The sequence below is a fragment of the Vicia villosa genome, linkage group LG3 (assembly GCF_029867415.1).
Source record: "Vicia villosa cultivar HV-30 ecotype Madison, WI linkage group LG3, Vvil1.0, whole genome shotgun sequence".
NCBI classification, from domain to species: Eukaryota; Viridiplantae; Streptophyta; class Magnoliopsida; order Fabales; family Fabaceae; genus Vicia; species Vicia villosa.
The window spans coordinates 6,304,301-6,448,479 of NC_081182.1; the positions used below are offsets into that span (position 1 = coordinate 6,304,301).

At 33.0% G+C, this 144,179-nt stretch overlaps 9 protein-coding genes and 1 long non-coding RNA gene across 12 annotated transcripts; 4 read left to right on the forward strand and 6 right to left on the reverse strand.

Moving 5' to 3' along the window:
* Nucleotides 1-11,887: 11,887 nt before the first annotated feature.
* LOC131660159 (pentatricopeptide repeat-containing protein ELI1, chloroplastic-like) lies at nt 11,888-13,810 on the reverse strand. Its single transcript, XM_058929320.1, has one exon. It carries the CDS (start codon nt 13,643-13,645, stop codon nt 12,047-12,049), a length of 1,599 nt encoding a protein of 532 aa, XP_058785303.1. The 5' UTR covers nt 13,646-13,810; the 3' UTR covers nt 11,888-12,046.
* A 5,109-nt stretch (nt 13,811-18,919) lies between these two features.
* On the forward strand, nt 18,920-24,142 carry LOC131660160 (wall-associated receptor kinase-like 14). Its single transcript, XM_058929322.1, has 3 exons — nt 18,920-19,982; nt 22,494-22,574; nt 22,694-24,142. The coding sequence occupies exons 1-3, from the start codon at nt 19,232-19,234 to the stop codon at nt 24,043-24,045; spliced, it is 2,184 nt and encodes a 727-aa protein (XP_058785305.1). The 5' UTR covers nt 18,920-19,231; the 3' UTR covers nt 24,046-24,142.
* Nucleotides 24,143-29,310: 5,168 nt separating this feature from the next.
* LOC131654810 (uncharacterized) lies at nt 29,311-32,816 on the reverse strand. Its single transcript, XR_009299576.1, has 5 exons — nt 32,099-32,816; nt 31,584-31,888; nt 30,875-31,466; nt 30,251-30,776; nt 29,311-29,583 (listed from the first exon to the last, which is right to left on the reverse strand). It is a non-coding gene; the product is annotated as an uncharacterized LOC131654810 (long non-coding RNA).
* Nucleotides 32,817-34,175: 1,359 nt separating this feature from the next.
* Nucleotides 34,176-36,084, reverse strand: LOC131660161 (allene oxide synthase 1, chloroplastic-like). Its single transcript, XM_058929323.1, has one exon. It carries the CDS (start codon nt 35,833-35,835, stop codon nt 34,267-34,269), a length of 1,569 nt encoding a protein of 522 aa, XP_058785306.1. The 5' UTR covers nt 35,836-36,084; the 3' UTR covers nt 34,176-34,266.
* Nucleotides 36,085-44,609: 8,525 nt separating this feature from the next.
* LOC131660162 (uncharacterized) lies at nt 44,610-46,925 on the forward strand. Its single transcript, XM_058929324.1, has 4 exons — nt 44,610-44,805; nt 44,902-45,243; nt 46,117-46,457; nt 46,604-46,925. The coding sequence occupies exons 1-4, from the start codon at nt 44,661-44,663 to the stop codon at nt 46,820-46,822; spliced, it is 1,047 nt and encodes a 348-aa protein (XP_058785307.1). The 5' UTR covers nt 44,610-44,660; the 3' UTR covers nt 46,823-46,925.
* A 364-nt stretch (nt 46,926-47,289) lies between these two features.
* On the reverse strand, nt 47,290-49,023 carry LOC131660163 (octanoyltransferase LIP2p, chloroplastic-like). Its single transcript, XM_058929325.1, has 3 exons — nt 48,448-49,023; nt 48,191-48,341; nt 47,290-47,884 (listed from the first exon to the last, which is right to left on the reverse strand). The coding sequence occupies exons 1-3, from the start codon at nt 48,829-48,831 to the stop codon at nt 47,511-47,513; spliced, it is 909 nt and encodes a 302-aa protein (XP_058785308.1). The 5' UTR covers nt 48,832-49,023; the 3' UTR covers nt 47,290-47,510.
* Nucleotides 49,024-53,611: 4,588 nt separating this feature from the next.
* Nucleotides 53,612-83,305, reverse strand: LOC131660164 (exocyst complex component SEC3A-like). 3 transcript variants are annotated; one of them, XM_058929326.1, is made up of 25 exons: nt 82,801-83,305; nt 82,015-82,085; nt 81,458-81,538; nt 80,744-80,811; nt 80,534-80,636; nt 80,126-80,274; nt 79,191-79,308; nt 77,236-77,340; nt 74,661-74,762; nt 74,435-74,572; nt 73,595-73,723; nt 73,419-73,499; nt 73,252-73,326; nt 71,548-71,712; nt 71,341-71,464; nt 71,153-71,217; nt 59,723-59,893; nt 59,560-59,636; nt 57,629-57,710; nt 56,262-56,359; nt 56,031-56,139; nt 55,864-55,935; nt 54,616-54,681; nt 54,454-54,543; nt 53,612-53,859 (listed from the first exon to the last, which is right to left on the reverse strand). In XM_058929326.1, the coding sequence occupies exons 1-25, from the start codon at nt 82,973-82,975 to the stop codon at nt 53,749-53,751; spliced, it is 2,625 nt and encodes an 874-aa protein (XP_058785309.1). In that variant the 5' UTR covers nt 82,976-83,305; the 3' UTR covers nt 53,612-53,748. The 3 variants fall into 3 exon arrangements, with proteins under 3 accessions (XP_058785309.1, XP_058785311.1, XP_058785310.1); XM_058929328.1 differs by lacking the exon at nt 82,801-83,305 and adding an exon at nt 82,184-82,241; XM_058929327.1 differs by lacking the exon at nt 82,015-82,085 and having other exon boundaries at nt 82,801-82,926.
* A 4,508-nt stretch (nt 83,306-87,813) lies between these two features.
* Nucleotides 87,814-89,507, reverse strand: LOC131660165 (probable galacturonosyltransferase-like 1). The gene has a single exon (XM_058929329.1). The coding sequence runs from the start codon at nt 89,234-89,236 to the stop codon at nt 88,214-88,216; it is 1,023 nt and encodes a 340-aa protein (XP_058785312.1). The 5' UTR covers nt 89,237-89,507; the 3' UTR covers nt 87,814-88,213.
* Nucleotides 89,508-134,310: 44,803 nt separating this feature from the next.
* Nucleotides 134,311-135,489, forward strand: LOC131654811 (elongation of fatty acids protein 3-like). Its single transcript, XM_058924741.1, has one exon. The coding sequence runs from the start codon at nt 134,316-134,318 to the stop codon at nt 135,219-135,221; it is 906 nt and encodes a 301-aa protein (XP_058780724.1). The 5' UTR covers nt 134,311-134,315; the 3' UTR covers nt 135,222-135,489.
* A 7,196-nt stretch (nt 135,490-142,685) lies between these two features.
* LOC131660167 (pathogenesis-related thaumatin-like protein 3.5) lies at nt 142,686-143,629 on the forward strand. The gene is made up of 2 exons (XM_058929331.1): nt 142,686-142,746; nt 142,848-143,629. The coding sequence occupies exons 1-2, from the start codon at nt 142,686-142,688 to the stop codon at nt 143,540-143,542; spliced, it is 756 nt and encodes a 251-aa protein (XP_058785314.1). The 3' UTR covers nt 143,543-143,629.
* Nucleotides 143,630-144,179: the final 550 nt, after the last annotated feature.

Below are 144,179 nucleotides of genomic sequence, written 5' to 3' on the forward strand. Positions count from 1 at the left end.
ATCTTTGATAACTCCCCCTTGATCAAAACTCTCCCTTGATTCATATAGATTTTGCATCTTTCTTTTGAGCTGCAATAGTTAGAGACAGGTATAAACATACATATATATCTTCTCCCCCTTTGTCATTAGCAAAAAAGATGGGAAAAGACTTTTAAAAATGTAGAGAGATTTATGAAAATAAAAACAATTCATATTTATGAGTTTTACCTCATGAGTGACTTCATCAAAACATTCATCTTTGGTGAATATGATTTTGAAGTCATTGTCACAAAGTTGGCTTTTGCTTAGAAGATTTTTCTTTAGACTTTCAACATCAAGTACGTCTTCAAATGAATGTGAAAGTTAGTACTCCAACTTTGCAAATGCCAAAAATTCTTCCTTTAAGGTATTTCCCATATGAAACAACCCTTGGACTTTTAAAACTAGATTTGAAAGTTAGTTTATGTCTCCCATCAAATACTTAGAACCACCACTTATCAAAACATCATAGATTTAAAGTGGTCCTTAAGTAAACCTACAAAATAAATTAAGTTTGATTTGGTACCCAATATGCTTTTGGTCCATCATAGTTAGTTCTCTTCTTAACTCACACATAATGTCCACTTACTACACTAAAGTTTCTAACATAGCAAGCATTAGGTGTATGGCCAACAATACCACAATAAAAGCAAGTAGATACAAAATTACTTCTATTTCTAGGAGTATAAGATTTCTTCTTAACAAAAAAAATTCTTTTATGATAATAATAAACTTTTTGTACTTCATCCATTTTTTCTTTGTTGGATTGTTCACTTTCCTTCACAAAGATAGTTTTACTATTACTTGGTTTGTTAGACTTTGAATAACCAATACCACTTTTATCAGTAGGGAATCTTTGTTGTCTAAGGACACCTTCCAACCCAATTTGTCCCTTTTCATACATTTCTAGAACTCTCTTTAATTGAACAATTTGAAAAGAAAGTGATTCACAATTTTTGCATACAACATTATGTTTTTGATCACTAATCATCTTTTGTTTTTCATCCTCAAAATATTTTTCCATTGTCTTAACTTTTTCTTCTAGAGATGAAATTTGTTTATTTTGAGATGATATTATTTTGTACAAAATTTTGCATTCATTTAAAAGTTCATTTATGGCACCTTGCACATCATTATTATAAAGAGAAGATTCATTACTAACCTCATCGTCTTCATCATCTGAATGGTGTGAAGCCATCAATACTATATTTGCACATTCTTTACTTTTGCAATCGGAAGATGAACTTATTTCATTGTCATCCCATGCTACATAAGTTTTATTTAGCCTTTTATATTTCTTTCTCTTGAAATATTTATTCTTCTTTTCAAGTGTAAGACATTCACTTTTGACATGTTCTTTTTCTCCACATTCAAAGCATTTAACCTTCCTTGTTGGTGCTTCCCCTTTAATGGTATCATTTTTCCTTTCTTTTCTTAGAAACTTTTCAATTTCTTGATAAAATCATCATCTTCTTCACTAGTTGATTCTCATTGATTGCTATCATGATGTTTGACTCTCGTCTGTAAGGCAATGTCTTTTGAATCTTTTACTTTAATTTCATATGTTTCAAGTCTCTCGAGTTCCGTTTCATATTCTTGAAGTTTTCCGAACAATATTGTGGAAGCCATTCTAGATAGATTCTTCTTCTCGGATATCGCCGTTACTTCTGGTTGCCATTCTCTAGTTAAGGATCTAAGCACTTTTAGATTTTGTTCCTCGGTAGTGAGTTTCTTTCCAAGTGCACTTAAATGATTTACTAAGTGAACAAATCTTTTTTGTAAGTCGAGAATGGATTCTCTGGGTTGCATTCGAAATAACTCATATTCTTGACTCAATGTATTTAATCGAGATCTCTTAACTTCAATGGTTCTTTCATGAGTTTCTACTAATGTATCCCATATTTCTTTTATCGTTGTGCATGCCGAAACACGAAAAAGTTTATCCATGCTAAGTGCATCTTGAAGAAGATTGATTGCTTCTTTTTTTTCATAGATGACCTTTTTCTTATCATCGCCATTCCATGAACCTTTAGGCTTTGTCGATCCAACACCATCGAAAATAGTTGTAAGAATAAAGGGACTATTTTGGACTGCTACCCGTACATCTTCTCCTTGTGCTTCTAATTGAGCCTTCATCCAAATTTTCCTAAAATTAAAGTATTCTCCAAAAAATAATGAAGGCTTGTTGTTGCTACCACCGTCTCTAATAACTGAATTTTAATTTGCGGAAGCCATCTAGATCTTTTAGGAACATGTTACCTATAACCTGCTCTGATGCCAATTGTTAGTTTAAGAGTGCGCTTAAGAGACGGTGAATTAGGACTTTGAAAATTTATCTGGTTTTAGTGATGAAGGATATTATTTTTCTGGTTTATGGTGAGATTATGAAAACAATAAAGTGTAGAAAAATAAAAGACACAAGGATGTATACTGGTTTCCCTCACAGTCCGAGAGTACTTCAGTCCCCTTTCAACTTGAAAGAGATTTTACTATTGTTTGTGACTTGTACAAGACTCACACAAACACCAAGAACAATCCTCTTGGATTTTCACTAAGTACATTAAGAGAACAATCATCCCTTAATAACTCACTTGTTTCCAACAATCCTGGACAAAAATATTTCAACTACCAAGAACAATCCTCTTGGATTTACTAACTTGATTATGAGAACAATCCCCTCACTAATAAAAAACCCTTGCTTCCAACAATCTTGGATAGCAAGTCAATAGTAAGCAAAATCTGGAAATTTATTTGGATAAGATAAAGTTGATGAACATGTATTAATGAATAAGATTGATCTTCTCTTTCAAGCAAAAATAATTTACAAAGACATAAGTGCTCAAGTGTTTATGAATGAATGAGAAACTATTCTGAATTGTTATGTAACAATGTGCAGAAAATTCTCAATGAAAGTTCAAGCGTGCAAAACACTTGTATGAAAATTTGTAAGAAAGTGATGGTAAATTGTTATGAAAGAGGAGATTTGTAATTTGAAATTTAATGTATTTATAAGAGCATAACACCTTTATGAATCATGGTGAATTCAAGAAAAAATATCATGAACAAATGTCATGTTAAAATAAAAATAATTCATGAAAAAGTGCAAGAAAAGGTTTTAAAAAGTTGCTTTTTTTTTAAATCCATACAGGACTTTTTAATTCGGTTCAAACGGATACCTGACTTAAAATGTTCGCAATAAATTTGAATTTCAAATAATTATTTAAATTTTAAATAAATAAGATTTTGTTAAGTCAAGTAACCCGACCTGACTTAAAATGTGCTGACAGATTTTTTTTTTAAAAAATATTTTATTTTATTATGCTTTTGAATCAAGGATTTTTATGCATTGTAATTTGTCTAATTATTTGAACCAACGTAATAAAATATCTATTGATTTATCCTAGATAATAGATTTTATTTGAAAGTGATTAACATGGTTCAAACATGAAAAATAAAATATTTAAAAGTGATTTAAAATGGTTCAAACATGAAAAATAAATTTTACAACACATGATAAAAAATAAGCATTTTATGCCTTTGACTCAAATATTTTTATGCATGATAATTTGAGAACTTTAAAATAAACTAGAATGTTGACCCGCGCGTTGCGCGGTTGAACTATAATATATTATTGTCATTGTATATAATTTTTTAAACTTCAAAATATTGTTATTATATTTATTATTATGATTATAAAATTCAGAAAAAAAATATATTCAATGATGTTAATTCAATATTACATATTTATATACACACGATTATGAATATAATAATAAAAATAAATAATTACTTGATTTAACTGTTAATTAAAATTTATATCAAGACAGTAAATGACTGAATAAATATAAGTAAATGATAGGAGTTCCATAATAAAAAAACAGTTGAAAACTTATTATTTATATTTATATATTTATTCAATCAATGAATTTTTTAAATTATTAACTTTTGATATAATATTTACTAATTTTATAATCTTTCACTATCATCCTAACTATTAATATTTTTTTTTAATTTTCGTAGATTTTAAATTATTCATAAACTTCATTCATTGATATTCATTCCCTTATTATTATTATAAAAATATTAAAAATATGACTTATAAATGAGTGTATTATCATAATAATTAAATAATAGGAGTTAAAAAACATAAAAATTACCATAATTAAATAATAGGAGTTACAGAACATAAAAAGATGTAACTGCAATATTTATTTGATATATTAATACATTTATTTTATTAATTACATTTATATTTTTAAAATTATTTTTGTCATAATTAAATAATAAGAGTTACATAATAGCAAAACAAAATATAATTTAAATATTTATAAGTCATATTTATATTGAGACACTATATTTTTATTAGTTATAACTTTTAATTTTATTGAGACACTATATTTTTATAATATTAAAGTAAGAGCTATTAAGGTGGGATTTAAAGATTTCATACAAAAAAAAAAAGTGAGTTAAAAGTTATAAAGATTAATGAAAAGAAATATTTTCAAAAGTAGACTACTTTTTTTAGTGACACTCTTTTTAGATGAGATTTTATATCGTCATTTATTTATTTTTATTTTAAAGAATAAATTTATTATATGAGAAAATTTTTAAGTATTAAATTAAATAAAATAATTAAATATTATTATTCTACTAATAAAAAATACATAAAAGTCAAAATTCATAATATAAAACATTTATTTTAGATGTGTATAAAAATAACATTAATATGTACGTGAAATCTTTTTTGTTTAATAGTTTAGTTTAAAAAAATTAGTGTAAGAGGTTATAATTTTTTTTTGAAATGCCAATGTAATAATATTACATAAAAATAAATTCTTTATTGAATATCATATTTGTAGTGAAACTATTCTTCTCTAAATCACTTTAATACAAATGAATGTAATAATAACAATAATAATATAGTAGAAATTAGAATATATTAGGATTAAAAATATATGTATTTATGTCAAGAACAATCTCATACACCTCTAGAACCACCATGATGCAAGAATTGAAAAAAATGGACGTCTCATATATATCTTGTACTCCTGAATTAGGAGAAAAAATAGTTATATTTATGTTATTCAATACAAAAATAAGAAAGAAAGGTAGAATGGCGAACTAACAAAAAATATATCAATAAAAAGATGAGTTTTCAATTATACAAATATATGGCTATACACATGTGCTTACTTGAATAAATATTAGACTTCCCAGATAACAATAATGAAATACAATTTTATCATCATCTTCTGATTCACATGGAAAAAAGTCATATTCACATCAACCAATAAAAAACTATAAAAATAATTAGAATAAGAGACTAACAAAAGTTATATCAATATAAACGAATGTTTAAATATTTGAAATAAAATAACTTGAGTTTCTATTATGTCACAAAACAAATGGCAAGATACATATGTATAGTGAGGCAAAAATAATTCTACAAAATAGGAAGATCACGATCAAGCACCACTAATGATTTGTCTGAAAAAAAACAATGATAACTCAATAATAACTCACTACCACATATATACACACACATGAATATGAATAGAATGATAATAAATAACAAAAATAATAATCAATTAAATTGGTAATTATAATTTATATCATTATAAATGAGTGTATTATCATAATAATTAAATAATAGGAGTTACAAAACATAAAAATTACCATAATTAAATAATAGGAGTTACAGAACATAAAAAAATATAACTGCAATATTTATTTGGTATATTAATACATTAACTTTATTAATTACATTTATATTTTTAAAATTATTTCTGTCATAATTAAATAATAAGAGTTACATAATACAATAATAGCAAAACAAAATATAATTTAAATATTTATAAGTAATATTTATATATTATTTCATCAATGAATTTTTTTAATTATTATTATTAGAATATTATATTAACTTTAATTCTTTAACCTTTGTCTGTTTTTGTCATTAATTTTTTTCTTCATATTTTTCAAGGGATTCGAGTAATTTTATATTTATTCCAACAATGACATTTTTAGATTATTATTATCATTATTATTTTTATTATTATATTATTTTATTTTTTTAATAGCAAAGTAGGTTATTATAATAATAATAATAATGTATTTCCTCTAATTATTTAACCATTCACTATCTTTATTATTTATTTTTTATATTTCCTAAATTTTTTAATTTACTCATTAATTTTAGTTAATAGTTATTGTATTCATTATTACTATTATAAATTTTTTTAAAAAAAAATTTTTTATTTAGTTTCATCAAATTCATATTAAAAAATATTTATGTAATTTAGAGGTTTTTTTACCGGGAAATTCCTTTTAGCTAAAATTTTATTATTATTATTATTATTATTATTATTATTATTATTGTTATTATTATTATTATTACTATTATATCCTAAATTCCTTTTAGCAAAAAAGATTATTATAATATCATAATATTTATATTTAAATAAGTAATATATGTTTTAAACATAGATATATTTGTAAAATAGATGGACAAAGGAGAGACAAATAAAAAAAAAAATTAGGAGAGATACATTTGTAAAATAGATGGACAAAGGAAAGAGAAATAAAAAAATGAAATTAGGGTTGACACATAATTTTAATTGGTAGAATTTTATAGATTTTTGTGAGGATGACACATAAGCATGAGGTTATATAAGGATGACACATAAGCAAATGCTAGAGTTTTTAGTCTAGGGTTGTCATCATGACAACCTTAGATTTATATTAAGTAGATGACTTATGCATGCAAGTGAATTATGGAAAATATTGAGCACTAATTTATCAATATGAATTGCATGCTTGTACCTCAATAAATCAAGATCAATGCTAGTCGTCAAAATATAATTATTGCATTATGTGATGCTAGCTTTTTCACATGATGAATCTCGAGTACTTGATTTGATTAAATGCACTTGAGACTTTTTCCATACTTTTGCAATGATAATTTGATTATTACTTTGTCTTCATCAAAACAAATTATATGGAGAGTCTTGACTTCACAAGAATTAGACAATACCCAAAAAAAATTAGCAGAGTTTGACATATTGCAAGATACTGTGATAGATTATGAATGAGAAGTCATTCAGTGTGCCATGTTAGTAGACTTTGAACCAGTTAATACTGAAGAAGCTCTCAAGAAGAAAGTGTGGCTGAAGGCCATGAAAAAAGAGCTTGAGACTATTGAAATAAACAAGACTTAGGAGTTGACTAAGCTTCCAAATAACAAGTAAATCATTAGTGTCAAATGGGTTTTCAAAATAAAGCTAAGTCCAAATGGATCAATTGGCAAACACAAAGCAAGTTTAGTAGCTAGAGGATTTCTACAAAAATTTGGTTTAGACTACTTTGAATTGTTTTCTCTTGTAGCTAGACATGAAACAATCATATTGGTGATTGTTATAGCTGCAAGTAGCAATTGGCCTCTGATGCATTTAGATGTGAAATTTGCTTTTCTGAATGGTCCTTTACAAGAGGAAGTTTATGTGTTACAACCTCCAAGATTTATGAAAAATAATTAGGAAGTGATGATGCATAAGTTACATAAAGCCTTGTATGGGCTGAAACAAGTTCCTAGAGCTTGGAATATGGAAAGTTGATTCGTTTTTCAAACTTCAAGGATTTAGAAAATGTGAGATAGAGTATGGGGTTTATGTTCAATATACCTCTAAAAGCAATATGATTATGGTATGCCTCTATGTTTATGATATCTTACTAATAGGGAGTTGTTTAGAATGAGATAGTCAAGTTCAAGAAGGTGCTGGTAAATGAGTTTGAGATGAATGATCAAGAACATGGTATATTTTCTAGAGATGGAGATTTTGTACTCTGAGAAGGGTATAATTTTGCATCAGCTGGAGTATGAACTTGAACTTCTAAAGAGATTTGAGTAAATAAATTGCAAGTTTGCAATCACACCCGCTGAAACAAATCATAAGTTGGGTTATGATGTCAAGGGTGATGATGTAGATGCTATAACTTTTAAAAAATTGGTTGGCTTATTGAGATATATATGTAACACTATACCTGGCATATGTTATGCAGTTGGGATGGTGAGTAGTTTATGAACAAACCAAAGTGGTCAAATTACCAAACTATTGTCAGGATACTAAGATATACTAAGGGGACTCTGAGGTATGGAGTTTTATTCTCTTCTGGTGCTAAATTTGATTCATAGATGATATACTATTCATACTCTTATTGGTGTGGCGACAGAGTTGACAAAATAAGTACTTTTGGATATTTTTTCAAGTATCTAGGAATTCCCATTTCTTGGTGCTCCAAGAGGCAACCTATGGTTGCTTTGTCAACCTGTGAAACTGAGTACATAATTGGTGCTTTGTCAGTTTGTCAAGTTGTTTGGCTGATTAATTTATTGCAGGAACTGAAGATCAAGGTGAACAAGCCTGTGAAGTTGATGATAGACAACAAAATCTGCCATAAGTCTTGCAATGAACCCAGTGCTCGTGGGAGAAGCAAGCATAAAGAAACGAAGTTTCATGTTTGTGTAATCATGTTCAAAATGGAATGATTGAAGTTGTTTACTGTAGCACTCGGAAGCAACTTATAGATGTTTTGACTAAAGCTATCAAGACTGGACATTTTATCCACTTGAGGGATGAAATTGATGTTGTTGATTTTAATTAGCTGAATATGAATTAATGGATGGTGTTATAATTAATTTAGATTGAGTTTCATTTAATTTCAACATTTGCATTTCAATTTAATTTGAGTTGCATTTAAGTCTGGTTGTATAAATACTGAGCTCAAGATTCAACCTTGTGCATCAACAATAGCTAATGACTAGCACCTAATAAGTTAATTTGAGTATTTGGTAAATTAGCGATTTATTAGTTGATAAATAAAAATGACATAAAATAACATTCTTAATCAAGAAATTGTTAGTCTTATTATCTTACTATATTATATTATATTATTAATTTTTATTTGATAAAATTAAATGTATGAATAAACATATGCAAAATATTTTTAAGCGGTTCGAAAATGAAAGACACTTGGAAACACATCAAAGCAAAAGCCCGTGTAGAAGATACGTGCTGAATTCTCATATATAACCGTTGTTGACAGTTACTTATGTATATAGTATATAGTATATTTCGTTTTTGTAATGGGGGTTCACATTTTCATTTTATTCTCTTTAGAACTCTCATATTTGATTTACTGAGATCTTGAGTTCGTGAGAAACGTAAGAACTTGTGTCCCATATGTAATTTAAACACTTTTTTTTTTGTAATTAGCTTTTATGAACATTTGCTCAAGTTTTTTAGTTATTTGTATTAAGAAAACTTAATCACTATCACATTTTCTCAAAACATTTATCATAAAGTGTCCTCTAAAATATTCGAATTTGATCCTACAAGATAATTAAATTCATGATTGTTTATCAAAAATACTATTAGATACCGTCATTCTAAATAAATTATGTAATTTAAATTAAGAGAATTTAAATTAAGGGTGTATTCAAATAACACCATCTTTATAAATGATGTGTTTGGAAAATACTATCCACACACATTCATTTATATATTGAAGGTGTGTGTGAATTATATTCTCCCTAAAAAAAATTATAAAAGTTATTTTGAGAAAAAAAATTGTACAACAATATATGTGTTTTAGAATACCAATAAATCATTAATGCTATTTTTTAATTTTACACTTAAATATTTATTATTCTCTTTTCTTTCAAATATATAATTTTTGTTTTTGAGAGAGGGAAGACGGAGCGCTCGAATTATATAAATTTATCTTCTTAACATGTTCTTGCAGAAAACATTAACTGAATAGTTCTCCTGATGCTAGCCAGGAAGAACTGCAAATGTTGAGGAAATCTATGTTTTTGAGACGGATGATTGATCACCATTGTTGATGGCTCAATGCTTTTTACGTGTTCGTCTCCTCTTTATGTTATTTCCCCTTTTTGGAGTTTTAGTCTCTCCTTTTATACTGCATGCCTCCCTCTTTCTTGAATTCCAAGAAATTATTCCTATTCCATTAACCTCCTAATGTTCTAAGTCATAAATCAACAATTGATGACGAACGTTATTCACGCACCACAATTACTATTTGTATCTTCTGCCACCTTTTTCATTACCATGGGCTATAATCATTTCAGCGGAAGTCGTAACAGTTGAACGGTTTTTGGATAAACATAACAGACGTCTATTCCGTGGATTTGCCAAAGATCGACCAACCTGAATGAAATACAATAGTTAGAATATATCTCGAATAATGAGGTATACCGATCGTAGATTCAATAAATCATTCATTACAAAACCTCGACCCGATCACTCATCTATATCGGAAACTGTCTCAGTCACAAGGATAAAAATACGAGATATACAATAATATTAATGAAGAACAATTTTGTAAAAAATTTTACATTTTTTTTCATATAATAAGTATTATTTTTTTAATACATATAAAAAATAAAAAACGATTCATTGTTTAAAAAAACGGATGGAGTAATATTATAGTGGACAAAATAATGGACTAAATAGACAATTTCAAATATTTATAGATTAATAAAAAAAATATAGGGTAAAATAATTTCCAAAATTATTTATATATATATTTCTATAAATGGACATGAGATGACATTCATTCAAATTTCCCTACAAAAAATAAAAACAATTATTTACTACTGTCGGTGTTTAAGACACATCGTATATTGCGCCTCACCGACCTTTTTCAAACTGCAAATAAAAATTCGCAACTGTAGTTACACTATATAAAAAAATTAGATAGTTCAGAACTGTAGTTACTCTATATTAAAAAAATGGATAGTTCAGAATCGAAATATTCTTTCACCACTTATAAAAGTAAGTACCTTCTTTTCAACTTATGCAGATGCTCTTGCTCAGTCTTTTAACTCTGAAATCCAAAACAGTTTTCGTTTTCACATACAAACAAAGTAACAAACATTCAAGAAAACATGTCTTCTTCCAACAACAACAACAACAACAAGGCAACGAAACGACGAAACCTTGTTTCAAATGAAAACCAACCCGAGGTTGACGCAGAGGAAGAAGAAGACTCAGCAATAAGTGTGACGAGTCAGTTGTCGATGAAACCGATTGAGAACTGTAAGAGTCTTAACAAAGAAGTGATTCTTCGCCGAATTCGTCACCGGAAAAGGATGAACAAGGTAAGAGCTGCTGTTGGAGGCATATTTAGAGGAGCTTCAAAGGATACTGGCGATGGCGGCGAGGGAACTGTTCAGCATAAGAGATGGGTGGATGATGCATTTGCTGCCTTGTAAATTAGTAGTACTAATCTTAGTTATTTTTTTTTGTTTATTTTTATCTAAGTGCTTAGCTTTTTTGTGATCCTATCCCTCTTTGATCTAGGTGTAATTTATGTGTATTGTATTTTACTGGGAAATTTGAATACTCGTGTTACTCTTGTTTGCTTGGATAGTTTCTACCCTGAATAGAACTTAGGCTCGTATTTCACAGCTGCATTTTTTTTACAACCAGTTTATTCAAAATAATAATTAAAAATATGTTGATATTTAAAATAGTAAACAATTTATTTCATCTTTTGCTCAAAAATTACTTCGGCACGAAGGCGAAAGTGTTAGCTTGACTTGAGTAAGCTTTTGCCTGCCCATTTGTTCGAGTGTATATAACTCGTCTGCATGCTTCACACATGGCTTTTGCTTAATCCAAAACTAGCTTATGTTTTCTTCAAAATATTTTCACATCTTATTCAAAAAAAGACTTTCAAATCTTTAAATTTCGAATATAACTCTCTTCTTATACTCATGAGTCATGCGTGGAAAAATGACACAACTATTCCTGTAAACAAACATGAAGAGGACTATAATTCATTATCATTTATCCAATTTCTTTCTTTCTCTTCCATAATTTAATTTAGTCACTGTCATGAAACTATTACATTAGGAGTATAGTATGGAGTCTTGATGAGAGTTCTCTCATGCTAAAATGCTTATATTTACCTTGAAAATGTCTTAATTTGCATATATGATATTGTTTCAAATTTCAAGCAAAAACAGGGCATCCTTGTCTCCTGAAAATTCCTCAACTATCCTTCCCAAGTGACTCAAGACTTCATAAATTTCTCCTGAATTCAAACAACACTTATCATCAGCAACAAACTTGTGAATGGTTTGATCAATTTCAATGAAACTCCAAGCAGAAACAATCACCACTCCCCTATCTTTCATCATTTTTCTTACCTCAGAAACACCTTCCCATTTACCCATATTGGCATACATGTTTGCCAGAAGGACGTACCTACCACTTTGTTGAGGCTCAAACTCTATCAAATACTTCCCAACTTTCTGTCCCAATTCAAAATCACCATGCATCAAACATCCATTGAGCAAAGATCCCCATATAGCTCCATCAGGTTCAATATGCATACTTTTAATAAAAGTTAAGGCCTTTTTTACTTGTCCACTTCGAGCCAAAATATCAACCACACATCCATAGTGTTCAATAGATGGTGTAATGCCATATTTTTCACTCATGATTCCGAATAACCGCAACACTTCACAGAACAGATCTTTGTGATTGCAAGCAGTGAGAACACCAATGAAAGTAATCTCATTAGGTTTTGGTCCTATCCTCTCCATCTCTTCAAACAGTTTCAGCGCCATCAGATTACTCCCATTAATAGCCAAACCCAAAATCATAGCACTCCAAGTAGCAACATCTTTAACAAGCATTTTATCAAACACTTGCTCTGCACTCTTTACCCATCCACATTTCGTGTAAAAATCAATCAACGCAGTTCCAAGCTCAAGTTCATATTCCAAATCATTTTCCTCAACATAAGAATGAATCCATTTCCCTTCTTCAAAAGCACCCACCATTGTACAGGCATTAAGAACACTAACCAAAAGAGACCCATTGGGCTTCACACGTGCACAACCCTTGTTCTTCTTCAATTCACGAAAAAGTTCAATCCCCTCACTGAAAAAACCGTTCTTGACATACCCAGAAACCATAGCACTATACGACGCGCCATTTCTCTCTGGCATTTCGTCAAACAATTCCCTCGCTTCATTAACCAATCCGCAACTGCAATAGCCACTCACAAGACTCGTCCAACAAACCACATTTCTGTTAGAACTTTCATCGAACACGTTACGAGCAAGGTGTATAGCTCCGTGTTTAGAAAACGCATTGATAACAGAGCTCACAAAATACACGTCAGATGAATTACCCAACTTCATGGATAGATTGAAGACTTGCTTTAGAGAGGAAAGTGTATCACATGCTTTTACAAGCGCCGTGAAAGTGTTGGAATTGGGGCGAACGTTGGTGCTGAGCATTTTGGTGAAGGTGGAGAGTGATTTGTGGAATTGTGAGTTTGTTGTGTAAGAGGTGATGATGGAGTTGTAATCGAAGAGATTGGGATTGGGTATGTGGGTGAAAAGGGTCTCTGCATAGCGAAAATTGCCGCACGGTGAGGAAGAGTATAAGGCTAAGATTCTGCTGGAGATGTAGGAGAAACGAGTGAGGTTGTTGGTGATGGTGTGTGCATGGATTTGTTTTATCTGTTTCATGGTTAGGTTTTGCCATTGTTGTAGGAGATGAAGACATGGACTGTGTCTGGTTGAGCTCATTAGCTCACAGCACCTACCATATGATGTTGGGAAGGTTTTATAGAAAGGGGAAAACTCTTACGGCGTGTTTGGTTTGGTGGAAGTAAGGACGACAGAGGTTTGGATGAGAAAGCTTGAAGAGAAATTATTAAGTTCTCCCTATAATGTTCCACCATTTTTTTTTCAAAATCTTGGCAACTTAAAAAAAATACAATGAGAGAACTTAAATAAGAGATAAGTGAAATAGGATACATGTCAATAGCCATGTTCACACCCAAACTAATTTAATAAAAAATCGCAAATCAAACTAAAACCGTAAAAAATTGCATTTGGTTTGGATTTGTTTAAGTCATCTTTTAACAAAATCGCATGGTTTGGTTCGATTTGCAGTTTATATTTTACAAACCGAATCAAACCGCATTATGTTACCGCTTAAATTTTACTTGACTCACATTCAAACCAAACCTAAACCTATTATATATTACCCTTATGATTACAAATAACTTTCTCATTCTTACGTTCATGGTTTCAATTTCAGTCTTCTCAAATCACTCCTAAAATTATCGCGTCATTTTTCCCACATACATCTTACCTCTTCTTCGCTAATATTTACTATCTTATATTCTTTCTTTTCCACCTTCTCATTTTTATGCCATGTTTCTTCTTTCAATTTCGTTTTTATCGCACATCTTCTTCTATAATCTTTCCTCTCTTATGTTATTTCTTTTTCATCTTCACTAATCTCTCATCTCTTCTGTTTTTTTTTTTCATTATAGTATTTTTGATACTGGTTTATGCTATTATTTTATGTTTATTATTTCATTTTTGCCTAATCTAATTTATACATATTAAATGCGAAGTTGTTGTCCAAATATGATAAGTTTTGTTGTTATTTAGTAGTATATGAATGACTAAATATAAAGTTATGTTATCACCTATATGTGTATGTATGACTCAATAAAATATTTATAAAAAACCGAACCGTACCAAACCGCATTGGTTTAGTTTGGTTCGGTTTTATTCCAGAAGCCAACCAAACCAAACCAAACAACACGTCTTTTTCTCTTGCGGTTTGGATTACTTTTAGCGTCAAAACCACCCAAATCGCACCGCGAACTCCCCTACATGTCAAATCATAAGGTGATCTCGCCGCGTCATTCTACATTTTCGATAACGAGTCATCCAAAATTTTGTCGAGTGGAACGGGGTGATGAGATCATAATCGAGATGTTAGTCACTAGGAAGGATGTGTTTCCTTGGCCATATTATTATATGTTTTTGGCGATGATTCATCTGCCACTTTGTCTAATAAAACGTTATCTACAAATCACATCCAGAACTATAGCCTTGATAGCCTGCTTGTTTAGTTAAGTCATGCGAGACTATATATAGAGGCTCAAAGGCTAGGTCATATATCACTTCACTCACTTAAAGACCTCTGTTTAGCTTATCGCAAATATGATCACTATTATTATACTCATCACAGAGTTTTATATTAATAACTTAACAAAAATAAATGAAAAATCATTCAATCTTATGCTCCTACGGGGATAGAGTTACAAAAAGACAGTGCATAGAATACAAAAACAACAGGAACAAAATAAACTTCTAATTTTCCTGAATGGACATGGCTTCCTCATTAGAATTATGAAGAAGTGTGATCTCTCCCTCTATAAGGGGCATGCCCTTTTCCTTTTCAACCAGTTCCTTCTCTTCCACCACGCTTGGTTAGGAACTAGAAATATAAAACAAAATTTTAAAGTTGTGTCTTGTTACAGTAGATAAGTACTTCTGATGCGATAGAGTGGGGCGGATATGAAAGGTTAACACTCTAATACCCACGTGTTTACTAGTATATTTAGTAAACAATCACGAGTTTGATTCACTTAAGAGATTAAACTCAAAAAATATCAAGGACAATTTGTGTAGAAAAATACCACGAAAAGTGTTTGTGACTGTAACTTAAATGTTTGAATGTTGATAAATTAAACATAAACTGAAATAAGCTTTGGATGAAAATAATAGACAAAAAGTGTGATAAATACCTTTAAAGTAAAATGCTTCGATTACAAAAGACTTAAAGAAATAAAAGAAAGGACGCAGACTCATACATTTTCTCACAAACTGTTTCTCTATGTAATTTGGATAGTTTAGTTCTATAGAGAATACTTGATGATATTTGCGACCCTGTTTACATGAATGAGCCTACACTATATACTATTACAATGATAACCATCGACAACAGTTACTTCTAGAAAACTTGTTACATATCCCCTTACGCGTGCTACAAACTTCCATTTTGTTACCAGACGTCTTCAATGTATAAATCGCTACAAGCCCACTATCACTCTGATAACTGCCTTTAAAATTCCTAATTGCTTTTGTTGAAAGTTTCGGATTGACTTCTACAGTGTTGTCGAGACATTCTTAGTTTGACCGACTCTTAGGCTAAAATTGCACTGAGTCTTCAACGTTAGATGAACGTGTCGAACTCGACACTTTATCGAAGGAATGGTTTATGCTTACCTTTTCGAGGTTTTGGACATATTTTGAAGAGAGAATGATCTTAATCTTGTGGATATGTTCCTGAGACTCTTCCAAACCAAACCTAGCAAGTTATTTGAACCATCTTGGTCGATGTAACTATTGTATTGAAGACTAGATATCTTCATACTTAGTCATTTCCAAATGTGGTTATCATCATTCTCTGTCGAACCATTTAATTAGTTAGAATTTTCAGGCTAATAGATGCCCCTCAAAAGGCCACTTTCGATTATATGTATGAGATGGAAGAAAGGTGGTGTTTTTAGTAACTGTTTGACACTATTCAAGATAGTTTGCACACATCATAGTTATCATGACCACTTTTCACCAAACAGTCACGTCAAGGATACGTGTCCAAATTTTCATCATCACTTTGATTTCCTCGGACACTTGTGGGCCACCAAATTAAATTATATTAAAAGAAATCATTCAATTTATTTTTTCCCAAAAACTTAAATGATATATGTTGATTTCAAGATGCCACCAATCCAAATTGAATTTTTTTCCTTGTGGCTTTATGTACTCCCTTTCTTGCTCTTTTCCGCTATCTTATTCTTGTTCAAAGTCCTAGAAAAGCTTTTTGAACCTCTCTGCAACTTTTGTTCTCCATTTCTTCAACAATTTTTTTCCTTACTTAGAATCTCTAACGAACAACAATGGCTTCTGGTTCACTTGCAAAATGCCAACCACAAGTTTCATCCGCTGCCACACTCAATGGTCCCATCCTCAGAGATTGTTGTACTTATATTCTTGAACCTCCAATGCAAGAGGAAAAAGCTTCCATCTGGTTTTCTCATGTACTAATCCTTTACTCCCTTGCAAGTACTGTTCGTGCATTTATAGGTCCTTTACCTAGACCAACTAAGAAACCATCAAAATTTGAGAATTTTTTCCCTAGTTTCTCATTGGACAAACCCCTGGTATTTGAAGATGAGGCTTTTGACTTGAACTTCATGAGAAATCGGGTGTTCCACTCATCTCCTTCAACCAACAATCCTTCTTAAATCAAGTGGTTGGATTGGGTTTAATAAAAGATGGAAAAAGTATGGAAAGATCTGGGTATCTTTAATTTGATACAACTCTCTAGGACTGGTCTCAAGTATAACCCCCACATGTGGTTGCTGCTATTTGATATAGAAAAAATTATTGGCCTTCGACTAATTGGGGAAATCTTCGACCCCTCTCTAGTAACCAAAACCAAACCTATATTAACATTCTCTCATCCTAGTTATAGTACTTTTATTAAAGACCATTATGTTTTCACTATTGTTTGGTACATTAATCTGTTGGAAAATGACACTTCAGAAGGTTGTAGCCTTATCAACCGTTGAAGCTAAATATATTGCCTTCACTGAAACTGTAAAAGAAGCATTGTAGCTTGAAGGGTTTGCTAAGAAACTGAAACTTTAAGGTCAAGCAATCATAGTTAAATGTGATACTCAAAGTGCCATACATCTTTCTAAAAATTCAGCCTATAATGAGAGAACTAAACACATTGATGTTAGGCTGCATTTTGTCAGGGAGAAAATTGAAAGAGAAGACATAGTGATGAAGGTGTTAACTGATCACAATGTTGATGATATAATAACCAAGTCATTGTCAAGCTGCAAGTTCTTCCATTGTATGCAGTTGATAAAACTGCATGATGATAGTTAGTTTGTATCCATTGGGGGGGGGGGGGAGTTGTTCCAAGGTGGAGATTTGTAGCTTTGATATCATAAGTTAGAATTAGATCGAACTCAAAACTCGAGGGGAGTAGTTTCAGGATTCGGCAGAGTCGAATCACGCATGTTGTCGTCGAAGTTTGTTCATGTTTGATGATGTAATATATATGCATGTCATGTAGTTATCATCATACATTAGATACATATGTTAGTAGTCTACAAATAGACGGTTGTTATACTTCGTTAAACGAGAGATTAGTTGTTATTTTTCACTTGTAATCATTTAACGCTCTTTGAATAAATGAATTGAATAACTGTTATAACCAATTGTGTTTCTCTCTCTTTTTTCTTGAATTGAACGAATTCTTGTTTGATCAAATAACTCTCTTTTTCACATATTTACTTTCTTTTTGGCACGAATTTCTCAATAATAGCAATTAGTCTCGCCTGCATGACAGACATATGACTGTCTAAAAATTTCTTCAACAAATATGTAGAATGGATATTGTTACTCTTTAATTGTGTCGTGCTCTTCAGGATTTTCAAATCTTCAAATTTTGAGTATAACTCTTTTCTTATACTAATAAACATGTCAGATGTGATTAAAAAATACGAGACTATAGGGGAGCGGCCAAGGACATGAACATGAAGAGAACTACAATTGATTAACCAAAATGACATGGAGATAGGATGGGTGATTGAGAAAGATGTACAACAATTTATTTTCATCATGTTAGAAGAATACACAGAATTCAAATGCAATGCTAGAAACAATTTACTGTTGGCCTAATACATGCTTCTCAGTTAGGTAACTACTAGTTCTCAAGAATTACCAAAGCAGTTAGAATTGAACTATCATTACTTGAATCCCATCCCCCTCACAAGACTATTCAGTTGTTGCTTCTTCTCTAAACACAGTGTAACTCTATTAACTAATGGTCAATAGAAAACATTTTAAAATAACAATATTTTAATGTCATTATTATCTATCCACTTTTTTCTTCCACACTCCAATTATTTAATCAATCTCGTCAATGTCACGAAACTATTCTCTTTAGGAGTAAAGTATGGAGTGTGAAAACAAGACAATGACAGAGGTAGGCGTGGAAACAAAACAAAACATACTGTATATTTCCCAATTCCAACAGCAATCCATTCAATAACAAACATTTCTTAACGGATTTCTTTTCTTTCATCCACACGTATCCTCCAATCTAAACCCATTCCTCTCTCATCATCACATGCATTTTTCTGTTTCTTTCCTAATCTTCCAAAATAACAATACTCTCTTCTTTTGTCTCTTTTCTCTCTTTGCAGAGACTAAACTCTCGGTGTTCTCATTTCACTTTAATTCTCTTTTAAAATAATGTAAAACTCACTTCCTTAGATAATCTCCACCATGATCATAAAACACACACTCCTAATCCTTTCATTATCCCTAATCTTTCTCCCAATAATTAATTCTCAAGTTAATTACCATTACTGCAACCGAACATGTGGTTCATCAAAACCCTCCCCTTACCCGTTCGGATTCTCTTCTGGTTGCGAAATTCGCCTCAACTGCACCGTCGACGGTGAAATCTTCATCGGTGAATTCCCAATCCAATCGTTAACCTCGAATAGCATAATAGTAAACATCAAAGCACAATGTAATCGTCCGTTTGAGAGGCTCCACCAGCTCTTCAGCCACAAATACGCACCTACTTCCGGAAACGTGATTCTGTTACAGAACTGTACGGAGAATCTCCTGCCTTGTTCTATACCGGAGACTCTGCTTCCGAATCGATTCGAATCGGAATCTAACGGTTGTGGTAACATCTCCGGTAGCGGAGGCGGAAAATTGAGTTGTTATTTTGAGAATAATACGAGGCGTTTTGTGGATGAGAAGAGGTTGGAGCGAATCGGATGTGAGTTCTTTATGTCTTCTATATCGACGGAGAATTTGAGGAAGAATTTGGATTCGGCGGTTTCTTTGGAAGTGGCTACGATTGAACTTGGATGGTGGCTTCACGGAGATCGGTGTCTTTGTTCTGATCATGCGAACTGTACTAAAATTGAGTCGCCGATTGATGGAAAGCTAGGGTTTCGGTGTGGTTGTAAGGAAGGGTTTGTCGGCGATGGGTTTTTGGCCGGAAATGGCTGCCGGAAAGGTTTGTTCTTTTTCCTTCTTCCTTTATTAATTTTCTTAAAATATCAGCATAGTATTTATTAACATTTAATTAAATCTAAGGGTATGTTTGGATTGATGGAATGTGATGGAATGGAATGGAGTGGAGTGGTATTTAATAAGATTCTATTGTTTGGATTTATAAATAATGAATGGAGTGGAATGGAATATGATGGAATCCATTCCATCCTATTCCATCATATCCTTCAATTTTCATTCCACCCAATTTGGGGTGTATGCAATGGAATGAACTAAAATATTCTATTCCGCTCCGCCAAATTATAAAATATACCCAAACAATGGAATGGAATCTCAATACCATTCCGCTCCACTCCATTCCATCATGTTCCACTCCGCTCCGCTCCGTTCTAGTCCATCAATCCAAACATAGCCTAAAGTATAACAATGATTTTTTAAATGAATACATGTAATTTAGAAATTCAGGAGGAATATTTAAAATAAAACATAAAATTTTATTTGATCATACTTTTTTTTACATTTTTAAATATTTTTCACACCATTTTGATACTATAGTTATGTAAAACATTACATTTTAATTTATAATTGTGTCTTAAACCATTTTTTTAATAAGGGTCATACTAACGAGTGCCCTGGGGGCACTGATTAAGCATTTCTAATAAAGAAAAAATTATATATTCAATGCATTGAATACTCTGGAAAAGTTAATTATTTATGATTTCAATGCAAAGAATACATATATTTTGGTTAAAAAACTTATCTTTTTTACTTTATTAAATGATGCTGTACTTATCTTTTAAATATCTTAACGAGTGCCTCTGGGACACTCGTTACCATTACACTTTTAATAATTGTGTCGCCTATGAGAAATTGAAATTTTCAAGTTCCATAAAATTAAAAAGTTTTATTTCTTAAAATAATTAACTTATATATAGTAATAAATATTTTAAAGAAAAAAGAATAGTATATATTAACCATATAATTTTTTTTTTTACATTAATCAATCATTAGTTATATAACAAATTATAGAGTTGAAGAAAGAGAATGTTGCTAAATATGTGACCGTATATTAGTTTTTCATAGGGAATATCCATCAGATATACGGTCCCTTTAATAAATAATTAATTTATTATTTATTAAATAAATGTCACACTAATATTGATGTTATATTTATTTAACTCATAGAAAATTAAAGAGAATGTTGCTATTGATTAGTAGAAATTGATACCAAATTTCTTTTAAAAAATGTCGCTAAAACTCGATAAGACAATAGAAGTTAATCGGTTGTTTAATATCAATATCACTTCTTTAGGACTATGCTTCAAATTTTAAATTATAAATTAATTTTACTCTACAACAATAAAATATATTAAAATAAAAATAAATTCTAAAAAACAAAATCAATTTTACTATGTTAAAATTAGTTTTACACATCTAGAACAAATTTTGGTATCTAGAACTAGAACTAGACGTAGAAGATATTTTGTGTTTTTGACTAAACATATGCTTAGAAAATGTTTTATGTTGTTTTCTTAATTATCTTAAAGTGACATGAGAAAGATATAGAGACCTTAAACATGCGTGCTAGACTTAGCAAGATCAATCATCCATGATTACCGGGAATTTAAGTCAACAAAAATAATCAATTAGCCAAGTTGGTCAAATCTTTTTTTCATAATTGGGTGCACTTTTCTTTTTATTCATCTTTTTCATTTTGTCTCAACATTTGGAATAGTTCATTATTACCCGCAAAACGGGGAAGTTTCACCTAAAAGTCTATGGTCGTTGCTCAATATGGCAACTAGTATATTCTTTTGCACTCCCATTTCTAATCCTTTTATCACGGGACAATAGTATACTATTATTTATAAAATGTTTAATCAATACTCTCTTCAATCTTACGTATGAATAAAAATTCCAAGAAAATTTTCTTCTAGTAGCTTATTGGCCAAAATTTCAAGCAACAACGCATGATTTTTCTAGCTCTGGACCTGATTTCATTTTTAATGTTTTTCAATTAAAAATTATTAGAAAATAAAAGAACTTATTGACGTTTATCTGAAACTTTGTTAAGTGCATCCTTAGTAGTTAAGTCTTGTGTTGTATATGATAAGAGACATGATCATATACCTAATGTTTTATGATTTTCGCTGAATATGTGACCGTATATCTGATGGATATTCCCTGTGAGTTGAAGAAAGAAATTTTTTATCAAAAACAAAATTGTAGCTACACTATTGATGCGACTCTAATGAAAAGGAAGTTGCTTGCTGAGTTATTAAATTTTTATCAAAAACATGTTTGTTTTTTTTTTTTTTTTAAGAATGAAAAATGAATTTTGGAAGAGAGAATTAAAGTTTCTTAAGGATCACTCAATTATCTTGCTAGTTTTGAAACACTATTCCCTGTATTAATAATCTTAACTGGATCCAACTTAATTCTAATTTTTTTTCAATATTTTTGAAATTATATATACTAACTGTCTCATTTGAATTTGGCTTGTGAACACATACAGCCTCCTCATCAACCTGCAATCCAACAAAGTACATGTCTGGAAGCTGTGGAGGAACAGCTAGGTTCATTGTCTTAATTGGAGGTATGTTCCTATTTCATGTTCCAATAACCATTTGAGATTGTTATAGGATTTAAACAAATCTCATATCAATTGAAATGTTGTCGACTGCAATGCCAACTATAGCTTATATTATTTTGCAGGGTTTGTTTTCGGTGTTTCAATGATGATTACTCTGGGTTCAGTATGTTGTTACTTTCGCCGACGCACCAAATTGAGAATCACAAAGAGCACAAAAAGACGCTTCACCGAAACTACTAACAATTACAGCATTCCTATCTATCCCTACAAAGACATTGAAAAAGCTACAAATAGTTTCTCAGAGAAACAAAGGTTGGGAACCGGTGCATATGGTACAGTTTATTCTGGAAAACTTTACAATGATGAATATGTTGCCATCAAAAGAATCAAACATAGAGATAATGAAAGCATTGAACAAGTCATGAATGAGATCAAGCTAATTTCCTCTGTTAGTCATCCCAATTTAGTGCACTTGTTGGGATGTTCCATTGAATATGGAGAACAAATCTTGGTGTATGAGTTCATGCCTAATGGAACACTGAGTCAACATTTACAAAGAGAGAGAGGGAATGGGCTTTCATGGCCTGTTAGACTCAAAATTGCAACAGAAACAGCACAAGCCATAGCACATCTTCATTCAGCAATTAGTCCACCTATTTACCACAGAGATATCAAGTCAAGTAACATTCTTTTGGACCGCAATTTCGGATCCAAAGTAGCAGATTTTGGGCTTTCTAGACTAGGAATAACAGAAATATCCCATGTTTCTCACGTTTCAACTGCACCACAAGGAACCCCTGGCTACGTCGATCCACAATATCATCAAGACTTTCACCTTTCCGATAAAAGCGATGTATATAGCTTTGGTGTTGTTCTTCTTGAGATCATAACAGGACTAAAAGCAGTTGACTTCTCTCGTCCTCATAATGAAGTTAACTTGGCTTGTCTTGCTGTTGACAGGATCAGAAAAGGGCTATTAGTTGATATTATTGACCCAGTAATATTTCTTGAGCCCCAAGCAAGCCATGATGGGTGGACACTTTCCTCCATACACAAGGTAGCTGAGGTGGCATTTAGATGTCTTGCATTTCACAGGGATATGAGACCTTGTATGACAGAAGTAGCAACTGAGTTAGAGCAACTAAGGTTGACTGACAGGACCTCTTTTGAAGAAAACAACTCTATTATAGGTTCAATAGATCACATATCATCATGCTCTTCTTCTAGCGAAAGTGAGAAACCTTTGAGTACCACTACATTGAAGAATGCCGGATCTAAAGATAAAGGCCATCTTAAGCTCGAGACTAAGCCCGTTTCTTTTAAGTCAGTTGATAGGCTCAATAGTAGCTCACCGGTTTCGGTTCAAGACCCAGACCCATGGTTTAGTGAGCAGAGTTCTCCTTCGTCAAGCAGTTTCCCCAGCAAGTCATTTGATCATGGATCAGACTCATATGGTCAACAAACTAGTTTGTAGTTTATTGTAGTTTATCTCCCTGTATGATAGTAGCTTTTATGATATGTAACATTAAACAATGTTTGAATGTTTAACTTAGAAATTTTAAAATATTTTATATCTAAAAAAGACATTAAGAAGGATTTTCACATGTCCAAAGGGCACACCATACCAAAAGTTACACTGGAGACCTCCATTGTTCAAATTTTGAGATGAGAAAGCACAAAGAATACGAAAAAGAATAAATGAAATCTTCACTGGCAACTCCCATGAAAAATATAGATAATTTCTTTATACACCCATACCCATACAGCTTCTTACAAACCCGCTGTGAAAAATTTAAAATACTCCTATATTTCGGATATGCATATCCGAAAATACCAAAAAGGGTGATTTCGGATATGCATATCCGAAATCAATTTAAAAAAAAAAGAAAAAAGAAGGCGTTTTCGGATATGCATATCCGAAATATGCTGCGTTTTTTCTGTTAACACAAACAACCACCCCTTCTTTTCATTCTCCTAAAAACATAAACTTTTCCACACAAACCCATTTGTGCCAACTTCTACACAAACTAAACTTGTTCTACAACTCCTTCCAAGCATTGATAAGCATTGAAAGTCTCATTCAACATCAACTCCAACCATCAACAAATTGTAAGTTTTCTTATTTTGAACTCTAGGTTGTAAATGTTATTAGGAAAATGGCCACTGAACTGTTTTCTTTAATTTTCAAAGTCTTACTGGTTGCATTTTTTCAGGAAAATGGCTGGCAATCAGACACAGGCCGCACGACTTAGATATAGTAGGGAGACACAGACAACATCAGCTCGACGCGAGAGGGCTGCACAGCAAGCAGTGACTCGGGGATAGGGTCGATCTGAGTACCAGTCCAAATGGATGAGGCGCCTGCAGGTTCCTCATCTGGATTGAGGAGTCGGCTGGCTCGGGCGTTTTCCTCCCGTGAGGTTGAGGTGGAGGTGGTGGAGGAACATCAGGAGGAGGTGGAGAAGCCTGAGGAGAAGGGGGTACCCAGGGTGGAGGCACCTGAGCACGACGTGGATGCTCGGGAAGATGAGGAGGAGGGCTAACCGGGAGGGCCTTCAGACACATCTCTGTTGATATACTACCATGACCACGTCGGTCGACGTGTTTGGGAGGGAGAAGTAGTTTTTTTACTACACTTTATAATTTAACCGTTTTAATTACAAATAGTTGAAAACATTAACTAACATTGTTGTTTTTTTTGTTGTGACAGGAAAGGCCGACCATAAAATCCGTGAACCATTCGCGGAAAATATTTGATCTCTTTATTCCGCAGGCTCAGTTGTTTAACAATGTTGTAGGTGCCTCTGGTCTTGGCGGGTTATACATGACCGAAAATAGTACCATAAGCCATAACATGCAGGGGAATTTTCCGAAAGGTGGTACAAGGAGACGTCGTCTTTCCACTTTCCTGTTGGGGAGTTTACGATCACCCTTTACGACGTTGCATGTCTGTTCCACCTGCCGATCAGAGGGAGGCTACTGAATCATTCTCGCATACAGAGGATTAAGGCCATCGAGTGGATGGTGGATTTTCTGGGCATGGACCCATTTATGACTAAGAGGGAGTGCATGGTAACAAATGGGGCACATATCCGGTTCTCCAACCTGAGAGAGCTTTACGAGAACCATTTGGTGGTGGCAGCTGAGACCAAGGAGGAGGTCGATGCTTTATTTGTTGAGTAACGCCGAGCATGTGCTTTACGGTGTTGGTTCATTTTCTTGGTTGGCACGACGCTTTTTGTGGACATGACAAATCTCCAATGCTTCATTGATTTGACTAGAGTGAACGAGTGGAACTGGGGGGCCGCTATTCTGGTATACCTATACCAGAAGCTGAATGAAGCAAACCTATGGAAGACTCGACAATTGACTGGCTCTTGCACACTCCTCACGGTACAATTATTTTTAATTATATCACATTTAATATGTTATTTCTTAATGTGTACTAACATATTATCATATTTGTGCTTCAGAGCGGGATCATCTCATACTTCCACCGCATCCACGACTACGACGTTGATCCTTTGTACGCTGATGCCATGCTCAGGACCGCATGATACGTCCTCCAAAGAGGAAATCATAAGGTGGGCCCATATCGTGTATACCTTGACCGAACTGTTCACGGTGACATCCAGTGGACGCCCTTCAGTGGTTACGGTGATGTTGTCCCATTCGACCGCATCGCATTATATTTTAGATGGTTGACATGTGGGTCCAACACCATGGTCAGATATCTGCCGAAGTGGTGCGTGCGACAATTTGGGCATGTGCAGATGATACCGAGATCTCCATTTCAGGTTGCTCCCAACAGCGTTACCCGCATAGAGCTTACTGCAATCTTTGAGGATTGGGCGCATCACTTTGTGCCTGATGAGTATCGGCGTATGGTGGCCACCCAGAGCTGGCATTGTATAGATGGTTATGTGACATGGTTTTATCAGGTGTCACATCCTTTGATGACACCCGATGCTCCTGGAGATCCACATAGGCTAGCACATGAGGAGATCTTGGAGAACCAGCAGGCCGAGGATGACCATGCAACTGATCTCCTGCCGGTATGCCAGCGGATACAGTTGATTAGGCAGGAGGTATTGGACAGAGGTATAATTGAGCGGGACGGTACGGAGGCGGTTGCCATATTGCAAAGGATGGTCAGTGACGCGGCCGGTGCGCTGGCGTATAGGAGGCAGAGGAGGTCGCAGGGTGTTTGCATTAGGCATACTCAATAGTAGTTGCCTATTTAAGTTTTATTCATGACTTTTTGTTGGGTTGTAATATTTTTACTTTATTGACTTATCTGAATAACTACTATTGTTTAATATAGCCGTATTTTATTCCAGTTTACATGTTATTTGATTCTGTTATATTTTGTCAAATAATATGAGATTTATCATTGTTTTGAAAAGAAAAAGAAACACTCAGAGCATATTTCGGATATGCATATCCGAAACTGGTCCATGGTGTTTTCGGATATGCATATTCGAACTATTAAAAAAAATTAAAATGGGGTGATTTTGGAGATGCATCTCCGAAATTTGAGAAAATATAAAATGGGTGCCTTCGGAGATGCATCTCCGAAGGATATTTTGGGGTTTTCAAGAGAGGTTTTCACCCCATATGGGTGTATAAAGAAATTATCAAAATATATGACTAAAAGGATCAGGCCCGCCCAAGGGGTAGGCCAACTAGGCTACTGCCTTGGGCCTCCAATTATTTTTTCTGGCAATTTCTTTTTACACTCATTTACCTTCTTACAAATCCGTTGTGAAAAACCTAAAATATCCCTATATTTCGGATATGCATATCCGAAGACACCTAAAAAGGTGATTCCGAATATGTATCTCCGAAGACATTTTAAAAGAAAATATTTTCGGAGATGCATATCTGAAATCACCTTTTTTAAAAGACAATTTCTTTTTACACCCATATACTTTCTTATAGACCCGCCGTAAAATCCCTAAAATACCCCTATATTTCGAATGTGCATCTCCGAAAACACTTTTTCTTAAAAAAGAGGGTTATTTCGGATGTGCATATCCGAGGACACATCTTTTTATAGAAAAAAATTGACTTCGGATATGCATATACGAAGTCAACCTTTTTTTTTGTGTTGAGATTTTTCGGATATACATATCCGAAATAACTCAATATTTATTAAAAATTAAACTTAAGGTGAATCAATACAACTAATAGTATAATTAATTGTATTAATTAAAATATATTATTAAATATATAACATTATAATCAAGATAATATTAATAAATATTTAAATCAACACACTATTTTTATATAAAATTATTTTAAAAAAATTATTACAAAATTAAAATTTATAATTAATTAATGAAAAAATAAATTATTTGGTTCTTCTAAATTTTAGATAAAAATATATACTATTTTTATAAAACTAATTATAAAATATTACATTTTTCAAAAAGAAAATTTTGCATCAAAAACAATAATTTTTAAACTCTTAAAAAGTTAAATAAATTATTTCTACATACAATTTTTCTATTTATTTTTTAATTAATATCCTAAAGTAAGTTATTATTTCCTCAACTTTTAAATAGAAACTATTTAATTAAAACGGACAAAGATAATATATATTATGACAACAATTTTTGATAATAACTCAAACGAATTTATAAAATTAATTGTGTTATAATAATAAGCAATTATTATTATTACTATTTTGAAATACTCATGAATAGAATATATCTACTATATACATAAAATTTCAAACTTTGTATAGTAGTATGTATCATTACATTCAACTAGTGGGATACCCGTGCATCCGCACGGGTACTGGTGTTGTGCGCGCATTTGTTTTTCACAACGAAATAAAAAATATATTTAACTGTAAAAAAATGCCGTGTTTAATTCCAATAAAAATTAGGTGGAAAAGCATTTTATATATATTAAATTACAATTACATAAAATAAAAAGCATTTGCCATAACATGATCACAACTTCTTTTGTTTACATGTTATAAAGGTTCAAAATAATCTTTCCTTAACAGATTAAAGGATAGTCTTTTACGGCATCTCTTTTTAAAATGTAATTTTTAAAAGAAAAATATAAATTTGAAAATGAAGACCTTAAAAAATTCTATAGTTAATAAAATAGTAATAACAATAAAACTCAGTTATAAAGACATAAGAAAGCGTCACATTAAAAGTACACACTTTTAAACTATAAAATATCTCTCAAACTATGACATTAAAATATCATTCATATATTGTGAGTTTAATTATTATAGTCAAACTCATTGTATGGGTCAAACATAAGATCATAATTTGTTTTGGTCAAGTACATAAGATCATAATTAACAATGTTTATTCTTGAATTGGTTAGGTTTGTCATTTTAGTTAGTTGTGAAGGTTAGAACAACTTAATTAATTTAGTTATAAGTACAAAGCGCAAGCATATTTTATTGAAGAACAGCACACCAAGAAAACCGTGCATTCAATGTCTTGGTGTGAAACATTTTTGTTGTTTTGGTCGTTGCTAAAAGGATGGTAGGAACCAACCATGATCTATCCCACCAGAGTGGATGATCATGCATGCATAGGGCTGGACAACGGGCCGGGTTGGGCGGGTTCGAACCCAAAACCTCCACCCAGCCCAAACCACGGGTAGTAATAACAGACCCATTTTCGCCCAATTCGAGAGTCGGTTTAGACAGGTTCGGTTTAGATGGGTTCGGGTTAATGCGGACAGGTATTTCGGGTTAACACCGAGAAATAAAAATATTTAAACTGATTAGATACATGCTAATTTAATACATACTGATTAATTTACATAAGCTGGTGTTTGATAAACTAATCACTACTTTGGCCATTAACTGATTCAATAGTTCTTAACTTGACCAAAGACTAAAAATTACTACAACGTTATTATTGAAGTTGTCCTGTATTAGCTTCTTCTGAATCTTCCTATCAGTTAACTTTATTATTGAAGTTGTCCTGCATTAGCATCTACAAGATATCTTGCCTTGTTGATCGTATCTATGTACCTAGAAAATACAGCACAAAAATGTTATAAAATAATATTAGCATTTTTCGTTATATATATATATATATATATATATATATATATATATATATATATATATATATATATATATATATATATATATATATATATATATATATATATATATATATATATATATATATATATATATATGATAGTAAATTAGCAAAACCAAAAAATTATGAATATAAGTATTACCAAATGGCATACCAATTTGAAACATTTTCCTAATACAACGTTTCGAAAATAGACAAAAAGTAGTGAAACAGAATATAATTTTAATATAGTATGCTATTTTCAAATGTCTTATTATATAAGCAAGCTCCTGTCACACTAGTGAGTAAATAAATTAGAATCATGAGTATCACCAAACTATTATCTTTCATGAGAATCAATGTCTAAATTAAATAAAACTACAAAATAATCTAATGGTTATCAACATGTGATTTCTAAAAACAGGCTTGTATCTAAATCCTACTAAATGTTGGAATGAGTTCCATTTCTTCAAACCAAGGCATTAGACAGTGCACTTGTTGTAGAATTTTAAAAATTTTACAGGTTAATATCCAAAATTGACAGTGCACTTGTTGTAGTGCTGAGTGCTGACAAAAGAAGAATTGACTTGTGATAGCAGAAAACAAACAAACCTGAGTTGCATAAATACAATTTAATCATATTCCGGATTTCTGAGTCAAGCCAGGCGAACCATCCCATTCAGGTGCTTTCACTTGTGTTGCATTGGCAACTTTAGAGAAATGAAGTCTTAAGAAGAGAACTTTTTTTAGACCAGCTTCTCCCACTTCAAAGTGAGCACAAGTCACAACAGAATTGTCATTGTAGGATTCTACAGGAGCCGTGCAAATATGAGAGAAACTCTTCCACTGAACCTTTTCGTAATACCTGCGTTCTGAAGAGGCATCAGATACATTTCCATTAGTCTCTCCCTCAAGTTGGAATGTTTTGGGGAGGGAGGAGAGGTGCTGTAAATGGATTGCCAAACAATTACTTTAAAGAAGTATGCGACTTCCTATCAGGACCAAGGACAAGCTCACCAAATACAGGGGCCCATCAGAAGGTTGTAGAGGAGACGAATACAGCTGCTTAGCATAAATTATATCGGTTCCCCCTATTTTCACCCCGACTACAACATGGGTTCCATATTTTTCAATGAACCTAAAAAGATACGATGAAAAGATTATCTACAAAATTCAACTTAAACATCGCAAGTGGATTCATTAATTCTAACATATCATATTGATTGCATAAAGTACCTTGCCAATGCAGCAGAATCCCACGACGAAGGAACATCTCGTTTGACATGATCACTTAGAACTACATGCGCTTTATCAAGTGCTATATTATAAAGTGTAACGGAGACACCATCAAATGCAAGACTCTTGGTATTGGCATCATCTCTTTGCCAAACTCCTGAAAACTGAAACGCAGAATTGAAATGGCCCGTCGGAATCTTCCCCGACAACGACACCTCCTGGTTGAACTTCTCCGACATCTAATTCATAAACAAAACAAAACAAAAAACATACCTAATGAGTCACACCAACAATCACTCACTACCCTTCAATACTTCAACAATAATATCAACAAACACATGCAAAAGAATTTCATTTCACCATAATAATAAACAAAATTCTAAAATAACCCTACAATTATATATAAATCTTCTATCATAGTACTACTATTAGAGCTTTTGGATTTATATCATAAATAAGTGCACTTTTAATTTCTAGAATCATTTATGAATTTCTTTGCTTGGATTCCACTTTGCTGGCACCAACCGTTTGAATCCATCTCCATTGTATGGTAAGTAGTCTGTGTTTGTCTTTGCCTTTCCAAACACATGAGCTGAAACCAAAATAACCAATCAAACAATGCATTTTCTCAACAATGAATGAGAAAATATATCACTTTAAACTAAAAATCCAAATAACCATTAAACTAAAAACAGTTTACACCCTTCACCTTCACAAGATTTCACCTTCACCTTCCATGAACCTTTAAGAATCCAGTAGAAAATTTCTTATCGTTCCTTGTCGCCGATGGTAGTGTGACTCATGTATTATTCTGGTTTGAATGATCCTTTTCGCACTGCAACAGGTTTTAATTCGAATATCAATATCATCCCGTGCTCTACTGCTCTCAAACCTGACCGGGTCTTTCAAACCTCAGACCATGAAACGCAGCAACGACAACCACTGTGTCATTCCTGCTTTTCATCAAACATATGGAGGGCAAGCTCAGACATGCCTTAAATCGGGAAACTGAAACTGAACAGGTTATCAATATTGCAAAAACAAACAAAATAGCAGCTCTCTTTCACCATCTCAACATGACCAAATCCAAAAACCATTCAGCACATATTGGAATATTGGTTAGGTTTGTCAATGATAACATAGAATCTGCAGATTTGAACATTTTCAATATCAAACAATATTCAAGGTAAACCACATTATAAAAGGTCTAATCTATGCACTAACCTTTGAGTTGTCCATACCTCAGAGACCACTGTTCACCCGAAATCAGCCACAGAGAAACAAACAATGAAACCCTAAGATTTTCATTCTTCATTTTCCAGAAACCCTTCTCAAATTGTTGCGAAAACAATAACTGTTCACACAAACACACAGCCATAGCCACAGAGATCATAATGAAACCCTAAATGTTACCGTCATTTTCCAAATACATAAAATCCTTTAGAAATTTTTGTAGAAGAAGAAAAAAAGACAATAGATCCGTAGATCCAAAAACACAAAGAACAAAAATCAGAAAAATCTCACCAAAGTTCTGGAACCATAACATCACCTTCATATCCTTCAACACATCAGTAAACCGAGAACATCAAAACCCTCTTCATCACCACTTAGTAACAACAAAAAACCCCAGATCTGAAGAAGAAGATGCTCACCTTATGTTCAGATAACCGCACCGTCGGCGAAACTTCCCTCTTCCGCGTGAGTCAACACCACCAAACCTGAAACAACAAACACCAAATCAAAATCAAAATCGAACATGTCTGAAACTCAATAATAACAATGAAGAAGGAGATGGAGAAGGAAGAAGAAGATGAAGGAGGAAGACGAATAGGGAGAAGACGAAGAGAGGGAAGAGAGAAGAAAGAAGAGAAAGAGAGGGAAGAGAGAGAAGGCGAATAGGGAGAAGAGGAAGAGAGGGAAGAGAAGGAACATTTCTTCTCTGCAAAATTTGTACTGATGAACACTTTATGGTTCAATTACATTACAATGCAAATTGGATATTGTACATATGTGGCCCAATGGTAACACAAACAGACCAAACCATTCGTTTCAATGTAGCCAAATTCTGAATTTAGTTACAAAAAGTAATTTTTAGACACATTTTGCCCCCAAAACAATTAGGTGTAATTTTTTAACCAAAGGGCATATTAGTATTAACCAGGTACTTGTATTTCTTATTTTATAGATAGTAGTGAAATTCTAACACTATAAATACCACTCCTTGGTATATGTAATGTCACACAAAAAAATCATCTTAAAAGATAAAACAAGATATTCTCAATCTCTACTATCTCTATGTATTCAGTTTTCTTAACACGTTATCAGCACGATTGTTCTATCAGAAGTTTTCAGTACACTAGGTATATATTCTATACTTACCTCTTTAGTCTTATTAATATTTTCATTTATCCTGGTTATAGAAAACTGGCAACCAGTCAAGTGATTTATAACTAGAGTGACTATTATCATTATCGTTATTACTTTACTCCTTGTTATAAAAAACTGACAACTTGTCAAGTGCACTATAATAAGTCTGACTATTTTTATTATAAATTTTGTGTGGAGGTATAAAACTCCATATGTAATTACTAACATTTATATTTATGCAATTACTAACTTTTATATTCAGTGGAGGTTTAAAAACCACCATATGTTGTTACTAACTTTTATATTTAGTGGAGGTTTAAAAACCACCATATGCCGTTAGTAACTTTTATATTTAGTGGAGATTTAAAACCACCATATACTGTTACTAACTTTTATATTTAGTGGAGGTTAAAAACCACCATATGCTGTTACTAACTTTTATATTCAGTGGAGGTTTAAAAACTACCGTATGTTGTTACTAACTTTTATATTCAGTGGAAGTTTAAAAACTACCGTATGCTGTTACTATCTTTTATATTTTAGTGGAGGTTTATAACTCCATTTGCAGTTACTAACTTTTATATTTAATGAAAGTCTGAGACTCCTAATACAAATATTCTTTTATATTTTAGTGGAGGTTTATAACTCTATTTGCAGTTACTAACTTTTATATTTAATGAAAGTCGGAGACTCCTGATACAAATATTTTTTTATATTCAGTTGAGATCTAAAAACCCCATACGCATAATCTAATTTTTTTATGTGTTCATTTACCTTAAATGTTATTTTATATTTGAGATGTCGTGGTTGAATTATTAATTTGTATAATTTTGAACAGTGTTGCGATTCGCGAAATGTCTTAAAACCTTTGTAACCATGGAAACCGGAAGTACAATTTAAAAAATAGGAAGATTAAAGCTAATTTAAATCAAAATTAAAGGCCAAAATATATTTTATATATGATTAATTAGTTAATCCAAACAATGTATTATAAAACTCTTATATATCAACATGAGTGACTAAAACTAAAAGGTTGCTTTCTTGAATGAGGTAAAGGTAACAGCCGATCCTGCTGCACTCTTTTCAACTTCAACTTCAAAAGTATCATATCTTAGAAACAACTCCACCACCAAAAGTCTAGAAAACAACACAACAAAATCCTTCCCAGCACACTGCTTATTACCAGCATTCGTTTGTTCCGTTTCAGGACCATTCGACCATAGAACATGTTTCAACAACTTCTCCCCTTCCCCCAAAAACCTATCCCCAACAAACTCCTCAGCCCTATCAAATATCTTAGGGTCCTTAGTCGCAAACGGTTGATAACCAAACAGCATTTCACCTTCCTTCACTTGAAACGCATTCTCGTGATTCTCAATCACTAAATCACGTTTCGCTTTCGCGTATTGAAACGGCACCGGTGGATCAATTCTAAGTGTTTCATAGACCACTGATTTCATCAACGGCATTTGCTCCAACCCAGCCATCGTCACTTTCCCGCCGTTGGATTTAACAACAGATCTAATCTCTTTCGCTAACTTAGCATGAAGATTAACCCCCGCTTCTCCAATATACCCTATCATACTTGGAAACAAAATCTTCATTCCACCAAATGAATTAAAACAAGTGGCGAATATAAGATTGTGAACCGCTTCTTCTTTAGAAACCCCGAGCCGAACCGCTTCATCGAGAATCGGTCCGGAAGATGACTCGTAGAAAAACTCATAAAGTCTCTGGTAATCTTTCTTCACCAAAGCTGGTGGAAGAAGAAAAGTGTGAAGAAGTGGCTCCTCGATTAACCTCGGGAGACCGATGGTAAGAATTGGACCGAGCTGAAGCGCGGTCCATTTCGTTATTATACTCGGAGCATCTGTTCCGAGTTTTGTTTCGGAAGGATTAACTCCGTAGAATGCTTTTGCAAGGTAGTTAAAAGCTGTTTGATCGCTGGACTCACCGAAAGGCGCTTTTCCGTTTTTCGCAAGGTCTTTCTCCAGTGTTTCGAAGAGGTTTGTGTAAGATGAATGAAACTCAGGAATGAAATGGCTGCTACGAGATTTGAGGAGGAAGAAGAGAAAGCGTTTGAGTTGATCGTGTTTTGGTTCGGAGGGGTCGAGGTAAGAGAGAATTCGGTAACCGCCGGTGAGTTCTGTGGAAGGCATGTAAGTTCCGGTGAAGAGGTCTCGTTTTTCTACTTTGGAAACGTCGAAGAGGATAGGGAAGGATTTGCCGTCGAGTAAAACGATGACGTTTGGGTTGGATGAAATGAAAGGGCCAGGTGGCATATTGGCGCGAAAAACGGTTGAGTTATATTTTTGGATTCGGTTTTTGAAGAAATTGTTTTGGCCTTCGTTGTAGAAATAATCTTGACGGTCTTTGATGGGTCCTATAAAAGGGAGGCCATAATCTCCTGGTATTTTTCTCAATGGTACTGATGATGTGGTTGCTTCAGTTTCGGACATCGACACTGACGCTTTTATAGAATTAAGAGGACATTTGGAGATGGGGGATTTTGTTGTTGTTCTCTTTAATAGAATGTCCTTTTGTAGGAAAGTAGAAGATAAAGAGATAAGGGAGGATGATGATGATGATGCCATTTTTGTGTTACTTTGAAATGGAAGAGAAGGGGAATGATTGTTATGAACACTTGGAGCTTCTATTTATGGAGACGAAAATTGAAGACCGTTCTGACAAGAAATCATAGAAAGAGCATCGTGTAAAATGTGCATTAGCTTGTTTTGTTTCTTTCCTTTCTGATGATATTCGTTTTAGATTTTGCTACTATGAGCTAAACCGGTGAACCAAAGGATACAGATATGTGGGGATAGTGCTGAGTCTTGGATAGATTTTGGGATATAACAGAAAAAAAATTACGACTAGTGCTTAGATCTAGAATTGTAATTTACCACTATCTTTCAAAATAGAAATCTTATCTAAAAGAAAGTTGTCACTGTGTTTTGTGTCCAGCTTATTGATTGCTATTTTTAGCACAAGTTATTTTTGGACGGTAGGAATGATTTATGCAGCTAGAATACAAGAAAAATTGGTCCCCAAAAAATATATAAACGCGTCGGTTACCATTGAAATATGATCTCCAAATTTTTGTGTGGACAGTGTTCTTATTCTTGAGAAGTAGGTTGGCACTAGCGTATTGGTTTTGAATGCAAACAAACGATGAATAAACACTAAAATAAAACGTGATTTTCTTTTCCTTTAAAGGCATCTTAAGGAAAAGATCGGATTATTTTTTCATTTTTAAAGAAAAAGTTGGATTCTATACACAGTATAAAGTTGAAAATATAAGTTTAATAAATTCCAATTTAGAGCCGTGGGCCTTGGGTTCTTAATTATATGAGATTCCAGTTGATTATTTTTTAAAAAATTGTATTCAAACAAATATCTTTACATTTGCAGATACACGTGTCGTTGATTGACATATTAAAAAATACATTATACTAAAATGAAATTCTCTAATCATAATTTTTAAATTTTTATTAGAGTACAACTATACATTTTCTAAGGGACGAACATTTTGTTCATTGAAAAAGATGAAGAATAACGGAGAGAGAATGAGCAAGATCTTGTTGTTTGTATTATGATTCAATGAATTTACATTGCATGAGTACTTGACTCTTATACACTTTATTCTACAAATTAGTTACAACTTATAATTAGAAGTTACTACCACTAAAAGAAAAAGACGTAAAAACAGTCGTAAAATTGAAATTTGTCTGGTAGTAGAGGAGACAGTATCCATGCTAAGCCGTCTGACTCTCAGCTTTGGAAGGAGATTGCCAAGACTTCTTCGCACTTATTTGACATGGAAATATGGAGATTATGTGATGGTGTTTCTATTAACCCGTGGCATCACTGTTGGATAGAACAAGGTTTGATTATTGCTGACAGAGTGGAAGCAATTCCTTGTGAGCTTGTTGATGTTAATGTTCAGGACTTAAGTGATGGATTAGGTGGGTGGAACTGGAGTTTGTTGAATTGGATTCCCTTTGAAGTTCTCAGGAAGATTGTTGTTGTTTTACCTCCTGTGGTGGAGAATGGTGGTGATAATTTCTTTGTTGCTACTGAGGATGACGACTCATTCTCTATTAGCAGTATATATAAGTATCTTAATAAAATAGAGATAGCCTCAGATTGTAAGATTTGGAAGAGAATCTGGAAGCTGGAGGTGCCTGAAAGAATAAGAATTTTTGTGTGAATTCTTCAGCATGACCGCTTGCTCACTAACCATCGTATTAGTGTCTCCGGTTTTAGGCCTGATGGTTGCCCCCTGTGTGGAGATGCTAGTGATACTTCCCTTCATGCCTTACGGGACTGTCGTATCGTGAAAGACTTTTGGGATAATATCATCCCTTTTTCTCTAACAAATGTTTTCTTTAATGCAGGTTGGCATGAATGGATTAAGAGCAATATCTTCTGTAATCCCGTTGAGTTTCCTAATTGGAGTAATGTTTGGGCTACTAGTTGCCACACATTATGGTCTTGGAGAAACAAAGAAGTGCACGATAGGAATTATGCTAGGCCTTTAATGGCTCGCGAGGTGATTGAAGACAAGGTTCAGAAGTATAATCAAGCTATGCTCATGAGATTCCAAGTCATGGAGAGAACTGTGGAGCATCATCTTGTTCGTTGGCTTGCTCCAATTACTCCCTTTATTAAGCTTAACGTGGATGGAGCTAGGGACAATGATGGCACTGCTGGTTGTGGAGGTTTGATTAGGAATCAGCAAGGTGATTGGCTTGGTGGTTTTGTCAAAAAAATCGGAACTTGTAGTGCTCTATTGGCAGAAATATGGGGAATATATATTGGCATTAACATGGCCATTGATATGAGCGTTAAACATATTATTGTTGAGTCGGATTCTCGTATTGCCGTTGAGTGTATTAATCAAGGTAGCAACAATATGAATGTGGGTAATTTGATCGATAGCATTAGAAATTTGATGCTTCGATTCGACAATATGGAGATCTCGCATATCTTTCGAGAGGCTAATGGTTGTGCTAATATTCTTGCGCTTGAAGGAAAGAAGGTGATTTCAGATCTTATTATTTTTAAGGAAGCACCGGATTGGATTCTGAATCTGTTGGATAGGGATCTTAATGGTGGGTCTGCAGTTAGGATTATTCCTCTTTAGTTTTTTCTTTTTCTGGGCTTAGGCCCTCCGTTGTACCAAAAAAAATTGAAATTTGTGATAATTTATCAACTGTCGTTAATTTTGATGTTGCGAGCCTTGGTTACGACGGTTTCAAAAACCATCGTTAGCTACTTTACAATAGTTGTAACTATCGTTAAATGTAATATACTTTTTTAAAAAATTATGTACTCTGCGACGCTTGTTAAATAAAATTGTGGAAGTTTGTAACTTTCCTTAAATATATTAATTATTTTTAAAATTAAATATATATATATATATTGTGGTATAGATATTCAGGAGGAGCAATAGTTGTTGTGAGTTGGAATAGGGCATTTAGGCCTTTCTTCATTTATTTATCATTTTTTATTATTTTAGTTTTCGGTTGCTCTGATCTTAACATTGAGGGGGCGGGGGGAGATTATGGTGTTACATATCCCACAAAGTATAAATTTTTTATTAGTTATATGTAAAAAATCGTTTTGCTCTATGTGTATTACCTTTAAATTTTTTATAAAATATGTTCGTTTAACATTTTTTAGTTAGGTTCTGTTTGGTAAGGCATAATTTTGAGCTTATGTCTTATAACTTATAGTTTATAAGCTCATATGACAATTTAGACGTGTTTTCATCACTAGCTTATAGCTTATTTTACTAGCTTATAACTTATTTTCCAGACGCTATTTCAAATAGCATTTTAGCTTATAACTTATCATTTTTTCTTCCTTTTTTATCCTTATTATTTAACATAAACTCATTTTTATCCTTTATAATTTATTTCAATTTCAAATTAAATAATTATGTATTAAATATTTTTTATGTCATTTTACATTTATAAGTTACTTGAACCGCTAATTTTACCAAACACTTCAATTAGCTTACCAGTTATCAGTCTCAACCATCAGCTATAAGCTATAAGCTATCAGTCATCAGTCATCAGTCATCAGCCATCCGTTATAAGCTATAAGCTATCAGCTAGCTTATCGGCCATCAGCTATTGTTGGAGTTGATTGTATGTCTAATGTTGCCTAAATTCTTAAATAAAGACGGAAGTTAAAAAGTAGCTATTTGAGAAGTCCCACATTGCTTAGTGTGGTGAAGCAAGGGGGAGACCAAAACTATATATTGGACCTAAGTTCTTTGTTTTTAGATACATTAGTCAAAAGCACTTTAAGCTTATATTTGATTTTCTTTGTTCTCTTATGCTCTTGTATTAGAGTGTTGTGAGATTTAGTTTAAATATTTGCTTTGTAAGAGTGTGGGTGTACTAGGGGATTGGGGTGTGAGTAGAGAAGTCTATGTGTTGTAAAATTTTCACATAGTAATAATTCTCTAGTTGTCTATTTAGACAACGGTCGTGGTTTTTCTCCAGTTTTGGATTTTTCACATTATATTCTTGTGTTATTGGTTGTGTTCTATTTATTTTTTTCTCCAGCTGTGTTATTTCCCAACAGTGGTATCAGAGCTTCGGCTCGATGAGATATCACAATTCTTAGTATTCTTTGTGCTTGCAGCATTGTCTGATCTTCTACATAAGAAAAGAATTGTGATATTATGAAGGTGTTAAAGAAGGGGTGGTACTGTGAAAGTGTTGTTTAGGGATGTTCTGGCTAAAGAAAGACTTGGTATTTAAGCGTGTCTATTGTGACCCACCTCTCTTTCCTGGGAACCTACCTGGTGCACGGTTTGCAGTCTGCGCGCAGCTACTATGTCTTATTCAAGTCCTATGAAGTTTGACATAGAGAAGTTTGATGGAAGAATCAACTTTGGCCTGTGGAAAGTACAAGTCAAGGATGTGATTATACAATCAGGATTACACAAGGCGCTAAAAGGAATCACTTCCAACATGGAGGCTGACAAGTGGGAGGAACTAGATTTGAGAAATGCAAGTGCAATTCGTTCGTGTTTGGCAAAAAATGTTCTCGCGAATGTGCAGAATCTGTCATCAGCCAAGGAACTATGGGAAAGTCTCGAAGTGTTATATCAGGCAAAGGACATCTCAAGTTGTTTGTTGTTAAAGGAGCAATTCCACACTTTGCGCATGGATGAGGGTACAAAAATCTCTAATCATCTCAGTACTTTGAATAATATTTTTTCTGAGCTTGAACATATTAAAGTTGAGATTGATGATGAAGATAAAGAGTTAAGGCTCATTTTGTCCCTTCCACCTTCTTATATTTATCTCAAACTTGTTTGATGTATGGGAAAGAAAAGTTGAGTTTTGAAGAAGTTGCAACTAAAATTATTTCTGAAGAAAGGAGGATGAAAAGTGATGAAAGTACTTCATCAAACTCGGCGTTGCTAACTAGAAGTTGGACTAACGGGAAGAAGATCCATGCAAATAATATGGTGTGATGGAAGTGTAGAAAGTCTGGGCATTTAAAGAGAAATTGTCCAAGTGGAGCAGTATCTGAAAAAGACTCTGAGGCAAATGCTAGCAACGTCTCCCTTATTTTGGGAGATGATGGGGATCTTTTTTAGAAGATAAGGTGTGTTCTTATGGTATTTCTGCTATACCATGCAAAAGGACAAATCATTGCTAGCGGATTCAGAACAACACACAGACATTGGTTGGCATTGATGCAAGGTGTGTGGTGAGATGTGTCGATGGCTGAAGAACTTTTTAAAAGCCATAATGGGAGCTGCACCATAATCTTTCAGGAAGGTTTCGATGTGAAGAAAAATTCTTGGGATGATTTAGTTTCAAGTGTAGTGTACTCTTTATGGTGGAGTATTATAATTTGATATGTCAGTATAGACAATGACAATTATGATTGTTGGTGTAGACAATGAAGATTGAAGACCATTACAATCAAGGTGGAGATTGTTGGGGTTATTGTATGTCTAATGTTGCCTAAATTCTTAAATAAAGAAGGAAGTTAAAAAGTAGCTATTTGAGAAGTCCCACATTGCTTAGTGTGGTGAAGCAAGGGGTATATCAAGGCTATATATTGGACCTAAGTTCTTTGTTTTTAGATATACTAGTCAAAAGCACTTTAAGCTTATATTTGATTTTCTTTGTTCTCTTATGCTCTTGTATTAGAGTGTTGTGAGATTTAGTTTAAATATTTGCTTTGTAAGAGTGTGAGTGTACTAGGAGATTGGGGTGAGAGTAGAGAAGTCTATGCGTTGTAAATTTTTCACATAGTAATAATTCCCTGGTTGTCTATTTAGACAACGATCGTGGTTTTTCTCCGGTTTTGTAGTTTCCACGTTATATTCTTGTGTTATTGGTTATGTTCTGTTTATTTTTTTCTTCAACTGTGTTATTTCCCAACAGCTATAAGCTATAAGCTAGCTTATCAATTAACCGCTATTTTTATCAAACAGACATAATAATTATTATTTTTTACATTGCCATATGGATACGGGGCACTAAAGTTTTTTAGCCCAATGTGCATGTGAAATAATAAGATATTATTTATTAATTTTATATTGATTTTAAAAAGTGAAAAAAAAATTGAAAATTTAAAAATTATTAATTGTGAAAGTGTGAGATAAAAATTACTTTTTGTTTTAAAATAAAATAACCAACTTTTACTTATCACTTTTAATTTTTTTAAAAATATTCACAATAAATAATTCAACTTGTAATTGCTAATTAGATTAAATGAGTGTAAATTGTTAAGTGTGTAAGCGGATAAAAAAAATCCAATTAAACCGACAATCCAAACCAAATCAAATCTAAACAAAACCGATTATTATTGGTTTGGTTTAAAAACCGAACCAAACCAATAAAAACTGATGTGGTTTGGTTTGGTTTGGTTCTCGGTTTTAGTTTTTAGGAACCGCCAAACCGATGAACCGAACCAATGTAAATAATGACGCTCTAAATATTTTATTCTACCCATCTTTAAGCTCAAATTTTTTATCAGTCCAACCATTATCCATCTTTGCTTACACTTATTTCCTTTAAGTAAAACACGCATCTAGAACCAAACTCTACAGCATAGAAAGTAGAAACCATAAGTCACAAAAAATGGTTTCATAGAACTGCTGCTCTTGCTTCCCACAACCATGGTTCCTTTCACTACCGTTATTCTAATATGTTATGGTTGTCTTCTTCGTGTTCAAATTCTCTTGTTAATTTTCATATATTTTTGTTCATTTTCTTTTTCTTCAACAAAATTCATTCAAGTCTTGTTACATAATAATTTTGATGCGTGTTTGAGGTTTGAAACATGTTAATGGATGTGTGATTTGTTATATTCTATATGTTAACCTTTGAAATCCCTTTCCAACATTCTGATGCTAAATGTTAACTTTTATATTTGATAGTGAACTTATTTCATGATGCAATGGAAATCATGTCACTATTTCGTATGGAATAAGAGCAACTTGTAATTTGTTTGAAAAAATATAGCATGAAATAAATAACATAAAATGTATTATTTTAAAAAATAATAGCATAAAATACAACAAAAAACACGATAATGGAGAATATACCGATGAATATAATGTTTTAAAAAATAAATATTGTAAATCGATCAACCAAACCAAACCAAACCGAACCAAACCGGTTAGTTTGGTTTGGTTCCATTTTTTAAAAATGTTGAAAACCGAACCAAACCAAACCGATAGAAATATCATTGGTTCGGACCTTTTTTTGACCAAAAACCAGTCCAAATCAATTCGATTACACACCTATAAATTGTTGGTTCAAAGTTCAACTTCTGACACCGACATTTATTTGTATTTAGTTTCAAATGCAAAAAAAACTTAATGCATCTTTTGATATTTTAACTTAATTTATTATTTCACTTTGGTTCATTTACTAATTTTTTTTTTATAAAGTAGTCCCTTAAAAACCATCATGTTACTACCTCTTTACTTAAAAAATAAAGTTTACAAGGTAAGTAATCCTTTAAAAACTACTCCTATGTTACCTAAAATGGTCCCTGGTGTTAGTTTTTATGAAAAAAATGTTAACTTTTGCCTTGATGTACATGTAAACTTTAATCTGACTTTTTTTTTGTTTTGTTTTTTAAATGTCTACCTAACACCTATCTGTTATGCCACGTAGTCAGATTTTATGTTTTTTTTAGAATTTTTAACAGTAAAGACTTTTTTGTGTAAGAGAACAATTCTTAAGAGACTAATATATAACATTTTTTACACTATCCTTGTTTGAGAGAAATTGTAAAGAGAGAATTAGCAAAAGAGAGAAGTTGAAGAGAAATGCTATATTTCTCTTGCTTGGTGAACAAAGAAATAGAAGAGAGAGATTTAAAATATATGGGGCCCACATCTTTTTGTAATCTCTTCTGTTTAGAGGAGAAATGGAACAGATGGATGCTATTTGTCAATCTTTCCGTTTATACCCTCGTTTTGCACTTGTACCACTGTTATGTATCCATCCTTGTTTTTCATTTATACGACTACTGTGTATTATATACAAATCATGTTAATTGTATAATAATAATAATAATATAATAAGATTATAACAATAAACTGTTAAATAAAATTTGGCAAAAATTCTTTTCACAGTAATGTTGCAAACCGATTATTAGATAATAAAAAAATAAATATTTTTTAAAAACCGGATAATAATAAAAATTAACTAAACTATCATTAAAATTTTGACAATTTTTTTATTAGTTTTTTTATAAAAAAAAAATATTAGGGGCTTTTATGTCAATTTATTAAATCATTTAACTTCTTTCTTTCCTATTTCTCTTCTATCTCTCTTATACCAATCAATATATTAAATCTATCTAATTTCTCTTCTACTTATCTCTTTCTCACCTCTTTCTTATCTCTTTCTCTCTTTTCAATCTCTTCTCACAACCAAACACACCATAATAGTTAAATTTTTTTTAGTTAAAAGATCAAAACAAAACATTAAATTAAATTAAGGCACTTTGAAACTAGTTATATTTAAAAAAGAAAAGAAAAAAGACTACACCAAAACTTAATTTTATTTTTTATTTATTATAAATATATAATTGAAAAAAATAGATAGGAAATGTATATAATACAAATTAATACTTATAACATAACCAATTATCAAAATAAAATTATTAAAAAATAGTACCTTTTTTTGGTACAAAAAAAAATACATTTTTATTAAAATAGAAAAATCTAAGACTAAGTAAAAAGTTAAATTCATATTAACCGTTAAATAACAGTAACATAAATAAATAAATAAAAATATGTATAGTATAACCGTAGATTCAAACTATATATCACTTAAATATTATTACAAAATATTAATAATCCCTTGCAAAGGGTTTTAGGAGCAAGAATTATATCCTCAAAACCCTAAAAATTCATGTGATGGAACTTCAAACTCTTTGTTGCGCTCTTCCCTCTCAACCACTTCAATTATCCAAACATCATCGTGTCAGTAATCAAGCAATTCAAACAAACGCTCTATTCAGACATCAGAGACAGAAATTTGGGTTTGAAAAAGCATCAAAATGTAAGATTTTTGTCTTCTTTTTTTTTTTTAGCATTTTGGTTTTTATTTATATCACAAACCATTCAAAATTTTATTTTTGTTTTGTTTTGATTTCAGACTTAAAAGGGGTGGGATTGAACAACTTTCAAAGGACTCTTGTACATGTTACTGATTCCTCTGTAAATGGTGCTTTGGAAGTTGAATCGTCACAAAGTTCTAGTGTTCCTGTTAATGCGGTGGAAGTGGAACCGTTTCATGGTAAATCAGGTTCTGTCTCTTTTTATGGGTTGACACACCAATCTGTTGAAGAAGGGAAATTGGAATTTGCTCCAATCACACAAGAGGATAGCTCTTACTTCTGGGTCTGGGGTCCTATTGCATTCATATCATCTTTGATTCTGCCACAGTTCTTCATTGGCACTGTTGTTGACGCTTATTTTAATGGTTTGATTTTAAAAGGTATTTATGATAGAACTCTATATGTTATTATCTTACTGTCGTGCTTGAAATTGGTTGATAATAGTTTGTCTTACAGGAAGTAAAACTGTGAAATGACTATCCGAATGTGTTTATATGCTATATGTAGCACCGACACCTCTGAAAAAAAGGTGCGGTGTGTTCATGTCAGTGTCGGTGTCCGAAATTAACACCGGCACTTGTCATTACGTTTCATTTATTTATTTTTTCAAATTATTATCGGCGTTGACGTGTCAATGTCGGTGCCATGTTTCCGATGTCCGTGCTTCATAGTGGCTGCTGCTGCTCTTTTTCGTCAATATTATGATAATACATTGTTAAGATTTTTTGCTGGTGTTAAATGCCAAATTAATGATTGCCTTGATAGTGTGGCTGAATGATATTGAAACTTCAAAGACTATTAATAATAGACCGTCTCATTAAGTTTTATCGAAGCCTTAGGTATACCAAATCATTTCTTTAGAGTGATAAAAATTATATGTTCCAATGTAACTCTCTGGTTCTGTAATGACCACTGACATTATTTGTTGTTATCTTTGTGCAATGATAGCTGTGTTTTGGAATTCTGAATGGCTTGTGCTATTGCACTCTGTTATGAACCTTTGTGTAGAATCTGCTTATCACAAATCTAGTCGCGTTAGAAATTTTCTTTAGACCTATGATGAAAGTAAGAAGCATACTTGTCCTAGAAGAATAACAAACTTTTCTAAATTGGTTTCTTGCTTGTTTGTTCTAATAGATAGTGGCCTTTTTAAAGAAGTCTAGACGCGGTTATGCAAATGTCATGGTAAGAACCTTGTAAATTGCGAGGGAGAAGTATCTCTTATACAAATTTCTGTCACCAATAAAATGCAGATATTGTAACTTCAATCTCTTCCGAGGCACTGTTCTATATTGGACTTGCAACCTTTTTGGGGGTGGCTGATCGTGTCCAGAGGCCATATTTGCAGTACAGCTCTAAAAGGTGGGGTCTCATCACTGGCCTCAAAGGACACATAACCTCTGTTTTCCTCACAACGGGTTTGAAGATTACTGTTCCTCTTCTTCTTTTGTACGTGACCTGGTCAGTGGTTCGCATGGCCGCGGTTGTTGCTATAGCTCCCTTTGTAGTTGGCTGTTTTGCTCAATTTGCATTTGAGAGATATTTGGAAAAGCGCGGGTCGTCGTGCTGGCCTCTAGTCCCTATTATATTTGAGGTTTGTCTATAATGTATCTGTTTGATTTCAAGTTGATTTAAGATTTAATGCTGCTTGATAAATCTACTGATCGAAAAAGAGTAACAAAAACTTGGCTTTTACCACGAATGAGTAGCTTTTTATAACCTTCAGAATTGATTTGCCAGGTATACAGACTTTTTCAGCTTACAAAAGCCGCTACTTTCACCGATAAGTTGATGTACTCTATGAAAAACCTACCAGCGTCACCTGAAGTACTAGAGCGAAGTGGAACTTTGTTTGGAATGATGGTGATCTTCCAGTTACTGGGAATCGTGTGCCTCTGGTCATTGATGACATTTCTTTTGAGGCTATTCCCTTCTAGGCCAGTAGCAGAAAACTACTGAGTTTTGTATCAAATGTAGAGTGTTGTATATATTCGGAATTGTATAACATTTGTAAGGCGTTTCATAAAAGTTGTGTCATTGTAATTCATTTCTGTTTTAACTTAACTATCATCAGTTACCGAGAAAAAAAATGGCTTCTTTCGATTATCTTGTTTGTTTGTAGACAAAACAATTGATCAGCATTATCTTTTCTATGTATTTCATATCACCAAAGGAAGTACATAATAGCACATGGAACAATATAGTTTCCCCTTCATAAAATTTTGAAAAATATAACTTGCTGCTACCTAAGCATATGAAAATTTGAATCACAATTCACAAGTTGGTTGATATTATCTTAAGTTCTGAACCACATTTGCAAGTGATAGACAACATTCAAAACCTGATGGAAATTACAATCCTACTAAATAGTATCATAATTCAAAATACAATTTCATGTGCTACAATGGAGAATCTACTAAATAATATAATAATTCAAAATATCACATCATTGTTTTCTCTTCCTTTTGTTAAGATTGTTACAGAAGTTTGTTTATAATGTTGTCAATCTCTCATACCCTTATACACAAGCAATTGGTCTCCTAGAACACAACATAGAATAACAAGTGTGTTTGATTGCAAGATTGAAGATCTTTAATCTGGCCATATCTATAAAAAAAAAACTAAATAAGCTATGTGTCTATGTGCATTACAACAATTCAAGTTTTCTGTTTTTTTGGTACATAACTTCCTTTCCTTCACTTTCACACAACATGGGTATAGAAATAGTTTTATAATGATACTCAAGCTGAAACACTTTTGCGAACTCTTCAATTAAGGACTTATGAGTAATATGAATAAGACTCTCATCATCCAAACCATGCAAATCAGATGTTCCATGATCATTACATGATGACCGAGCTTCTCTCAACAACCCTTTGATACTCCCAATTTGACGGTCGCGTATTCCGCACGGGACGATCCATTTAAAGGGACTCAAATCCGTCGTGACATTGAGTGCTAAGCCATGGTAGGTTACCCATTGTGCCACTCTTATGCCCATAGCTGCCACTTTCTCATTTCCTGAAATACAAAGATGTAATGAAGAATAAGGAAAAACAGTTAAAATTTCAACATTTGTTTTAAAAGTTAAAACATAACAAATTCTAGCACAATTTGAATAACCTCTAACAATCATGATAGGTTGCAGTATACTGAATTGAGCTTATCTACTGATATAACCACTTCTGATAATGTTTGAAAGAACTTATAAAAACAGTTTATGACATGATCATAAGCTATTTCCAACTTATTTCCATAAACACGTCAAAATAACTAAATTGTCAAAAATTAGTAATTTAGTAATTCAGTTTGTAGAGACTTACTTACCAACCCAAACACCAGTTAAACCTTCCACCCGAGAAGCATGAATAGAAAACGTTGAAGACAAAACACCAATAACAACCTCTTCAAGTTTTCTGAGATACCAATGAAGATCCATTTTGTGTTTTCTAAGGTTGATAATTGGATACATCACTAACTGCAAACCCAAAACACATTAACTATTCAATACCAAATTCCAAAACCCTAAACCCAACACAGTGAAAAAAAACAAAATACAAACAAAATTTGAAACAGGAACATACCTGACCAGGACCATGGTATGTAACTTCACCGCCACGTTCGGTACGATGAACATGAAAGGGAGGATTTTTAATGTCAAAATTGAGGTTATCGTTGGAACTAGCGGTACCCAATGTAAAAACAGAAGGGTGTTGCAAAACAATGAGAGTATCGTCGCAATCTCCTTCGTTTTGAATCTGTGATTTCTTTTGCTTAACAATGTGTTTTTGTAAAGACCATGCTACTTCGTAAGGAATCAATTCTTGATGAAAATCTATGAGCTCGCATCTTCGTAAACATTGCACGCTTTTGATTCTTCTTCTATGGTCGTTGGAAACTGAATCGGCGTTGGGTCGGAGAAATCGAGGTTTGGTGAGAGTGAAACAGCACTCTCCCAACAAAATCATGCTTCGTGTGAATTTTGGTTTTTCTTATATTTTTATAAATGGATCTATGTTTTGTCCGGTCGAACCGGTTCAGTTGAGAACTGAACAATGGAACCGCTTTTTCATATTTAAATCAAATGGAAATCTTTTCTTCTTCTTCTTCACCTTCTCGATTTTCAATTTTCATCTTCATTGAAGGTGATGCTAATGCAAAAAAATGGTGAGAGCGGATTTAGACCAAGGTGGATTTATTTGAGTTGCCACAAAAGAAAACGGGTTAGGTTGAAAAGGGGGCGTGGTTTGGTTATGGTTCAGCAGAACCGGTTTTGTTGAGCATATTTGATAGCTAATTTTTTATTTCCAAAATTATATATATATATATATATTAACCATTTATCAAAAAAATTATTTTATTTTACTAAAAGACTTAGTATTGTAAAAGTCATAAGTTTTGTTAGAATTCTAAATATTCCTTATGAGTATTTTGGAATCTACTAGAACGAATATGATTTTTCTTGTATTATTACATTTGATTGATTAATTTTGTAGATAATTTGTTAAATAAAACATTTTGATTTGGTGTGAGACATCTTATCTAAGTTTAGGATTGGCGTGCACAACTTTGTCTGTTAGTTTCGCTTCAACATTTATTATAAGATTTGATTCTATTTCAATTCAATCTTGATTAGGTCTGAGACATCTTATCTAAATTTAGAATTGGCGTGCACAACCTTGTTTGTTTGTTTCACTTCAACATTTATTACAAGATTTGATTCTATTTCAAATTAATATGAGATTCACTTCAGGAAAAGTATTTTTAAGACAAATATGTTTGAATAAGATTTAATCGGATATGATTTAAAGAAAGATTTGGATTTGGTTTTAATGAAGAAGATTTGATTTGTTGTTTTTTTATTCAATTGGTTTTAGGTTAAACCCTACTAGGCTTTTCGTTGAACCGTGTTTGCTATTTAATGAGAAGGTTCTCCTTGTTCGAAGATAGACTTGTACGTGCTATATTTTGTTTAAGAGAGTCTTCATGTTTTCGTGTGTAATTCTTTATTCTTGAGTGTCTTTCTTATTTTAAAAGGATAACATACTTGGTCTTTAATTGTAATTTGAATCACTTTTCATATAATTAGTTCTTACAAACACTTGGGAGAGTGTTTATGTGAAAGTGATGGGATCTCAAATCCAAAAGAACCTGAGTTGAAATTCATCGGTAGTATTAGGTATATGATAGTGAATTAGGAGAGTTCAGATGAGACCCGTTGTGGACTATTGACTACTTGAATTAGTGAATTTCCTTTCTTTGAGCTACAACCCACTAGACGTAGATGACATTGTACCAAATTGAGCTACCAATTATTTGTGTTATTTATTTTATGTGTTTACTAATCGTTTTTTCCAGATCATATTGTCTCACACATTATCTTAACTTTGTGTGTGACATCTTCCTACTAACCGAACTAAATTTTAATTGGTATCAGAGCAGACACCCTATTCTAGTTGGGTGTGCTCCAAAGTTTTTATTCCATTCAAGATGGACAATGCCAAAGAATGAGGGTCGGTTAATCGACCATCGATTCTTAATGGTACTAATTTTGAATATTTGAATGATCGCATGATTACCTTTCTGGAGTCCATGAATAGCAAGATTTGGAAAGCATTCATCAATGGATGGACTCATCTAAAGATTGTAGCTGAAGACAATACTGAGTCTGTGAATCTTGAAAAAAATTGGACACTTTTTAAAGATATAGTTGCGCTTGAAAACTCTCGTTCTCTTAATGCTATTTTCAATGGAGTGGACAAAAATATCTTCAGAACCATTAATGTATGCACTAGTGCTAAGGAGGCTTGGGAAACACTTGAAGTTTCTCATGAAGTTACATCCAAAGTCCGTATGTCAAGACTTCAACTTCTTACCACAATGTTCAAAAATTTAAAGACGTGTGAAGATGAAACTATTTCCAATTTCAATGTTTTCCAAGAGGTTTGACATGAAGGTTACACCCATTGAAGAAGCGCAAAATGTAACCACACTAAAAATTGATGAACTTATTGGCACTTTACTCATTTTTGAGATGGTCATTGATGACAAATATTAAAAAAAGAGTAAAGGTGTAGCGTTCAAAGTGGATACTAAAGATAATGAAGACCAAATAGAACACAATGTTGAGGAAAATCTCACTGAATCCATTGTCATGCTTGCTAAAAAATTTAGCAAGGTCGAAAAGATTAGACATGAGATTTGGGAATAATGTCTCTACCAATGTCAAAGACAATGAATAGAAGAATTTCCATAATGGTAACTTTCAGCATTGAGGAAAAGATGGTGAAAGATAAAACTTCAATTGTCCTAACAAAGAAAAAGGAATCCAATGTCGTGAATGTGAAGGGTTTGGACATATTCAGGCTGAATGCCCAAATTTCCTAAGGAAATTGAGAAAGAGCTATAATGTCACTTTCTCAGATGATGAGTCTCATTTAGGAAGAACATGCAAGAACAAAATTTAGAATTGTTAATAAATCGTGAGAGATGGTTTAAACTAATAGTTCAGTATCAAATGATTTTTTTTGTTCTAATACTCTATATGAGAGTTATCAATATTTCTCAAATATGTTCCTATCTAACTGAACCCTATTGGCTCAAATCACAAAAACATTATTGAGAAAAAATGGCTTTTCCCAAACGAGATGGTTGTTACTATATGTTCCAATAATGAACGATTGGTTTAACTAAATAATGAAATAAAATAAATACTTTCTTTCTCTTCGTCTCTAGTCAATATTAGGGGATCTTTCATTTGATAAGATCCCCAAATATCGATAATCCATATTATCGTTGACCGAGCCTATTTGTTTTGAAGCAAATAAAGAGATCCACAGGGTGATTTATCCTTTTCAGATATTCACGACCAATAAGTATTGAATTTTATTTTTGGATAGGTCCTGTCTTAAAAGGGGAAAGAAGGTTGGCATGCTAACATGCGTCTATTATGGAATTCACTTGACCCTAGAGTACAATACCCATAGTTTTAATATCGAGTGCCAAAGTCATTAAATGGGTAAGTCGCCAATCTTCAAAATCAAATATATAATGTACTTTATCCATTGGTTTACCGGGATTGCAGGTGGAACAATTTCAAAATGGACTCTCCATTCATTAGATAGATAAGATCACCAAAACTTTGTTTCTCAGATGATGAATCTCATGAAGAAAATGAATCAGATTAAACTAAAAATGTTGTGGCATTCAGAACTAGCATCAAAGATAGTTCAAACTCTATGCTACACGATGATAATGTAGATATTAGTGATGATGATCTTTCTGATGATGCTCTTGATGAAGCTTACACAATTATGTATCTTAAATGGGATGAAGAATCTCAAGCTGTAGAAAAGCATAAGAAAAGGATTGAAGTCATTCTTTAAGACAAAATTTGTCTCATGGTCACTATATTAGAGTTGAAGAAAGAAGTTGGACATCTCAATTCCAAACTAGAGGGCGGCCAAGTCTGTTCGCTGTTGAGTTCTAGATTTGAAAGTCTTGACGAAATTCTTAGTATGGGAAAATCTTCAAAAGAATGAAGGGAATTCGTTATACATGTGAATCATCCAATTCAAAGATTGTCTTTGTTTTACATCTTATATCAAAAGAAACTAAGATATGGAACTGAAAGATGAGGAATATTATTTCTTAAAAGGCTATTGTTGGAATACCCAATCTCAAGATCGAAGACAGTAAAATTTGTGGTGATTTCCAGGTGGGAAAAAAATCAAAATGTCACACAAAGAGGTTCAAAATCTAACCACTACAAGTATGATTGATTTACTTCGTATGGATATCATAGGACCTATGCAAGTTGAGAGTCTTAGAAGAAAAAGATATGTCTTTGTTTATGTTGATGATTACTCCAAATACATAAGAATTAAATTTATTCGTGAGAAGTATGATACCTTCGCCATTTTTAATCTCTTTTGTCATTGTCTACAACATGAAAAAGAGAAGAAATTGGGAATATCATTCATATTTAAAGTGCTCATAGAAGGGAATTTGAGAAGTCTAATTTCTCTCTACCTTTTGCAATACTGAAGGGATAGCTCATGAGTTTTCTGCTATCGTCACACGTTAGTAGAATGACTTTGTTTAGAGGAAGAATCGTACCTTGCAAGAAATGGCTAAATTTATACTTCATTCCAAAAATATTTCGTATCACTTTTAGGCAAAAGTAATGAATATTGTGTGTCAAATTTGCAAGCGGGTAACAATGCGACAAGGTACCAAGGTTACTCATTATGAAATATGGAGAGGGAGCAAGCCAAATATGAAATATTTTCATGTTTTTGGGAGTATTTGATATATACTTGCTTATTAGGAGAAAAGACGAAAGCTTGATCCTAAGAGTGACGAAGGCATCTTCTTGGTGGTATTTCATCAATAACAAGGCATATCATGTGTATAATAAATGCATAAAATGAATGATGAAAACCATAAATGTGATTGTTAATTATGATAAATCTGAAGTAATCACCGACGAAGATGAAGATCCTAGTCTCACTAGTAAAAATGACAAGCAAGTGTTTTAGACAATAATGACAAGCAAGTGTTTTAGACAATATGGAGAACAATATGCAGTATGTTGAAGAAGATGGAGACTCATATCATGATGAGAATATTGCTTCTAAAACATTGCTTCTTTGGGAGAGGTTTCCACTTTCAATACCCCACCAAAATAATTAAAATAATTAATATCAAAATGTAATGGAAAGATGAAACTACACACGAGATTGGATATATGTACTCAGCACATTCTCAAGATGATGCATTACAATGCTTGTTTCAAGTAATTAAAGCATATAAATGCACTTCATTAAATAAATTACATTTCATCTTACTAAAAAGAGTGACAAAATGTAGACACGGATAAACCTTTACATGTTAGCTAAAAGATCTTTCAATTCTTGTGTAGAAGGTACTGACTCAGCAGGGTAAATCTTGGCCACAAGTTGGACAAAACTGTCATACTTATCAATAAAATCCTTCTGCCATAGTTTTAGGAAACGAAAATCAGAACTTCAATATGTACCAATTAAGCCATGAGAACATGAATATGAAATGTGGTAGAATGGAATGTTATGAAATGGACTAGAATACGGCTCCCTTGTTTAGATTACTTCAAATCGGATGTAGCGGTATCCATTTCATTTCATTCTATCATTTACCACCATTTTTTTCCATCCGATTTAGGCGGAATGTGGAATGCGAAAATTGTTCCATTGCCTCGTAAAATATCCAAACGATGGGATCTCTAGACCATTCCCCTTCTTTGGTGTTTGTTTTATGATACCCAAACATAGTATACACGTCTAGAAACAAACTATTATGGACCTATAGTAATTTGAAACACATACTATAATGTTGGGGACTAGTAAATGTCTGAGCATTCAATACACAGATTCATTTTTTATACGCATCTTCAAAGTTAGTAGAAGTGCATTAGTAATTCTCTTAGCTACAGAGCAATCATAAGACCTTTAAATTTGGCATTGGAAATATTTACTTCATGATTTTTTGGTTCGTCCTTGTTGTATATAATATAGGGGGATTTACTGTCAACTGGAATCGAATATGCATACCTTGCATTTATCCCACAAGGAAGGTAACAGTTCCTCTGAAGTCAAATTCTTCTGCAATTTCTTATACATTGCACCAATGGATCTGTCCATCTATTTATAAAAACAAAGACAATTCACAAATTATGCAACTTGCAAAAGGGTTATAAAAAAAGATAGACTTACCCCAGACAAACTGGCTTTTAGCATCTTCCGAAAATCCACTTTTGACAGCCCAAGCTGGAAAGGAATCTGAAATTGATGTATAACACAAAAAATTGAAGGAAAGTGAAATATCAGGATGTAGATGTCAAGTTCAGTTATCTATTTCTTACATAAGAAAGTAAACACAAATGACAACTTTGAGGTGCAAATGTAAAATCATTCAATTCATATAATGGCGTAGCCGTACAGTCACTCTGTTTGTAACTTTTGAGCAAAAGAGAATAAATAAATTAAATTAAAAGACATGATAGATGTCACGTCCATTTGAAGATGGAGATCATAGTAAACTTGAGAAGATAAGTTTTGGAGATTTAGATTATGGAAAATGAGAAATATTTGAGTGATTTTGATTGCTGGGCAACTACTGATAAGAGTATTATAGGAGAACCTAAAAATATGGAGGGTTTATGAAAGGAAGGGTAAAAAGACTAGTGGTACTTATTACCTAAGTTTACTAGTGAAGATTTTAAGTAATTAATAGGGTGTCTAACATCTTAGAATTTAGAAGCTCAATGCTCATGTAACATCTTAGAATTTGGGTTGGACCCAATTCAAACCTACAATACCGACTTATAAGATGAAAACTACCCAAATTTTATAAGCCTTAATAAAGTCATATCTCTAGGCAATAAGGGACTAAACCCACACCTATCCTCTCACCCAACAAAGAAGTTGTTGGAAGTTGCGATATACGACAACCTGAATTTTGCAATTAAGGCGGTTAGGGGTGACTGCAATTAAAGCAATATTCTAACCCCAAACCCAATGAGCTTGGACAATGCAAGAAGCCCAACAGCATATCTAGCATATACTCTAATGCAAAATCAGGAAACGAAATGAAAAAATATGAATATGGACAAGGAAGCTGATACTTCTGTCTCAGATTACACTAAGAATAAATAGAGAGGAGCCCATCTATAGACTAACATGAATGAAAATGAGTAATTAATGACAAGCGAACACATTAAGTTAGTATGCTTTTCATTGCTAATACTTCAAGGATAACTCAACTATTAGTGTAATAATATACCACACCTTTCATTTCCATACTTTATAATTGATGCCCAGTAAGGATTTTTGGAATTGAACATCATTGATTAGTTCTATAATGTAGGAGAAACATTGCAAACAACTTGTTTAATGAAAAAACTCCAATATATTCAAATGATGTAAAGCAAGATATATGAAAGATTATTAAAACAAACAAACCTCTTCAGGTGAAACATTATTGAAAATCAAGTCCTCAATCCTTCGAGCATACTGGAAAAGGCGTTCAAATTGCTTTCCAAGGAAAAAAAAGGATAAGAGATATTTCTAACAAGGTATAAATTCGAGTATGGTCAACGACCAGAACAAAATAGAGATTCAATACTTACATAATAGATAATCATGCTAATATGGCGCGAGCATGATTGCTCATACGCTTCACTAGCTTGATGATAAAACTTGGCCAAAGTAGGCACCACATTGGCTAGGTCATACAAACTGAGCAAAATGAACAAAATAACAAGTGAAAATCTGTGTTTTCTTGTACAGAATCAACTTAACATACAGGGAAAATTGAAGCAAACTTGAGCTTCCTCTTTGCATGGGAAATGGTAACAAACCTATTCTGAAAAGCAGCATAGTTCTCTATAAGAAATATATCTGCATACTTTGGCTCTGTTTGTGCAAGTTTTTCCAAAGTTACAAACATTATGCTAACCTGTGAAGGGACAAACCCATCAGAAAACAATATGCCAATATTAGTTACGTATTATTGAAACAGATGACAAGAAAACAAAGTGATGAACAAAAAACAAAAAAGAAATATTGAATACTTGGACTGCAAGCAAGAGAGTAAGCAACAAACAATTGAAATCACCCTTGGTATTAATCAACTCAATGCAGATGACTTAAGAGTATCAGTTCTTCATTACGGTCCAACAAGGGTATAGGAAACAATAAAACAAATCATTTTTTTCCTATTTAAATATTTGAAAACATTATGGCATTTTCATAATCAAATTAATTATTATTTATTTAGGACAAATTTTACCAAATTACTATGGATGTTGTTCTTCGCCAAAAATGTTCATAATTGTCCATAGCCATAACTATATGCAAAAGGTGTTTTTTTGGTGGAAACAACACCTACGGTACTGCAGGTATTTTTTGTCCGCTTATTAAATGACATTGTATTCTTTACAGCAGGTGTAGCATAAGAGAAAATAAGAATGAAGAATAAGACAATTGGGTAATCACCTATTGTCAAAAGAAACAAGGAAGCCTCTCAAAAGTCAGAGGCATAAGCTACGTAGATGCAAGGAGACTATCATGAAAAAATGAACCCTCTCAAAAGTCAAAAGCATAAACTTATATAGATGCAAGGACACTATTCAACCTTGAAGAATGTTCACAAACAGAAACAATAGGATTATAAGTTGTTGATAGTTGTGTTGTTGGAATTGTTTGAAGTCGCACATTGTTTAGGTTCCCGGACTGTTGAATGTATAAATATGTGAGGGAAACCTCACCCTTTGAGATAGCTTTTGGTGTTGAGATCCAAGCATATTTAACATAATTCTTGCAATATATCCCAATTTTTTTTAAGCAAAAAGTTAAAGCGAAGCAAAAGATGAAGGCACAGACATCCCAATTAGGTTGGCACCTTGGCACCCACACCTAAACCCAAACTACTCAACTCTAACTAAATGTTATCAAAATGAAAAGAAAAAGCTTGGGGGTTCTTCCAATTAAATGCACCACAAGCATGAAAAAGAACAGCACATTAACTTTATTTCTTCTCCTGCAACCTCAATTATGAAGGAAAAATACATAGATAAACATATTCAAGAGTGGTAGGGTGATTAACTAGATTTATTATAATATTCTTAATTTTAGGAAACCAAGTACATTAAAATTAACATATCTATCATGGAAGTTCAATATGAGATAGCACAAAACAACGCAGAGCATAAAAGGAATCACTTACAAATTTGGTGTACGCTTGGTCAACCAAATCCCTGGACTGTCCAGCAATGTACTGCTCCATCCGTGTTGCAAGGGTTGCAAATCTATAAGATAACAATTAAAACATTACTTAAGGTTGGAGACTCACTTGAGACATTAAATAAATTGGAACTAAACAGTGCAGTTGGTTTCAATATGGAGGCAGCTTATCAACTTCAATCTATGAAACACTGACACCAAACGCGACACTGACATGTCAACACATTTAATTATTTAAAAAATAGTGGTTGATGAAGCATGTACACTTCTTGATGAAGCATGTATTGTAAAAAATAGTATGCATGTACACTTCCTACGCAGACATCCATACTACCTTCATATGACATGTATCAAACACTCCTTGTCAAATGTCCTATTGAATAATTATTTTTAAATTATTTGGATGCATGACAAGACTTCATGAACACTTAGCTAGTTGATCAACATTCAAATAAGGATCAACGATTGAAAGACACAACTCATATAAAAGGATTTTCAGTTTTTCATTTAAGAAATGTCGTTAGTTTTGAAATGTTTCTCTTTAAGCTTTTCATACACACGTATATAACTACATATATAAGAGATAGATCAAGTGAGCACCTGACAAGAGAGAGGATCAAATATTGACGAAAATCATATATGGTCAAGATTAACATTTTTTATGTTTTCAGCTATTATGCTCTCTATTATCCTATATTGTAGATATTTATTATGTTAGCGTGTGCATGCTAATGTTGTGCGTTTGTGTCTATGGTCATGCTTTACATTTGAATAAATAAATGTACACCCGTAAATGGAGTTGGTCCGTTGGAGAAGGCTATAGACCTCAAAGTGTATTTCTCTCAAAGTTTCTGTTTTGAATCCTGCTAGGTGCTAACAATTCCTGACATTAGTCTCTAAATTTAGTTGGTCCTAGGGCCGGATACCGAGTTTTCAAAAAAAAGAAAAAAATTTATCTTAAATTTTGGGTTGGGTCAAACTCATCCATACAAAACCGTCTTGTAAAGCTAGCGTTGTCCAAGCTTTATAGACACTACACAGGTTATATCTCTAAGTAATGTCGGACTAAATCCACCCCTTCAAACCCAACAAAATGAAGATGTTAGAGGCTCCACTGAAGACAAGTCAAATGCCGCAATTAGGCTACTAGGGACGGACCACAGTAAATGCGGAAACTCCAACAATGTACACTCGTAAATGAGAAATCGTTGATATGATATAATATCAGAGAAATATTACTCCCTCCATATGATGCATACGTGATAACCGAAAGAAAGAGAATGATAATTTTATTAAATTATCCTTATTAACAATTAATGTATTTTCTCTATCAAAAATACAAAATGAAGAGAATGATAATTTTATTAAATTATCCTTACTAACAATTAGTGGATTTTCTTTATCATAAAATACCGAGTAAAAAATAATAACATGAAAGTGATGCAAATAGTATTAATTAATAACTCTTTCTTGGGCGTTTTTTTTGTTGTAAATGTGACGGTTATTAAGAGACAAAAGGCTGAATCAGAAGCATTATCTAATTTTCTATCTCTTTAACATTAAGCACGCATTTTATTGGGTTCTTACAAGAATATAAGTGATAGCAATCAATAAAGTTGATAATTTAAACAAATAAACATATTCTTGATATGCATATAATTAAGCAAACATGCTAATTTGACGACATCATCATCATCAACCTTTCTCTTTCATCTATTTGTATGCCATGTCAGTATATTTCCAGAGATATCAACAACTTTAGATAGCATATTTAGTTTCATCTAACAGTGGACTGAACAAACAAAACAAATTTCTCAACATTCTAAATTTTGTATGACAGGAAAAAACTAAAAAGTGGACACTGAGCTATCATTCTAAAACATGTTGATTTCTTGGGGGAAAGAGCCATTTTACCTGGGAATGTAGGGTAGGACACTTTGTCGAACATTGCGTTCACTTCTTTCAATCTGATGGCAAGCGTCATCAACAAACTAAAAGATTTCCAATTAGATGAATTAAATTAACATCGCAATCTTTTAAATGTAATTGGAAATTCTATGTAAAGCTAGTCACATACACGAGTAAACATTGTAGATATCCGAGACTCAAGGTCACCAAGCATAAGGCGGACAAATCTTGCTGCATCAGCTTTTTGACTAGAGAGATAGCGTTCTGTTATTCCGTGCATTGATATGCAGCATAAAGGATCAATCTTGCACGCCCACTCCACAACAGCATAGAAGTCTTCCTGAAATAATATAAATTAAAATGAAGCTTTATAGTAGCACTGTCTTTTTAACTTATTTTTAGGCTCCGCAGAAACATAATATGAAGGGGAAACATAATAACAAGTGAGGAAGATAGAAAGAACAGGAAGAGAAGAGAAATACGGGAAAATTTGTCTGTATTGTAACAACTAGGAGATTCTCCTTTGAAGGAGTTTCTCGTTACACCAGAGCTAAGGCGTAGTTTTAGTTACTAAACAGCCCCTAACCAGTCAAGCAACAACTTCCATTTCACTTTTTTACTCTCAATTCATGAATCTTTGGGTTGAATACACTAATTTAGTGATACATATATATATATATATATATATATATATATATATATATATATATATATATATATATTTATTGGTAGTTTTATGGAGTTAAGAATTGGTTAAGAAACTACTCCATCTCTTAATTATTAGGATGTAGTTTTATGAAGTAGTTGTGTTTGTATATTTATCTATATATATTAGTATTGTACATGCAAACAGAAATGAAAAAATTATTCATAAAAGAATTCTAGCCTTTCTCCTTTTTTACGGAGACATATTCCTTCTCGAATTGGAATAATTAGACCTATTAAATTATCACTTTCTATCATATAGTTTATTCAAATTTTAGTACCAATGGCTTAATTATGGTACAATTAGTTCATGACACTGTTAAACCGGATCAATTTCTTATAAAATTGAGATACGACTTTGAAGGTATCCGCTCCAGGCTAATGCATTAGGACCCAATACCCTCATTGGATGTGTATATCAATGATCTGTTACGTCAAGAACGCCTCCAACTCCTCAAAAAACTTATGCTGCAAAAAGGTGTTGGGTCATCGTAGGGAACATCCATATTGGGTCAAGAGCAACACACAAGTGAAAGATACACCACAAATTCACCTAAAACCTTAAGGTGATAGGTGTGTGGGTTCTCTCACTTATAAAGTGCTCAACCTCCACTTTTCCAAACAATGTGGGACTAACAACTCACTTGTACACAACAATCTCCCGTTCAAGTGTGAGTCCATCCACTAAGCAGCAGCTCTTTCATCCACATACACTTGTACCGCCGTTGCAGGCAGTACAACGAGACACGCCGCCTGACCACCACATTGTCAGAAAGACTTTCGATACAAGGAGCCAGTCCCACAATTGAACCATTGACTCTGATACCACTGTTAGGTATCAGAATAATATGAAATAATAATAACACAACTAAAATTTGAGAGAAGAGTATTGGAATGAGAAGAAACACAATTAATTAAAAAACTCATGGATGACTGTTAAAACTACAATATGAGTTCTCTGTTTAAAATGAGTTTCATATACTATAATAAGTGAATACATATTTAGTGTATTCTGCGTAAAATTCTATTTATCTTAGAAACCAATGATTTTTATTACATTGACATTTTCTTTCTACAAAACAAATATGGTCTTATGTCTTCACAATAACCACTGTTGGGTATCAGAATAATATGAAATAATAATAACACAACTAAAATTTGAGAGAAGAGTATTGGAATGAGAACAAAATGACTTTAAGTGGGAGATTGTGAAGACATAAAGCCATATTTGTTTTGTAGAAAGAAAATGTCAATGTAATAAAAATTATTGGTTTCTAAGATAAATAGAATTTTAGGCAGAATACACTGAATATGTATTCACTTATTATAGTATATGAAACTCTTTTTAAACAGAGAACTCATATTGTAGTTTTAACAATCATCCAAGAGTTTTTTAATTAATTGTGTTTCTTCTCATTCCAATACTCTTCTTTCAAATTTTAGCTGTGTTATTATTATTTCATATTATTCTGATTCCCAACAAAAGGATGGACACATTATTAAAGAGTATCAACTACACTACCAAAACGAAATGCATCAGCCTTCACAATCTCGGTTGATTCGTCTGATTCATCTACTGCTGTCCAACAAGATGCGCCTGCTGCTGTCCAGACTTTGACCCTTCAAATGGTTCACCAAATGATCATTTTAGCATTCTCTACTTTGGGATTCTCAGGTAAATCATCTTCACCTTGATACTCTGATTCCGGGGCTTCCAACCATATGACCAACAAAGCTCAATCTATTATCTATCATTTACTAGAAAACTGACCAAACTTCCATTATTGTCCTTTCTTAAAAAATAATTTGCACTACAAATTGGATAAAATAGTAACTAACAAAAGCACCCTACCACTTTTCTATTTTCCAATCAGTATTCGACACTTGGCACAACCAAAACTTCTACCATCCATTCTCACTTTTCTCTATTCTCTCTCTTACTTCATTATATCCCCACTCTTTCCCTATTCTCTCTCTTACTTTATTTTAAAATGTAATAATTCAATATTTTTTATCATATTTTTTATTTATTTTCATTAAAAATGTATTTTATCAAATTAAATAATACTACATAGTCATTCAAACAACTAACTTTTTATCTTACGGATCACTATCGAATTATTACCTTTATTTGAAAATAAAATTCTAATTTTCAAATGTCAATTTTTTTCTGAATACAGTCTGAAAAAGGAGTGCACAATTGAATAAAAAATTTTCACCACTAGTAGATGATTTCTTTTCTAAATAAACAAAGTAGATTTTCATGTCTTTCTGAAATGTTCACATGTGAAATTATTTTAACTTAGAACTTAATTTTCATACTACTAATATCTTATTTCTAAAAAAAAAATTTGTGGATCATTATTTTAACTTAGAACCTAATTTTTTTTGTGGATCATTATTTTAACTTAGAAACTAATTTTCATACTACTAATATCTTATTTGTAAAAAAAATAAATTGTGGATCATTATTTTAACTTAGAATCTAATTTTTTTTTGTGGATCATTATTTTAACTTAGTACATAATTTTCATACTACTAATATCTTATTAGTTAAAAAAAATTTAAATGATTAATTTCCATTTTATAAATGCAATTTGGTCAAACTTCTTTACTTCACATTTTTCATATCGTTCATAAAATACTACACTACAAATAATGCACCCGGGCGACAACACGGGTCTCTGACTAGTTTCTAAATAATATATTGATATCACCAAATATTCAAGAAATCTCAAAATACATACTGCTGATAGAAATCAATTACTCATCACAGCAATCGGTGACATTTCTTCAACTTTAACCAATGTTTTTGTTTCTCCTGGTCTCACTAGTAATCTTATTTTTGTTGGTCAATTAGTTGACAATGATTGTCAAATACAATTCTCAAAATATGGTTGTCTTGTGTAAGAGAACCAATCAAGGACAATAATCGCGAAGGGGCCTAAAGTTGGGTGTGTCTCTTTCCACTCAATTCATCTTTGTTTCCAAGTCTTCCTTTACCTTCTATTTTATTCAATTCTGGAACCATTGATTATCAAGTGTGGCATAAACGACTTGGTCATCCAAATTTTAATGTACTCCATGACATGCTAAAATATGATTTTTTTTGGAAATAAACACACTTCATCTCTTGATGTTATACGTTTTGACTTCATTCCTTGTAACCTAGGCAAAAGTAAAAGTCTTCCTTTTCCAACACATCAATCGAATGTAACACAACCTTTTGATATCATTCATAGTAATGTTTGGGGAATGGCAGCGATTATATGTCATGCAAATTACAAATATTTTGTAACTTTTATTGAAGATTACAGTTGTTTTACATGGGTCTATGTTCAAACCCAATATTTCCTGCTAGACTACAACAACTTGTGGGAATACTCACCACTATAAATTAGCAGCGTATGACCTGACCCAATTCAATCGCGAAAGATCCTACTCGATGGCTGCTAGTCTTTGAGTCTTGACTGGTTCAACCGTGTGCAACGACGATAATGATTTTCCAATAATTGGCAACAACCACGGTGGAGGCCGCAGTAACGGCAACAGCAATGGCGGAGGCCGCGGTAACCGAAACAGCAACAGTGGAGGCCGCGGTAACGACAACGGCAATAGTGTGTGTCGTGGCAATGCTAACAGCGACACCGGTGGTGCCGACAATGATCTCGGTCTAGATCTTTTGAAAGAAACTGGAATGAGTGGTTGTAGACCAGCAAATACTCCCATGAAACCTAATGCAAAACTTTGGAAAAAATGAGAGGTTCTTGCGGACATCGGAATGTATTGGTTAATTTATTTGCCCCATACTAGATCGGACATTGTTTTCTCAATTAGCGTGGTAAGTCAATTTATGCATTCTCTTTTTGAGGAACATCTTAAGGTTGTTTACAGAATCCTAAGATATTTGAAAGCTAATTCAAGAAAGGGCTTATTTTTAAGAAGACTAGTGAAAGGAATGTATCTATATTCACGGATGCTTATTGGGCAGGATCAGTAACAGATCTAAGATCTACCTCTAGATATTGTACCTATATTTGGGATAATCTTGTAACCTGGAGAAGTAATAAACAAGGAGTGGTAGCAAGTACTTCAGAAGCCAAATTTAAAGTTATGGCTCAAGGTATTTGTGAAGGGCTGTGGATCCACAAAATTTTAGAAAAACTGAAAGTAAAGATTGAACTTCCGCTCAAATTATATTTTGACAGTAAGGCAATCATCAACATAGCTCACAATTTAGTCCAACAAGATAGAACCAAACACATTGAGATAGACCATCACTTTATAAAAGAGAAATTAAATGTCGGCCTCATATGTCTACCATTTGTAAATTCAAGTCAACAAACTCTACCCTCACCAAATATTGACCCACATATGAGTATTCTCATAATGTGTGGGTTGGGTCTAACTCATCCCTACAAAACCGGCTTTGTAAAGTGAGGATTGCCCCCACTTGTAAACACAACACGGGTCATATCTCTAAGTAATGTGGGACTAAATTCACCCCTTCAAACCCAACACAATGAATGTGATGGGGGCTACAATGAAGGCGAGCCAAATGCTGCAATTTAGGCGACTAGGGGTAGACCGCAATGAAGGGGGATTCCAATTTCCAACACACCCCCTCACGCTTGGGCCTTAATGAGACTGAAGCGTGGACGATGCAGAAAGCCCAACAAGTGATATAGGAAAGAGTTTGATACCATCTCATAATTTAGGCTAAGCCTAACCCATCTCTACAAAAGAGGTTTGTAAGTTAAAGATTGCCCCCACTTATAAACACAACATTGGTCATATCTCTAAGCAATGTGGGAGTAAATCCAACCCTTCAAACCCAACATAATGAAGGTGTTGGAGGCTGCAATGAAAGCCAAATTCCGCAATTTAGGCGACCAGGGGCGGATTGTAATGAAGGCGGAACTCCAACAACTATTTTGTAGGCAAGTTGGGCATGATAGATATTTATGCACCAACTTGACGGTGGTGTTAAAGTAACCATATAATTTCCCTATTTATTCATTTTTTATATTTAGTCTTTTTTTATTATAGTAATAGTTTCTTAGAATTTTCTTCTTGTAGAATATGTATTTTCCATACGAAGTTGTAGTAATCCCTATTTTCTAATAGTTCACTTTTTCTCTCTGAAGCTAAATAAAGAAATATATTTTATATTTTCTTCTATTTGATGAGAATTACATATGCTGTATTTATAGACTGCATAAGGCAGAATTTGAAAGAGAAATCTGACCTAAGAATCAAGGGAATTAATTTCCCATGAATGCTGATTCTAATTACAGAAAAGAACAGGAAATAATAACTAATTAATTACATTAATCCTAATCCTTAATGAGCTGTACAAACATAATCATTTGATTCTGTATTAATTATTCCACACTCCCCCTCAATCTGGGTGGTAGATGTCTATCATACCCAGATTGGATCTGATATTCTCGTATATGTTCCTTGGAAGGGCTTTTGTTAGAATGTCTGCAGTTTGCTGGCATGATGGAATATGGTTAACACTTATAACTTCATGATCAATTTTCTCCTTGATGAAGTGTCGGTCTATCTCCACATGCTTTGTTCTATCATGTTGTACCGGGTTCTTAGCAATGCTAATAGCAGCCTTGTTATCACATAATATCTTCATGGGGTGATTGGTAGGAATTTTGATCTCATCTAGCATTCGCTTAAGCCAAATTCCTTCACAAATACCTTGTGACATAGCTCTGAATTCTACTTCTGCACTACTCCTGGCCACAACAGATTGTTTCTTGCTTCTCCAAGTTACCATATTACCCCATACAAATGTGCAGTAGCTTGTAGTCGATTTCCTGTCAGATAAACATCCCGCCCAATCAGAATCGGTGTAGACTTCAATACCTTTGTTTGAGTTCTTTTGAAAGTAAAGTCCTCGGCCCAGCGTACCTTTCAGGTATTGGAGAATTCTGTTCACATTTCTCATGTCATTTTCAGTTGGATTTGACATATAACGACTAGCCATGCTTACAGCAAAACCAATGTCTGGTCTGGTGTGTGTTAGATAGATTAGTTTTCCTACTAGACTTTGATATCTATCTTTATTAGCTGGTACATCCTCGTCTTCACTCCTTTTTACTTGTTCTATGGGAGTATTGGCAGCTTTGCATCCAAGCATACCTGTTTCTTGAAGTAAATCCAAAGTGTACTTCCTTTGAGAAACTGAAATACCATTCTTTGTTCGTGCAATTTCCATCCCTAAAAAATACTTGAGTTGTCCCAAATCTTTGACTTCAAATTCTTTTGCTAGAATTTTCTTTAACTGGTTGACTTGTGTATCATCATCTCCCGTAATTACGATATCATCAACATAGACAATAAACAAAGCTATCTTCCCATCCAAAGAGTGCTTGACAAACATAGTATGGTCTGTTTGACATTGAACAAAACCATCTTGCTTGACAAATTTTGTTAGTCTATCAAACCATGCCCTTGGTGATTGTTTGAGGCCATATAGAGATTTGCGAAGTCGACACACCATGTTTGAGGTTCCAGGTGATTCAAGTCCCGGAGGAATTTGCATATATACCTCTTCTTCTAACTCTCCATTTAGAAATGCATTCTTTATGTCTAGTTGGTGTAGGGGCCAATCTAGATTTGCTGCCAGAGATAGTAGAACCCGGACAGAATTGAGCTTCGCAACAGGTGCAAAAGTCTCCTCATAATCCACCCCATATGATTGTGTGAATCCCTTGGCAACCAACCGAGCTTTGTACCTGTTTATACTCCCATCAGCATTGTGTTTAATTGAAAATATCCACTTGCATCCTACTGCTTTCTTCCCTTCTGGTATAGGAGTGATCTCCCATGTGCCATTTCATACAAGTGCTTGAACTTCTTCAGTTACAGCTGCTGCCCATTCAGGTTTCAGCAATGCTTCTTGAATATTATTTGGAATTTCTATGTTGTCAACAGCTGCTACAAAGGACCTGTAACTTTGTGATAGTTTTCCATAGGAGATATATTTTTCAATAGGGTGTTTAGTGCAAGTTCTAACCCCTTTTCTCATAGCAATAGGAATATCAATATCTGCTGTATCAACATGTTCAGAGTTAGGAAGAATATTACCTGTGGGAACTTCATTTTCTAGTGTCTGGTTTGACTCATGGCCTTGCATTGGAGATATGCTTGACTCTACCTCCTTCCTCCTTCTTTTATAACAAAAACCCTTCCAATTACCTGTTTTTGGATCACAATCCTGTTGAGAGGTGGTTGAGATTATAATTGGTCATGTTTCCGTCATAGCTTCATTGGTCCTTTCACTCGGCTGAATGTTAGAGGTTTGTTCTGGTAATTTTTCAGCTGGTTTAGGCATAGGTTCGGCTGATTGAGTATTGTCGGTTTGGTCTGGTAAGATTTTGTCATGTTCGGTTAGTTCAGGAGGCAAAAGTTGGTATTCTGAATTTACGATATGCTCCCCCTGAATACCATTTTTGGTGTAATAAGATTGATTTTCAAAGAAGGTTACATCCATAGTGTGGTAAAAATTTTTGGTATGGGGAGAGTAACACCTATATCCCTTTTGGTGAGGGGAGTAACCAAGAAAAATGCATTTGATGGATTTTGGGTCTAATTTGCTTCAGTGAGGGTTGAGGTTATGGACAAAAGTTGAGCATCCAAATACTTTTAATGGAATAGAGGAAAATATTTTGCTGGTTGGAAATAGGTTTTGAAGTGTGGAGAGTGGGGTCTTAAAGTTAAGGATACGGGAGGGCATTCGATTTATAAGGTGAGTTGCGGAAAGGACAGCTTCTCCCCAAAAGTGTTGTGGGACATTTGTGGCTAACATGATTGATCTAGTTACTTCCAAAAGGTGTCTATTCTTCCTTTCCGCTACTCCATTTTGTTGGGGAGTGTCCACACACGAGCTTTGGTGAACAATTCCAACCTTTTGAAGATAGGAATTTAGAGCAAGGTTGCAATACTCACGACCATTGTCAGTTCTAAGTATCTGAATATTGCTTTGGAATTGTGTTTGTACCATCTTATGATAAATTTCAAATATTCTCCCTACTTCTGATTTTTCCTTCATTAGAAACACCCAGGTAACACGTGTGTGATCATCAATAAAGGTGACAAACCATCTCGAGCCTGTAATGTTGCGGACTCGTGATGGTCCCCATACATCACTATGAATTAATGAAAAAGGTTTGGAGGGTTTATAGGATTGGGGTGGGTAATGGTTTCGGGTATGTTTAGACAATTGGCAAATTTCACACTGAAAATATTCCTTGTTTTTATTGAATAAAGAGGGAAACATTTTTTTCAAGTATATGAAATTTGGGTGGCCTAATCTATAGTGCCACATCATTACAGGATTATCATTACTTGAAACTACAGCTGCAACATGATAATTATTCTTGAGTTTTGCTTCTGATTTTTCCACTTGAAGGAGGTAGAGTCCAGCACACTCTTCAGCATTGCCAATCGTCTTCCCCGACTCCAAATTCTGAAATTCACACAAGTTAGGGAAAAATTTAGTAACACATTTCAAATCTCTTGTAATCTTGCTAATAGACAGCAAGTTACAATCCAGTTTAGGCACATACAAAACAGAGTCAAGTGTAATATTTGGTGAAATGACAATTGACCCTTTACCCATGACCTTAGAATGTGTACCATCAGCTATTCGAACATTATAGTTATAGGGACATGGAGAATAACTACTAAACAAAGTAAAATCACCAGTCATGTGATCTGAAGCCCCTGAGTCAACAATCCATGATTTTGTTTTTTCCTTACTAGTGCTTAGAGCATGTAAGTAATTACCTCTTTGAGCCACTACAGCAGTACCACTCTTTTCTGCAGTTAACATGGTTTGCTGAAGGAGTTTTTGAAGAGCCTGCATTTGTTCTTTGCTAAAAGGAGATGAGTTAGAGTATACCTCAGCTTCTTGATTGTTAAATGCTGTGTTACCTCTGCCCTCCTTGCCTTTGAACAATTTGGTCTCCGAAGGTTTTCCATGTATGATCCAACATGTTTCCTTTGTGTGGCCTGGTCTCTTGCAGTGATCACACCAGGGGCGGGTTTTCTTTTGTGGTGGCCGAGGCTGATTCCCTCTTGCTGCCATTGCAGAGCTCTCGCTGTACGAAACTGAGTTGGGTGTTCCCAACATGATTTTCTTCCTGCTTTCTTCCCTTCTCACTTCTGAAAAGGCTTCTCGAATTTTGAGAAGTGGTTTGGTTCCAAGGATCCTTCCACGAACTTCATCTAGGTCCTTGTTTAGCCCTAATAGGAATTTGTAAATCCTATCTTTTTCCACCAGCTCCTTATACTTCTTTTGATCTTCTGTACAACACCATGTAACCTCTTCATATACGTCGAGTTGCTGCCAGTGTTTGTTAAGTATATTAAAATACTCAGTAACAGAAGATTCTCCCTGTCGAAGGTCATGAAGAATGCTTTTAATCTCAAATATGACAGATGTATTGTCAACATTTGAGTATGTTTCTTTCACTGCATCCCATATCTCTTTTGCAGTGTCATAGAACATGAAATTTTCACCAATTTCATTTGTCATGGTATTGAGCAGCCATGACATTACTTGGCTGTTCTCAAGTTTCCATTTCTGAAAGTTTTTGTCTCCTTTTTCGGGACATTTAGAATCTCCTGTAGTGTAGCCTTCCCTTCCTTTTCCTTCGAGGAAGATCTTGACTGACCTTACCCATTGGGTATAGTTTTGACCATTTAATTTATGGCCTGTGATGAGGTGAGTGAGTCCTTCGTGTGAACTGATCGGAAATGATCCAGTCTCCACTTTGAGTGATTCATCAGATTTGGGATCCTCCATCGTTTGACGGCACTAGGTTAGGGATGGTTCAGATCGTGCTCTGATACCATAAAGAAATATATTTTATATTTTCTTCTATTTGATGAGAATTACATATGCTGTATTTATAGACTGCATAAGGCAGAATTTGAAAGAGAAATCTGACCTAAGAATCAAGGGAATTAATTTCCCATGAATGCTGATTCTAATTACAGAAAAGAACAGGAAATAATAACTAATTAATTACATTAATCCTAATCCTTAATGAGCTGTACAAACAGAATCATTTGATTCTGTATTAATTATTCCACACTAAATATATTAGAGACTTACTAATTAGAGCTCACATGGACAAAGCTAATGGCATCAACACTCCTATGATTTCCAGAAGTAAGTTATCCAAGACTAACTACGTCGAGGATCCTACCTTATATCGTTTCATTGTTGGTGCATTGGAATGCAGTCAAGCGTATCCTAAGATACCTTATTCAACCTGCGTCACCCATTCAATCCTTCACACTTCCACATGGTTTTATTCAACCTGCGTCACCCATTCAATCCTTCACTTCCATATGGTTTTGTGATGCTGATTGCGCCTCAAACCTAGATGACAAAAGATCAACCTCAGGAGCATGTATTTATCTAGGCTGGAATCTTGTATTATGGTGATCCAAAAAACAGAATTTAGTTGCCCGTTCCAGTGCAAAAGCAAATACATGACCCTTGCCACTCTGTCTACTGAAATTCTCTGGCTTCAATCACTTCTCTCTGAGCTACAATTTAAGTTTCACACTCCTCAATTACTATGCGACAATTTAAGCACAGCTTCTTTGGCACACAATCCAAATCTCTATTGCAAAACAAAACACATGGATTTAAGGCAACTGCATGACAGTTGCCGTCTGTGCCAGCTGACATGCAGTTAGTTTCTATTATAATAGCATGTAGTTAGTTCCTGTTAATAGCATGTAGAGTTTCCCTAATAATAAACTATTTTTTACAAGTCCCAACCCAAATTCGGATACATCTCATATCAGAAATTCAAACTGCTAAGAGAGAGAGAGATATGTTTTATTTTATGCATACTTGAATTCCATCAAGCAAATCCTGAAGTGATTCATTTAAAGCTGCAAGCTCCACAGAATTTATACCTGGAAAATTGAACAAATAAATAGCTAAACTATGGAACAATTGATCACAACAGAGGAGAATCAAACCATAATGACTTGTAAAATTTAAACATGCAGAAAGGATATTTGTTGAGAATGAGGTACCTGTACTGGATTTACTATCATTATCATCAATGTCCGAAATTCCTAAATCATCGTCATCTTTAGCATTATCATTGGGTCCTGGTGTAGGAATTTCGAAGCACATGAAGTGTGCAAAAAAAGAACTCTGAAACATAAATCATGAATAGTCATGTGTTTAAGTTATTGAAGATAAATGAGTTTCAAGGAGAAAATATTAAGAACTTTCACCTCATCCACCATTAGTGGGATAAAAACAGTGAGCAGCTTTGCATATGCATCAGCAACTGTAGAAGAGTCAGCAGAATTTGCATTCTGACCAGAACCCGTGGAACCTTCGGTTAGACTTTTAGCAGTTTTATTACTAGCACGAAGTTCATTAGCATACTCACGGGCCTGTGAAGGAATGTTTAAAACTTCAGATTCTGCATACACAGTATTCTACCAAAACATAACAAACTAGTATGACCTATATATAACCCAAAATAATTTCAACATAAGGAACAAAAAAAATTGATTACAAGAGAAGGTTAATTGGATCAAATGGCGTTCATGTAGTGAAAAATCATTTAAATTATCCGAGAAAATCATTTAAATAACTCTAACTAATGATTTGGCACATTGTTTTTCTAGGTCTCTATCTGCTTCTACTAGCCTCCCCCTAATCTACATTTCTAACTCGGACTTCTATAGAAATTACACATACCCTAATCTACTTTTCTAACTCGGACTTCCATAGAAATTACACATACCCTAATCTACTTTTCTAACTCTGGCTTCTATAGAAATTACACATACCCAACCACATAAGTTAAAATTCTATTAATATCTTCTACAAAAGGTGATACCTTAAATTTATCTCTAAACGCAATCATTCCTAATACTATTATGTTTTGTGTGCTTATGTTTTGTCGGTCTTAGCACTTGGCCATTCATAAATTTGAGCTTAGATTTAATATAACTCCATAAAACCAATATGTAAGGTGAGGACTGTCAAACCTTATAAGTATTACTCAGGTCATATCTCTAGGCAATATGCAATGAAAATAATCCGAAGATTATGCAATTAAGGTGGCTAAGGGAAGACCTCAATTAAGGTGAATTGCCATAGCACCCTCTCATGCCCAAGTCTTTGCACCTAGAGAGTGGGCAATGCAGGTGGTCCAACAAAGAATCTTGAATAGGCAATGATAAAATCTTAGAATTTGGCCCAACAATAGATAGTAAATCAATCATTCTTAATTCTATCTTTTGTGTGGCCATGCATTGATGTTGGCATGTTGTCGTTTGTAAAATTAGGGCTTAAAAACTCAGCTCCCACAACATTGGCTTGTAAGGTGAGGACTGCAGGTTCCAGCAAAATTATCTCGTTTGGCTTCATTAAGTTGAGTCGGCTATGCGAGCTTGGGGGGGGGGGGGGGGGGGGGGGGGGGGGGGGGGGTCTTATTAACAGTTTATGTTCCTTTGGGACAACAGTTGACGGAAGTGTCATCTAAAGGACTTCCCATCTTATTGAGAAGTAGAGAACAATAGACATATATCCATCATCTTGCATAAGTTTTTCTTTCTTTCCTTCTACTAAAACAAATTTATAGTCTGTAATTTAACTCTAATATAGGAAAGCAGTGTTAAGGATTAGTATATAAAATATACATAATGAAAGTTCCTTGTACATTTAAATTATTCACAAAAAAATTTCTTCCACCTGTTTTGTAACACTCAAAAGATATCCAGGAAAGAGGAATTACATTGGACTTTTTAGCTTTAAAACATTGATTTTTTACAAGTAATTACATCGCCGAATATTTCCACATCTAAAGTGGTCATTTCTCAGTTCATAAAATACTCAAGTATAAGTCATAGCATGATTTTACCACCAAATGACCAAGAAATAAAACTAACAATAATACAGTGTGAGTATTTGTAATGTCATACCTCCCTGCGAAGAAGCAAGTTTAGAGAGCAGCAATAAGCTTTTTTCAATGGGCCCAGGCAATTCTTATCAAGAATCTGCATGTTGAGGAGAATACAAAGAAATGAACACAAATATATGTATGTAAAACAAAATTTGCGAAGATGCTGTAGATAATTCATAACTAAACCTTCAAATGTTGCAAAAGGCGTGCATATGTCCTGCACTTGTATCGCAGGTCAGCATGATCTGGCCTTTTCAACTGTCCCCGCTGTTTAGAGCAAGTAGACAGTAAAAATTAGATTTTTTTTTATTTTAAAAAAATTTAAAAGATTCTAAGATTTAAATAATTTATGCAGAAAATACCTGAGAAAAGTATTTCTTATCACTCATCATGAAATCAACAAAAGTAGCAAAGTAACTCCTCAAAAACTCGGAGGCTCTTCTAACAAAAGTAGATTTTATTATTTGAAGTTCACCTCGTTTCTCTTTAAACTGCATAAGTTTAAAAAACACCATTAAAATCAATAACCTTTAGTTTCTAAAAATGTTTCAGTTAAAACATGGGGAAAATATCTCATAATATCTTCATGGTATCATGTTAGAGTAATTTAGATCATCTCTTACGATAGATTTTCATATTTCCTTAAGGTTTATTTGGTTTGAGAAAATATTTTCTGATATCATCTTCTCTTTCCCTTAACAATACAAAATGTTCCCTTTATTTCAAGTTTGCAAAGATTTATACATTGACCAATAGAAAAAATTGAAACTAGAAAAACAAACACAACAGTTTGTGGCATTATTATGATTTACCAGTGAAAACAGAAAATGAAAGTGGAAAATATTTTCTTTGATCAACAAACCCTTTATGATTTGTTTCGTTATTTAATCAAGATTATGTGTTTAGTTCTAGTTCAAACAAAAGGTCAATGCTTTGTGTCATATCCATCACACAAAAAAAATCAATTTCAGGTATTTCAATCGCATATTCTCTTCCTCTTACCCTATCCAAAACCTTACAATTTCAACACTTTCCTTATTTTCTACAGCCAATGAATAATAACTTAATTTCTTAAGTGGGCTCCCAAATCAAAATAAGAACATAAAAAACTTATCCAACTAATCAAAATGGTTGCAATGAATGAATAAAAGTCATAATTTCCGCCTCAAAACAGTTATTCAAAAGTAAGGTAAATAACATACAGCTCTCATCTTTGCGTAAGTAGGATCTATGTTTGACACTTCAAAAGCACGCAAGGCCCCAGTCAACCACTCAGATGCTTCAATATTTTGAAGCATTTGCGCTTCATCAAATGAATCTCCAGTCAAAAATGCTGAATACTGCAGCAAATGAAATGTCGTTAAAATAAATATTTAGATTAAATTCATTAAACTTTAAATTATGAAAATTCACCATATAAAGACATACCTCTGAAGGGATATGCAATTGCTCAACAAGTTTATCAAGCTCAACAATGAGAGATTGGTTATTTACTGATTGCATTTCCAACTTGTTATTGCGGATTTCAATCTAGAATGAGAAAAGTAAAGTGAAAAAGATGAAGACATCATTTTTTTTAATTAAAGAAGAAACTCATTAAGACAGAGAAGATTGTTATAAAAAAAATCTCCTTACAGATAAAAGAAAACAAACAAGAGATTAAATAACACATCAATCCAGCAAAGCTACCCAATCTCTCAACAATCTACAAGAGAAAGCCTGGTAAAAAGACCATATATTTACATAAAATATAACCCGGATGCATAAACTCAGCCTAAACAAGTTGTTCATTCAATGAAATCTCCTTAGAGGTCCAAATTACTTTCCAACCATATGCACCAAAGAACGACACTGATTGAATATTGACTCAAATAATAGTCTTCTTTTAGTCTAAAGAGATCATAAAATATAAACACTCCAGGTTCAAAATTAAGGTAGTTGGTTGTTATTTCAAGTGATAGCTGTAACAGAATATGATTCTGTTATTTGGTAAACTATATTGTACACTCGATTACTTCCCTCTCAAATTCAAGGTAGTTGACTGAGAGTACTCTTGTCTTCCGGCGTAATTTTGTCTTAATGAGAAATCATAGAGGACAGAGTGGCTTAGTGAGAAGGTTAGCAGCTTAGTAAGTTGCTGGGATATGTTTGACGACTAGACATTTACTGATCAATTTCTCTTTAAGGAATGATGGTGTGATGTTATAGACAATGAGTTGATATTATTTGGATGCAAGAGACTAAACACTAACCCTCTATTTTTGGGATACAAGACTCCTGATCCTAAATACATAGGTAAATGACAAAATAAATCATTATAATAACTAAGTAATATGGAAACTAATCTTATGCGATAATCTAAAAGAAACTTCAAAACTAATAAAATGATCCTGAGATAAACTATGAAATCCTAACATAAAATCAATGATTTTGATTTTTTTTTTTATATTATAACACTCCTCTTCAAGTTAACAATTTCTAAGCTTTACACTTACAACTACACCCATTGAAAGAGAAAACATAACAACTGCCTTTCATGAACTACAGGAAAACCAAATCATGGTGATATTGGGTCAGACGTCGAACTTAATCTGTAACAACCAACTTAAGTATGTGGTATGTCAAGTTTTGTGACTGGTATCGGCAGTTCAACCTTAACAATGGTCGGATGGTGGGACTGCCAAAACAACCAATTTCCATAAAGAAATGAGTGTACTAACAAGGCAGAAATAGAACACCAAATAAGATTGTGTTGACAACAACAAAGATGATTGTGGCTGGAAAACTTATTTGTAGTTGTAGATGAATGTTTGTGCACTTTTACCATACAACAAGCAGTGCAAAACTCCAGATTTTGACATACTGACTCTGATAGTCTTGCAATTAATCCTGGTAGTAAGATTGATCACTTTAAAGCCTTTTTGGTGGCCAGGAGATATTCACGGATTTTTGGATTGGATTATAGTGATGATACTTTCTCATATGTAGCTAAAATGGCATATCTTAGACTCCTCTCTTTTGCAGCTTTCCAACACTAGTCTCTTCATCAGCTTGACATTAAAAATATTTTTTTGTATGGTGATCTTGAAAATAATATGAAATGACCATTTGGATTATTTGCTCAGAGGGAGTCATTTTCTAGGGTTTTTGGAAGCCCCTTTATGGTTTTAAACGGTCTCCTTGTGCTGAGTTTTGCAGATTCAATACAATAGTATAATAGTTTGATATGATTCGCAGTGAAGCCAAATCCAGTCCCCCTCCACGAGGCCACAGGCTGAATACCAAAGAGAATCCGCGTACATAATTGTATCCCCGAACCAATTCAGAGGCAGATAATATCCTTGGAGCACAAACATTTCACTCTAGCATAGTACACTAAAAAGCAACATAAACAGCATGTTCCCATAAAGTTTATCACTCTTTACACCATTCAATTCCTTTGACACTAACCAACTTAAACTGCTTCAAATGAAAAAGACACCTAATAATCAAGATTCACCGAATGTGCCATCAAACCAGGTATCCTTTCCAGATTAAAGTGTAACTTTGATGCTACCAAATTAACTTGGTAACTGTTTTGAAGATAGATCATGAGATAAAGGGTTTGTTTTCATGGTTTGCTTCTCCTCCTGCTTACATTTTCATTTTCACTTTGTTCGTGGTATTGGTTTTGGAAGATAAATCTTCTAAAATAAAATAAATATAAGCTACTAATATAATAAGACAGCAGAGTAAACAAAAAAGAAAGAAAAAAGAAAGATAAAAAAACATCAAAAGCATCTTTGCTATTGGGGTGACAACAGCATAAAGAAAAACAAAAGAGATTGAACCACAAAAAATAAAAACAACTTACTAGACTTGTGAATGCACAATGCAATGCTCTAGCCAAAAAACTAAGATATCAAATGAATAAACATGGATACCCCCAAGCACTGATATAAAACCATAAAGAAAATTGAGAATAGGCACAATTTACTCCAACTTGAAGTGTAGAAGCCCTTACTGATTCAATATCCTCTCTCATGTGTCTGAGTTTCACATTGAACATGCCTAACCATTCATCCATGTCTTCCACGCAATTTGAAGCAGATTCAAGCCCTTGCAACACCTTCAAGACACAAATTGGTATGTGTCACTATATAAAAACATGTGTATGCAATTTAAACAACCAAATATGAGAAACATGAGGATTAATAAAATGAAGAAACGTTTTCCGGTCATAGTGTTGTTACCACAACAACTTTAATGGTTTAAGTGGAAATGATGATATAAAATTTCAGCTTAAAATATCTGCATAAGGATAAAGCTTTATGAAGGGAATTGTTGAGCCTCACATCAACTAGAGATATGGCCTAAGTAGGGCTTATAACACTTTGGGGAGTTCTCATATTACAAGTCACTTTTAAGATGTTCAATTAAGCCCAAAACCTAAGATGGTGATAGAACTTCTCCTAGATCCGTTATTGGATCAAGATCTTAGTTATTCCACCATCATCTACACACAATTTAGGCGTTCGGTTGTGAATGTGAAAAGGTGTTTTGAGATCCCTGTTATTTCATACACATTACTTCACCCACATTACTTTGTGATTCAAATGTTCAGTCTTAAGCATAAGGGAGTGTTGAGAATCACACATTGACTAGAGATGTATCCTTGATAGTGTTTGTTGAGATATTATTTTATTTTAAGTATCTATTGTTTTTATTAGTAGTATCAATTAGGATATTCTTAAGATATTATTGTATTTAATATTTCCTTTTTTAGTCTTCCCCCTAATTAGTGGGGTGGATTAGGAGGCTTAGACCTATATATATGTGCACTCTCTCTACATAATAACACAAAAAATTCATAATTAAGTTGGTATCGGAGCCTGGTTGGTTCCGAACCAGGGACCTGTGGGTTATGGGCCCCACCACGCCTCCGCTGCACAACTCTGATATCATTGGATATTCAGATACTGATTGTGCAGGAGATGCAAGTGATAGACGCTCTACATCGGATTATTGTGTTTTTATTGGAAGAAATTTGATCTCATGGAAAAGCCAAAAGCAAACGGTTGTTAATTCCAAGAATCAACTTTCTGACCTCTTTACAAAATCTCGTCGGAGACCTCGGGTTACTTACACATATGAAAAGATGAATGTTTATGATGTATATGCATCACCTTGAGGGAGAGTGTTGAGATATTTTTTTATTACTAGTATCTATTGCTTTTATTAGTAGTATCAATTAGGATATTATTGTATCTAATGTTTCTTTACTTAGTATATATCTTTCCCCTAATTAGTGAAGTTGATTAAGAGGCTTATATATATATATATATATATATATATATATATATATATATATATATATATATATATATATATATATATATATATATATATATAAAATGTGGGTTAGGTCTAACTAATCCCTACAAAACCGGCTTATAAGGTGAGGATTATTCCCCACCTATAAACACAATACAAGTTATATCTCTAAGTAATGTGGAACTAAATCCACCCCTTCAAACCCAACACAATGAAGGTGTTGGAGGCCGCAAAGAAGGCAAACCATATGCCGCAATTTAAGCGACTAGGAGTGGACCACAATGAAGACCGAAATTCCAATAATATGTGTATTCTATCTACTTAATAAGAAAAGAACTTCATATTTAAGTATGTTTATAAGACTTGGGCACATGTCAGTTTAGTGGGGTAGGATTAGGCCCAAAACGGAAGGGATAAATCAAGCAAATTGGTTTATCTAAAAGAAGGTCAAGAATCCAAGCTGTATTTATAATTATAACTTGAAAAACATAAATAAACAGATTTTTCAGTATAACAATATGAATTGACAAGGGAGGAAATTAAGCAACAATATAATATATAAAATTAAAGGGCCTGCTGAACATAAATAAACAATAAGGTGATACCAGTAAAAGAAAGGTAATAATCAACTCAGAATAGTTGTACCTCATCTATCAAAGGTTCACTTTCTAAAATAGCATGCACATTTGCTGCTTCCAGAGCCTGGAGCTCTCTTTTCAACCTTTCAGAAAAAGCCTCTGCTTGACTAATACCCGTGATATAACTGCCCATTCAAAAACTACAACAATTTAATCCTGCATATTGATATTATAAAAAGAAAATACTGTTGAACTTTTTTATAGAAACGTAGATGAATTATCTATGTATCCAACCAATGCAATTACATAGTAGTTTCCTTTGAATTCTTTTTCATAAAAATATATAGAAACATCACGTTCAGTACTTTCTATTTTTTATGGGGTAATAACACCTCGGGTGTCATCACACCCTTTTAAGCATTATAGTTAAGCAAGAGATCTTAAAGAGGATCGAGGCTTGTGAAAAATCGTAAAACTTGGATCTTTAACACGACATATAAGATTCTAGCGAACGGAATATATATATATATATATATATATATATATATATATATATATATATATATATATATATAATTTCTCTTTGTAAAGTCATGCATAATTTCTCTTTCCCATACAAAATTAATTACGTTTCTTAATTCGTATGAAATGCCCAAAGCGTCTTATAATTTAGGACAGAGGGAGTAAGATGTTACGATCTAGCACTCGTTATTAGCTACACTGCTTTTGGATATAAACTAATCCCTGCTTTGGCGTTGGCCTAGTTCTATCTACAAGATGCTTCTAGTATGTTTAAAAAATACACCAACATGATATTAGCAACTCATTTATGAATTCCTTGTACCAATATCAATCATAAAATATGGCCAAAAAATTTAAAATGAAAGAGAGCTTTCGATGGCATTGAATAAACCCTCTGCACCCATAAGATATTAATCATATGCTTACACATCACAAATGTTTAACCTCAGAATACATTTAAGGCAGAACGATAGCACCTACTTTCCCAAAAGAGCTTCCATGTCCTCTTCCTCTGCTTGGGAGACAAGCTCCTTCTCAACATTGACTTTCAATTCTGCTTCATTGACAGCATATTCAACAGTAGCGCCACCTGCTTGGTTACTTTGAGTGGGAACTGCAGGTGTATTTTCCTATATCACATTGGTGAAAATAAATAGAGAGAACATGCGGTCAAGAATAATTAACAAAAATTACTCATCAAGGGCATAGTCATTAGAGTTTAACATTCTAAGCATTAAATCAAGGACTTCAAGATCACTTATGAGAGAATCACCCTCCATCCAAAGTAATAAATGTTGAAGACTTGAAATTTAACAGGTTTACAAGACAATGACTGTAGCTTGATTGTAAAGAAAATTCAAGTTTAAGTATTAGAAGACCATTATGCACCTTAGCCCAAAGAGCCATCTCAACAACATCGATACCAACAACTTTAGGAAGGCGGCCCAGGACATCTTTGCAGATATTCAAGATAGAAAGCAGAAGGCGGTTCCTACAAAATGTAATAGATACAGCGATCAAAAGTCCATCTCCTTACATACAATCATAGACGGTTGAAATTTACGTGCTTAGATTATATGTTTCTATCAATGGTATAACCTGTCATCAATATTGCGCATTGTCCACTGTGGAGGAGCCACACTGTGATTTCTAAGGTTATCAAATCCCTGTAAGATATATATTCATCGGTAATCCGCATCCCACCGGAAAAAAAAAAAAGACAAGATAAGTAAAAGAAAATAGATGTATCTTGATTTGCTTCAGTACCAGAAACAGGCCAGTGTACTTAATTTTATTATCTATTTAGCTTTTTAATTTAGTAATTAGGGTTTTTGATTTGGGATTCTTTATTGTTACCTTTTAATATTATTTAGGGATTTCATTCTATTTTTGAGTATATTATTTCAACTTTTGATTAAGAATAGCTTATGAAACCGGTGGCTTATTGGGTTTATAAATAGAACTTCAGTATATACAGAGCTAGTACTGGCAACACACTCTCACACTCTTCTATTAATCAAAATTCAATTGGACTCCACTAATGTGAGACCCACATAGATTTAGTGAGACCCATATGAACTTCAAGTCTTCAACCAACAAAAGAGTGAGTAAGAGAGTATATTTCTTGCACAATTGTAATGAACACATACGGGATGCTTTTTATTATTACATGAGTATATGTATTAAGTTTTATTCATTCAAAGAGTAGGGGAACCTAGGTTATCAGCAGAGCACCCTGCTTGGATTGTCCTACATCAATAATCTTCATAACATAAAGATTTGAGGGAAAGAATGAAAAATATGAAACATTACCAAAGTAAATGTACATCCACTGGGATCATTAGATACAACTTCCACTTTTGATAGATGCTTCAGCTTGTATATTTTAGCAGGCTGCAAGAAAACAATAAATATTACACAACAACAATAGTCTTTTTCGACTGAACTTCAAAACATCTAACCAAGTCAAACTCAGGGCGGGGGCTGTGAGGTATTGAACCCATTTCAGTTTATCTGTTTCGTTTACGAACAAAGGCAAGGTAGACAATCTCTTCACTTCAGATAAAGCAAAATGGATACGGATAAAACTTGCAGCGAGGGTGATTGCCAAAGTTGCTAAGGGTAAGTTGTATATGTTGACCAATTTAAATAAAAAGAGACAACGGTGTTACGATCATTATTCCAATGGGAATCAATAAATAAAAGGTCATTTTTGTTAAGCAGACTTTGTTCCTTTTTTGGGAAACCAGCAAATGAAATATGGATTATGGAATAGGATGGATAGAAAACCTTGCTAAAAAGAAAAAAACCAAAAACAATACTAGCAACATGGAAGGAAAAAACAGCTTCTCGAGTGAGAAGGAAATCACCTCAAGAACTCCCCCATTTGAATACTTTAAAACTCGAAGAAAAGCTTTTGTCCGTTGAGTTTTTGCTTTCGCTACACAAAATAGCATGCTGTCACTAACAGTGCTACAAATAAAGAATTAAACAACTAATTGCAGCACTAACACAAGGTGACCACATGCAATCACCCACCTAGATAAAAGTGGTGAAAAAGAAGATTTATCCTCTCATCTCCCTTTTCATTCCATTTTGTTCAACCAAGAGAATCTAACCAATATATAAACTAAATAAGAATACACTGCAAACCAATGTCTCAAATGCCAATTCCCCGCATTTATACCAACTACAAGACCGAAAAATCTACAATCAGTTGTTAATTTAAAATAAGAGAAGCACAGTTTTCTGATTTCTGACTAAATCACCACCTATGCCTGCTGTTTATGAAACAGAATTGCCTATATAACTTGTTTCATAACTCAGAATCAAGTATTTGACGAGTAAACCCTTAAACACATACCCTAAGCTTGTACAAACCCTCAGAACCGAGTAATCATTACATTTCTCAAAACAACCAGCATTGCAGGCACTTATTCATATACGCATATGAATGAAATGCACGAATGCTACATTTCAATTTTTTTCACTGACAAACCAGTTCATTTTAGCGTCGCATTTGAGGAAAATTTATAGCTATAAATTTGTTATATTCCCAGTCCTACATACTTTTCCGAACAGTGATTCCAGCATTATTATTGATAAATGTTAATTAATAGAGAAAATGCAGAGAGTAAAAGAGTAATGGCGCGTACTAGAGATAGCGAGAACCCTAGGTTTAGCCATTTGACGACCAAGCATGGCAGCTTTTCCCCAGGTACCGAGAGTCTTCACGACTCGAATAGAAATGACGATCTTCTGTTTCGTGCCTTCAATTGCAGCCTCGCAAGCTCGCCGGAGTTCAGCATCATCAGCGCTAGATTTCGCCATTTTCGTAACTCCGATCTCAAAATCAAGAACCGGTGAAAACTTTCCGAGAAGAAAAATGTGAACGTGATGCGCACAAGGATGCAGTGAAAATAGTTGATAACGGTTTCAGTTGGATCTTTCTCTTTGCTTCCATCGGGACACGTGTCGCCTTTTCGTTTTAGCGCTACGAACGAATTGTTGGGTGCGAAAACTTGGCGGTCCATTGCCTAACGGATTAATTTCCACTTTTTCGGTTTCCATAATTTTCAGGCTCACATAACTGATGCAGCTCTTTCTTCTTATTCACGTCTCATTTCATAACTATAATCTCTTTTTATTTTTTAATGAATCGTCTTTCTAGTTCTTGTCTTGTCACTCATAAAAACTAGTATAAAAATCAGTTTATTTTTATTAATCCGATCTTTATGATCGGGCCAAAAGATATTAAAAAACACTAATATACTTGTTATAGATATAAGAAAAAAAAATATGAGAATTTTTTTTAATAACAAAAATTATTTTAAACTTATTTTTCATAAATTAAAAGAGTAATTTCAACATATATAACTTAAATATTTATTATTTAAATATTTATGATTAAAAGAAATGGACATGTATGTTTTTTTTATATAAATAAAGGTGTCTTCTACCATTTAGTCCACGTCTCTTCTAATTTTCTTTTATTTAAATATTTATGATTAAAAGAAATGGACATGTATGTTTTTTTTATATAAATAGAGGTGTCTTTTACCATTTACTCCACATCTCTTCTAATTTTCTTTTTAATTATTTATTCACTAGCTCTCTCATGATTGTTAAAAGAAATGGGCATGTATGTTTTTCGAGAACCAAATCAATGATAGAGAGAGTTGTTTCATACATCTTTATTGTGGTGGAAATAATGACATCCAGCATATGTGGGTGTGAGTTAAACATGACAATAATGTTAGAGATATGAGGTCTACACCAAACCAAACCGCTACAAATCGGTTACAATTAGATTTTTTTTCGAAGATAGATATTTATACGACCCACGTCAAATCACTTACCCACAAGAAGTTTCAACATCTAACCCCCTACAAACTCCCCATACCACTTACACACACACACGTACACGATAAATTTATCGACCCACAACACTCAAACCCATAAACAATACATGTCAGACACCCAACCACAAAACCAAGAGCATACCTTATACCACTTATACCACCAGCAGCAACATGGTTATTATGAAAACACCCATGTAACCATATGCCACCAACGCATCATCCCATGATAGCTAAAACACCCAAGAAACATATAACATCAACCCTTCCTCCTACCATAACCAAAAAACCTAAACATCACAACACCAAAACATGCACCAAACATATGACTACCAAACACCACAACAACGATTTATTCATTTCTTTAACGAATCACACACACCAATGTCTTCATTCAAGCGACCTTATCGTTCACCAATAACCTACCAACACAACCAAACTACACTAGCATGAGTCGCAAATTCAGTAACAACAACGACTATGGCATCTAGGGTGGTTGTGAAGGATCTTTCCATAATGCAATTGTCGACACTTCTACAAGGGCAGATGAGGAATTATGAAATGACTGTCCAATTGTCCTTCCTTTCACCTACTGATATCATCATCTCGATGTACCCCCACATCCAGGTGATCATCTCGTTGAATGCTTGCAAGTTTGAGACTTCATACGATCATAAACTTCCTTTTTCCATACCCATCTTTTCAAAGAACTATGAATACACGATATCGCATTAGCTGCCACAATCCATCAAGATCCAAGAGACGTTAAACTACCTGATTGTAGTTTTAATCACCAACGAGATTTCATTAAGAATGCCTCACATCATCTTAGAGTTCTAGAATCCTAATATTGGTCGGTCAAGGGCCTTCATTGATGTATTTCCATCTTTTTTATGAATTACCAACATCTCGACGATATATCTCTTCATGGTTCCTTTAAAAGGGAGTTTTGTGTGGGGCGCTCCTCCAGTGATGGCAGTGATATATGGGCCCTTATCTTTGTTGACCTCTTTGTCCTCGCCATTAGTCTCTACTTTGGCAGTTTTACCTGGAGACTTTCCCTTGGGTGAACCCTCCCTTTCTCTTTTTCCCCTTTCACGTACTCAGCAAGCCGACCTTTCTTGATTAACCCTTCAATGACATCCTTTGGTTGGATGAATTCGTCGGTGTTGTGGTTGTGTCTGTTGTAGAAGAGACAATACTTCGACTTGTTAATCTAGGACGAATCTAAGATGGGAAAAGGGGTCAGATTCCTTCTTTCCCAAATTCTATGTTGGCATAGTCTTGGTAAATCTTCTCTCGAGATGCATCCAGCGACATGTATTTGTCGTACCGTCCATATATTCCTTGGTCAGAATCATCCTTCTAACGGTGGGACTTTTTCTTGGTCGGGCGGCTAGAGTTGGTGTTTGTGAAAGAGGGATGGTCGAACCATGTATTCAGTTTTTCCTCCAAGATCATGTAAGACCGAGTCACGCCAGCGTCTCTTGATTAGTTCGTACTTTCTTCTTTCCTATCTTTAAGTAGCTACCATCACATTCTTCAATTTCAAGGCAATAAAGTACACGACGAATCGTCTGCAGAATCCGTCGATTCAATGCTCTCGTCATGAAGACCATTGAACCATAGCCTGGTCGGCCCAGCCAGAGTTCATGTGAACAACTTGTATTTGGAGGCTTCATCAGCCTTAAGTAATTTAGCCGATCGTTAACGAGTTTCACATGATCGTCTGGATCTTTGCTTCCATCATACTCGCCTAGCCTGGACGGATTCACTCTGGATTTTGGTATTTTTGTTGTCCAAATCCATGAGCGCAGAGGATTCTTTTGTTGATTCTTCGATGTTTCATTCTCTGCCTAATCTAGGGGAGGAGCATGGTTGCCTCGATCTCCCTCGGGGCTTTGTAGAGGATTTTGGTGCTTTTGCTCCTCTATTGATTCTTCGACTTAGGAGCTTCATCTTTTTTCGTTGTGGTTGGATCTAGGATGGCTGTTTGAGTTCTTCTTAATACAACTTCTTGAATAGTGTTCCATCTCAAAGGCGCATTGTGGAGGCTTTCTTTGAGGCGAAGTAGCCTTTCCTCTATTTCTTGCAAGTTCTGTTGGTGAACGATGTTCTACATGTTGTTCAATAACTTGTTGGCGCCTCGTAGTAGTTGGAAGCCAAGTAAGGCTTAAGGTTGTGCAACCAAAGGTGGAATAAGAGGTCCAATCGGAGGTAGTTGGACATATCCAGCTACCAAAGGAGATTGGACCAAACCTAAATGCAAAAAAACCTCTACTTATGGATTTGTAACGCCTTATAGAAGAAGTGGAGGTGTTTGATTGATCGTTGCTTGAGCTATGACAAAAGCGGCTTTTCGTGCAGCGGTGGAACGGGTAGCTTTGAATCCATCCATTACTTTGAAGTGTAGGAATCAGAGATTTGGAAATTCATGAAATTGGAGTTAGAATAATGCTCGACAGGATCAAATGCAATAGAATACCAAATGTGAAATCTTGGAAAACGCAAGAATAAGAAGTTAGTTCCTACAAACGACACCATTGTTCCATATTAGAACCACAAATGAATTGAGGATCAGAGGTAATGGTGGGTCTGAACTTTCGGTGCAACGGAGATGGAGATAACCACAAGATTAGCACTCCAAAGCTTAAGTCAGTATGGAGGGAAAATAGTGAGTTGAATTTGAATTTTTTTAGCTGAATTGGTGCTCTCTTTATATATAGTAGACGGGAAATAACAATTTCACTATTTTTTAGGCGCGGATGGCAAAGTGCCGTTGGATTGAATCCTCTTTATTCATCAGTAGGATAGTTCTCGTGCGCGGAGTAGATTCTGAAAGGATTGCAACTCCTTCATAGTGGTCAGACGATATCAATATGGTAGGTCCAAAACCTTATTTATTATTTAAATTATTTGAAATTTTTTTATTTTATTATTTGTAGCATAATTTAATTTTAAAAAATAAATAATTTTATTGAAAAAAAATTGATTTCACTAAATAAATAGTGGAAGGACGTGGATATTTAAACTCAATTCGAATTTATTTGAATTTTAATTCTCCATTAAAGGATTAAAGCATGAAATAGAGATTATTTGAGAATTAAAAATAAGATCTAGAGGAGGTAAAAATCCGCCTCATTATCATGTCTAGGTATATGCAATATATTAAACTAATTACTTTTATTTTTTTCGATAAATTAATACTACACAAATAGAATAAAGTCTTTGTTCCATTTTATCATGTTACATTTTAATCTCATTTCTAGTACATCAATCCAAAGATAGTGTGATGGTGCTTTTATGAATTCATGTCGCATTAATTACATTCAAACTTCTACAATTTTTTTTTTTGAAAATAACTAATTATAGTCAAATAATTTATTAAGAAAAGAATGAATTTTTATATAAAATTAAAAATAGAGTTAAAAGGTAGTGCACTGACAGTGTAAAATAGTTTTACACTGTCATCCAATAAGGAGTCATGAATGTGCCATGTCATTACAGTTTTTTTAAAATAAAAGAATGTTTTAATTGGATACATGGTCATGATTGGTTGACAGTGTAAAAATTATGTCAGTGCATGACTCATTTTCTCATAAAAATATTTGTTAAGATATATAACCCTGAAAAACAACATGAAAAACAACATAGTATTATATTGAATCCGTTTAATTAACTAATTATGAGAAGGAATTCAAAATAACCTATAATTACAACTGCACTAAAAAAAATAACCGACCAAAAATCAGAGACAGTTATAAAGAAAAGAAGAAGAAGTAACTGTAAAAAAAGAGATGAAAGAAGAACTTAAACAATCTAGGGTCTACAGGAAACTTTACCCCGTTCTCATTATTATTATCATCAATAAAAAATAAAAAGTAGTTCATGAATCATGAATTCTAGCATCCAAATTACAGAGATATTTTGATATGCACAGTTATTTGAAACAAAATATTAACAACACAAGAATCATCAATTTACTGTCATTGCAAAAATCACAAATCTCACCAACTTCTCCCATTCCATTCCACTTTTTCCGCCTAATGTTTGCTTCATCCGCAACAATAGTATTTACCCAAAAAGAAGATCAAATCAACCTTCTTTTGTCCATTAGGATAGCACTAGATCGCGCTCAAATGGTATATAACTACATGTATATGTATATGTATATGTATACAGTATATACTATATATGTATCCATTAATGCTCAAGAATCAAGAGAAAATGGAGTTCTTAATAGATCATAGGGTGCCCATAGTGCATCCAAAGGACAAGGTCTATTAGCATCTAATCTAACCCAAGGTTTACCTTTTCCACTCCAATGCAACAAACTCACTGGACCAGGATGAAGATTTCTACATAAACCACGAAAATTATCACCACCGAGTCCGTGTTGATTCCATCTATGATCCACCGAAGCAATATTCCCAGCAAAAACAAGCAAAAAAGGAGGCAAAGAACCTAATTCATAGATTCTCATTCTCTTCTGCAACTCCATCCAATCCTCAATCTTTGCAGTATAATCCCCTTCTCTCCATCTTTCCAAATCAATCACCATCACACCCGTGTTGAAATAACAAGGCTTTCTGTTGGCAAATGTTAGAGACAAAGAAGGGTTAGACCAGAACGATGGAGTGAAGTACGATGTGAAATTCGCGTTGCAGTATTCCGGTGCTGCTAAAACAGAGTCTTCTCCTAACGGTGTTTCCGCGAGTTTTGCAATGTCATCTACTAGAATAAGATCGGAATCGAGATAGACGACGCGGGTAACGGAGAGGGGTAGGAGATTTGGTAGGTAGGTGCGAGCGTAGTTGAGAGGGCAGTCAAGAGCTGAGCGGATTGAAGTTGAGATTAGGCCGGAGACAGTGGTGGCATCGAAGGTGTAGAGATGGAATTTGAGATATGGGAAAGAGGTTGAGATTGTGGCGTTTAGGTTGGAGGCGTTAGAGGAGCATACGAAGTGGAAGAAGATGTTTTGTGGACATGAAGAGTGTTGGAGGATTGATAAGATTGCTGCCATGGAACCTCGGATGTATGTTGTGTCGAGTGTCATTGCAACTTGAACAGTTGGTTTTGAATTTGAAGGGTCGGTAATGGAGGGGCATTCTGGGGAATTGTAGAATTCTGGTGCTTCTTTGAATTGGTGGGTTATAATAGCAGAAGTGAATGATAAACAAGTCCATACTGAAAAGAAGAATAGGATGAGAAATGGATGTTTTGGTTTTTGCATAATTTTGGGTTTGTGGATGTGTCGGTTGGGGTTAGAGGGAGAAAGAGAGAGGGAGAGAGTTATGTTATGGTTGGTTTTTGAGGTATTGAAAGAAGGTTTGGACGGTGAAATAAAAAAAGGAATATAATAAAGAGAGAATCTGGGAAAAAGGGAGAGAAAGAATAGAGTAGGTGGATGGGCTGGAGAAGATGCAATGCAATGAAATTGGGAGATGAAAAGTCAAGAATTTAATTAACAATTTATGGTTGAGTTTTGAGTTCACATTGGTTATGTCGTTCGGAGTATTTATGACTCGTCGTGGAAGGTTTGCTAGCCTTTTCAGGTTTTGGTCCCTCGCTTTGCTTTACTCACTTTTCATTTTCAAGTTTCCTTTTCTTTCTCTCGTGTATAGGTAACGAGAGCTGTCTCACTATATTTTACACACTTTATTTTGAATATGAAGAAATTGTGAGAGAAAAAAATTAAATTAGACTTATATTTAAGAGAAAATGGGTCATGCACTGACAACGTAAAATATTTTTACACTGTCAACCAATCACCACCATGTATCCAATTAAAATATTTTTTTATTTTAAAAAGACTTTAATGACATGGCACATTTATGGCTCTCTATTGGATGACAGTGTAAAACTATTTTACAATGTCAGTGCACTACCTTTTAACTCTATATTTAATACTAGTGTATGTATATATATATATATATGCGCAAGATGATTTAATAAAATAAATATATATATTTTTCTTATTTATTGTTTCGTTAAATAATCAAAATTGATCAAAGATTGGAGGTTGTAGAATGCAATAGTATACTTGAGTTTTTGATGCAGAGAGAGTGGATGTAAGTAAGATGAATGAATCAAATTTGAATTTGAAATTGTGTACTTGAGAAATTGTCCGTCTATCCTTATATAAAGGAATGGTTATAACAATATGTTAATCTTTATGTGTTGGATGCAGGAAACTGTTGGATAGATCCTAGATCCAGATCTCCTGTGCACTATCCCATGATAACGTTCTTATTCATTGAGTGACATAGTGAGTTATTGCATTCTCTGGGCCACGACAACATGGTTTTCTGGCTGTCCCATAATATTTACCTCCAAGTCATTGCCTATGCTTTGTAGTGCGAGGGTTTTTGTCATATTCACCCTTTCGTATCGGCTACCAGGGCCGGTCCCGGCATTTTAGAGGTCCAGGGCAAAAATTAAAATATTTTTAAGAAAACAAATCATCCATTTAAATTATAAAATATAAGTCAAATTTAAAATATCAAAGTTATATAATTAACATACAAAAATACCATATTATAATAATATTTTAATTTTAAAAATAGGTGTTTAATAATTTATATTTATTAAATTTATTAGTTTAATTCTTGGTAGAATACACAACCTATAAGTTCAGTTTTGTAAACAATTGTAAAAAAATATAACATGTTTGTCCTTTGCCCCTAGAATCGAACACACAACCTATATGTTCAGCTTAAATAAGTCAACCGTTGCACTGCATATACACTCATGTATCATTTTTGCAACATAAAGTATTCATAAATAATTTATTTTATAATTTAAAAGCTCAAATCGAAAAAATATGAGGCCCCTATTTTTTATAAGGCCCTGGGCTATGGGCCTGCTTGCCCTGGCCCAGGGCCGGCCCCTGTCGGCTACATCCGTACTTGAATAGAAAGCCAAAAGATTGTTGTCCTTGGGAATTTGTGTCTTAAATGCACATCATGCTACATATATCTTTTCGTAGGTTTTGTCATATTGATATTTGAAAACTATAGTACATGAGTGTTGTCCTTAGGCGACCTGGGACGTTGATAATGCTTATTACTTTTGGTAAGTCACTACGCGATCTCTAAAGAGTCAATTCTACAATTTCTTGAGATGTTACATTTGTTTCCTTATCATATGAATTTTTACAACATACTACTTTCATGTAGCCGCAAGAAGTAGTGTTTATCATGAGTCAAAAATCAAAAGAAGGTGTTTCTGCTTCTTGGGTTGATCTTGTCATTTTAACAGTTGCCTCTACCTTTGCTCGTGAAGGTATTCTTGATAAGGCCTTTTTGGACGTGGGTCCTTCTTCGGATTAGGGTGTACTGACCCATGAGGAAGAAAAAAGGATTTATAGTGAGTATGATAGATGCACTAATTCTTCCATGAGTGGATCTTTTCAATCTTGGGTATCCGCTTGCCCTTCAATAATTTTGAGATAGAGGTTTTAAATCACTTGATGATCGTTTAATCGCAGTTGAGCCATGTTAGTTGCGCGTATATCAATGTCTTCCAGTATTAATGAAAATATTACGGGGGAAATCCATGTTTATCTCTTTTCTTCCATATTTTATAGTACAATGTAGTTCAACAAACCAAACGCAGGGCCAAGGCTTGATGTCTCTTTCTCTTTCGGTGATTTAAAGATCTCAGAGTCGCATATCTTCTTGATGCGTCCAGTTCATGATGATTGTTCGGCTTCTCCTAGAGGCGACTTTTTGCACCGTGTTCCTTTTTGGACTCGAGTTGTGCAATCTTTCTTCTACTGATTGCGAGTTTTGTTTTCAAACTATGTTATACTTATTGTTCAATAACTTTTTCTTGCCTTATACTCTAATACTAGCTTGTAACAATTAGAAACCAAGCAATGTCTCTAGTCGCAGTGCTGGTGGCGGTGTTGAAGGTCTGAATAAGGCTTACCTTGTTAGAGTTATGGAACACATCCTACAACCTGATAAGGTTGAAGGAGAAGTGGATGTAACAGAGTGTCCAAGTTGACCTGACCCACACTGTCTTGAGGATGAGGCAACGGATCTCTTACGACTTAAGCAACAACGACAACTGTTTCACGTAAAGCGGCCGAGTGAATGAATTTAGATCTTGCCATTGTTACAAGATCCTGATGTTAAAGATTTAGGAGATTGGTATGCTATCAGAGTAAATAAAAAATAGAGGATATGTGGTTCGATATCAAGAATTATGATTTGCTAAGTTGTAAAGCTTCAAATCGATAAATCGAAGGATGTGTATTTAATCATGGAAAATATGGGATTGAAAGTTGATTACCATAGACGGTGTCATTGTTTCGTAAAGGAACCATAATTGATCAGAGATTGGAGGTTACAGAATGTAGTGAGAGAGGGGTTAACCTGCAAACTCTAATGCTTAAGTTGTTAGTATGTGAGTAAACTGTATGAATGAAATTTAAATTTAAAATTGTGTACTTGAGAAATGACACGCATCTCATTTATATAATGGAGCAATTATAACAAATTCATTAACCCATCAATTTTTTTTAATAATAATAACAGAAGAGTGTGAGAAAAATTAGGCAAATGCTAACATGGGGCACACGTTACTAATAAACTATTTGAAAAAATATTCTCTTGAAATAGGTGTATTCAATTTTTTAAAACTTTAAATATGATTTTATTTAACTCAAATTTTTAAATTTTTGTATCCTTAGCATGTGTTCTTAAAGTACGAGTTAGTCATACCCAAAAAATTATTATAGTTTAGTTTGATTGTCGGCTACTTATATGAATATATGATGTTGCTCTTGAATCACCACATACTCGGTGATCAAGTACAACTTTTGAACAAATATGAATATATGATGTTGCTCTTGAATCAATTTTAAAATAGAAAATTAATATTCTCTTTCAATGTATAATTCAAATATAATAATCTTAAATGCTCAAAAACTTTTCTTACTTATATGAAAGTTATGCATAACAAGTTTATTGTAAAACATATCTGAATTGATGTAAAAATTTAAGTGGAAGAGGTAATTTGAAATTTTGAACGACCATGGATTATATACATCCTATGAAACATCTTGTATCAGTTGTACATGTTTGTAGATGTTTCATGAAGGTTTGTAGTGGTTTAAAATAACAATGGTTGAGAAACAATGCATTCTACAATGCTGAAACGTGATGATTTTTTTCAAAGTTCCAGAATGTAACAGGTTACATAATTTGTATATAAAAAGTGGAATTGATTACATGTAACGGATTAGCAAAATTATGTAATCGATTACACTTTGCAACGTTCAAAAAATTGCAGATTTTAATAGTGTAATCAATTAGCATATAAATGTAACCAATTACATTGTGTTGAAAATTCAAAAATTGATCAATACAGAACCAAAATGTAATCGATTAACATATAAGTGTAACCGATTGCATTTGTGGAAAACTTGAACTTTTCACTTTGAAAAATCATGAATTGGAAGAGTATGCAAAAGGAATGATTGGAAAACTTTAGTGCTTGGAAAAACTTTAGTGCATATTGAGATGAAGTTTCTTGAGCATCTAAAAATTATATAGATATTTGAATTGCCATTAAAGTACCTTGACCAATCATCCAATCTTATGAATTCCAAAACTCATGCAACTTGATACTTTGATTTCAAACTTTTTTTCATTGATCTTTTTTGTTACGATTGATGACAAACATCTTCTTCACAGTATGAGAGTGTGCTCATTTTAAATTTTCATGCTTGAATCTCATTGAATGCTAACAATTTCACTAATGAACGGTAAATTGATTCTCTTGAGCTAGTCGGTCGTCTGATCTAATTCTAAATATTCAAATAATAAATGAAAAACAAATATTCAAAAAGAATAAAAAAAATATTTTTAAACAACATTAGAATCTTGTTTTTATCAAAAAGATAGTAAAAATTTCTAATTTTTTTATTGTAATTAGTAACAAACCCGTGCATATACACGGGTTCTGTTCGGTTACGTGCATTTGGATACATCATTTATTTTAAATAAAATGTTAAAAAAGAAAAAATATTTAGATAAATAATTGATTATTTCGTATATAAAAATATTTATATCAATAATAGTTTTTTTTCCCGTATACCATTTATGAATAAAAAATATTTGGATCATAAATAACATTTTTCGTATATAAAAATATTTAGATCATTAATAGATTTTTTTTCCGTATACAAACTTCATTTTTGTTTAGGTATCATTTACAAAAATATTTGGTAAATTTCGCATATAAAAATATTTAGATCAATAGTAGATTTTTATCTCGTATACAATTTTTGATTAAAAATATTTGGATGATAAATACCATTTTCCTAAATAATAGATTTTTTTCGTATACAAATATTATTTTTGTTTAGGTATCATTTACAAAAATATTTAGATCAATATTAAATTTTCGTATATAAAAATATTTAGATCAATAGTAGATTTTTTCCCGTATACCATTTCTGATAAAAAATATTTGGATCATAAATACCATTTTTCGTAAATAATTGATTTTTTTTCCTTATACAAATATTATTTTTGTTTAGGTACATCATTTATAAAAATATTTGAGTCAATATTAAATTTTCGTATATATATATATATATATATATATATATATATATATATATATATATATATATATATATATATATATTAAAAAAAATTCGATCATAAATATTATTTTTCATATATATATATATATATATATATATATATATATATATATAATGAAGAGAGATTTGGTAAGTTTTATAAAAAATGAGAGTTGTATTATTTTAATAATAAAATTAAAAACTTTATTGTGCAAAGATCAAATAACTACAATTTTAATGTAGTGACAAAAAATCAAATAAGTATATTATAGACTTTTTCATAACTATTAATTTTCTTATACTACAGATACTAAAACAATTTAGTATAACTATTTTGTTTTAACATTTGAAATTAAAAATAAGAAAATAATTTTTTTTTATAAAATCAATAAGAAAATAGCTATGCTATGATTTTTTATTCTAACTAATGAAAGTAAAAACTAATAAAGTTTCCAAAATCAGCAAAATGAGATAGGAAGCACTCAAATTCACAATTCAAATAAATAAATCACATATTAAGAAAACCCTTCAAAATAAAGAAAAGTCTCTGCCCCCAAAATTTAGGAATGTAAAATCCAGAACGTGCTTTATGCTAAAGCGACTAAGACATAAGACTAGTAAAGACTAAAAACCAAAGACTATTATCCCTCGTATTCGCTGCGTTTCCACATCGCACGAAGAGTTGTTTTTACGGCTGTACGTTTTTGAAAAAGAAACAATTCATAGAATTTAGCAACACGTATTTGAATGCGTTGTTAAAAGTTCGTAGTCAAGGTTCTTTTACTTGTTTTCACTCACTCCAGCTGGTAAACGTTGAACTATCACACCCTCATCCGAAAACTATGTCCCAGCAACCGAATCTTCTGTTTAGCGTTCACATGAAACAAAACCGAAGGATGATTCGTGTTTAAGGTTCACCGACTTGTTATCTTTTGGTTTGTTAATTAATTAATCAGTTTGATGTGCACGTTTGTGATAACTCTTTGTGGGAAGTATATGGGTGACATGTTTTAGAAACGTAGAAGAACGACTTATGAAGTTTTCTATTGTGACCTACTTTTTGTTTCTTTATGTGAAAATGGGAAGAAAAGTTAAAATTTGGATCAACGGCGACTTATTGATGGAAACCTAGATTGAAAACGTGTATGAATCACAACTTATAGTGTGAGCTCAAAGTGTAAGTTTGGAATTACCTTGACCAAGAATTTTATATTTTGATTGCTAAAGTTTTGAAGGTAATAGATAATTTTGTTTTCCTTGATAAACTAGTTTCCCTCTAAGGGAGGGTGCTAATAGAGGGTGTGGTGCCGGTGAATGAGTTGATTGATTTGAAAAATAAGATTAAAACAAATTGTCTCATTTTTAAGTTAAACTTTGAAAAAGCGTGTGGTTCAGTTGGTTGGAGTTTTATGGATTAAATGCTTATCAGATGCAGTTTTAATGATAAATAGAGAGTTTGGATGCATGCCTATGTGTTTGCGGTGTTGGAGATTAGTTATCTAACCTAAGATATTAGTATTCGAAGGGGTTTGAAGCAAGATGATTTTCTAGCTCCATTTCTTTTCCTGCTTGTGGTAGAAAGACTAAGTGGGTTGTATTACTAGGGTGGTAGAGTTGAATCTTTTCTCCAGCTCTAGGGTGAGCTCCTTGGATATGGCTGTCTCTCATCTTCAGTACGCAGATGATACCTTAATTTTGGAAGATCATTCAGTTGAGAATCTTTGGCTTAGTAAGATTATTCTTTGGGGGTTCAAGCTTTCATCAGGCCTCCGAATGAACTTTGTGAAGAGTAGTCTTATAAAGGTCAATGCGGACTCTATTTTATCTTTTTATTTAGTTGGTGATTTTCTTCACTATAAGCTAGATACTCTTCCTTTTAGGTATCTCAAATTACATGAGGGGCCAATCCCCACCTTAAAGCTATATAGGACCTGCTGGCTAATCTTTTATTTAAGTAGTAATTCACTCGTGGAAGTATAGGTATGTCAGTCTGGAAAGCAGGTGATTCTTCTTAACTATGTGCGTAATACTATTCCTATTTTCTTCATGTCTTTTTTAAAAAGGCTTATGAAGGTTTGAAAGACGTTAGCTAGGATTTAAAGAAGGTTATTTTGGAGTGGTGAGGTGTTTCTAAGATTTCTTGGGTTAAATGGTCTAATATCTACAAACCTAAGATAAAAAGGTGGTTTAGGTGTTCGGGATCTTCAGTTGGTTAACTTAATCTTTTTAGCCACATGGAGGTGGAGGCTAATCAACGGTGCTTCAATTTTCTAGTGTTAGATCCTAGCCGCTAGATATCTCTCTATGGTTGTCCCATCTTGATGGGGGTGATTGTCAGGTTTCGTACCGCATCCACTTGATGGAGTCTCTCCTTAGATCCAAGGAAAAGATTCCTCCGATTTGTTTATGGTTAGTATTAGTAGGAGAGTGGGATATGGTCTTCATACTTTTTTGGGATGACCAGTGGGATGCGTCAACTCCTCTTAAGTTTAAGTTTCCTATACTCTTTCGTATCTTTGATAAAAAGTGTGGTATATGGGACTGGTTAACCGTTGAGAGACCAATGCTCTGGTTTGGGATTCAAGATGGATGGGATATTTTTCATCTATAAGTGATGTACGAAGACTTCTTAAGCCATTCGAGTTTGTTTCAAGCCCAAATTCAGTATTTTACTATTTTTTACATTTTGATTGATTTATTTAATTATGTTTTGGATTAAAAATCCATTAGGGTTTCTTTTTTATATTTTATTTATGTTTTGATTGCGATTTTTACTGCGGCTCTAACTGCTTTGATTGAACACATGATGATTTTAGTAAATCAAGAGAACAACACCTACAACAACGAGAATCAACGAAAAAACACGAGAGAATAACATATTAGAGCTTCACGGAATTTTTTTATTCGTTGAACTATTGCTCCCACTTTTAAGGCGTGTGCTAGGAACCTTTGTTTCAATTGTATTGAGATGTATATATGCTAGGAACATTTTTATGCAAAATTTAAATTTTATTTAAATTAATCAAAATCATCCATTCATTAAATACATTGAAAAGAGAGGGAATTAAGGATTTATTAGGAACTACTTTAATTAAATAAATCAAAATCATCAATTCATTTAATACAGAGAAAAAGGAAGAGAAATAGGGTTACTTTAGAAGCTGCATTTGTTATTCCATTTTATATAATAAAATAAGGGTCATGCTAATGAGTGTCTCAAAGACATTTTTTAAGCATTCCATATAAAGAAAAAAATTAAAAAAATTATTTATTTCAATTTCCAACTTTCAATAAAGCAAACTTTATTATTCCTTAAAAAAGTCAATTATTTCCATTTCAAAAACATTAAATACAAGTATTGCTTACTTTTTAAAACTCTTAACAAGTGTGCCTAGAGCAATCTTTAGCATTTTTCTAAAAATAAATATATAATAAAGATAAAGATTAAATTATAGTTAAATATGATTCTTTACACATTTGTTACCATAAAGATTAAATTATAGTTAAAAATGATTCTTTACGCATTTGTTATCGTGAAATCATAATTAATTTGAAGTTGTTTCTAGGGATGTCAATTGCATCTGTTAATGGGGATCCCTGTGGGGAATATCTGTGCGGAGATCCGAAGTTGGAGATTTTTTTCCCGTGGGGATGGGGATGGAGGGAAAAGTTCCCCCGATAACACTTTGGGGCGGGGATTGAAAAAGTATCCCCCGTCCCCGTGGATTCCCCGACTCCGACGATATATTTTAATTTATATATTTTATATATTATATAATTATATAATTTTACATGAAAAATATTAATGTATTAGAAAATGAAGAGTCATTTGAAGTTATAGATTTGTCACACATAATCAACCACTTGCGTTGGACGACATCGGTATTGTTGCAGTAAATTAGTGGAAGCACGGTAGAAAGTTATGTTACTATTTATTTATTTTTACATAAAAAATATTAGCAACATCAAGTTCTTTTGCTTTTTTTATTTATTATTGATGCAAGATGTATTTTTATTTTTTTTATAAAATAAAGATGCAAATATATGCGTTTTAAAAAATACAGAAAAAAATAACAAAATACTAGTGTCATATTTTTGATCAAAAAGTGTAGAAATTTTCTTAAGATTCGATCTCCGTGGGGATCTGTGGGGATGAGGATGGGGGGAAAATATTCCCCCGTGGCGGAGATTGAAGATGGGGATGGGGACTAAATTTGGGGGCGGGGCGGGGAGCGGAGAAATATCCTCCGAACAATATCTGTCCCGCTGACATCCCTAATTGTTTCACATGACTCTAAGAAATAAGAATGTGTTTAGATGAGGCATTTTAACAAGAAAAAGTGTTTTTTTCTTGAAAAAATTTAAAATAGTTTGAGCAAAATCTATTGATCGGATAAAAAATATGAAGAATGGTTAAAATAATGGAAATTTATGAAATATTTATGTTCAAGTTAAATATAAAAAATTTTAACTCACAATTAAAAGTGAAGAATTTAAAAATTTTCTCTCACTTTTTACATTGTAAATATAAAATTGGTTATTATTGATCTTTCAAATTTTGCTTGCTCTTCTTCATATTTTATTAAAAAATTTAATTTGATCCCCAATTTTTTTTAAAAAAAAATGCACATTAGTTCATAATAATCGACCCCTTTAAATATTCAAAAATTTCCAACTTTATAGTTGACCCAAAAAGTTATCAACAAATAATTTTAATACTTTATTAAAGAAAAATATTTAAAAATGAATGAATTTCAATTGAATGACTTGAATTATTTTAAAATTTAAATTTATTTAAAATATTCAATAATCTAATCCAAACACATCATAAGAATTTGTTGGAATGAATTATTTTAATCAAAGATTATAATTTTTTTAAAAAAAATTAAAATGATTCCGCCAAAATTCATTGTTTGCAAAAAATAATATGAAAAATTGTTAAAATAGAAATTTTTTATAAAAAAATTTATTTAAGTTAAATTTAAAAACTTTCAAATGAAAAAGCATGAAATTTAAAAGTGTTCTCTTACTCAATACAGCGTGTCAAATTGGTTATTATTAATTTTTAGAATTTTAAATTTTTGTACTATTTTTTTTAAAATTTACAAATTATCTCTCAAAAGTTTTAAAAATTACAAATTAGTCTTTAATAATTTAAATTTTTAGAAATTAGTCCCTTTATATTTTTTAAAATTTCAAATTAGTCTATATTTTTCAATTTTTAAATTTAGCCCAAAACTTTAAAATTTTATAAAAGTAATTCAAAATTTAACAAAAAATTATTTTAATATTTTATCCAAATATTTTTTTAAAAAATAATTAAGTTACAATTGAATTTTTTGAATTATTATAATTTTAAATTTTAAAACAAATGATTATTTCATCCAAACACATTATAAAAATTTAGGAGCAATTTATTATGATGTTTGGCGAATTGAGAATGACATCAAAGTCTATTTTAACTAGATGTCTCTTTGAACTTAATGTCGATGTTAACTTATATCCATAGTGACTTGAATGTTGTTGTTGTTTATAATTTTATTTGCATTGGTCTATTTTAGATCCTTACTTCAATTGCTGATAAGCTCTTAAACTTGATGTATAACTACATCCTTCCTAATTCTACCTCAAAACAGCTTTATGTATTGAAGGCACTCAGGTTCAACTTTGTTCACTTTTAAAAATGTTTTTGGATATTTGAAATGAACAATTTAAACAAGAAAACTTTCAATTTGTAATTTTTTAGAAATAGGAAAGTGAAAAGTTATCCCAAAAGTAACTTTTTACAATGTAAAACATGCATGTTAAAAGCTTTTTGTTTGGTAAGTTACACATTTTTAAAATTAGTAATTTTGATTTAAAATATTTAAATAAGGTCAACTCAAAAATCATTTTTATATTAAATAAATTTAAATATAAATAATTGCATTGCATTCAATTTAATTTTTATTAAAATCGGTTGTTACCAAAACAATTTAATTTGTAGTGATGACATGTTTTCACAACAAACAGATGGATAAATTAGACGTCAATGAGTCAAAACAGACAAATTTGGAGTCTAAAAGCAATTTATTGAGAACCATCACCATCATAAACAGAGACTTATAGAAGAAGCACTAATAATACTTCATCACAAGACTCTCAAGCCGTTGTTAGTTTAGATAAATAATAAATCAAGTCATGTAAAAAAAATACAAGAATTTATCACAGACCTATCAAAATACATTTTTCATACAAGAAAAATACCATTTTCTTCCACATTTGTCACGTTAGTTGAAGAATAAAATAATATTACAGAATTTTTAGATCGACCGGACAATAGAATGCCATGTCATAGTAAATCAACTTCTAACCCTAAGATCCTTATGATGAACCAATGACAACACAACCACCTAAAAATTCTATACCTTGCGGATGATGTCATCTCACAAGTAACAAACAAATGAGAAACCGACTCTACCATCCCCTTACTCATAGGAAAATAAACCATAGTTGGATAAACTATAACCTACGCTTAAATAGATTCTCCATAGAAGAGATTTTATCTTGCAGAAATTATCAAAAAAAATCATTACTTTAGAAAGAGTCCATCCAACTAAAATGAAGGGAAAAATCTAGCCTTCATTTTGGGGAGAAGGGCATGAGGGATAACAAACTCTAATTGGGTCGAAAATATTGAGGATGCCGAAAACACTTCATCTCAAGCATTACGTCACCATCAACCTATCTCTATCCAGAAAGATTCATTCCTTGAACAAAAATAAAGGTTGGCAACCCACTCCTCCTTATTGACGCAGTCGAAAACACGAAAAGAATAGCAAACGTTAAACCTAGAATAAAACACAAGTTTGCAAATGACAAACTTGATAGATAAAGCTGGAATCCACCAGAAAAAAGAAAACTTTAAATTTTATTATAATGAAAGATAATACTAATAGTCACGCCAAAGGTTTTAAAATACAGAAAATATAGAAATCATAGTGAGCTTTAAATCCAAAACATAAATAAAATATAAAAAAAGAAATCCTAATGGACTTTTAATCCAAAATAGAAATAAACAAATAAAATATGAAAATAGTAAAATGTTGAATTTGGGCCTGAAACTAACTCGGATGGCTTAAAAAGCCTTCCTACATCAGTCTGATCCGCCTCTGAAGAACTTGAACCTGAGTTCTCTTCTTGGTAAAGAGCCTCACCTGCTTGATATTCATGAATGTCAGCAACATTGAAAGTATTTGATATGTTCATGAAATCTGAAAGAACTACCACATAAGCATTACCATTGATCTTGCGGGTCACTTTGAACGGGTCATACTTGCGCGACTGCAACTTGCTGAAGTACCAACTAGAAACATCTCCTTATGCAAAAACACCATCACATCGTCTCTCATATTGAAATCTTTAACTTGCTGGCGTTTATCTCGTATAGGAGGCAAATTGAGCTCATCTGCACTTAATTCCTTGAAATCCTCTAAGATTCTGAGCAATTATTCGGGAATTGTTTCCTCTTTTACAACACTCACCAGCCCATTACTCACCACTTGACAGAAAAATTAAGTTTCCTTAGCAGCCTCTTCAAGCTCCTTTTCACTCTGTGCCATCATCAAGAAACTAGACATCTATCCTTTTGGATTCTTATCAAAGTGAAAAACAGGAGCCATAACAATTTTATGTGAGCCCATGTAAACAATATCACATTATCTTGTCCTCGATAAGTGCCATTATTATCAAACTGCCAAGATCTACCAAGTAAAATATGACAAACATCCATATCAAGAACATCACAAAATACATTTTCTTTGTAAAATTTTCTGATGGATATAGAAACTATGCAGGCTAGTGTTACTTGAACTTCGGAGCCCTTGCTTACCCAACTGAGGGTGTATGGATTCTCATGGGGTTCTTTGGACAACTTCAAATAATCTACCAATTAATGTGACACCAGGTTATTCATGTTGCCACTCTCTACGATCTAATTACATACCTTGTTCTTGATAGAGCAATGTGTTTTACACAAATTATTGTGCTTCCCTTCATCTTTGGATGCTTGTAAAATTCTCTGCAACATAAAATATACCCTCTCATCAGATTTGTCCTCTACATATTCATTATTCTCAACAGCATGTCTTTCTCTTTCCTCTCACTATTCCTTTTCTTTCGCAACAACATCGACTCTTCTTGTTGGACAAACATTTGATCCGCGACCCCATCCATTACAACGATAACACGTGTCTCTAGTGGGTTTAGCATATGTATTACCTTTCCTCTAGATTGGTGCTTTACCATGTTGGATACTATTGTGGCTGCTAGTCCCCTTATTTTCGAGGTTGGAATCCTTGGTTGTTGCACTGTGCTATTTTCTTTGTCGCCTATTAATTCAAAGTTATTTTGAGGCGAATACTTAAAAAGTGAGAAATTTCGAGGGGATTTCTCGATCAATTATGCCTTCAAATCTATACTAGACGCCTTAGCTACGGTTCATACAGTCTACAAACCCATCTTTTCCTGCAAGGATCCCTTTAGGCCACTAATGTATCGAGCAACTTTTTAGGTCTCTGAATCTCCTAATTCATTGCGCTCAAAAAGCGCAGGAACTCAGTTGTGTATTCTGTTACATTTCTCTTTTCCTGAACAAACTAAATATACATCTTATAAAGAATCTGCTTATAATCCTCTGGTAAGAATCGCTCCAGTATCAAATGTTTCATTCTTTGCCAAGATCTGATTGACCCTTTTCTTTTCCTCTGGCTTTGAACATCAATTTTATCCCACCAAACATCAGCATTACTCTACCATAATTTAAAAAAATTGAGGCCTATGGTTGATACTAAAAAATATTGTCACATCTTAGAAATTTAAAGTTAAAAGTTAATAAAATGAACTAATTTGACTAACGAGGTTATATTTAAGGGATCAAATTGTAACGTTTATTAAATAAATGATGAACATGAAACAAAAAATAAATTTAAGGAACTAGCAATCTAGTTAAGCCGATATTTTTTAGACATCGTGATTTTAAAAGAATTTTTTTAAGATCAGATTATCGGTTCAACTCAATTCAATTCTTGTACAACTTTGTCATATAGACCAAATCATGTGACAGAATCATCTGATTTAATTTTTGAGTTATGTGATTCAACCAATTATTCTCTGGTTCGACACCGACCCCTTGGCCTTGTGATCTTACTATGATAGTCGAGTTGATTTTTAAAATATTAATAGGATATCTACTCTTTATATATAGTTAAGTGTAAGGTCGATTATTATTTTTTTTAATAAGCAATTTGAACCTAACGGGTTTTGAACCTGAGACCTTGAGAGGAGCACACTCTCAAGACCCAAGCGTTTCACCGCTAGATCACACACACGCACACGTAAGGTCGATTATTAAGAAATATAAGTTAAAATATTTTATGTAATTGAATTTTGTCACAACTAGACTTTGACCCGTGCAATACGGATGTTTTTAGAACTTCATATTTAAAATTCAAATTAGTAAATGAAGAGCTAATAACTAGTATATGAAATGTTATGAGATTTATTTTATATTCAACTTATAAATATAAAAAATATATATAGCAACACAAATATGAATTTGTAACTTCAAACCGAATAATAATAGGGGTTAAAGTTATCATTATCATATAGAAAAAATTGAACAATATAACTGCATATATTTTAACATACATTACTCGTTTACCAAATAAAATAAAAATTGGCAAATATTGAATAACTTTTAAATTGGAAAATTTTCAATATCATAAATGAGTTGAAATGCATATTGCAAATAAGTAAACAACCAACCACTGTATTACATTCTAAGATGAGGAACTTCTATGAGTATTCTGAGACCACAATCTAAGATGACGAACTCCTATGAGTATTCATATACCACAGTCTAAGATAAGGAACTCCTATAAAAGTATTCTGAGATCACAGTCTAAGATGAGGAACTCCTATGAATATTCTGAGACCATAGTCTAAGATGAGGACTCTTGTGAGAATATTCTGAGACTACAATGTAAAATGAGGAACTCCTATGATTATTCTGAGACCACGGTGTAATATGAAGAATTCCTATGAGTATTCTGAAACCATAGTCTAAGAAGAGGAGCTCCTATGAGTATTTTGAGACCATAGTCTAAGATGAGGAACTCCTATGAGTATTCTGATACCACAATCTAAGATGAGAAACTCCTATGAGAGTATTCTGAGACGACCGTCTGAGATGAGGAATGAGTATTCTAATACCATAGTCTAAGATGAGGAACTCCTATGAGTATTCTAATACTATAGTCTAAGATGAGGAACTCCTATGAGTATTATGATACCACAGTCTAAGATGAGCAACTCCTATGAGTATTCTGATATCATAGTCTAAGACGAGGAACTCCTATGAGAATATTTTGAGACCACGGTCTAAGATGAGGAACTCATGTGAGAGTATTCTGAGACCGCAGTCTAAGATGAGGAACTTATATAAGTATCCCGAGACCACCGTCTAAGATGAGGAACTCCTATGAGAGTATTCTGGGACCACGGTATAAGATGAGGAACAATGGATGATATTGCTATTTTTAAGGCAAGTTCTATTTTATCCCAAATTCCTAGGCGTGTGATGATGTAAACAATTCAAAATTAAAAATTCAACTAAAATTATCTTGTGTAAGATGTATAGTAATTGAACAACAATTAAATCCTTTGCATTTCCGTTCTTTTGCTGATTGTGTTTGTAGAGCTACATCACCTTTCGTCTTGCTTGCAGATCTTTCAGCCATTTATTGTTCATGAGATTCAAGCGTCTCTTGAAGCTCTTCTTTTTTCATGTTTGATAGGTCATTCGGTTCTTCTATGGATACAACCACATGATCAAATTTTGGAAGCAATGTCCTCAAGATCTTTGTAAATATCGATGTTAATGTCAACACTTCTCCATACATCTTGATTTGATTCACTAGTCTTATTACTCTAGTGAAGAAATTAGCCACACTTTCACTTTCTTTTGTGAGTTTGTAACCTCACTTCTTTCACCTTCTCAACACCTCCAAAATATTTCTCCAAGATGTCCCCTACTTCCTTTGATGAGTCTACATCATCAACTTTCTCAAAGTTGTCTAGATCAACGCATTGATAGATTATGAAGAGAGCTTTATAATCTTTCTTCTTCAAATCTTTATGTGCAACATTTTGTTCATTTGTGGCATTGTCGCTAATCGGATTCACTCATTCTTCACAAGATCCCAATCATCTTGATAGCAGAAGACAACCTTCATCAGCTTACACCAATTATCATAATTCTTGTCATTCAAAATAGAAAGATTTGCTGGAAAATACCTGTTTGGATGAGAAGTCATTTCTCTATGCTTCCTAAGAATCATAGTCAGTGCTTCAAATACGATATGTTGTAATATTTCTTGATATAACGAGATTAAATCAATTTCTTGATTGATTCAAGATCTTTGTCCTTCACTCTTCACTCGAGTGATCCAACCACACGCTTGGTTGCAAGATGATTCCCTCATACACTGATTTTAAAAAAGAAGATATAATTAAAAGAGTATGAATTATTGAAGTAAAAGGAAGAATGTTTATTGATCAGTGTAATACGGTGAACTGACTTTTTATATTTAAGCAAGCAATGTTGCGGTGAGTAAGAGTCGCCACCGACTTTTATTTTATCCAATATATAGAAAGGCTAAAAGAACAGGAAAAGACCTTTAAAAAGATTTTGAGTTCGGGGGTTTAGAGCACCCTTTGTATCCATGGTTATCCATGGGCTCTTAATTGCTTAGCTCATTTGTTTTCAAAATGTTTAAAGTGTCGTGTGTGAATAGTAAAAAAAACTTTGTTAAGGACTTTAGCTTGTAAATAGGCGTAGCCTTGTTTCGAATTGATTTGAAATTAGTGGGAAAAAGATAGTTTTGAATTTGAAAAGAGCAAGCATTTAGGAGTACCTACCCTAAGCTTAGAAAAATCTTCTTTTAGCTTTCCAGGGCTATCCATACCATAAGAAGGTAGGAAGTCCTTTCAATGGATGTAAAGGGTCATCGAGGTTTATCGTTCGCCATAAGACTGACCCTGCCATAAAGAGGGCAGGTAGTCTAAGGGAAGGATATAATAGTCATTCTTAGGCAGCAGGCGAGGATACCTTAGCAATGGGGACAAATCATCATTTACCGAGGCAACATCGAGGGACAAATTTGATGATGAATGAACTGAGGGCAACATTTGCTTTTAGGTATCCTCGGAATCGAGGGACTTGACTATTTTGTAATAAACAATAAAATAAGGCAACAAGGCAGGAAATCACAAGGCAACAGGCAACAAGAGGGGTTACCCAAAAGTGTGCGTGTGTGGCACAATCAGGTGGTTCAATTCAGATATTTTATCTTATAAGGTTTAGTGATTCTAAGTTCATTAAAGGCTTGCACTCCCTAAGATTACTAACCACGCAGATAATATAAACAAAATCAAAGGCAGAAAATAAAATCCTAACTATTACAATAAACACCTGCAGGGACGGGGAAATAAAAAACAGAATAATAATAGAGGCAAAAATAGGTTAATTCATGTGCCTCGAGCCTTCATCGCATCCCCGATCAACCCTGAAAATTACGAGCGAAGAAGAGAAAATGTTAATGCATTTAAGGTCGACAACCCTAATTTACCGGAATAAATCAGGGTTAAAACCATAAGGTATGAAAAATTAATAATTTAAATAAACCTTAAAGGTTAAAAAAATCGAAAGTTCGATTAAATTAAATAACTATTGGATTAATCCTAATTATTTTAGTAATTGAAAGCATATACAAAAATAATAATATTTACGGTTAGAAAACAATTATTTTAAATGTTATGAGAAAAATCGAGCTTTCGGTTAAATAATTATCAAAAGATAATATTATTTAATTAGTGAAAAAATTTAGAAAAGAATAACTTAAAGAATTAAAAAAAAGAAAAGAAATTTAAATAGAATTTAAAAAGAAAAGAAAAAGAATTAATAAAAGAATTTAGCTCTGATTAGGTGTTCCACGCTTCTGAAGGTTCATGGTGGTCCTTCGTATTCAGGTACGTTGGATCTGCTTGAGTGGTAATCTGAAGGCTGTGCATGAGGGTGCATGGGGGCTCTGCGTGCGCTAGATGCACAGGATCCGTAGGAGTCATTTGAGAAGGAATAAAACGAAAAATACATGCATAAGGCAGGGATCGAACCCCTGCCCTTGCAGTTCAAAGCCTTAACGCGCGCCTCTTACAAACAAACCATTTATCCTTCGCTGATAAGAAAACACGTCAATAATATAATATACAAAAACAATTTTAATCAGAAATTCAAAAACGAAACGCGCCAACCTAGTCGTCTTCTTCCTTCAGCCTGGTTCTTTTGCCCCCAAATTAGCTACGATTCAGCTGCCATTATATCCGTAGCCAGTCCCTGCGATCAACCATCTCACGCCACACAACATATAAATGGCAAATAATTACATGGTTCGATTGTAAATTGCATGCCGAACACGATAGTGTTCTTAATTTGGTCCAATTTAGCCTCGATTCAGAATTCCCAAATTGAAGCTCAAGAACCCTAATAATGGTGGATTCTTTACACTGCACTTTAACTTAAATTAAACGAACCAGAACGCGTCATAACATCATTCTAACCATGAATATATGATCAAAACATATTAAAAACACATGTATGCATGAATTCGATCTCAATTTTTTTTAAGGCAAATCGTGAGTAATATAGGCATGTTCCTGAGATTATGAGACCTTGATGATGACTCAAACAGCTTCAAGGAATACCAAGGAAGCTGATTCAATCCTCCAAACGCCCTGAATTCGACTGCCAATTAGAAACCGCCTTGAATTTTTTCTTGGATTTTTGTGAGTTTGGTACGAGTTCTTCTTGACAGCCAATCCTTGTGAATTCTCCCCCTAATGCCTTGAACGTGTTATGTACTTATAGAAGAATGGATTAGGTCAATAAAATTGATCCAAATCCTTGTGAATCAATCATGGAAAATTTGATTTGGAAATTGATTTTTCTTTCTAATTATGGCCAATATTTGATCTAATCAATCCAATTCCATCTTGCACGAATTTGTTGTGATGGTGTGGTATAATTGGTGATTGGAATCAAGTGAAAATAGGATCAAACAAATCTCCTTCATATTTTCTCATATTATTTGATTTATATTATATTTTCCATGAATTAAATTCAATAAAAATATGAATATTAAACCAAAAAATTTGTGGCATTGGATTAGATCTTCTAGATAACTTGCACAACAAGTTTGGACTTTAAAAACTTGGGCCTATTTGCAGGAAAACTTATTTTGAAGCCTTTTATTTCACATTTTTTCCTTTAAAATTGTCCAACTTTGACAAGACATATCTCCCTCAATTTTTAAGATATGGAGGAGTTCTAGGACTTTTTGGAAACCTCAAGATGTCTTCTACAAGCCACTTTGGAAGCTTTTTTCCATTTGGAGATTTTATCTTGATGATTTGGGCTTTGACAAAAAACTGCTTTTGGCTGACTTTCAAAAAGGACCTGTAATGTTTTGATCCATATCTCTCAAATGAAGCATTTTTAGACTTGGCATGTGATAGACAATTTTGTAGGGAATTCAATTTCCTTCAAAATGAGCTTTGGATGCAAAATTTCTGATGTTCCATGTGAAAGTTATGGCTGGTCAAAGTTCAATTGACTTTAGGTCAGAAAAAAACCTAATTTAGAAACTTTAGGTTTTGTTGATTATGAGACAGGTAAGTGAGTCTAATCCTCAGTGCTTGAGAATTTGAAAGTCAGGTGGATCAAAATATCTTGAAATATGATGGGCAAATTTTGGGGTATGACAATCCGTCTATAAATATTGAGGTTCTTTCACTGTGTATTTTACAAATACAAGGTGTCTTCCTATTTATAATGAGATTATCAGCCCATCAAGTAATCTCAAACTAACTACCTTCGACAACCTACATTCGATTCTGTCGAATACATACGACTTCAACTCTGTCGATTGATACATTTACGAGAACATGCTTAACACAAAAAATTGCATATTTAACACAATCTAGACTTTGAAATACCATTCTCAAATTATTATTCTCTACTTTTTACTTTTTATGAAATGGAAATACAGAAGTATTTGCAGTCCTATAATAGACCATACAATTTAATGGATTTGTTGTTTAATTTGATTTGTATGTAAGAATCCCTTGATGGACAATATGGACCCATTCCTTTAACACCCCCTTCGTCCAAGGAATAAAAAAACGTGTAGGCTCCAACCCATATATGGAATCACCTTTATGCACAAGTACAAGAATCAACCATTAATTCAAACAACCATAAATGTTACATTTACTCGGTGGTTCGTCTTCAATACTACTTCATTCATGGCAGTGACCTCATGACATGTGCCATATGGCAAAGACAAAGAAAAGAAACATAAGAACCAAATTCAAAGAACATGTTTGGATCACGAGGAAGACGCAGGAAAACTTGTAAGTAAAGAGACAAATCAACACTTGTCACATTTAAAATGGCTGAGAGTGCATGGCGTATTAATCACACATGAGCATGACGAAGTTCCGCAAGACAAAGGAACGTTTACGCCCAAAAGATGCATGATATAGTGGCCCAAGCTAAACATGCACTAACCTGAAAGCAAATAATAAAGCATATATACATGTGCTGTATATGTATAGAGACAAAACCAGTGGTCACCTCACAGAGACATGCCACATGCAGCAAATTATTCAAGGAGAGTAATGAAAATAGAAGAATGTGTGTAAGAATTTTGAGACATAAAAAAAAAAGATAAATGTGGGTGGCTTCATAATAAAAATATCATTAGCAAGGTGTTAAAAAAGTCTACTGCAAAAACGGCTGCGATAAAATGTTGATAAAAATAAATTGTACTTAATTTACGGTGCGACGACAGTATTCAATGTCGCTATATCTATGTTCACCAAAATCACAAAAGTCCATCCTAACGGACCGATAGTTATTTAAAGCCCTCATCATTAATGTATATAGTGTATCAGAGAAACTATTACTCCCTTCAATTCAATCTAATTTATAAGCAGGGTCAGCCCAATACATATCGAGGCCTAAGACGACTTTTAAAATAAATTTTAATGTAAAATATTTAAAATTTATTTATTAGATTCAAAATTATTTATTAACTTATTTTAATTAATTTGACTTAATATTTAATAATTGATAATAAAGTCAATTTATAGTGATTATATTAAATTTTTATAAATTTTTATATTCACTACTATTATTATTATTATTATTATTATTATTATTATTATTATTATTGTTATGTGAGTTCATCTCATTAAATAGTAAAATAAAAATTCCTTAATATTTTACAATAAAAAAACATTAAATATATTCATGTTTTATAGTGTTGTCTGATCTGTGCAGTGCTATATTTATTGTTCTCCGCAACAATTTATTTCATGCTCTCTTTGCAAAACAAATTCAAATTGGAAATAAAAACATCAATCCGCACAGTGAAAGACATGTTTTCAATAATGGGCAATAAAATAAATATGATGTTAATAAAACAAAATTGAAAAGTACTAAAAAGAAAAAAAAATTTAAGGCCCAAGGCAGTAGCCTAGTTGGCCTACCCCTTGGGCCGAGCCTGTTTATAAGAGATAACTTACTTCTTTATATTCATTTAATAGTCTATGTATCTGATCTAATAATATCAAATACATTAATTATTTAACTAATTTAAAAATAAATGTTTTCTTATAATTAAGATTAGTGGGAGTATACTACTCAATAATGAGCATTGTGTCAATTTTTTTATCTATGGAATCGCATATAGTGCTAGCTGTTTACACAATATTCCTTTTCTATTCGTGAGATATTCATTTCTTGATGTTGTATACCATGTGTTTTCCTAAAAGGAAAGCATTGTAAGGGAAAAAGTGTCAAAAGTACAATAATTAATTGTCAAAGATGTCGTGTATGATATTATTCGAGGGATATAATTCTTCATTAAAATTTTATGCTTTTTAAATATGATGTTCTTTAATTTTTGTCTATATTTTTGAATATGTATGAGCTGTATAAGATACAAATGAACCCAAACTCAATTATTATTATTATTATCATTGGAGGAGAAAGTATAAAGATAGCTAGTATATGTAGCAATCTGAATTACGAGGGAAACTCAACTAATTAGCTAAAACTATTACATTAGGCGCTAACTAATTCCAAACTTCAAACAGGAATAACAAACCATATTAAATCTAATAACATCCCTCAAAGTGGAGTTTTATATACTGTATCTAACATTTCAGGTATGAATATGATGTTTGGGAAGAGAAATGGTCTATAATCTTTGTAAAAACAATTGCTAGTTGTTTATTTTATGAAATGGGAAGTAAATGGAATGGTTTTTATTGAAGTTTCTCACAATGGGATACTCGATTTTTATATCATAGGTTCTTTTATGAAATGATGAATTAGGCGCTATTTACTTTATTGATTGAGTGTCGCAATATGCTACTAAAGAACAATGTGATGATTTCTTCGAAATTGGTCGGGAGAAGCCGTACTGTATTACGAGTTTTATGATTAGTCCATTGCTTGCTTCTAATAAATCTAGGCTACTCTTCTTATAATGTTATGTTTAATCATGGCATTATCTCATATCTATAACTCTTAACTGTCATGATTTCCTTGTTGTCTGGGAGGCCATAAAGGGAATTGAATTCTACTTGATGAGGATATCTCATGCAATAAAAGGTGACTTGATAAAAGGAGTGGACAAGGGTGGCTTCTTAATGTCAGGCGAGATGCTAGTATGCTCGGGATGTACGTCCCGGATGTACGTATAAGGCGGTCATGTAGTGGCGGGCGCATCCGAGATACACATCTTAGATCTACATAAGCCTCACAAGCGCGAGGCCTGTGAAGGACGAAGCGTTTAAGTTGTCTGGCGGTTAGGAAGTCTAACCCGAGGCACACATCCTAGATATACATAAATCCCATATGCACGTCTTGGGTGTACGCATAAGGCGGTTAGATAGAGGCGGGTATATCCGGGATACACGTCCCAGATGTACATAACCTCCCAAAACGCGAGGCCTATGAAGGGCGAAAGGTTTTTGTTATCTGATGGTGTCGACCCGATTCATGGTATGCGTCCGGATAACGGGCTATAAATCGAGCAATATTCTCAACGAACGTCTTCATTTCTCTTCCCGCCACGTGTTTACTGGCATGTCTGTGTTTCCCTACTTTAAAACGTTCCCACGGTAATTATAACTTTTTGTTGGGATGTAAAGCATTTCGCAGTAATGATGATTATTTTAGGGGGATGAGTGCTTCAACCATTACTCCTATTGATTAGGGACTGTTGATGTAGCTCCTATAACGACTTCAAGTTAACCTCCTACTACATCCTTTTTCCCAAGTAAACGTTCCTTTTTCCAAGTTATCTTCAGGTCTTTTCATTTCCCCAACTCTTCAATCTTACCGCCAAGAAAATTCAACTTCCTCCGGTAACTTCAAACTATTTTTTCGTTTGTTTTTGAAATTCTGGCCTTCAGATTCCGATGTCCTATGACTTGTTGGGACATTTGTTATGTCACAACATACAACGGACAAATATCCATGAATGAGAAACAATGCAGAAAAGTAATTGAACACACAAAATTGTTAACCCAGTTCGGTGTACAACAACACCTACTCTGGGGGCTACCAAGCCAGGAAGGAAATCCACTATTAGTAGTATCAATTCAAAGCTAAACAACCTCCGGTTTACAACTTCTCACTTAATCCCTACTCAGTGCAACTTCTACCTAAGAATATCCTAGATAAGAGAAACCCCTCTCACTTCCAATCGCTGCAATGATGTCTCATAATAACTACCCTAGTCACTGATATTGATGACCCTTTACCACAATTTTGAATTACAAACAATACACAATTAAGACTCCCTGAATAAACAACTACTCGATCTTAATTAAAAACTTTGATAAAGAACAATAGCTTAAAACATGAGCAAAACACACTTAGATAACTGTATCAATGATACCTAAGTGATACACATACATTCAATACTTAGCAGCTTATGAATGCATGACAGAAATTACAACTCCATAAACAGTCCAACTCTTCTATCAACATGATATTAGAGAGGCTCATAATAAAAGGACAAACCCTAACCTAATACCGTAAATTCTACTCTTCAATGAGTTTTTAGCTTCCTATTTATAGCACACACCTGGTCTGGACTTGGGCTTCAAAATGCAGTAGGGAGACTGCTGGAGATCTGCAAAATATTCTCCAAGAAAATAGATCTTCAATCATTAGTTTCTTAAATATTCTCAAAATTTAGAAACCAATTAAATCTCTTTAAAAGTGTTTTAAAAACCGGACCGGCCGGTCGGACCGGTTGAACCGGGAACCGGCCAGGTAACTGGTCTGGTTTAATAGCTGGATCGGGAATGTCATTGAACCGGTGTGAACCGGTCAAAACCGATGTAAACCGCTAAAATCGGGAAAACCGACATTTTTTGTGAACGGACGGTTTAAATGCATTTTTTTTATTTTTTTTTATTTTTAAAAAAATTAAAACAACGTCGTTTTGACTATTTAATGAAAAATTAAAATACAAAATAAATTAAAAATAAAAAAATAAAAAATTGTTGTTGATGCGGTTGATTTTGTTACCGATATTTTGATATTGAAGAAGGAGATCCTAACTTTGAAACATTTTTTTTACATTAAATTTAGTAGACAATAGAATTATTTTGTTATAAATTATTCAATTAGATTATGTTGCGATTAAACTTTTGTTTGCAATTATGCTTTGTAATTATGTACTATTTTATTGTGTTTGTGTGTGATACCTATGTGTAAAATTTAAATTTAAATTATGAACTTCTGAATTTATTTATAATATGATATTTTCAACAAAAAAAATTAAGTGCTAGTTATATTTTGTAGAGACTGAATCATCTGGTTCGACATATTTTATACCTACATAATTCTGTTATAACGATCGGTCTATTCAACCGAGTTATCCAGTTTAACCCAATTTAGTCATGCGGTTCGATCAGTGACTCAGTGGTTCGACCAATAAACCAGTGATCCAGTACCCTCACCGGTTTGATGTCCGATCCGGTTTTTAAAACACTGCTTTAAACAAATAAATTCTTTTATCCTTAGATTAAGCGTTATATTGGATTGCATAATATTCTCTAAATTTCTTGCATCTGTAACAACTTTAAAAAAATCCAAAAGCTCAACTTAACACTTAGTCACGATGTCGGATGGCCCTGCATAGGGCATCTTGTTCGACATGTTATACCAGATGTAGTAAATAGAACATCTTGTTCAACATATATTTTTTGCAATGTTGAAACATTCTATCTAACATGTTGCTGTCTAATTTGTTTTACTAAAATTAATGCCAACCATACAAACAGAGAATCTACAGTTTTCTTCTGCGTTTCCATTTTGTTGCTAGTGTCGCTATAGTAGTCAATCGTGAGTGTGACGAGATGGATAAGGTTGTGGCTCCCACCACTTTCTTGGAGCGGCGCAAATTTTGGGATGAATATGTTAAGAATTTTAGGTCAAACGGGAATAACTTATTGGGGTTTTATAAATAGAAAGGTGTATGGAGATTTCATCGACCTTACGTTCACTAGCATTACTGACACTGGGTCTTCTTCCTTAGGTTCGGTTGAAGTTACAATGGAACCTAACTATGATTCCTTTAACCTGGTTGTCACGAAGATTGGTTCAATTTGTTTGAGTGATCGATATGTATAGGTGTTTAGAGAAGGTCGTTACATTTCGATCACCGGTGAAGAAAAAGATGTAATCTTGGAGTCATGCAACCCCGGAGAGAGAGAGAGAGAGAGAGAGAGAGAGAGAGAGAGAGAGAGAGAGAGAGAGAGAGAGAGAGAGTATGCATGTATAGTCCCTGGCTCTCCTAATGAGTATTTCTATTTTTATGAGGATGTCTTGGGGGTCCTCCGAGTAGGGGTGTCGTTTACCGTGTTCGAGGCGGAAGTCTTAACCCCCCTTGAACGTTTCTTCTTCTCAATTTTAACCCACAATAGTTGGGATTTTATCAGATCCTTTGAAATAGTGTGTGGCGCCCTCGGTATCACTCTAACCCTGGGCGTTTTCTTTTCCTTTTATAAGGATAAAGGTACAGGGAGTGGCAAATGGGTTTCTTTGGCGGTTACCCCTGGTTGTGGCCTTTTCCAAAGGTATACTTCAAATTTCAAGAATTACTAAGATAAGTTTATACGAGTACGGGGTGGCGAAAACTGCCTCAGGTGTTGTATAATGATGACGGGTCATACCGTTTTCCTACCTTTTTGACCCAATCTCGTTCCTATTAGAGGTTTTGACCCCGAAAAACATAACAAGATGTGGTGGAAATTTTCAATGCTTTTGGGGTCATGATGGTTCATGATCTTTTAAGTTAAGAGGATGACCCAATGAGTCTACAGAGTTTTTTTAGGTAAAGGAATCTTATTTTTGTCTATGTTTATCTTTCCCTGCTATTTTTATTTCTGATGGTGTGAATTTAAAGAAAACAATTTTATTTTTGGCTACGGCCAAGTCGCTCCGAGGAAAGGTCTCCAGTGTGGCAAGGAGTGACCCGTCCGGAATTGTGATCCGGGGTCCGAAAAATAAGAAGATCGGGGTCGAAGAGGTTTCTAATCAAAGTATTCCAATTCCTGCTGAAGCTCTTTCTCGCCCTCCTCCACTGAACAGAAAGAAAATTGATCACAGGAAGGCGGTGTATGTCGATGCGTCTCCGATGAGCCAAGGTGATGATCTTGAGGGGTTGTTAGGCGGTTCCTCGGCGGGCATAGTGGTCTTTGATTCCACTTCTCTCCCTTCAAATTTTAACTTTTTTTACTCTTCTTTTGATGGACTGTGATTCCTATACAACCACCTTAACGCGAATGAGAATGTTAATAAGGTGAAATCCATGGTTGCTCAGCAGCTGATCAAGAACATTGGCACCAATCTCATCAAAATTGTTGTGATATGTTGAGCTTTGTTTGAGGTGTTAGAATCTTCTAAAAAAAACTCAACTAATCTGTTGAGCTTTTTAATTTTAGTTCTAACTTTATTTCCATTTATTCAAAAAATTTTAATTTTCGTACTAATTAAATAGGTGTCGCGGCCGGCAAAAAATTAACAGAGTCGCCATCGATATTTATTTGTTCCTAAAGAACGGGTAAAACGTCGAATAAAACCTACAAATGAAAGGGATGGTCATCGCAACCATATCGGGTTCGGGAGTCGGTTACGCAAGGGGAAGGTATTAGCACCCCTCACGTCCGTTGTACTCAACGGGACCCATTTAGTTAGTCATGCGTTTGAGTGTTAGTGTGAATTATTTGCTATCTTCTACTTAGTGAGCGAAAAAATAAAATAAAATAAAAAGACGGGTTTTTGTTTTTTTAGTTTATTGGGCTCGCCAAGACATCGTGTCTTGTGCCTACGTATTCCCTCGTGCAATGGGAAAGTCAGAGCTTCGTAGTTCGGGGTAAAAAACCATGGGTTTGTTGGTTGATTTTAGAAGAACGATGCATTAGACATTTGAAACGATTGAACTTTGACTTGTTTGCTCGTCTGAGAGGCTAAGTCTATGTGTTCGTTCTTCGTATCGAAATGGCTAAGACACATTCGTTTTGAAAATGTTTTCGAAGAGTCGCACAAGGGCGAAAAAAGAAGTTTGATGAGTTTAAGTTGTTTTTTATGTGGGTGACAAGTATTGGACCACAAGTCTTGAACAACGAACGATTCAAATACTAGAAATTGGAGGAGCAAGCGGTGCTCAACCAATCATTTTCATCCCAAAAGTTTTCTTATGAAAATATGATGTGAAACAAGATTCACTTAGGTCTCTTACACATGGAGGACGAGTCTTAGACAATAGATCTAACAACCAACGATCTAAATACTCGGAGTTGGAGGAGCAAGCGGTGCTCAACCAACCTTTTTCACATCCAAGTTTATTATGTAAATGCTTTGAAAATACAACTCGACATCCGACCGAGGTTTGAAGTTTTTTATTATGAAAGTGATTTTTTCATATTTTATTTTAATTATGAAAAGAGGATTGATCATATGTACATCACATTCTTTTTGTTTTTGATTATTTATTTTTTCTAACAAAACTAACCTAAATAAGTAACTAAATTAAAACGGGTAAACTTAAATCCAAAAGAGTAAACCAACCCGAAACACAAATCTCACCTTTTTTTTTCTTTCTAAAATTAAATTATAGGCTAGTAATAATACCAAAAATGATGAAAATAGTAAAGAAATGAAATTAAAAATTATAGAGTGAAGACCCATTTTGGTCCCTCACAAAAACTACATAACCCAAATTAGTCCTTCACAAAAAATAGGACCCGATTTAATCCCTTACAAAATATAACCGGGTCATATTAGTCCTTCTGGGGATATTTTTTTCAAACCGGCTTTTTCTTCTACTTTTAAACCGTGACTGGACCGTCAAGTGGTATTTTATTTTTCATTTTTCATATTTTAAATACTAAATTGATTTTTATTTTTAATTTTGATTTTATTTTTAAACAATTCAGATTTTAAAATACAAAAAAAGATAAGATTTGTTCTTAAAAGGAATTGAACTTAAGACATTTAGGTCACATCCTATGCCTTTAGGCCTATGCCAACGTACACTTGTGACAAATAATTCGCATGATTTATAGTAATATTAAACAATTCTAAATTTAAAATATAAAATATAAAATTTGTACCCATGAAGTCTCAAACTCAAGTCCTTTCAAATTTAATGATAGTCACTTCACTGTACTGTAAATATGAAAAGTGATTTAAGAGCGGGTGAATCAGTTAGATTAATCGGTATTAGTGAATTTTTCTCGATTATGAATGTTAGCAATATTGTTCTAATTTTTTCGAAATTGTTATAATAGTTTCAAAAAAATCAAAACATTGTTAACATTCATTATCGAGAAAAAATCACTAATATCAATTAATCTAATTCATGCAACCCCTCTTAGATTACTTTTCATATTTAGAATAAAGTGACTACCATTTAATTTGAAGGGACTTGGGTTTGAGACCCCGTAGGTATCAAAATTTATATTTTTTGTTTTAAATTCAGAATTGTTTAATATTACTATAAATCATGTCAATTATTTGTCATCAATTTATGTTGATATAGTGGTAAAGGCATAGGATGTGACCTAAATGTCTTGAGTTCTATTCCTTCTCAAAACAAATCTTATCTTTTTTTATATTTTAAAATATGAATTGTTTAAAAATAAATTAAAATTAAAAATAAAAATCTATTTAGTATTTAAAAAATAAAAATGAAAAATAAAATACGACTTGGCGGTCCAGTCACGGTTTAAAAGTAGAAGAAAAAACCGGTTTGAAAAATATATTCCCAGAAGGACTAATATGACCCGGTTATATTTTGTAAGGGATTAAATCGGGTCCTATTTTTTATGGAGGACTAATTTGAGTTATGTAGTTTTTGTGAGGGACCAAAATGGGTCTTCACTCAAAATTATATAGAAATTGGAACTAACGCTACAGCATGCCAAATGCTTTTCCAACTTTTTCTAAATAATGAATTAACATTACTAATCCTAAAAACAAATTATTTGACTTTTCAAAATAAGATCTAACCAATTGTATGAAGACATGTGGCAATGCATTATAACAATTAAAAAAATAGAATAAAAGCAACATAGATGAAACATACGAGGAACCAAAAGAAACACCAAACCACTCATTCTTTCTCTCTCATGTTCTCTCAGTAAATAGAACAACAACAACACTTCCTCACTTAAATTTCTCTCTCAAAACAACTCTCATCTTTGGAGTAACAAAGAACAATGCCAATTACTCAATTATAATAAGATCTATAATAAGATGGAAAATACAAAGAAGATACAAGAGAGAACCTGGGTGGCGCTACGCAATCGGAAGGGCTGAACGGAGGATGCGGCGGTGTTGAGGAGATCGGAGGGCGGCGATCGCCGAGGTCGCGTTTTTGCGGTAACGTTACGAATTCGCCTTTCCTTCTTTTCGGGTTCGATTCGCGTTGAGAATTTGACGTTGAACCGATTATGTGTGGTTGCTGACTGTTGTAATCATTTGCGGCTTGCGAATTTATAGAAAATTGTTATTGTTATCGACGTTCCATTTGCGTGTACCAAGTGTTCGATGAAAATTCAGAACTAGAATACTCTTCTTTTTCTTCTTGTTTCAAATTATGGTGAGTTTATGGGGGAGAGTTGGAAGGTAATATGAAGGTGAGTGAAGATTATGTTTATGGTGGTGATGGAGGTTTGAATGGTTTAATGGAGTTACGTTTGAAACAGATGGTAATAAGTGATCCCGAAGGGAATAAGGCGAGAGTTAGCAATGAAGTTTTTTTTGGCCCCTTTTCTGTGCATAACCGTGTATGCTATATAGTGAGTTTGTGGAGTGAATTTAGGAGCAGTTTTGACTGAGATGAATGTGAAATCCAGGCTTTGAATGTGAGATTTTTCAGGGATTGAGGGAGACTTGAAAGCCGTTGTATTGAGGAAATCGTGGAGTGGTGGGCTGACTAGAAAATTATGGGACTGAGTATTAACAAGTGAGAGATTGAGAGATATCCGGAAGTGTTTGATTTGGTCAATTAAGAGTTTAAAACTAATTATTAATTAAATACAATTCAAACAATTAAAATAAAATAAATTGAAAATTCAGTTAATTCTATTTAATTATATTAGACATTTTGATGAAAAAAAAGCACAAATAAAATTACACAAAATGAATACATATCGAGCACGAAATTGCTCGAAAAATTAAAATGAATGCACTATAATCATCAGCGTGAAATATACTTTTAGAAAATAGACAGGTTTTAATCAACTTTTGCAATTAAAATATCTGGTTAAAAACACTCTGACAGGTAAAAGTGTAATCGTAAAAAGAGTAAAAATAAATAAATAAAACGAGCATGCCAAATTAAACTATCTGACCTGTAGATCAACAAAACTGACGTCTGCAAGCTCGATTTTGAATTTTTTGTCCGCTAATTTTACGTACATTTGAGAATTAATTCAACCGGTCTGTCTTTAGATCCAAAAATTTATCCTGCTTGACATTTTAGGCACTATGCGAGATGAAATGCATGTTATGATATGCATATGAAGCGAACATCCTGTAAATGAATGGACTTATATATCGAGGGGCAAAATTGGGGTATGACAATAGGCATTTTTTAAAATAGTCAATTTTTACTTTTATGTATTTTTTAGTCAAAAAATTACCAAAAATCATAAAATATTAAAAATAAATCAAAAATAGTATTTTTCATCATTTAATTATTATTTTCATATTTTTTTATCAGGCATTTTTAAAATATTATTTTTTCATTAAAATCTTTATTTTTTGTAATTTTAGTCCAAAAATCATAAAAAAAAAAAAGATTTGCAAAGATTTTGTTCATATTTTTTAATATTGCATAATTGTATAGTTTGTGAAAGAATCAATATAATTAGTTAAATATTTCAGAAATCAAAATCAAATTATATTTGATTTAGAGTTATGATTTATTAATTAATTAATTGATTCTTTTAATATTTTTACTAACCTAATTTTTATGTATAAATAGCACTAGGTTCTACACTTTGAAAAGACCAACAACTTTCTAGCCCTCATTCTAACAATTATCAACAATTCTCATTTTCTCTCAACCAACTATTTTCTAAAATTTTCTCCATCAACAATTTTCACAAACCCTGTCACAAACATTTTCAACTTTTTTTTATATCTTTTAAAAAGCTTTCAATATCTCTTATTTTGGTCAATGGTGACACCTGAGGCCTTCCTTTTTTTCAAAAGATTTTACTATATTCAAGAAGACTTCGGTTGGTGGTTTTTGGCCAATGATAATACCTGAGGCCACCTTTTATCAAAATTACTATGTTTTTTGACCTCCTCTTTATTTTTTGAAACACTTTCTTTCAACCCTTTTTAAAAACCTCTTTCAAATACTTTGTCTAGAATTACAATATTTTTTGCCAATGATGATACCTGAGGCCGGTTTCTTAAAAATCATTGTTTTGGCCATTGTTGCTACATTTTAGTTTAAATTTATGTTTTTACAATCATAATTTTTTTTTAAACCCTTGGGGATTTTTTCCCTTTTAGCCCTGATGTAACTTTCTGAACCTTTCTTTATTTCTTAGTGAAATTGTAGATTATATGAGGCCAAACTCTTTTCATAATATTTTTTTTATTTTTTTTTTATTATTATAACTATTATCATTACTAACTTTTTTTTATTATAATTATTATTATTAGTAATATTTTTGTTAATTGCTTCTATTATTATTATATTATTGTTATTATTACTATTATATTATTATTATTTTTATTATATTATTATTACTATTATTATTCTTATTCTTATTATTATCTTATTTTTGCAGGTACTTCCTTTGGCTAAAGAGGAGCGGTGCAGGAATATGAGTTTACCATTGTTAGGGCATAAAGCTTTTGCCTCTTCAAAAATCCCATTGACATCCCATGGACCTCCAGCCACACATATCAGATCAAATCCTGGTTTTTCTTTAATTCATTTTTTTAATTATTGGTTTATTGTTTTATTCTTTAAATTTTCACTAAAACCTTAATCTTTTTTTTTCTCAAACCATAAAATTCATGTTATTTTCATAAATCACTCTAAAATCTTTTTTTATAAAATTAATTTGTTTTTTTAATTTAAATTAATAATTTAGAGTAATATTTATTTTTAGGTTTAAATAATTATTTTTTTAAATTTAGGTTAATTCAACAATAACATTTTTAGACTTAGGTTAATTTAATCAAATTAAGATTTTTAGGCTAATTTATTTTTAGGTTTTCTAACCCTGATTTTATTTTTTGGCTAACTATTTTTAATCATGACTATTAATCACTGTTTTCCCTAACCCTTTTAATTTTTGATCTATTACCTTATAATTGTTGAGGTTTTTTATGCGCGAATTTTTTCCTTACCCCATACTCTGTGATTGTCGAATGCCTTCTGTTAAATATTTTGCCCCTTTTAATTTTGCCTTTTATTTCTGCCTTTTTATTTTATTATCTGCCTTTATTTCAATTATTTAATTTTCTGTCTTTTAAATATTAGAAAATATGTATAGGTCGCAATAAGTTTTCTTGTAATAGTTGTAGGTTTTATTTCCTGCCTTTATTTTTCTGCCCTACAGGTGTTTATTGTAATAGCGTATGAACTTTTAATTCTGCCTTTATCTTAATTGTGTGGTTAGTAAACTTAGGGAGTGCAAGCCTTGTTAAAATGAATTAGCCCACTTATCTACAAGATAAATATATGAATTTAACCACATGATTGTGCCACACACACCTTTAGGGTAACCATTCTTATGCTGCCTGTTGCCTTTTTAATTACGATTCTAAAATAGTCAAGTCCCTCGAATACGAGGATACCTAAGCAAAACAAATGTTACTCTCAGTTCATCATCATAAGATCATAGTCCCTTCGAAGTTGCCTTAACAGTAAATGATCTTGTTCCTCGAAGTTGCCTCGGTAAATGGTGATTGTCTCAATTACTAAGGTATCCTCGCTTGTTGCCTAAAAAAGACTAATGACTATTATATCCTTCCCTAAAGACTACCTACCTCTACATGGTAGGGACAGTTTTATGGCGAACGATGTTCCTCGATGACCCTTCAACATCCAATGAAAGGACTTCCTACCCTCTTATGGTATGGATAGCCTTTTCAAATCGAAAAGCTAAAAGAACAATTTTTCTAACTTAGGGTAGGTGCTCCTGATTGCTTACTCTTTTCAAATTCAAAACTCTTTTTCCCACTCATTTTCAAATACTTTCAAAAACAAGGTTACGCTTATTTACAAGCTAAAGTCCTTAACAAATCTTTTTCCTATTCACAAACTACACTTCAAACATTTTGAAAACAAACAAAGTGATCTAAGAAATTAAGAGCCCATGGATAACCATGGATATAAAGGGTGCTTACACCTTCCCTTTGTATAACCTACCCCCCGAACTCAAAGTCTTTTAAAAAGGTTTTTTCTGTTCTTTTAGCCTTTCTATATATTGGATAAAATAAAAGTCGGTGGCGACTCCTGCTATCCGCAACATTTTTCAAAGTCAGTTCTCCCACCGTATTATAGTGTGACCGTTGTTGAAAAGGAGTTGAAAAATCTTAAGGCGGCGAAATAGGAGGCAGATTTGAAGCTGTCGGACTCCGAAAAACTCGTCAAGGATTTAAAGGATCATCTTGCTGAGCGGGACAGGTTGGTAGCAGAATTAAACGGGAAGCTGAAGGCTACGGTGATAGATAGTCTTCTGGCTGGGCATCAGGGCTTTGACAAAGCTAAACGTCAAGCCCAGTTCCTTTATCCTACTCTTGACCTATCAGATCTCTTCTTTTTCTATGTCATCCGAGACAGGCAGCTTGTGATGGAGGAGAAGATGGAGATTACCCTGGAGTTGGACAATATGAATGACCCCTCCCCTTTTTTTGTAAAAAACACTAGTGAGAAGACCTCGACTGAGGAGGCTCCTGTACAAACACCTCCAAGAGATGTGTAGATTTTATTTTTAATGTAACTTGTGAATGTTATAAGTCATGTGTGGCCTTTTGCGAACTGGTTTAGGCTTGATGTGCCTTTTTTGTAATGGCATTGCATTTCATCGCGCTGCTTTAACTTTTATGTTGTAACAGTTAAATGTTAGTTTTATAAACGTTTTTTGTGTATATTTATGAGGTTTTGAAATTTTTGGAGATCCTTATTTCTTGGGTTTGTTTTTAGTGTTCGTTAAAATTTCCTGGGCAATCATTTCCTTTAAAGTGGATCTTTTGTTAGAGTTGCTTCTCCTTTAATTTTACTTCAGGTGTGGCGTAGCATGCAGTAGGAAAGGTTTGTTACGAGTTTTTCGTTGAGGATTTCTTGTTGAGTTATGACGGTGGATATCTAGAGTGTCTCGGTGTGTTTTTGATTAAAAGACTTAAACACAATCTCTTGAGCATTAGCTAATTGTATAAAGGGTTTTTTTATTACTTTTGACACCCTAGGTTGTATTATTAAGCATAAGGCTTATAAAAAATTGGCGTTTAAGGGTTCTAAGGTTAACAACATCTATATTCATATCTTAGATGATGTATCAAATAGTGGGACAAATTTTTAGTTATCGAGAGTGAAGACTCTTGGTTCTAGCGTAGGAATTTAGGCCATGTTCAATTTGATTTGATTAATAAAATAGTATCCAAGGATTTAATAATTGGTCTACCTAAAATAAATTTTTCATAAAAGAAGTTATGTGATGCATGCTAAATTAGAAAGCAAATAAGAGTGTCGTTTAAATTTTAAAAAAATTGTTTCAACAAGCAAGCCTCTTAAGCCTCTCCATCTAGATTTCTTTGGCCCATAAAGGACTAAGAGTATAAGAAGCAATTATTATGACGTTTTTATAGTAAACAATTACACTATATTTAATTGGACCTTATTCTTAACCCAAAAGGAATAAACTTTTAAAGTTGTTATTAGATTTACCAAGCTTGTCCAAAACCAATTTTATTTGAAAATAATTTTGTTAAAAAGTGATTATGATGGTGAATTTGTTTGCCTCATTTTGAAAACTTTTACAACGAAAAAAGGTATAACTCATAACTTCTCATGTATGCGTAATCCACAACAAAATTATGTTGTAGAGCATAAAAGCATGTATTAGAAGAATTAGAATAGTCTATGATAATTGAGATGGGTCTACTAAAGTATTTTATAGGCGGGTGTGGTTAGTACTGCATGCCACATCTTAAATAGGGTGGTCATATAAAAAATTCTAGTGAAGACCCAGTGTGAGTTACTTAAAGGAAGAAATAGCTTATGCATGATAACTTTGGGCCTTGGATTAGTAAGAACTAGATATATGAGAATGTGAGTTAGTGTCTTTGTTAGATGGTATGACCACTCTTATTAAGGAGTGGAAGAAGAGAATACTTATAAATATCTTCAAGTGTAAGAAAAATATAATAGCTAGGTTAAATGTCATACAAATTAGTTCTCAATATGGCTATATTGAGGCATTAGAATTAGATATTCAAGAATAATGAGCTCAAACTCTTTACTAGGAAGAGTGTCTTTTGTTTCAAAAGTTGAGAGGTAAAAGAATTACTAACGGGGATAGGAACACTAAGTATTACCATTTGAAGACCATTGTACAAAGAAGGAGGAATAAAATTATGGCTCTTAGAAGCGAGAATAGAGATTGGGAGTGTGACTCGAAGAAGATGAAATTGATGGTTATGCAACATTTTTATGATGTTTTTAAGGAGGACTAAGAGATAAGGGAAACAAGTTTCCTTTTTATCTTATCTTACATATTGGGATGATCATCAGGTAGGCTTACACAATGTTCAGTCCAGATGTCATACCCCAAAATTTACCCGATATAATCCACATCTTCTAATCTTCTAATTCATTAAGGGCGTTAAAAATTAGGAGCCATAGGGTTTAGTATACCTATTATTAAACTCGATCTCTTATAAAATCCCCTTAACAATTGGTTAAAGTAAAATGGGGGGTTTGAATAGCAAGCTTTTTTTTAGATCCAAGCGATGGGCCTAATTATACAAAATTTTGAGAGCCCATGTTGTATTTCCCTAACATTTATATTATTAGTCATTATTAAACTTATTTTACTAATTATTATTAATCTTATTATTTGTCTGCTAGTTAAAATTAACCATACTATTATTAATTAATTGCCGGTTTCTATTTAATTAGTTTATTATGTTGATTTATTAAATAATTAAGTAAGTAAAATAAAGTCATTGGGTTTTGGTTTGTGGATTGTTGTTGTTCGTTTGGGCCAAAAAGAAGAAGAGAAGAAATCAAAAGTAAAATGGGCCGGGTATGATATGGGCCACGTGTGGATCAGGAGTTGGACCGGGTCAAACCGACCCGGGTCCTGTTCATCGTCTTTCACATCCCTCCATCGGCCGCTGCTGCAATGCACAAACCCTAGTTCCAATTTTCGCCCAGGCCCAAGCTTAATCAAATCTTCAACACAAAAGGAAATCGGAATCAAACAGAAACTTAAAATTGAATAGAAGGTTTTATTAATCAAATATCAATTACAAATCAAATCTCCGAATCGAAGATTGAAACTAATTCTAACTAAGAATCTAATCTTTCCTAAAATTAATCTAACCCTAGGCTATACATTGAAAGAAGAAAGAAATTAGAAGGGGTCGGAGAAATTTCAGGAGAAGCACTTGAAGGCCTCCGCGAATACGAACGAACCCTCGCCTTCATCGTACCTGCAAAAAGAGAAAAGGGAAGAGGATTAGCGACTAGGAGCTTACATGATCCTGAATACAAGACAAAAAGGTGAGATCTCATAACGCTTAGCTTAGGATTTGTTTGGTTGCATGTTGATGTGTTGTTTATTTGTGAAATCTGGGTTCGATTTGGGGGTTTAGGGTTTGTGTTCATGGGTTGGGAGGAATGTTTGAAGGTGCTGGGTTTTGGGATGAAGAATCCGGTTGAATATCAACCGGAATTCTGGGATTATATGGTGGTTCGGGGCGGTAGACGGTGGCTAAGGGTGGTTTATGGGTTGTTGTTGAAGATCACTGGGTTGAGGGATGAATGTTCCGATGAACATTCATCGGAAAACTGGGTTTGAGGGTGGTTATGGGGTGAGCTACAGCGGTTCACGGTGGACGGTGGGGGGTGTTGGTTCGTTTTCTGGGTTTCGATTTGAAGGTGTGAGAGAAATAGAGAGAGCAAAAAGAAAAGAGAGAAAGAAAATCTGGAGAAATGAAAAGGGGGAGCGTTGGTTTGGTTCACCCCCAATCCTTGGATCGGTGACATGTGGCCTCACGATGGCCACATGATGTGCACAAGGGAGATCGATCCGGCGCATACACTTAGCATAGACACTCTTAACCTCAAACACATGCAGGCCGTCCATTATATGTGGATTAAGATCAAACGGCCATGACCTTGAGCGTACACCCCAGCCCCGTGCACCAACGTGACATTGGATCCAACGGATCCTTGATGTTAATGGGCCAAGCCCTTTTATTAATCACACCCCCCAATATTACTCTCCCTTAACAATATGCACCCCCTTCCAAAAATAAAAAATAAAAACTTAATAACTTTATTCTAATTGTTTAATTGTTTGTTATTTAATTTAATTTTCTCCCCGAACCGACTATACCTATTAGTCGCATTAGGCGAGAAATAATTTTTATTTAATTAATTTGTTTATTAATAATTCAAATAGCTCTCGAGTAATTCTCTCCTCGACCCGGCTAAAGCTATTAGTCGCATTAGACGAGAGATAAAAAATATATAAAACTTAAAACACTTTTATTTGCTGCCCGCGACGATCGAAATCATCGATCAGAGTAACCAGCAATCCCCGTAATCTGTTAGCTATAATGATCAAACCTATTGATCACCGCATCTAACAGTGACATATTAAAATCAGGGTTGTATGTCAAACCCCAAAACGTTTTCATCTTCAAATCAAATTCAAAAACTACGATAGGCCACTCAAAAAGCCTTTAAAACAACTTCCAACCATATCAAATCAAATTTCAATCCTAAGGCGTACAACCCTGTGCCCGAACTACGTAGACTCTGATTCTTCATAAGGATGTACGTAGGCACTTGGATAACCAAGGCGAGTCCCCCTCCCTAAAATCTCAATTCACTTCAAATCTCAATTTTGCCCCTTTTCACTTCTTTAGCTATTATCCTAAATATCTTAGCCATAAGCCTTGGCCTTAGATACAAACCTTAGGAAAGGGTTAAGGGTGCCTAACACCTTCCCTCGACCTGATTATAATAACTTACCCAGATTTCTTAACTTCGTAGGGTTTCCTATTCGCCCTTCAGAATAGGTGGCGACTCTAAAACCTTCAATTTTAGGGCATGTTGCTACACCAGAATACAGATTAAGAAGTCTTTTTTTGATATGAATCCTTGTAAAGCCCCATGTGAAGATGGTTTCCCGGTTCTTTTTTACCAGCATTGTTAGGATATTTTGGCGTCATCCTTACATCATTTTATTACTAGAGTTTGGAGGGATCCCTCTTTGATTTGTTCAACAAACAATACTCTTTTTGTTCTCATTCAAAAAATTTACTAACTAGAGTTTCTCACGCAGTTTCATCTTATTGCACTTTGCAATATGCTTGTTACTAAAATTATGATGAATCATGTGAAGGATTTGTAAATAATATTATTTTTCTATATCAGTATAGCTTTAACTCGGGGAGGAATATTCATCATAATATTATTATATCCAAAGAGATGGTCCATGCGATGAAGAGAATGAAAAGCAAAAAGATGTTTATGTCGATAAAGATTGATATGGAGAAAGCATATAACATATTAAATTAGAATTTTGTCACCCAGTGTCTTTAGGATTGTAAGTTTTTCGAAAAAATTAATTAATTAAATTTATTATTGTATTTATTTTTCTTCCTTCAAAATTTTATGGAATGGAGAAAAACTTGGTAGCTTTTCTCCCTCTAGAGGAATTCATTAAGGTGATCTCATCTCTCCTTATCTTTTAGTTATCTGCATGGATTGCTTGTCGCATATTATTGTTGACCAGGTTGATGTAGGATATTGGAATCCTATGCATGAAGGGCGTGAGGGACCTTAGATGACCTTCTTTTTGAAAAGGCCGGTATAGAGCATACTTCTTGTATCAAGCATTGTATGGATTAATTTTGCCAAGCCTCAGGCCAAAAGATTAACTCAAAGGAGACTCAAATTTATTCCTCAGCAAATATAGATTCCCAACTTCGACATGATATTATGCAACACGCTGGTTTCAAGAAAACCTAGAGCCTTAGAAAGTATCTTGGGAAAAACATTACCCTTGGTAGAATCTCTAGGAACAAATTTTGTCATATTACTAAATAGGTGCAACGAAGGTTGAGTGGTCAGAAGCATCAATGCTTGAGCTTATTAGAAAGAATTAGACTTTGTAAATCGATGTTAAGTTCTAGCCCATGCTTTCATATGCATTATGCTAAAATCCCCACCAGTATTTGTCATGATTTGGAAAAATTACAAATAGGGTTTATTTGGAGACACTCAGAGACGTCCGCAAAACTCATTTGATCAATTGGGGGGGTTTGTAATATGCCTAAGGATCATGGTGGCTTAGGCATCAAACAAACTCAATTAATGAATGATTCTTTTCTATTTAAAACTGTTTGGAGTTTATTGACTATTCTTAATAATTTATGGTGTCAGGTTCTCATCAATAAATATGGAAGGAAGTAAAACCTGTTGGAAAATATAATTAGCAAGTCAAATGATCCCCCTTTATGAAAATCGTTGACAAAGGTGTGGGACAAGTTTCAAAAGAATATTATGTGGAAACTTGGGGATTGCAGAAGGGTCAATTTTTGGCTTGATTGGTGGTCCCCATCAGGGGGACCTTTTTTCTTCAATTTGGCGCAAACGGGTATGATTGTGGATACTACCCTCGCGGTTAAAGACATGGTTAATGCAAAAGAGAAGTAGAATTTAAACTTGCTTCCAAACTGGTTCATTTTCAAACAAGTTAATTATATTATGGTTATTCCTCCTCCTCTCCCAAAAGATGGTGTTGATAAGCTAGGGTAAGGGGGTTATAATATTTAAGAGTTTAATGTGGATAATGTCTATAATTATCTTTCTTCTTAGAGACTTTTGACTAACGTTTGACGTTACAAGTGGAACCCGACTATCTAAGGATTTGCAACTGGTGCACGAATAATAAAGAAAGCTTAATTCATGTGATTCCAAATTGCTTATATGCAACACATGTATGGATTGGACTTGTTCATTATAATTAAATGATCAATTTTACTCTTTGACTTATAGGAACTGAATCTCTTACAATCTTAAAGGAAATGTTATGGATTTGCACAAAGACCACTAGAGGTCAATATTTATGATCCTGTGTTGGTATTTATAGAAGTGAGGGAACAAAGCTCTATTTGAAGACCTGAAAACCTAATTGAAACGGTCATGCATCTGGTAAAGAAGAGTGTGAATGGTAGCCGCGAGCATAACAATGTTAGGTTCTCAGGGCCAAAGACCAAACTTGTCCAATGGTGTGGCACTGGAGGAAATTGGATTAAGCTCAACTGTGTTGTGTGTTGGTGTTTGCAAAAAGTCTACTTCTACTGCAGTATGCAGAGGCTTGTTCAGAGACTCCTTCGAAAATTGGGTGATAGATTATGCGCAAAAAATTAGTTTGTGTGATGCTCTCATTGTAGAAATATGGGTGATGTTACAAGGGATTGAGCTAGCTTGGCGTGATAGAATTACAAAAGACTAAGGACGGTCACAATTTCCCAACCTTAGTTTGTAGAATCAAAAGGATGACTCGTAAGAATTGACACATAATGTTCAACCATATTTGATAGGAAGATAATTGTTGTGCTGGTTGGATAGCCAGTTATTGTCTTACTTTAAACATCAGATAACTCTTCACTATGTCGAATGCTTGAAAGTCATCTTACCTTATAATAATTTTGGTGTCTCATTTCCTAAATGTTTTAGAGTAGCTAAATTTTCTCTTTTTCTTTCGGCTTAAAGGGCCCGCTTATATATATATATATATATATATATATATATATATATATATATATATATATATATATATATATATATATATATATATATATATATATATATATATATATATATATATATATATATATATATATGAGGAGGGATCAAATTACACCAATATGTTACACTTATAGTTACACTCATTAATAACCTTTGTTTTATTTTAATCCAATGGTTAGAAATATTTAATTAGTGACTCATGATTCTTACTTAAAATAGTTTTATTCTATTTTTGGTAATTAATAATTTTGATTTTAACAAATTATAATTTATTCCTTTTCTCATAAAATTAATAAAATCTCTCCTAATTTTGTAACAATTAAATCACACTTCAATTTTATATAAAACGTGATTCTAAATATTTCATAAAAAAACCTTTTCTTATTTTAAAATATATCAATTATATATAGAATTTTAAGTAAATAAAATATAAATTTATTTATATAAAAAATAGAAAAATTTGTTTAAAGTTAAAAAAACTAATATAAAAATAAGTTTTGATATTAGTAAATGTTAAAAATAATAAAATTTTAAGAAATATTAGTAAATGTTAAAAATAATCAAATTATAATTTATTCTTTTTGTCATAAAATTAATAAAATCACTCCTAATTTTATAACAATTAAATCAAACTTCAGTTTTATAAAAAAACGTGATTCTAAATATTTCTTAAAAAAATTATGATTCTTAGTAAAAAAAATTTTCATATTTTAAAATATATCAATTATATAGTGAATTTAAGTAAATAGAATATAAATTTATTTACATAAAAAATAGAAATATTTGTTTAAAGTTAAAAAAACTAATATAAAAATAAGTTTTGATATTAGTAAATGTTAAAAATAATAAAATTTTAAGAAATATTAATAAGAATTGTGATTTGTTTAAAAATAAGTTTTGATTAGTATATAGTTTAATATTATTATAAAAATTGTGATTTGTTTAAAATTGTTAGTAAACATTATTTGATGAAAAATAATATTTGTTACTAAGAAATATAAAAATTTACGTATTTTTAAAAAGACAAGTGATTTTTACTAATATTTCTTAAAATATATTATATTTATCATTTCTTAATAAAACTATGATTTTTTTAATTAAAAAACTTTTATTTTTAATTCAAAAAAAAATTGCACTACTTTTTAAAATAAAATTTTATTTGGTCCATAATTAAATTATCATGTTCTAATTATTTATTATTTAGTTTTTTTTGTATTTTTTATACATATTTTGAGAATTATTTTGTATTGTATTTAAAAATAAAACAGTTTTATTAGTTACATTAACCGAATATAATATATTTTTTCTTTAAAATAAATCACATTTTTAAACCCATTTTTTCTTAGTAACAAACATTATTTTTAATCAAATAATGCTTACCAACAATTTTAAACAAATCACAATTTTTATAATAATATAACTATATTCTAATCACTTATTATTATTATTATTAATATTTCTTAAAAGTTTATGATTTTTAATATTTATTAATTTCAAAAATTATTTTTATATAATTTTTTTTACTTTAAACAAATATTTCTATTTTTTATGTAAATAAATTTATATTCTATTTACTTAAATTCACTATATAATTGATATATTTTAAAATATGAAAAAAAAATTTACTAACAATCATAATTTTTTTAAGAAATATTTAGAATCACGTTTTTTTATAAAACTGAAGTTTGATTTAATTGTTATAAAATTAGGAGTGATTTTATTAATTTTATGACAAAAAGAATAAATTATAATTTGATGAAATCAAAATTATTAATTGCCAAAAATAGAATAAAACTATTTTAAGTAAGAATCATGAGTCACTAATTAAACATTTCTAACCAATGGATTAAAATAAAATCAAAGATTATTAATGAGTGTAACTATAAGTGTAACATATCGGTGTAATTTGATCTCTCCTCATATATATATATATATATATATATATATATATATATATATATATATATATATATATATATATATATATATATATATATATATATATAGAGGAGGGATCAAATTACACCCGAAGAGTTACACCACGAGTTACACTCATTCAATAACTACATTTTGAATTAATATTTTTTAAATTCAACCGTTGGATTGAAACATAATATCATATAGATCATACCTATAAAATTTGAGCTTAATCTATAATGATTTACTATGTCATTGAATTACATCAAAATTAACGTTATATGAAAGCTCATTTTGACGTTAATCTTTGGATATCTTGATCGTATAGTAAATCATTATAGATTAAGCTCAAACTTTATAGGTATGATCTATATGATATTATGTTTCAATCCAACGGTTGAATTTAAAAAATATTAATTCGAAATGTAGTTATTGAACAAGTGTAACTTGTGGTGTAACTCTTCGGGTGTAATTTGATCCCTCCTCATATATATATATATATATATATATATATATATATATATATATATATATATATATATATATATATATATATATATATATATATATATATATAATTTTAGGACAACTTTTTAACAAATTAATAACGTATTCGAAGTGCTAGGGAACAGAGGGATACATTGTTTAGGAATAAATAAATGTTAAATTTCTTGGAATTGTTTTTTGAAGCATTAAAGTCAACATTAGACTTGGGGTTTGAAATTTGCAACATACTATTCCTTTGCAAAATAATTTCATCTCCTTATCAATGCGACGGTGACCAAATATATTAAAATAGAAACCGTAACATGAACGCTTAAAGTTTGAACAGGTTTGTCAAATGTCTGGTTGCATTTTTTATCATAATATCCTTCTAGAATATATGACCCCTAAAGAACATTCAAACGCATTAAAAATTAAACCCAAGAAATTTAAATATAATAGGAGTCATGGTATGCGACACAAAAACAAATCTTTATTGAGATTCAACTTTGATGGTCCAATTTATAATCCAAATTCCACTCTTATATAACCATCTTAGCAACTTCCAAAAAGAAATTCTTACAATACAACACAACACAATGCAAGAAATTTACACAAAGTCACAAACACATTCAATGTTCGAGCTTACAAAGGAGAAGCTGAAATATTGGTTACTAGATCACCCATCAATTGTATCTTTCCGGTGGAGTCCGACTCTATCATGGGGCGGCACGTGGTGGTTTCTCTTTTCGGCGATCTTTTTTTATATCACCATCGTAATAACCATTCATGTCATTCTTAAACTATGTCGCATAAGGTGTCAGGTACCATTAGGTCCACTTCCCGTCATTCATAGTCTCTCAATGTCATTAATCTCAATAATTATATTCTTTGGCATGTTTTTCTCGGCCGAAGTTGAGGTTCGGGAAACCCGTTGGCTATGGCAACGATCCCGAACCACACCGTTCGAATGGTTACTATGTTTTCCTTTGGGTATTCGTCCATCGGGTCGTGTCTTCTTTTGGTCTTATGTGTTTTACCTCTCTCGTTATCTCCACATGTTGAGAACATTCTTTGTCGTTTTGAGTGAGAGAAAATTATCGTTTTTTAGGTTATTTTACAACTCGGTTATTCTTATAATGTCGTTTTTATGGCTTGAGTTTTCACAATCGCTTCAAGTGTTAGCTATATTGTTCTCAACGTTGGTTTCTTTTGTGGTTTATGGGTATAGATTTTGGATACAAATTGGGTTACCTAGTAAAACATTTAATATTTCTGGGAATTTTCTAATGGTGTTATTTGGTTGCAATTTGGCTTGCCATGTTGGAGTAGTTTTGTTGCATTATTCTAGAGGAGGGTGTAATGGAATTGGAGCATGGGTTTTTAATTCCTTTTTGAATGTTTTAATTCTTTGCCATTTCTTGAAGTCCTATTTTGATGCCAATGGCCAATGGAAGGACACTTCTGCAAAAAGAGGGCAAATCAAAGCTAAGTCAAAGCCATAGAATTTTGACTATAAGAAGAATAGTCAACATTATCATTTGAGGAATGAGGAGGTTCTTTGTATGCTACCCTTTCTCTTTTAATTTGTTTAGGTCAACATCCATGAATGCCACATTAGAGTGATGTAATGACTCTCTAAGGAACTGTAAAGTTAACTTGAAAAAATATGTATTTAATTATAAAAGTTGATGATTTAGTTTTTAGAATTTGAGAAGGATAAAACTTAGGTACAATTCTTTAGATGTGATTCTTACTATTTTTCAATGAAAATATGACAAGTACTTAAGTTTTGTCCATTTGAAAATATAATCAATCCTAACAAATTTTGATATATATCTTCCGACTAATTTAACAAATTATAACTATAATTAATTAATGTTAAATTGATGAACTTATCACATGTTGTATTTAGTATTATATTTTTATTCAAATGGATAATTTCAAAGATTTTTTAATAATTTCTTTTATAATTTTTTTAAGTCTTTTTTACCTTTAACAATTTGACTCTCCTCCATCTAATTTATTCTTATTATCCCATATAATCTACAAGAATTCTCTTTACATATCTAAACTATCTAAGTTTATTTTTCAATGTATTTTTTATTATAGGTGTTACCTCAACACTCTCTCTAACTAATATTTTATTTATAACCTTATCATGTATAGTCTTACCACACATCCAAGACAAAATCTTCATCTTAACTACACTTACTTTATTCTAATGCTTATTATTAAACGCCCAATATTTTGTCACGTACAATGATGCAGGTCTTACTATAGTCTGATAAAATTTTCTCTTTAGCTCGCGTTGTACCTATGTGTCACATAAACCCCCTAAAACCATCCTCCATTTCAGCCACTCATCTTAAATTTGATGGCTAAACTCCCCTTTTATTTCTCCATCATTTTGTATTATGGATCCGAGATATTTAAGCCTCGTGACTTGTGGGATGATATGATCTCCAACTTTTATCTCTAGATTAAAAACGTTTCTCATTTTGTTGAACTTAAATTTCATATACTTTGTCTTACTCTTACTTGGTCAAAAGTCATGCGTTTCTAAAGCTTGTCTCCAACCTCTCATTTAAATCCTCCTTCAACTATCCAAGATCATATGCTAAATGCAGGCATCTATGTGCTACCTCTTGGATGTGTTACGTGAGTACATCTAAAATTAAAGTAAAAAGGTATGGGCTTAAGGTTGAACCTTAATGCAAACCTATTATAATGGTTAATCATCTGTCTCCACCCTATATTCGCACACTATTGGATACCTTTTCATACATATCTTGGATAGCTCGAATATATGCAATCCTGACTCATTTTCATCTCTAGGGTTTTCCACAAAGTCTCTTTAAGCACCCTATCACACGTCTTCTCCAAGTCAATAAAAATTAAGTGCAAATTTTGTTGGTCCATATGATATTCCTCTATTACACGTTATAATAGATATATTGCTTCCATGATCAACCTCCTAGACATAAAACCAAATTGATTCTCAGTTACTTGAGTCTCTTTTATTAATCTTCATTCAATCTCTTTCCCATAACTTCATGGTATGACTAATAAGTTTAATCCCCCTATAATTTGCATAATTTTGTATATCCTCATTGCTCTTATATATTGGAACTAAAGCAATTATTCTCCATTCATCTGACATTTGTTTGACCTTATAAATTTGTTAAAGAGTTTGGTGAGTTACTCAATTCCTCTATCTCCAAAACTTTTCCACATTGAATAGGTATGTTGTCTAGCCCAACGCCTTCCTTTACTCATCCTTTTCAATGCTTCTTTTATCTCTTGTTTTTGAATCCGACTACTAATTATAGTTTGATCCTATTCTTTAATGTTGAACCTGATAGTGTCCGGTGAGATATCGTATGTTTCACTAAATAAATTGTAGAAATACGTCTTCCACCTATCATTTATAGTTGTTTCCTGAACCAAGACTTTTCCTTCTTCATCATTAATACATTTCACGTGGTCTAAATCTCTTGTCTTTCTTTATCTTCCCTTAGCAAGAATATGTATAGATTTTTCTCCCTCCTTGGTTCCAAAAAATTGGTATAGTCCGTCAAAAGCTTGAATTCTTGCTTCATTCACCACCTTCTTGGTCTCTTTCTTAGCTTTATAATATTTTCCCCAAGTTTCAACATTTGTACACCTAGACCAATATTTAAAACAATCCTTTTTCTCTAACTTTACTTTGAACCCTTTCATTCCTCCACCATAATTCTTTACCCCTAAGTCCAAAACATTTTGATTCTCCTAACGTCTCTTTAGGTACTGTTTTAATCTCGTGGGCCATCTTATTTCACTTATCATTTGCACTTCCTTGTGGTTGTCAACCCCCCTAAAGATCTTGTGTTGGAAAATTCCTTATTTTTCACCCTTCAAATGCCACCACTTGATCAGTGGTGCTCCCATGTGACTTTTTATCTTTGCTCTCCTCTTGATTCTTACATCATGTAGTGTAATATTTGTAAAAGGCCTGGTCTATGGCGATACCCTTGGACTGCCTTAGAATAGGCGCCAATAGAAGGTCTCCTGAAACAGTTATCGTCACGTAGTGTTTCCTCTTCCTATACATGAAATAAGACGTTTCTCAGGCAGAGAGAAAGTCAAGGCCATTAAATGACCCACAACTCCCTTCAAAATATGGATTCAACTATCCACTATTGACTAAGTGGACAATATCCCTTTCCGAGGAAACCATAGGTCCTAGAGACCTCTATAAATACACATCCACTTAAAGGAGCACAGACATACCTCAATTACTACACATTTTCTACACCCTAAAGAGTGTACGACTCACTACAGTCTTAACACAGACCATCAATGATTGTAAGCTTGTTGCCAAGCATCACCGATCATTAGCATATCCTCTCACCTCACATATGTAGGTCTCCTAAATCACCTTAAAACACCACCGCACAATGCTTTTAGCCGCCGTGGGCAAGCTCTCACCACCAAATCGTGTTATAAACCTACTAAGGCCTTTAAGTCTCCTTATCCTTATAGAGGAGAACATGCACACTTGTACTTTTTGACCAGTGTACATCTACAACAGATCTATAAAGAAAGGTTTCTATGTTGGGTAGTAGAGCTGTCAAAATGGGCTAGCCCACATGGGCCGGGCCGAAAAATAGTAAGGCTAGGACTTTAAAATTAGATCCCATATTTTCAGGGCTTTTTTAGCTCAGCCTTGAAAAGTCCGCTACCCATTAGGGTTAGCCCATATGAGCCTTGAGTAGCCCATTAGGCCCGCATAATTATAAATTTTAAAAAATATATATTAATATTTACATTATCTTAGCACATTCTTTTCAATCTTTTTATTTTAAATATTATACAGTAATATAATCAACATTCTTTCATTGTATTAGTTTAGTTTTCTCTTATGTTAAATATTCAAGTATTATTTTATACAATTTAGACATATATTGTATTTAAAAATACATTAAAGTATTTATAAGAGATAATATAGTACTTAAAAATGTAATGTGTTTAAAATAATATATAACATATAATTTTATTTATAATAAATATTATGGGATTTTTATTTTTTTAAATAAAAAAGCTCGTTTAGGGCCGGGTAGCACGAAGCCCATCTAGGCTCGGGCTCGGGTAGTAACTCTCGAGTTCATATTACACATAGCCTTTTTGGCCCAGTCCTAAAAAGCCCAGGGTCGGTCCTATTAGGGCCGGGTAGTCCATTTTGACAGCGATATTTGGTAGTCAAGCTCTCTCGCAAAATAACTATACAACCTGAGCAAATCTTCCAATCTGGCTTCCTAATAAGAAATAAATTTATTGAAGAACATGCCATTCAATCTAATATGTGATAAGATGATCATCTTTTTTTCTAAACTAGATTAAAAGCTGACAAAAAATCCGGGATAGATTTACCCTTCGCATTTATCTCCCCGGAACCATACACGTCCTCAAAACCTCTTGCTACGCTCCCTACATTTCTATTTAAATCTCCTCCTAGAAAAGCTTTTCTCCTTGGAGTAAATCCTGAAGTAAACCTTATAAATCCTACCAAAAATTTAACTTAAGGTGTTATGCTAACCCAACTTGAGGTGCATAAGCAATAATAATATTGAATGTGTCTTGTTTCGTTACATATTTAAAGGCTATGATTTAGTCTCCTACTTTTTTTACATCGATGATATCCTTCTTCCACTCCTTGTCCCCAATAACCCCTACCCCATTTCTCGATTTAATTTTTCTAGTGTACCAAAGATTAAATCCTGATTTCTCTAATTATTTCGCCATTTCACATGTTCACTTAGTTTCTTGAAGGAAAATGAAATTGATATTCCTCCTAACCATCGTGTCCACTATTTCCATAGATTTTTCAATATGTGTGTCTGTATTCCATTATCCAAAATGAATCATACTCTCATTAATTAACTTCTTTATCCACACTCGTTCAAGAAAATGTGGGAAACCTTACTTATTATTTATTGAATCCATACGATGATGCAGCAACCCTTGCTATTTTAACATTATACTCGACCCATACAACACATTGTTTATGGAAAACGACCTAACATTCACATTATTTCATATTTTATCCATATCATAGAGATTCCACAAAGTTTTATGATGGTTGTTAATTATCTAACATAACTCTCTTATTTTATTCAGGCTTGGGATCATCTATGAATAACAATTTTTTATTCATTTTTTGGTCTGTAGACTAAGTGATAATAACCACTAGAAAGAGTCATCCACAAAACCTAAATATGTTTAACACCTAGGAACTTAGTAAATTTGTCAGTATATTGTTGTTTGATTAGCAAGTAGGTTTTACCTATGGCTTGTGATTATGTTTTCTAATAAAATGATAATCAACTTCAACAAGCTTTGTCCTTTTAATGGATAGAATATATGATTTGTATCTAAATAAATATTTTCTTGATTTTAACAATGGAAAAGCGTGGATTTAATGCACGAAACTTGCAGTGTCTCTAACAAATTATGTAGCCATAGTATTTCACTAGTAGCATATACTAGTGGACGATATTCAGCTTCACTTGAAGATCAAGAATTATGGCATATTGATTTGTTTTCCATGATATTAGAACATTGCTAAGTTTCAATCTCAATATGATATAAATGTCTTATCCCTCGTTTCTCAATTCAAATATTTTCTCGGTATCAACTTTGGGCCGCATGATCAACTTGGACCATTAGTTGTCTTATCTTAACCTTGTTCTGCTAAACGAATTAGAATTTAGGATGGGTTCTTTTGTATCCATGCTAGAACCCGACCCAATATGTCAAATATGTAAATAGATCAAGCATGAGGCATGTAAGTGCAAAATATTCTTGGGGACAGGCCGGATTGTGCACAGTTCCTCAAATATAAGGCTTGTAAGAACAAGTTAATTTAGGTGAAAAAACATATTATACAAAGCTCCTCAAGCATGTGTCTTATTAAGGAAATAATGTTTTAGGTGAGAGATTAAACTCGTAAGAGCGAAAACTTTTTCAGAAACCACTCGAACTCACTCTATCTTTTTGACGTTGCCACTTGAGGTCGTGAACAATTTTTTCCTTTGGTAAGCCTTAATGAATTATGAATGCTTTGAGAATTGCAAAGAAACCATACCAATTATTAACCCCTATATTCCTAGAGTATTAGCATTAAGTATGACTACTCTTTTATCTAACACATGTGTCTATAAATAGGTAAAGGGGACAACTTCTCTACCCATCACAAAAGTGGGGTAGTGTACATTCAATCAATCACAAGGTTCCATTTAATTTTAACACATTTAATTAATTATAAAATAGTATAATTTTTCGTTGTTTCCAAGAAATTTTACATTGAAGGTAACTTTACCCAACTTTTTGAGTTGGGTAGATAAGAATTCACCATAGGTAAACTCTTCCACTTAAAATCACTTCACTTTACGCCACAACAATGTTCTTCTACGACTTTTGCCCATTTCACTTCTTCTCTCATTCTACGACTACTTGAAATATTAGGTAATACCTTATCCATCTTTTGTTTTTTTATTATTTTTCTTAGTTGTGGTGTTTATTCGAGAGTGCAATACGTTCGGGAGAGCCATAGAGAACCCCAAAGTGTTTCTAAGAATAATAAGTTGTGGATTCAATGTTTGCCACCTTTGAAACATATGAAGAGAGTGGATTGGAAATTCATGGAGAGGGAGATATTCGGTAATTCAAGGATAGGGAAATGTTTGGTCTGTTCAATAGCTCGTCTAGTGATAGTAACACTAATTTGATGTTTTCTTCCTTAGGTTCTGTCATTATCACGGAGCTCTCCATTTCTATTCAAAGTTCCTTCTTCTATAATGAGGCTCTAATCCTTGATTCTTTGTCTTGGTTACGACTAAAATGTGAGGCGAGAGGGTTTGCATGTGGCGGTCTCCCGGAGTGAAGGACAATGAGGTTCTCATTAATACATTTTTTATCTCCGAAACCATCGCCCCTTTTCACTCGTTAATGCACTAATGCCTTACGTGCTAATTTCTCATTATCTTTCTTCTTTTTCTATTTTTCTTTTTCGGATACATAGCACACAGATCGTGGGTTGTGGCACGACACGCAATTTAGTTAGGTTATGTTTGGGAGTTTGGAGGGGAAGGGATGAGAGGGCTTTGAAAAATAGGAAGAATTGGGTGAAAAGGATAAAAAGATTTTGGGTAGGAGGGTTTGAGTTTATTCATAACACCAAAAAATCCATAAAATTGGGGAACTCAAAAATTGTATTGAATGAGGATTTTGAAGGGCTTACATAAATTTTCTAAATATCTTTTAGGTTGTTATAGTATTCTGAAAATTAAAAATTTAGTAATGATAATGAATCTTTTATCATTCTAAACAAAATCATTTTTTCAAAAAAGGTGAATTCTTATCTACCCAACTTAAAAAGTTGGGTAAGGTTACATCCTTTGTAAAATGCTTTGAAAATAACAAACATTTGTAGTATTTTAATACATAATTAAATGTGTTAAATTAGATGGAATCATGTGATTGGTTGGAGGTATACTACCCAACTTTTTTTGTGATGGGTAGAGAAATTGTCCCCTTCAAAAAATGTTAAATATTTTTCTATATTTTACTTAAATTTTCGTTTTTGAAAGTCTTTCCCTCCGGTCCAAACTCTCAAACAAAGCCTTAAAAATTTCTTTAAAAAACAAATAAACAAGTAAATTTTCAATTTCAGGCATGGCCTAGATTTCAATTTCAATACAATTTCATATTGTAAAAAAAAAGGTTCATATAGTTGAAGCCTTTCAAAGATTGGTAGTTTTGAAACGTTTGCACGTCCCACCCCAAGATCACCCACTATCTTAAACTGCTCCCAAAATATAGCAACCCAACTACTACTGTAATATAAATTCATCATTTCAGTTACCGAAACTCATCAGTCATTACCACTTCGATCAACTCTATACCCTTTCAAGCTTCAGCCAAAACTCATGGAGCTTTTCACTAACTCAAAAACCTCTCCATTTCTCATTCTTCTAATGCTTCTACTAGGTGAACTAGAAATTAAACACTAGTTTTATTTTACGTTCAATATCTTTAGTTTTTGTTTAAGTGTTTTTTACTATACATTTATTAGTAGGTTCAATTTGCAGGTAATGTAGCTTCTGGGACTGTGTTTACCATAGAAAACCGTTGCAATAGCACAATTTGGCCGGGAACACTTTCTGGAAACGGCGCTGCACTTCTCGGAGACGGAGGATTTTCTCTATCGCCAGGTTCCTCTCTTCAGCTCACTGCTCCGTCAGGTTGGTCCGGCCGTTTCTGGGGTAGAACCGGCTGTGACTTTGATGGTGTGGGTAATGGGAATTGCATCACTGGAGACTGCGCCAGAGGGTTATACTGCAACGGTGGAGGTGCGCCTCCGGTGACGCTAGCTGAGTTTACTATCGGAAACGGGAATGGAGATAAAGACTTCTACGACGTGAGTCTGGTGGACGGTTACAATGTGGGGATTGGGATCCATGCAGCAGGAGGAACGGGTGACTGCCAGTATGCAGGCTGTGTTGCGGATTTGAACGGTCACTGTCCTGCGGAGTTGCAGGTGACGGAGGAAGGGGGTTCTGTGGTGGCGTGTAAGAGTGCGTGTGCCGCGTTTAATACAGAGGAGTTTTGTTGCACCGGGGAGCATTCTAGTCCGGAGAGGTGTAGCCCGACGCAATACTCGGAGATGTTTAAGAATGCTTGTCCCTCTGCGTATAGTTATGCTTATGATGATGCTTCGAGCACTTGCACATGTTCTGGATCAGATTATCATATCACTTTCTGTCCAACTGCTTCCTCTTCTTAGTCACACCATATTTTACAATGTTTTTGTTTGTTTTTTTTAATAAGATAGTTTTGATTGCTTTTTTTTTATTTCCGTGTCTCGGACACCCGTGATTACATTTAATTTATGTATTTATATATATTTTTTTATTAGACACATTACTTCCAAATGGAAATGAAAGGTGACTCTAAGATTTTTAGTTTTATTTGTATTTTGTGTTTTCGTTTCAAACACTTTTTTGGTGTTTTTGTTTCAATCGCGTTCAATATTTTGTATTGGAATAATTCAAATTATAAAATTCGAACATATTCAAAATGTGTGTTTGTATCCTAAAATCCAAAATGATTGTCTCTTATAATTAATAAATAATTTTCTTCACGAAATGAGTTGTTAGCATAGATTTGAGGTGAGGCGAAGAAGTTTACTATTGTTATTCCAAAATTACATCATATAAACGCTACAAGAAAAAGATGAAACACCATAACACAATGTTCTTGAAATAGTATCCAAACTTCTTATAGAGGAGAACATTAGTCCAAACTTCATGGCTAAGTTAGGACTTGTTAACGAGTTAATTATCTCAAGATTTGAAACTCCCTCCAAATGGCATGCAAGGCATTCTGGTTAAAGATTTCTTGAGGACTCTTTCAGCTCATAA

Coding starts and splice junctions, on each gene's coding strand:
- LOC131660159 (XM_058929320.1), bottom strand. CDS start 13,645: ATGAGCTCAACCAGACACAGTCCATGTCTTCATCTCCTACAACAATGG.
- LOC131660160 (XM_058929322.1), top strand. CDS start 19,232: ATGATCATAAAACACACACTCCTAATCCTTTCATTATCCCTAATCTTT. Junction 19,983..22,493: donor CGGAAATGGCTGCCGGAAAG/GTTTGTTCTTTT, acceptor GAACACATACAG/CCTCCTCATCAACCTGCAAT. Junction 22,575..22,693: donor GTTCATTGTCTTAATTGGAG/GTATGTTCCTAT, acceptor ATTATTTTGCAG/GGTTTGTTTTCGGTGTTTCA.
- LOC131660161 (XM_058929323.1), bottom strand. CDS start 35,835: ATGGCATCATCATCATCATCCTCCCTTATCTCTTTATCTTCTACTTTC.
- LOC131660162 (XM_058929324.1), top strand. CDS start 44,661: ATGGAACTTCAAACTCTTTGTTGCGCTCTTCCCTCTCAACCACTTCAA. Junction 44,806..44,901: donor GTTTGAAAAAGCATCAAAAT/GTAAGATTTTTG, acceptor TTTTGATTTCAG/ACTTAAAAGGGGTGGGATTG. Junction 46,458..46,603: donor TAGTCCCTATTATATTTGAG/GTTTGTCTATAA, acceptor TTGATTTGCCAG/GTATACAGACTTTTTCAGCT.
- LOC131660163 (XM_058929325.1), bottom strand. CDS start 48,831: ATGATTTTGTTGGGAGAGTGCTGTTTCACTCTCACCAAACCTCGATTT. Junction 48,342..48,447: donor CATACCATGGTCCTGGTCAG/GTATGTTCCTGT, acceptor TTGGGTTTGCAG/TTAGTGATGTATCCAATTAT. Junction 47,885..48,190: donor TTTAACTGGTGTTTGGGTTG/GTAAGTAAGTCT, acceptor TTTGTATTTCAG/GAAATGAGAAAGTGGCAGCT.
- LOC131660164 (XM_058929326.1), bottom strand. CDS start 82,975: ATGGCGAAATCTAGCGCTGATGATGCTGAACTCCGGCGAGCTTGCGAG. Junction 82,086..82,800: donor TAGGGTTCTCGCTATCTCTA/GTACGCGCCATT, acceptor TATTTTGTGTAG/CGAAAGCAAAAACTCAACGG. Junction 74,573..74,660: donor AATTGCATATCCCTTCAGAG/GTATGTCTTTAT, acceptor CATTTGCTGCAG/TATTCAGCATTTTTGACTGG.
- LOC131660165 (XM_058929329.1), bottom strand. CDS start 89,236: ATGCAAAAACCAAAACATCCATTTCTCATCCTATTCTTCTTTTCAGTA.
- LOC131654811 (XM_058924741.1), top strand. CDS start 134,316: ATGCAAGAAATTTACACAAAGTCACAAACACATTCAATGTTCGAGCTT.
- LOC131660167 (XM_058929331.1), top strand. CDS start 142,686: ATGGAGCTTTTCACTAACTCAAAAACCTCTCCATTTCTCATTCTTCTA. Junction 142,747..142,847: donor TCTTCTAATGCTTCTACTAG/GTGAACTAGAAA, acceptor TTCAATTTGCAG/GTAATGTAGCTTCTGGGACT.